General features: G+C 45.9%; 1 protein-coding gene across 1 annotated transcript; it reads left to right on the top strand.

Moving 5' to 3' along the window:
• Positions 1-4,661: 4,661 nt before the first annotated feature.
• ARCN1 (archain 1 coat protein complex I subunit delta) lies at positions 4,662-82,407 on the top strand. Its single transcript, XM_085645848.1, has 10 exons — positions 4,662-4,849; positions 28,976-29,239; positions 37,822-38,001; positions 38,324-38,529; positions 41,920-42,084; positions 49,569-49,734; positions 70,074-70,221; positions 75,261-75,369; positions 76,212-76,416; positions 80,434-82,407. Exons 1-10 carry the CDS (start codon positions 4,847-4,849, stop codon positions 80,521-80,523), a joined length of 1,536 nt encoding a protein of 511 aa, XP_085501974.1. The 5' UTR covers positions 4,662-4,846; the 3' UTR covers positions 80,524-82,407.
• The last annotated feature ends 61,772 nt before the right edge of the window (positions 82,408-144,179 follow it).

Below are 144,179 nucleotides of genomic sequence, written 5' to 3' on the forward strand. Positions count from 1 at the left end.
GCCACACGGCCGGTGAGTTTCCAGTGGCAGACAGTGAGCACTGCAGGGTCGTGAGCATGCACAGAGTCCAGCAGGGTAGAGGTCAGAGGAAGAACAATACTGGCCTCTGATGGGCAGGTCAGTAGACCTCCCTCCTCACCTGGGATCCAGGCATACTGCGTAGGCCATCTCCACCACCTTATCCCAAACAATGTCCCAACAGGTGGAGGAGGGTGGGGGTGGATTTGCAGGAGCAAGTGAGTCAGGCCTCAGTGGGAGGCCAAGCGGTTAAAATGGCACGGTTAAAATGGAACAGTCACTTATGCAGGCTCTCTTCCCTCTCACCCATTCAGGCTGCACACATCACTGTGCCCCTGGAAGCCAATGTGCAATACACTAACAAGATGACCCAGCATGGAGGGCCGGCAGGATGCGGTTAAGGACAATAAGAGCTTCCATCTAGGAGCATAGGCCCACTTGCCCCTGCAGCAGGCCTCCAGCAGGCTGTTCAGCTGAATGTTACAGACAGACGCCAAAACGGCCAACATGCTGCCAAATAAACGGGCCACAGCTGGCCCTCAGGCATCGGCCCAGTGCCCACCCTATGAATCCGAGTACCAGTACTCTCCTTGGCACTGGAGAAGTGCCGGTACTCAGCTTGGTAAAAACAAGAAGTGCCAGTACTCAGTACCTGTGAGTGCCGGCCCATTTAAAGCACTGATTATAATGCAGTATATCATTTATATTTATATTTTTAGACCCTCCAGGATTTAGCGATTTGCAAAACAATCGTGAAATCGGCAGGAGGTTTGTAAAAATGCTGCGATTTTTACAAAACTGCCCATGAAATTAAATATCCTGGGGGGTCTGCTTAGATTCTCTTGCGGGACAGCTTTATTCCGACCAGATTTTAAATGTAATTTTTAGCCTTATTAACTCCCCTGATTAGTCTAAGACAGCGAAAGTGCAATTATTGAAAAACTGGAACCGGAGGCGGTGAAGCTAGGTTATTTTTAGTCACACGTGTTAGGCTAGTGGCGCAGCAACCTGCTTACTGGAAATCCAATTATTCTAGCACCTTGAAGAGAGAGCATTGTTCCACTTGGACTGTAATGGAAGATTACTTAGCAGAACACATTTTACTTACCCTTGGAAGTTGTCGTGGGCAGCCTAACGTAGCACGTGAAAACATAGGTTGTTTATCTTAGAACTACATGTGCTGTAGGACAGACTTACACATGCATTTGCTCATATGCATTTTAAAAGAATACTGGTTTTCCACTCATAAATACATTTACTCTCCCTGAAATTTCCATTTTAGTAAACCCACTCCTTGGTCGGTGATTTGCTTACGTCAATGGGAAAGGTGTTCCCTTTTCATAATGAGGGAGAGGACATGGCATTACAGAAAAAGCTGCCGATTTTGGAACTGGGAACCAAGTTCAAGTCTCGGCATCAGATCAATGTCATGAGATTCTGGGCAAATTATTTATATGTATCACCTTCTGTAATGTAACTGATGCCCATGTAGAGCACTCGAAAGCCTTCGGGTTGCATTAGCACTACATTAAATTGTTTTAAAAAATGGAATAGGTCCCCCGGTCATCTTTATTGACCTCCTGATTCTTTACCTGGTGGGGTGGGGTCCCCCCCTTGGCGCTTGACACTGTCTAGATTGTTTCTCGCCTTGAGTTTTGTTTTTCTTCTTTGTTCGTTTGCTCTTTTCAAAATTTAAAATGTCAGTATTCTGCCTAACTTCTGCGTTGCAGAGCATAACTTTGTAATCCTGCTGCGCCTCTGGGGATCAGTCGCTGCTTTGTGACGTCTCGTAATTGGCATGCCTGTGCTAGCGGCCGGCCCTGGTGGTTGTAGGCCCACGTTTGTACTATTGCTTTCTGCACAATAAAGTTTAAAAAAAAAAAAAAATGGAATAGGTAAGAGGAAACTCAAAATTAGTAGGGTGCATTGGAGGGAGAGCAGTTTGCCATGATAAAATAATATTTTCCATGTGAAAAAATGAAGTTGGCAAGTGCATTTTCACTGCTTCTGCAGGTTTTCTCATGAGAAACGTGTGTACATTTTTGAATGAGAAACTGTAATTGACAAATGTTTTCCGGGGTAATGCTTGCAAAGCTAAGTCTGGTGTCCCACTGTAGCTGAATATTAGAGTATTTTTGTGAATTCCGGAAATGAGTAAATCTACACCCCTAAGATCTTCAGAATGCTAAATTCTTTGAACATGTGGCTCAGAAACTGCATAGTGCAAACTGTAAAACATAAACTTAAAACATCACTGTTCAAAGTATCTGCCATAAATGAATGTCTGCATGAGAAGTGTCCCTCAAGCAGCTAAACCCACTATCAAGCACCAGCTGGGCCCGTTGTTTGAGCAGTCCTAAAATGGATGGAATGTGAGTTTGTCTGTACTTAGAACTATGAAAGTAGATTGACATTTTTGCAAGCAGATTCATGAGTTATTGATATTTTAGCAGATGTTTTGGGTCTCTGTTTTGCAGGTCTGTCTATTCAGTTTGTCATTCCATGTGAAACTACCTGACGTAGCTTTCAGGCCGAGGTGGACCCTTCTGACCTCTCAGTAGGACACCCTGACTGTGCCAATCAACAGAGTGACAGAGCAGGAGGGCTCTGGGACATATAAAATAATGAAGTAAAGATGTTTCCTGCACTTTGTGCAGGCACCTTAGGGGTGGGCGTAACTCGTGTAATAATCTTGCAGAATGGCCGTAAAATGCGTAACTGCAATACACACTCAAAAAATTACCCAAACGTTCCGAGTAAAAATTCAACCTGAAAATGTAATTTGAAGTTGATTTAGTTCAAAACACTGTCAATCGCGTACGGATTTGCAGTTTTGCACTCAATGAGTACCCGAATAATCCTCACTAGTAAAAAATATTTCTGAAATGTTTATTGACCGCCCACATTGAAGAAACTGCAGCTCGGGTTCAAAACAGTGCCATATATGTTCAGATTTGAGGTTTTGCACAAACATACACACCATCATATGTCAATACTGCGTAACTCAAACATGCACACATCATATGACAATATTGATTAGCTCAGCCATGCACACCATCATATGACAATCCCGCGTAACTCAAACATGCACACCGACATATAAAAATACTGTGTAATTCAAACATGCACACCATCATATGACAATACAGCATTGTTGTTCATGCTTGTATTTACCCCTGGGAATGTTTCTTTTGTTTATTATTGGTTTTATATATAGGGCTTGTTAACTATGAAGCTTTAGGGCGCTTAACATAGAAGCAAGAAATGCAATCAGATGAACACTCGGACGGAGTCATAGAAAGGAATGTAAGCCACGGATCAGAATATTACTGTTTGGGTTTGGAGAGTCCTCTGAGGCTAGGTGAGGGTCCTAGACTGCTTTGGATGAACTCATAGAAACTAGACTCCACTCAGAAAGGTCTACTTAAAGAATGACATTTAGAAATACAGCTCCCTCTTACGAGTTTAGGACTTGAGCTGTGCTTTCGTAGAGCTGCAGCCACTTTAAACATGCCTATTTCAAAGTGGAGTACTCTGCTAAAACAGTTTCCATTGATTTTAGGCTGAAAATGAATGATTATGAGTAAAATATAGTGCCGCAAAAATGCCGCTAAATTTTCATATTTGTGCCGCTAAATTTCCATATTTGTGCTGCTAAATTTCCTAATACATGCCGCAATATCCTGGGGGGTCTGTATAAAGACAAACATGCTAATTAAGGTGTTATCACATTAATATCAATAAGCAAGAGAAGTAGATCACTTATCTCAGGCTGCTACAAGCAGCAAAGAAAGAGGATGGAAAATCGAAGGAATGCTGTAATATACTGTTATAGACGTGGTCATTGGTTGTTGGTGTCATGTATTACTGTGCCATGAATACAGGAATGATGGGATTTGTAATGTTTTTTTTGGCTGCAGTGAAGTTAGTAAAGAAAGTTAAAACATAATCACAGCCTTTGCTCCTGAGATAAAAATACATTTGCAATGAAGTGTCACTCAAGGTGGTATGCATAACATGAAAATGTCACACATAGACAAACGTCAAATATTAAAATGCCACACAAACAAACGGAATATTTGGTAGCACTGCTTCACGGGGATAGACCATCCTATCTTGCTGAAAAACTGAAAGTCTCTGGTACTCAACAAGGACCAAAAAATGGTGAACTCCCCTTCTAGAACCACTTACATTCTAGAAAGTACACCATGCTTTCTCTTGCAGTGTGACACGGATCCGGAACTCCCTCCCACCAGCTCATCACACAACCTCCAGTCTTACCGCCTTAAAAAACAACTCAAAATCCTTTTACATCAGAGACACTTAAAATAATGGAATGATCCCCTCTTTGAATCCTCGTTATTGACTTGACTGCTGTTATATGCTCTGGCTGATTTTGAAGCTTAATAGTTGTTTCAGGGCGTTATCCGTAATTGTCACCCTGGTCTCTTAAAAAGCGCTCTGGTGCCCTTAGGCCAGGTTCACGGTGCACAGAACTGCGAACGAAACATATATAGATGATAGGCAGAGAGAAAGGCCATGCCCTGTCTGTATTCAGAGGGCAGTGTTTATGATTGCCATGGATACAGCAGGACTACGTTAAACTGGGCATCGTCATTGACTTGAGCCACTGTCCTTCATCTATGTTTGTGGCCCTGGTGTTGGAGCCTCCACGTCAGCCCGTCGCGCCCTCTGAACCCTCGCAGTGCTACGCTCTGTATCGCGCCGCTTCCGGTTAGGACGTGGCTCGCGCAGGTGCCATATTGCGAGGCGGAGAGAGGCGGAGGTTCGAGGCTGTCAGCGGAGGGGAGCCAGAGGAGCCGGAGCCATGGTACCGAAGGAGGGGGAGAGGCAGGGGATTGGGTCGGTTGGGAAGCAAGATCGGAGGGAGGCTAAACCTGTCAACAGAGAGCGGAGAAGCCGATGTGACTGCGGCTTGTTAACGGAGAGGGCAACCTGGCCGGCTGGAGATAGAAGCGGTGTTGAGCTAAGCGGATGTGGAAGTGTGCTTTGGTAGCAGGGTTTGGTAGTCGTGGTGGGCAGGGGTGAGATGTATGTCCTTGACGCTGTCAACGTACCTGCAGCCATCTACTCGGACGGGTTAGGCGCAAAGCTGTTGTGATGACTGGGAGAGAGATGACCAGCGAGTGGTGTCGGGGTCCGCTGGGAGAACCCGGCCAGATCACCTATAGGGATCTTTGAAGGAAGGGCCCGGGAGCTGCTGTCGAGGACTAGAGAGCGGGCTCGGAACTTGTTGACACTGTCTGAGGAGAGAGGGCCAGGGTTGTGTTGTAAGGATCTAGTGGGAGGGCCTTGAAGTTGCTGTCAGGGTCTGGAGACATTGCGCTTGAATATCTGTCAGGGTTTTAAGGGAGAATCAGGAATGTGCGATCAGGCTCTAGAAGGAGGTAAACTGGATGTGTTATCAGGGTCTGTAGTGAGGTGGACTGGGACTCTTTCACAGGATCTGAAGAGAGGGTCTAGGAGCTGTTGTAAGGGCCGTGAAAGAGAGGCTGTGTATCTACTGCCAGGATATGGATGGAGGACTCTGGTGGTGCTGTCTGGGTTTATGGAGAGAGGTGCCTGGGAACTGTATGGAGAAGGGTGCCAGGGAGCTGTTGTCGGGGATCAGAGAGGCTAAACACCTATTGACAATGTTGAGGGAGGTCCAGGACTGTGCTAACATTCTGGCAAGAGGGACATTGAGCTGTTCTGAAAGCTTGGAGACTGAGCGCTTCAGTAGCTGTTACGGTTTCGAAGGAGAGTCAAAGAGGTGGTCTCTGCTGTGGAGGGATAGCCCGGCATCTTCTTTCATGGTCTTGGCAAAGGGTATGGGAGCTACTGTCTGGGATATAATGAGTTTCTCCGAATCTCCTGTCAGGCTGGAGTTGCTCTCTTGGTTTTCTGGAGACAGGGACCGGATCTGCTGTTAGGGTCTTAGGATACCGAGAGAGCCCGGGAGCTGCTGTTGGGTTTGAGAAGAACAGGTCTATGTACTCCTGACGAGGTCTGTAGGGAGGTGGCCGATCTGAGCTTTAAGTGAGTGGATCGAGGAGCTACTATGACTCTGTGTGAAAGGAGTAGTTGAGATCAGGCCCGGTTCCAGGAATTTTTATTTAGGTGGGCCGCTGCAGGCCCTATTTATCGCTTCTTGTGGTAGCCTACCAACCCTAGATTACATCATATCTACTTGCAAATAGTCACCACGATACAACGGATCGATTCAATGTGTATACAGAGCAAGTAGTGAGTTATTTGAAAGTAAGAGCAATGTCTGAACCTAAGTGAAAACCCTCACATTCCAACAGGACCGATTATCCACTTTTCGACCATCCCTCTCCTGTGCACCTTCTCACAGCTGACCTTGGACCCAGCCCCATATCAGCCAACATCCAGCTCCACTTTAATTATTCCCGTAAAAAACATTAGTAAAATCACCTACAAACGTAAAACTTTGAATATAGCAGTAAATATAATTAGCGCGCACTTTAAAATGTGTTCCACAGTTGCCCTAATGACCTGACTGCTAATTGAATAAAACCGAAAGGCCATGACAGGGCCGGCTTTAGCGCTAGTGCAAAAGTCTTTTTTTTTTTTTGTCACCCCCCCCAATGACCTCTTTCTCTGCAGATACCATTACTACCACCCTCCAACAGTGCCCTTCATCTCTCCGTTGCCACTTTCATATGCATCTCATTTGTTGTATAGCGCTACTCATATCAGTGTAGGGTGACAGTACTTTACACCACGCACACATTATACAGAGACAATGAATCATACAAGTCTGTACATCAGTCTATAGGTAATGTCACATAAGCCAAAGAGGATTTCAAGGTGTAGGAATCACGTCATCCATACTGGTGGGCAGTATATTTTAGGAGGTTTTGGACTGCGGAAGCGCAAACTCAGGATGTAAAGCATACCCCAGTGGTTGGGGGTTGGCTTTACTAATAAAAATGTATATCGGCCCAAACTCTTTTTTGCAACATTAAAATAATTAAAGACTGTGGAAGTTCTAACTATATAGTAACACAAAAAAGTTAATTTCTAACTATACCATTCATGTTTGTATGCAGTTCTTTAATGACAGTTCATAGGTCACTGTCCTATGTAGGATTGTAACTTCTGAACTGCAAGTAACACAAGAATCTCTCTGTCAAAGGCAGTAACCCACTGAGCTATCCACATAAAATACAGCTTATCCGCATTTCAAAACTACCAACAGGCAAAGGATTGCTCTCCAGCAGGATCATTATTCACCAGTTATCTGGACATTTTTATTGTTGTCTAGCATCCGTGGCCATGATAATGTAAAAACAATTTAAATAAAGCATACACAAAGTATGTGCCTTGTTGGGCCTGTGCAGATTTTAAAAACAAAAGGGTAACACATTCTCTTACCCTCTCTGTTAGTCAAACTTTGTGTTACAGCCTGATCCGATAAACAGCTGCCGGGGGTCAGGAAAGGTGAATCAAAATAAACAAATGTATTTTCTCACTAAACAGAATTGAAAATATTCAGGCAGCAGGACGGCAGGCAAAAGTTACTCGGTGCCAAATAAAAAATGTCCCCCCTTCACCATGCCCCTTTTTTACCTGCACAACAACCCACCTCTCTAAAAGGAGTTGGGTGATTGGGGATGACTGTGAGAAAGAGCCCAGGCCCAATCACGAAACTTCTATAATAGAAAGGAAAACAGCGTTCAGAGGAACGTTTTAAATCACACTGTCCATTTTCTACTGTCCTTCATGTCCTCACTGCGAGGGCCAAGGCTCATGTTTGGGTGGGCCAAGCTCATGTTTGGGTGGCCCTGGCCCCCGCTAGAACCGGGCCTGGAAGAGATGCTGGTAGGCTCGAAGGGATGATCAGTCTGACGTTACTGCCACTGTCCGTTGAGAAGGATTTGAGTTGGTCTTGGTTTAGGTTGAACTGGCACTGCAGCTGCCCATAGACGAAAGTACGGCTGGAATGGGCAGACTTAGTATGGGAACATTGTCCAGATGCTCGATCAGTATATGAGAAGCGACATCTTGGTATCGTCGGTTGGAGTTCATTGATAAAGAGCTACTTTGAGCGCTTAGCAAAAGGGTTCACAAGCTACTTTAGGGTTCACAATAGATTACCAGGTACTGGCTAGGGTTGCGAGACTGAGACCAAAAAAAGTTGATCTTGGTGTTTACAAGAATGCCTGGGATCTTTTATGAGTGTGGGGGGAACCAGTGCTTGGGTGTGCGACCAGGTTCTTGGGTGAGATCTACAGCAAATAATTGGAGAGAGGAGGATATCTGGGTAGAAATTGTTTAACTGCTACTCTGTGTCTGGCGAGAGAGGACCTGGGCGATGCAGGCTGGTTCTGGCGACATAGGACCAGGGGAATGCAGTCAGTCTAGCATAAGAGCTCTTTGGGGATGCAGTCCCGGTCTTGCAGGATGAGACCATATGAATGCTGTTTGGGTCTGGTGAGAAAGCCAGAAAGCGATACACTTGTTTCTGCTCCAGCAAAAGAGGTGGAGAGTGTTATACGGCTGCCTTGAGAAAGCAAGATTCAGCTTGGGTGCTGCTGTCCAGCTTGGGCATGAGAGGGTCTCTATGCTGCTGTTGCGTGTTAGGCAGATGACCTATGTCGGTCATCTGTTCTGACAAGAGAACAGTTGAGCGCAGCTGTCGGGAAGGGATGACGAGGGTGCTATTTGGTTATCTAGTGAGAGACGACTTGAGTGCCTACCACAAGTGGAAGCCAGCTTCTTGTGTAGCTACTGTCACAGGTCTGACAAATGACCATCCGGTTGGTGCTTCTCCTCTTGTGGATCTGGAAAAGGACTATCTCAGTTGGTGCTGTTACACTTATAGGCACTGCTGTTACATCTCTAGAGACCTTGTTGGTTCTGCTCCTGTCACAGGGACTGCAAAAAATAGATAGCTGTTGTGGGTCTCGCAAGAAAGAGACCGTCCCAGTTGTTGGTGCTGCTGCTCGAGATCTTGTTAAATATGACCCATGTCTCTGCTGCTGTTTTATGTCCCGTAAGGTATGCTGCATCAGCATACATCAGGTCATTATGAAGTAAGTGTATGATCTTCGATATTTGCAGTACATGAATGCGAGGATGGAATCGTGGCATGTTTATTTTGCACATCATGTGAGAAAAGCCTTTCTCTTTAATGCAAATGTTAAATATTTTTATATTTTCTTACCTTTATACTTTATGCAGTATTCTTCTGTAGGCAAAGTCAAGAGAGATACTAAAGTCTAATCTTACGCTTGAGGTCACTTGTTTTATTAACTGCTTTACAGTTTTGATTTTCTGAACTGGTGATGATTGATTCGCACAGTGTTTTGAGATAATCTCTTGCATACTAGACACTGTAAAACTCGCTTGATGGGATGTATCGAGCATGTTTTATGACCCAGAAGCGGAGCATTTTTTATACAGGTACCCTAAATGGCCAGTCATGGTTTCATTTTAGTTTATTGTACACTAGCGTGGCTTTTGATCGGCAAGGCTAAAAGTTAGTGGTGTGTTGTGCAGTGTTGTAGGGTGGAGTAGTGTAGATGGGAGAAGTGTCATGGACTAGAGGGCGTGGGAGTGCAATGCCATTACAGACAATACATTTTCATTTGAGAGGACCATTACATATGCACAGACATACAGTTTCACTGCTAAAACTAAATAGCTCACAAATGTAAATGGCACCACATAGTGTATGGATTTGTGTTGATCGTATTAGTACTTCTGATATATTCTGAAATATTTGCACAGTTAATTTACAGACATTACATTTTGTTGTGTGCTAGAAAAAATAGCACCCTACAGCCTTCCTCCAGCACACTCCCAGTATTCAGCATGATTGTCACAGAAATCCTCTCACTTTGAAGTCGGAGGAAGAAAAGAGAACACCAAGCTTCCTTGAGAGATAGAACTTGGCATTTGATCTCGGTCTTTGAACGCATAGCAAAGGTGACAAGACAAGAACAAAATCTAAAGGCCTGTTTACAGAAATCACGCAGTTGTGGAAGAATACAGAAAGCAGGTTATGATAGGAGGGACAAGGAAATACTGGATAGCCTAAAACAAATAAGCCAGCAAATAGCAAACAAGAAACTGTGAGTTACGAAAGTCAAACCAATGGTAAAAGCAATGTGTGGCATGCATTCCCAGGGAAGGTTTCCAAATGTCCACAAGAAGTCTTTGAAAACCAGACAGTGGCTCTCTCTGGTAGACTTCAACCTAAAAATGATTTCTCAGGAAACACATTTTTGGGCCCTGGAACCCCTCTGAAACTTTAAGGATAGAACTAGATTGGTGTCCGATAGAAGATATTATACAATCTGTGCCCATTCCTTCTGTGTGCCAAACTGGATATAAATGAAAATGCACACATCCACTTATTATCTTATGTGGAGGCTTTGAAACCAGCAGGGTTTGGGAAAACCCAATGGGCAAGACTTGTAGAAAGTACTCTGAAGTCAGTTGGCTGTTGCAACTATTGGGAACACATATAATAAAGAGAAAGGGCTGGAACTTCAGTTTGCTAGACTCCACTAACTGGAATCGTTTTGGTACCCTTCTTCAAAATGACTTACAAGTGAAAACAAAGCTTGGCCTTCAGACTGATCTAGAGTCAGTTAAACCCGTGAAATTGAGACTCAGAACTTTGACCATTGGATCACTCACTGCATGATGGCCAATCAAAAACAGAACTCTGGCACAACGGGCTGGAAAGAGCCAGTTACTCACTTTGTTCTTTTCCTTACACTGACCATGGCTCCTCAAAGATAAATATTACACCATCACACTGTGTCAACGGTCAGCCTCCCAGCTGTCTTTTTTTCTGGTTGCTCTATACATTCTTGCATCATGGTGCCTGACTAGGGGCTGGATTGCAACAATCCAAGTCTCTATTGGCTCATACAAGACATTTTTCGTATCCCAGCTGAATCCTTCGTCCTTAATTGACATTTACTTCTCAATGTTTCATTGGTTTCTTTTATATTGCCACAACTTTTTGTGCTGATGTTATTGCATAGTTGACTTTTTAGCTCAGTCAATAAACAACTATTACTAGAGACAGGATTATGTAGTTGCTGCAGTGTTATTGCTGTGGGGTATAGTGATCCACTACCCTTAAGACAAATGCCCACCTCATACAAAGCTCACAACTTAAAGCAGAAAGCCTGAGCTTTCAAAATAACTGTCTTTCAGGAATAGTACAAGTTGTTAAACCAAACTGGGTTATGCGTAGGACACTCTTCTTTCAAGGCCTCCACCTCCTTTGTTCTCAACTCTCCCATTCCTACTTAATGCATGGGTTGCACCACATTCTTGTTGCTGTGTATTTTTATTTTTTTTAATTTTTTTTTATTGATGACCATTATCAACAATACACAAATCAATAGCATTTACCAGGAATGCATTATTATTCACCATTACGTTTTAGTTTCGTTGATCACTCATAAGATATATAACTTGTTTACTACAGTTTATAGCTTATTCCGGTCTGTCCAGTGAGGGAAGGGGGAAGGAAGCGGCGGGGTACAGATATCTCCTCTATATGTGTTCCATTTCCCCCAAATTTGTATCCATTTTTGGGGCACCCTCTGGAGACCTATACCGTTTTTTCTCAGAGCATACACCAGTCCATGTCTTTTTTTCCATGCATTTAGAGTTGGAACCTCGTGTGCCCCCTAAAGTCTGGTTATGTTTCTTTTGGCAACCATCTGCCCCAAAGTTACCCATTTTCTCTCCTTACTGTTTAGATCTGACGGTTCCCAAATATTCAATAAACATCTTTTGGCTTCGAGGGCCAAGCTTGGTTCTAAGGTTTCTTCCATACAATGCAATACTTTTTCCCAATATTCGTTAATGGGAGTGCATTCCCAGAGAATGTGGAAGAATGTGCCCTCCTGTCCGCATTGTCATCTACAGAGGGTGTCCACCCTGTATCCCATCTTTACTAATGTCGGTCTCGATAAGTAAATCTTATGTAGTATTTTTATTTGCACTAATTTTAGTCTGGACGAAATTGCGACCTCTTGTTGCTGTGTATTTGGAAGTCTTTAGTTAGTGAATGAGCTTTGGAGATAACAACTGACAGTCTGGAAACTTGACTATGAAAAGGTTCAGAGTTTAAAAATAGCCTAATTAGTAATGTGGATCTGTCCTGAGAAAGAAGTATTCTTCGGGTGCTATGTCACTATTTTACAATACACTGATGATAGTCTTGCTGAACAGGACTTGTTCAGGCCTCAGTGACACCTGAATATGCTGGAAACTAGCTATGAATGCTGTATAGACAAAAATAATTACCTTAGAGTGGAAACTACTTAAAAGTGATAGGCGATTCTTAATTGGGCACCACTGGAAGATGTATAAATAGTGATGGTTTTGGCTTCACGAAAGGGCTGACATTTCCAACATTTATCTTTGTTAAAAGCAAAAGCTGCATCTTATGAATTTGCTCATTATTCGCCTCTAAAGATTTCGGGTTTTCGGTAGTAGCAATAATAAAGGGCAAGATAATGCTGATCTCGACCTATGGAAATTAAGCTTTGTCATCAGAAACCTATTTAGCTTAACTAGTCCCACCACTTAATCAGAGGTGAGACTAGAATTCAGTTGTCAAACAAGCCTGAGCCGCAGAGGCAAATTTAACTTGACCTGAAGAAGTCTCTGTAGAGCACTTAGTAGTCCCTAACATCTAATTTACAAAATTAAATTTCTACATCTGAAACAACCAGCAGCAGTTATTGGCTAGATTTTCTAAATAATTCACCTCCGTCTTTAAAGGTTAAACAGGACTGAAATTCAGATAATTCCTGCAGAGCTCTCAAAACTCGGTTTAGACAGACTTAAATTATTCCCTTATGAAAAAGATTATAACATTTTTGTGAAGGTAAAGAATACATTTCTTGTAATAGGTTCTAACAATACCAGGTCATCGCAGCCATATTTTTTTAAAGTCCGAATTAAATATATACGGTTGAACTTTTTCCTTCCTCCAAGTTTTTTTGTCCTTGGAGAACATTTTCTGACTTTTACATTGGTTGTCTCTTCCACTGAGAATCCCTGCTGCATATTATTTGTTGTTGCCCAGCTTTATGTCATGACATAGTAACTTGTGTCAAGCTATGTTTAAGGATTACGCTGCTTTCGGGCTGCAGTTAAGAATTGTATGACTAGTGATCTAGTGAACCAGTGTAATCTAGTAAACTAGACTGGTAAATATATTGACGGTGGTGCCCAATTAAGAATCGCCTATCACTTTTAAGTAGTTTCCACTCTAAGGTAATTCTTTTTGTCTATACAGCATTCACAACTAGTTTCCAGCATATTCAGGTGTCACTGAGGCCTGAACAAGTCCTGTTCAGCAAGACTATCATCAGTGTATTGTAAAATAGTGACATAGCACCCGAAGAATACTTCTTTCTCAGGACATATCCACATTACTAATTAGGCTATTTTTAAACTCTGAACCTTTTCATAGTCAAGTTTCCAGACTGTCAGTTGTTATCTCCATTGACGTAGCCATAAGCCATCTCGTATTACAGCCGATAAATTGTAGGGCTTAATTGCAATGTAGGTTTTATTCTCGCAAACCGTTCTTGGATATAAGTACAGCTACGTGCCCTTAGTATGAATGATCACACCTGAGCCATGCCTCTCCAGGATTAGATAAGACATCCGGATTTTAAAATTCACCAGGACTGAACCCCAAGGGCGATGCTTCTCTTGGGGGGGGGGGGGGGGGAAACAAAAGATTTAGAAGTGGGGCAGCTGCCCGCATTGCCACTGTCACTCTAGACTGTGCTTAATCCGGGGGGATCATTGAAGCCTCCTGGCTGGATTGGTGAAATAAGACCTTTCATACCTTCATTGTGAAGAGCTGTCAAGCCCCTTGATGTGAGGAAGGACTTGCTTCTCAGCGCACCAAAGACTTCTGCTGGAAGTATCTACATTGGAAAGCGCCGACTGACTGAGGTTGCCCAAAAGATGTGAGGTAACTCCACACAGCTGCCCAAAGGAACCAGTACAGAGACTTTCCTGTAGCTAGATGTCCTTATGCTTTATCACGTACAGTCATCAAGAAGTGAGTCTGTTTCAAACCGAAGTTCCTGTGCCCATGGGGGTTTTTACTTGTCTTCTCCGGCTGTCCTGTGGAATTCTAAAGAATATTGATGTTGACCCCTGGCCTGGACTCTGATATTATTGTTTGGAGGATGCTGCGTTGATTCCAAAACCATCAGAATTGCGTTCCTAGCGTTTACAGTTCCTGAGAAAAAGTGGTTAAAATCCCTGTCCTATGTCATTGTTAGGAAGTTACTGTTTTCCTATTCTGAAACCATTGGAATTGTCTTCCAAGCTTTCATGGTTCCCAAGACATTTGTTTAATTCCCTGTTTACTAAATTTAGTTCAGTTTACTAGTCTACTCTTTCTCTAACTTCCCTGTGTCTATTGTGGGTGCCCCCATTCAGAAAATCTGTAGTATGGCTGAGGGCTTTCGAGATAAAACATCAAGTCTCTTCACCCAACCCATTCAGTCTTCTGGGACATACTGTGTGAAGTAGCACTCAGTCATAGTCCCTACCACATAATTAGTGGCTTCTGGACTTGGATTCCTGACTGTGCTGACTGACCGGACAATGTATCCGTCTCTCCCCCCCCCCCCCCCCCCCCCATCTCACCCACCCCTCCCCGTTCAAGCACCATTAGGAGACCACAGGAAAATAATTGCTTTTCTGAAAGGGTTGACACTTTAGTTCTCTGAGTAGTTCGCTCATTGGATATATTGTGGGTCTGTAATAACTGATAAAGTTGCTAATTACAGTGGTGCACGGTGAAGAAATGTGAAGAAGGTAATTTCTTTAACCATTGAATGCACAAGGCATTTTGGTGCATTTAGCATGGATATGTGTAAACATGCAAACTCACTACAGCCTCTGAACTTCAGACAGCTAAATACAAACCTAGTTACCAAAGCAAGTGTACCAGGTCTAATAAATCCCAAATGCTTTCCAAAATAGCAAGCTCTTCACTGCACTGTAGAATTCTGTCCCTGACCTGTGACTTTGTAATAATGTTCTTCTTAACTTCTTCCCGATAAGGCATATAACAGAAGTGGTATCTCAGTACCCCATAAAGGATAATCGGAGTTCAGGCCTCTATTTCCTTTTATTCCCTTTACTCCACCCTTTGACTCCCTAGTGCCCATCTAAAGTACCTCAAGTCTTGGACAACAGAATTCACAGGTGTGCAGACCTCACCCAAAATGGCAACATTTCTGGAGATCCCTAGAACACAACAACAAAATCACCCAACAAATCATGGCTAAAGACTACTGGACAAATCAATGCCCTATGGTGAATTGTCTATGAACAAATTATCCGGCTCCTTTAAAGTCACAGTCTTTACATAACACCACTATCTTTCCGTGTAAAATGTCACCATTAGAAGATCTAGCTGAACTGTCCATGTCTTATTGTCCAAAACACCACTATCTTTCCGTGTCAAATGTCACCATTAGAAGATCTAGCTGAACAGTCCATGTCTTATTGTCCAAAACCTCTGCATTCTAACTGGACTTCACTTCTGTCCGGCACTTGGCAACTCAGTCCCACTATTGTACAAAAGTCAAGGCGTGATCAAAGAGGAAGTGTGAGGATAGGTACTTGTTAGAATGGGGAACCCCTAGTTGGCACAGGTAGGTACTTGTGACAAGCAGTGGTCCCTTCTTCTATTCAGGGCGAGAGAGTTACCCCCTCAGAACAACCCCTGCTCACCCTATAGGTAGTGTGGCGCGAGCAGTCAGGGCTAAACTTCAGGGCGCTAGTCAGTTAAGCATTTATGATCACACACAGTAAACCACAATGATCCCCCACAAACGGACACCAGGCGTAAGTTGTATCAAAAATACGGATGCTTTATATAAAAGATTCTTTGTTACGCAGGCATGTACAAGACCATCAATAACGGTTGCGAAATGGAAGCCACAAGATGATAATTAGGCACTGTTATTGTCTTTGGTAACTTATTCGATCACGAGCGCTTCACAGGGCTCGGTTGAGTCGGTCCAGTCACGATGATGCGCAGTGCACCCAGGGTACAGTGATACGGGGAAATCAGAACGTTGCGGACCCCGAGTCCGATAGAGAGTTCACTGTACCTGGGAACGTGCGGTGTGCTTGGACGAGTCTTCAGGAGAGATGCAGGTTCTGCACCTCGTGGGTCTTCCGGATCAAGAATTCAGCGGGCGGCTTTCGGTAGACAGGTGCGGCCCAGGGCCTCCGACACGGACTGTGCGGGAGGTCACTGCGGAGGGCGGCACGGTCAGACTCAGGCTGGGAGGTGAAGCGGGGCGGCCGGATACGTTACGACGTACGGGCGGCCGTCCGAGGCTGGATTTCACTTCCCCACTAGAAATCCGGCGGGAGGGCGAAAGGGCACCAAGCGCGCTCCAGTAGCAGGCAGGTGACAGGGAAGCGGGACGGCCAGACTCGTGGGTCCAGAGCGACTCAGGTAGAGCGGGGCTCTCGGCGAGTGGAGGCGGCCAGGCTTCTGGGTGTCACGGCCCTAGGAGGGATGCGAAGGTGCGCAGGGCACTCCGGCGGGAGAAAGCACACGGCTCGAATTCTCAGACGAGCGGAGACACGGTGAACCCACTGGTCCTGGGGTTCAGTTCAGGGGGCAAGCTCTTCTTCCAAGCCCTTGGAGATAGTTGAAGAACAAAGTGCAAAAGTCTCTTTCAGTCTTTTTCCTCTCCTTCCTTAGCAAGGCACCTACTGCAGGCCAGTCCCTTAGGTCAGGGAAAGTTACTCCTCCTTCAGCTTCTTCCAGGTCCTTCTAGTCAGGCAGAGTTCCTTCGTGGTTCAATCTGGATCTGATTTCTTAGGAGCCAGGCTCCTACTTTTATACAGGGATTCTTTTGTTCTTTAGCGCCAGGGGGCCTGGGCCTGGCTCAGTCCAGTTTTGGAGCACTCTGTGGTGGTGACTCGGCTTGTTCCTTTCAGCAGCAGGGCAGAGACATCAGCCGCTCCACAGGGGGCGGCGCCGGCTTTGTGGTGGCAGAGCACAGGTCTATTCAAGAGTCAGGGTGCACTCCTCCCACCCATCCTGGTGTAATCTCTCTACCCACCACCTGGCAGCCAACCTGTCTCCTGGAATCCCCCAGCCCTGCTCCTGTACTGTTGCTAGGCAGAACACACACACACAGCAGAGGCGGACTGAGATGGTTAGGCACGCAAAGGCTAACTTTCTAAAAGTAGCATTTGCAAACCCAGGATATTAAAATAACCTTTACTGAAAGATGTACTTTATTATCCCGAGTTCAGGCATACTAAACATGACCTTCTACCATGCTCTCTGAGTCCACTGGGGTCACAGCGTGTAGCGATCCCAGCAGCCCATTCTGGCCTTTGGAGAGCAGGTAGCCTTCAATAGTGAAAAACGAAAATGGCTGTAATTCACTATTAAGACATGCCACACACATCAGGGCATGTCCTACCTTATACCTACAATGCACCCTGCGCTCAGGCCTACCAGAGGGGTGACTAACATGTAGTTAAGGGAAGGTTTAGGGACTGGTAAGTGGGGACACTTGCTCAGTCAGCGCGACGGTACCAGACCGCGCGCAGGTTCTGCAGTGGCAGACCCTAGACACATTTTACCCCGCTGCTTCGGTGGGTGGCACAACCCGTGCTGCAAGCCCACTCGCAGCATTTGGATATACAAGCCCTTGGCACCCCTGGTGCACTCTACTAGGGGCTGATAGTAAACCAAATAAACCAAACGTGGAAGTCAATTCACATAATACATTTTACCATAGGGAGCACTTGCACTGTGGCACTGGATGGCAGTGGCACAGTGCCCTGAGCAGCTAACACCAACACAAAAACACATTGAGGCACAGACAAAAATGGAAGGGTGACCCACGCCAATGGTGCCAGGTCTAACACGTGTCCCCTCCAGCTGAAAAGTGGGGAGAACTACCCTACCCCAGGGAGTTCTGCATCACTAAGGCGGAAAAACCTGGACAGACCGTCAGCATTGGCGTGATCTGTGCCAGGGCGATGCTCCACCGTAAAGTCCATACCCTGTAGGGAGATGGACCACCTCAACAGTTTTGGGTTCTCACCCCTCATTTGCATCAACCATCTGAGGGGCCTGTGGTCGGTCTGAACCCGGAAGTGAGACCCAAACAAGTAGGGTCTTAGCTTCTTCAGCGCCCAGACCACAGCAAATGCTTCTCGTTCTATCGCACTCCACCTTTGTTCCCGGGGAAGTAGCCTCCTGCTAATAAAGGCTACGGGTTGGTCAAAGCCCTCCTCAGTGATCTGTGAGAGAACAGCCCCTACACCATGCTCTGATGCATCCGTCTGCACCAGGAACTCTTTGGAGAAGTCAGGAGCCAAGAGCACGGGCGCCGTGCACATGGCAGTTTTCAGGGTGTCGAAGGCTTTCTGACAGGTGTCAGTCCATATCACTTTTCTGGGCTGCTTCTTCGAAGTCAGCTCTGTCAAGGGGGCAACGATGCTGCCATACCCCTTGACAAACCTCCTGTAGTACCCGGTGAGTCCTAAGAAGGCCCTCACCTCCGTCTGGGTCTTTGGGGGCTCCCAAGCCAGGATGGTTTCAACTTTGGGTTGGAGGGGCGCCACCTGGCCGCTCCCCACTTGGTGTCCCAAGTACACCACTGAACCCTGCCCGATCTGACACTTGCTTGCCTTGATCGTGAGGCCTGCCTTGCGCAGCGCCATCAACACTTCCCAGAGATGTTGCAGGTGTCCTTCCCATGTGCCGCTGAACACTGCGATGTCATCCAGGTAGGCGGCGCTGAACTCGGCCAGCCCAGCCAACACCTGGTTGACCAACCTCTGGAAGGTGGCAGGGGCATTCTTCATCCCAAAGGGCATCACCCGGAACTGGTAATGCCCATCTGGCGTAGAGAATGCGGACCTCTCTTTGGCCCCATCAGTCAAGGCGATCTGCCAGTACCCAGACGTTAAGTCAAACGTGCTGAGGTACCGTGCAGCCCCTAACCGATCGATGAGCTCATCAGCTCTGGGGATGGGGTGCGCGTCAGTCTTCGTGACTGAGTTGAGTCCTCGGTAGTCCACACAGAACCGGAGTTCGGGCGTGGCACCCGGCGCTGCAGCCTTTGGGACCAAGACCACTGGGCTGGCCCAAGGACTGCTGGAGGACTCAACCACCCCTAGAGCAAGCATCTTCGAGACCTCCTCTTTGATGCAGGCCCTGACCCTGTCAGTTACCCGGTAGGCCTTGTGCTTCACAGGTAAGCTGTCTCCCGTATCCACATCATGGACGCACCAATTTGTGATACCGGGAACCAGGGAGAACAGGTCGGGAAACTGCCCCAGCAGCTGGCGGCAGTCCCCCTGTTGCTCAGGGGTCAGGGTGGGTGAGAGGTTAACTCCATCCACTGACCCGTCTCGCTCCGAGGCTACCAAGAGGTCAGGAAGAGGCTCGGACTCCTCTTCCATCCCATCATCGGTGGCCAAGAGCATGCCCACTTCGGACCTCTCCAAGTGGGGCTTCAGTCGATTGACATGTAGGACCCTTAAGGGGTTCCTAGGAGACCGCAAGTCCACCAAGTAGGTGACAGAACTCTTGCGCTCCACAATCTCAAAGGGTCCTGTCCACTTGTCCTGGAGTGCACAAGGCTCCACAGGGGCCAGGACCCACACTTTTTGGCCAGGTTGAAGCTCAACCAGAGTGGCATTCTGGTCGTACCACCGCTTCATTTCCTCCTGGCTGGCTTCCAGGTTTGCCTCAGCAAGTTGCCTGAAACGCCTAGTCTGGTTCCGGAAAGCCAGCATGTAACTGTATACATTCTGGGGAGGTTTCCTGGGAGATTGCTCCCAGCCTTCCTTGACCAGACTAAGAGGTCCTCGTACTGGGTGGCCATACAAAAGCTCAAAGGGACTGAACCCTAGAGACTTTTGTGGCACCTCGCGGTACGCAAAGAGAAGGCATGGTAAGAGGACGTCCCACTTACGCCTCATGGGTTCCTCGAGACCCATAATCATGCCCTTCAGGGTTCGGTTGAAGCGCTCAACCAACCCGTTTCCTTGGGGATGGTAAGGTGTGGTGAACTTGTAGGTTACACCACACTCTTGCCAAAGGGACTTCATATATTTCGATATGAAGTTGGTCCCCCTGTCAGACACCACCTCTAGAGGGAATCCTACTCGTGAGAAAATTCCCATCAGTGCCCGTCCCACCACGGGGGCCGTCACTGTCCTCAGAGGGATGGCTTCAGGGTACCGGGTGGCATGGTCCACCAAGACCAGGATAAACCTGTTGCCCATGGCTGTCTTGGGGTCCAGTGGCCCCACAATGTCAATCCCCACTCGCTGGAATGGGGTACTGACCACAGGGAAAGGTTGGAGTGGAGCTCTCAGCTTCCTTCCACTCTTGCCACTGGCCTGGCAAGTCTGGCATGTCCTGCAGTGAGTGTCAGAACTCCTGCGCATTTGGGGCCAATAAAAGTGGGTGACAAGCCTTTCAAAGGTCTTGTCCTGCCCCAAATGTCCGGCTAACGGTACGTCGTGAGCCAGCCCCAGTAGGAAGGCTCTGAACTTCTGGGGTACCACCAGCGCACGGGCTGACCCAGGTTCAGCAACCTTAGGCTCGGAGTATAGGAGGTCGTTCTCCCAGTAGATCAAGTGAGTTCCGGACTGATCACCATTGGCCTGGGCTGCAGCCTGCTGCCGCATACCCTCTAGAGAGGGGCACTCTTTCTGCTCCCTGCAGAATTCCTCCCTGGTGGGGCCTCCTTCTTGCTGCCAATGGGTCAGCTCAGGCAGGTCCCCCAGTTCGGCTATCTGTTCCCCGGTAGGCTCCAGGGCGTCCCCCTCAAGGTCTGCTTCCTCCTGGGCCGTGGGAACGTCAGGAGCCGGATTCCCGTGCCTCCCTTGCCCTCTCTCTAAGGCCGGTTCCTGGGCCTCTCCCTCAGGCTCCAGGGTTCCTTCAACACCCCTACCGGCTGCCATCGACCGGGTGGTCACACACGCCCAATCAGGCAAGCCCACCATCCGCAGGTGAGTCGTCTTCTCCACCTTTTCCCAAGGGGAGCTCTCCAAATCGTTACCTAGGAGACAATCAACAGGCATGGCCTCTCTCACAGCCACTTGCAGAGTACCAGAGACCCCCCCCCACTCAAAGGGAACCTGAGCCATTGGACACTGACTCTCTGTGTTGTCAGCGTTGACAACACGGCAGAATGCGTGCGGGACAACCTGCTCTTGAGACACCAGGTGTTGCTTGACAGCAGTCACACTGGCTCCTGTATCTCTAAGAGCTCCCACCCTCTTGCCATTTATGGTCACCCACTGCCCATACTTTTGAGTATTGGGGGGCAGCTGGGCCTCAGCGACCATCTCACTGTCTCCTAATGAGACTAGGGTCATCTGTACGGGATCCCCCGCCCCTTGGACATCTATCTCCCTCCCCAAGGCTACACTATTCACCTGCTTGGGGGGTGGAGCACCAGAGGGTGCTGGTTTGCCATACAGGGGGCACTTGGGATCCACGGAAATGTGCCCCAGGTTGTTACACTTGTAACATCGGAGGGGCCCTCTTTGAACAGGGTTACCTGTCGGGGCCCCGGTCTGCTTCGGGGGTGGGGGTGGCTGAGAACCTTTCCCTTGGTTCCCTTGGGAATTACTTTGGGGCCCTCTGTAGAACTCCCTCTGTTTACCCTTGTCCCCCCCACTCTTCTGCTGGGGACCCTGAACACCCTTGGCGGGGCCTCCTACGGGACCCTTGTGGACCCTGGTGCTGATCCAGCGGTCCGCCTCCTCAGCAAGCTTCCTCGGGTTGGACAGCTTGCTATCGATCAGGTGTTGGCGTAGCTCAGGAAAACAATTATCCGACAAGTGCTCCCATGCAATTAAATCAAACAGCCCTTGGTAATCCTTCACTTTGCTACCCTTCACCCAACCATCCAGCGCTCTGCAAAAAAAGGTCACATATTCTACATAAGTGGTACCAGGTTTCTTGGTGCAATCCCTAAATCTCTGTCTGTACAGTTCAGGAGTTAACCCATACCTTGTCATAAGAGCCTCCTTCATGTGTGGATAGGATGTGTGGACATCAGAGGGGAGGTCTAGCAGAGTGTCCCGCCCCTCACTTAGGAACCTTCCCCACAACCCCGCTCCCCAATCCTTCTCAGGGACCCGGTGGGAGGACATGGCTACTTCATAGGCCCTAAACCACTGCCCAATATCATCCTGCTTATAATATTCTTTGACTACATCTTTAGGAATGTGCACCCTTGACTCTGTTGAATTGCTGCCACCAGAGGGTGAGTTGTCTAAACCCCTGGCCTTGAGATCCAACTCCCTCATTTTTACCTCATGCTCCATGGCCAGTTTCTGCCTTTCTCTCTCCATTTGCAGTTTTGCCATCTCCACCTCGTGTGCTCGGGCGGCACTCCTGTCGGCCAACTCCTCTGGCGACAGGCCTCTGCTAGGCTCAAACACACCTTCGGGGGGTATCACCTCCCGGGCATTCTCTGGGAACTTTGATTCGTGCCAGGCTCTCAGTGCTGTCACGTACTGATCCTTGTTGCTTAGTCCACTTTGCTTGATTCTGTACTTGGAGAGATATCCCTTCAGGACATCATTTGTGCACTTCCTCAGTGCCTCGGGCTCCCAATCGATGTCATCCACTCCAGAGAATACAGAGGGCGCTCCGCCTCCGTTGACTGAGCTAGGCATGGTTTCTTAAGGTGGAGATTTTTCTTTAGCAACAACTGTCAATCAATCTGTGGCTGCGTTATAGGTCTGCTCTACGTGGTGATCAATAATTCACTGTATGTAAATCATAAATGCAAATTCGACATCCCACCGCTGCCACCAATGTTAGAATGGGGAACCCCTAGTTGGCACAGGTAGGTACTTGTGACAAGCAGTGGTCCCTTCTTCTATTCAGGGCGAGAGAGTTACCCCCTCAGAACAACCCCTGCTCACCCTATAGGTAGTGTGGCGCGAGCAGTCAGGGCTAAACTTCAGGGCGCTAGTCAGTTAAGCATTTATGATCACACACAGTAAACCACAATGATCCCCCACAAACGGACACCAGGCGTAAGTTGTATCAAAAATACGGATGCTTTATATAAAAGATTCTTTGTTACGCAGGCATGTACAAGACCATCAATAACGGTTGCGAAATGGAAGCCACAAGATGATAATTAGGCACTGTTATTGTCTTTGGTAACTTATTCGATCACGAGCGCTTCACAGGGCTCGGTTGAGTCGGTCCAGTCACGATGATGCGCAGTGCACCCAGGGTACAGTGATACGGGGAAATCAGAACGTTGCGGACCCCGAGTCCGATAGAGAGTTCACTGTACCTGGGAACGTGCGGTGTGCTTGGACGAGTCTTCAGGAGAGATGCAGGTTCTGCACCTCGTGGGTCTTCCGGATCAAGAATTCAGCGGGCGGCTTTCGGTAGACAGGTGCGGCCCAGGGCCTCCGACACGGACTGTGCGGGAGGTCACTGCGGAGGGCGGCACGGTCAGACTCAGGCTGGGAGGTGAAGCGGGGCGGCCGGATACGTTACGACGTACGGGCGGCCGTCCCAGGCTGGATTTCACTTCCCCACTAGAAATCCGGCGGGAGGGCGAAAGGGCACCAAGCGCGCTCCAGTAGCAGGCAGGTGACAGGGAAGCGGGACGGCCAGACTCGTGGGTCCAGAGCGACTCAGGTAGAGCGGGGCTCTCGGCGAGTGGAGGCGGCCAGGCTTCTGGGTGTCACGGCCCTAGGAGGGATGCGAAGGTGCGCAGGGCACTCCGGCGGGAGAAAGCACACGGCTCGAATTCTCAGACGAGCGGAGACACGGTGAACCCACTGGTCCTGGGGTTCAGTTCAGGGGGCAAGCTCTTCTTCCAAGCCCTTGGAGATAGTTGAAGAACAAAGTGCAAAAGTCTCTTTCAGTCTTTTTCCTCTCCTTCCTTAGCAAGGCACCTACTGCAGGCCAGTCCCTTAGGTCAGGGAAAGTTACTCCTCCTTCAGCTTCTTCCAGGTCCTTCTAGTCAGGCAGAGTTCCTTCGTGGTTCAATCTGGATCTGATTTCTTAGGAGCCAGGCTCCTACTTTTATACAGGGATTCTTTTGTTCTTTAGCGCCAGGGGTCCTGGGCCTGGCTCAGTCCAGTTTTGGAGCACTCTGTGGTGGTGACTCGGCTTGTTCCTTTCAGCAGCAGGGCAGAGACATCAGCCGCTCCACAGGGGGCGGCGCCGGCTTTGTGGTGGCAGAGCACAGGTCTATTCAAGAGTCAGGGTGCACTCCTCCCACCCATCCTGGTGTAATCTCTCTACCCACCACCTGGCAGCCAACCTGTCTCCTGGAATCCCCCAGCCCTGCTCCTGTACTGTTGCTAGGCAGAACACACACACACAGCAGAGGCGGACTGAGATGGTTAGGCACGCAAAGGCTAACTTTCTAAAAGTAGCATTTGCAAACCCAGGATATTAAAATAACCTTTACTGAAAGATGTACTTTATTATCCCGAGTTCAGGCATACTAAACATGACCTTCTACCATGCTCTCTGAGTCCACTGGGGTCACAGCGTGTAGCGATCCCAGCAGCCCATTCTGGCCTTTGGAGAGCAGGTAGCCTTCAATAGTGAAAAACGAAAATGGCTGTAATTCACTATTAAGACATGCCACACACATCAGGGCATGTCCTACCTTATACCTACAATGCACCCTGCGCTCAGGCCTACCAGAGGGGTGACTAACATGTAGTTAAGGGAAGGTTTAGGGACTGGTAAGTGGGGACACTTGCTCAGTCAGCGCGACGGTACCAGACCGCGCGCAGGTTCTGCAGTGGCAGACCCTAGACACATTTTACCCCGCTGCTTCGGTGGGTGGCACAACCCGTGCTGCAAGCCCACTCGCAGCATTTGGATATACAAGCCCTTGGCACCCCTGGTGCACTCTACTAGGGGCTGATAGTAAACCAAATAAACCAAACGTGGAAGTCAATTCACATAATACATTTTACCATAGGGAGCACTTGCACTGTGGCACTGGATGGCAGTGGCACAGTGCCCTGAGCAGCTAACACCAACACAAAAACACATTGAGGCACAGACAAAAATGGAAGGGTGACCCACGCCAATGGTGCCAGGTCTAACAGTACTCAAACAGAAAAACCTCACTATATGCTTCAGGCCAAAACTAGAGTCTACATCTTCAAATTCTTATTACTCTTACTTCGAAGGCTTTTCAAGATCACGTAAAAAGTCAAAACAAAATATTTGTCATTTCTTTTGCAGTGATTTTGGTTTTAGAGACCCTGGGAAACAAGCACAGAAACACAATCTGTGCACTTCCACAAAACCAAAACGATCAATCTAGGTTTTCTAATGGGGCCGTCACTTCATCTTACTTATTTTATAGAGTGATGTATGACTTTTAGGAGCACTTTATATCCCTTAAAATATCCAGTGGAAGTCGTCCTATTTAATGCAGGATGCAGACAGCAGTATGTGAAACGTACAATCTGGGTCTCTGAAATGTCGTACTGCTGCTCCTGTTTGGCTTGTAGTGGGAGAGTGGTTACCTCATAGTGCTCCCCACTGAAGTGAACATCACAATAGGCAGCTGAATTGCCGGTCTGGAGCTGCAGTTCACTCTCCACAACCACCATTTGCTATATGATGGGTACCATTGGAAGGACCCAGTATTGAGAAAGACTTGCATTTCAAGAATTTTGTGACCTCACCTGGCAGTAGCAGTGTTGGGTTAATTAGCAACTGTTCCTTCCCTGTTAAAGAAATAAACTAGTGTGACATTTTGTAGGAGAACTGAGCAGGAGGATGGAACTGAAAGAAATTGAAAAGTTGCATGTCAAGTCAAAGGAAAATTTACTTTTGGTCATGAAACATGTATCCTATCCAACAACAGCTGTGAACGTTGGCCCGGTGAGCATCAGTTTATGGAAGGTAGAACATAATGATGTATTGATGTAGAAGGTAGTGTATGAGAATGTCAAGGCAAGTAAAGGACACCATCATATATGTGCGTTGTGCCACTGGCCGCAGTGAGATTTTTTTCATCAGAGTTTAAGCTGTAGCCTTCCAGATTTTATTTTGTACATGTATAGCACAATAGAGTACTACATGCTTTAAAAGTGTCAGTCCAATATCTTGTCAACTGCCTCATTGCCAGTACAATATTTTCACCTTTTTCTGCTTGAACTCGACTGTATTTCCAATGGTATTTTTTTTTCTCGAATAAGATGAGCTGTTTAGTAATTCTAAGTTTTGTCAGTTTAATCGAGGAAGCCTAACACTATAAACGTTAACTTTCGTGCACAATAGTCACATGTGCAGTTGCATTTTAACTGCTACATTGGACCAGCCACTCCATACTGTTCTAATTTGCACACTGTTGCAACTTTAAAGATCAGCTAGGAAATATCATGAAGAATTCCTTTCGTTATTCGGCGTAAAAGCCAATAAAAATGAGTTGACCAGCCTCTGAAAGCCTAATGGGGTTCTGCATAGTTCTGTGTGACAGTCTAGTCAGGACCCCCAGGTTGGTCACATCTAAAGGAACATAACGAAGGAACTTTTTTGTTTTGCACTGTAAATATGAATCTAAACTGTTTCAAATTTGACTGATCGTGGAGCAACTAATTAGCCTAAAAAATGAAACCTTCCATTTTGTGCAGTCCTACTGAGTTGTGTTCCCATATTCGTGCCCATCAAATTATCCTGATTGACACATTATCAACTAGTTGCGGATCTTGAATATACACTTGTTTAGACCATCTGCTAAGAGTATAATTGTGATACAAACCTTTATTCAAGGGTCAATTTGCCAGAGTGAACTACAGCTAAGCAGTACTTGGAGAGCAGAAGCATGGCCTCTCTACTATGGTTCCCTCCAACGATATGCTTCAAGAATAACCTTTAAAAATATTAGGTAGGTCTTTTCAAAGCTAGATCCTGATGTCTTTGGTTAAAAAAAAAATACCTTTGCTGGCTTCTTAACCAAAGGCACTATAACATTAGCCAGTGTACCAAGGTGTTCTGGTGTGTTGAGGGGTCAGCGACTAGAAAAGTGTGTTTTTCAGAATCATACTGGACATCCTTGCACCTTTAGTAAAGTATTTATTTTCGTTTAAATACAGAGGTATAATTATGGCTGCCTCAGATGCAGCCTGGAGCCTACCGTGGAGGAAGGATTTCTAAATGCTGTTGTCCTCCTGAAAGGTACAGCACTGGGTCACTAAATTAAGAGAGCGCGTCTTTCACAGTTGTGCAAAAGGCAGCAGAAGTGCTTGATTACAGTTGCCTCCTAATTAAACCAAGACAGTCTTGTTAGCTGAGGTCCTCCAACCAGGTCCATCTTTTTTTGAGCCGTTATTGCCAGTCATCAAGTTTCTTAGGGCACCTTTATGGCCACTTGGTCTAAGCTGTGCTTGGGCCAGGTGACGTAGACCGGCCCCGATGACCCCAGTTTTCTGTCCAGACACCCTAAGCCTGAGAGCTTGGTGTTACCTGCTTCAATGGGTATCCTAATGCCTTTTCTACTAGTCACCTGGATAGAGAGTTGAAACTTATTTAATGCTTGGGAAAGAGATTATTTTTGGCTAGTTTGTCTGTAAGAACCTTGAACGTGATGTGCCTTCTGCATAGATACACCTATGCTGTACTTGACATGGCCACAGAGATCTGGAAAACGGGCAGTAGTGGTATCTGATGACCATCCATTTAAAGCAAGAAGTAATAAATGCACATAGTGCAACAACAGTGGAATGCTGGTGAGGGAAACGGCAAGTAACTTGTTAAACCAAGAAAAAGTTGATGCGCTATCTAGAGCAAGTTCCATGTCCACTATACTGACGTTAGAACACTTGTATGTTTGTTCACTGAATGGTATTGAAAAAAGTTGTACGCTCATAATCGCATTGGGCAGTCCCAAGTGCAGTGTGTACACCACATTTTCAGGACCTCCAAGTCATACCTGCCAGTGTGCTATGGAATTTTAATGGAATTTGTGTTCGTGACTTGAAGATTTATGGAGATAGTCATGTGCCTTTATTCGATTTTTGGAATATGTGCTCTTCGATAGTTGCCAGCACAGTTCTGAGAGTGTGAGTTTTTTTTTTTCTTTTTCATTTTGAGCCAACAACTGGCAAAATATGACACTAAGTGATTGACAACAAGTCACATTTTTTTCCTTTGGGAACCAGATTTGTGTCTTATTTGTGGTTTGGTTATATTCGTGGGCCGGCTTAATAGAATGGAAGAAACTCATTTGTCTTGCCATGATTAGCACACGGATGCTGTTGGGCTAGAAATGGCTGCAGCTTCTAGAACTTTAAGGCCCACCTTCCGAAGTTTGTGTTAAGAGCTGATAAAGAAGAGATGTTGTAGGGTGTTTGTTCTGTGTTTTAGAATGCTCTGTGAGTCAGTAGCTGGAGAAGGGTGTTTTAAATCTTTTTGGTGAGCCATAGAGATTTTGTAGGACATAGCTTAGCTGTTGTTTTCAGTTTGCTGATTTGGAAGCAGGAGGCATGTGGCTTCCTCTCGGAGCCCTCTGAGGGTTGCAAGTCATTCATGCTATATGTCTCAGGTATTGGATTTCGTAGTTGCAGTTGTGGAGCTATGTGTCCGATTGGGTGTGCCCTTGGGATATATGAAATAGATGGTCTGCTTGTGCCTCAGAGTTCTTTGGGCGTTGGGGGGGATGTGGGAGGGTGCTGTCCGCTGTTCTTAGGAGCCTCTTGTCAATTCAGAAGTACTATACGCTGCTTGATGTTGAGTTAAGTTGAAGTAAAAATTGAATAAAACATTTGTTCATCATATTGTGACTTGACATCTCTCTTGTGATCGGTCATGAATGCTAATGTGGGTATATTTTGAACAGTTGCAGTGACTGTGTGAGCCCATTTGTTGTCTGATTTATCATTTGTATCGCTATAGGTGCTGTTGGCAGCTGCGGTGTGCACAAAGGCGGGCAAGGCAATTGTCTCACGACAGTTTGTGGAGATGACACGCACCCGCATCGAAGGCCTCCTAGCTGCCTTCCCCAAGCTGATGAACACTGGGAAACAGCACACCTTTGTAGAAACTGAGAGCGTACGCTACGTGTACCAACCGCTCGAGAAGCTCTACATGGTCCTGATCACCACAAAGAACAGCAACATCCTAGAAGACTTGGAGACCCTACGTCTTTTCTCCAGAGTGGTAAGGTCCCTTATGATGATGATTCGGTTTTTAAACATTACTTCGTATCATACTTTCGAAGAGCTATAATCATCAGTTCTTGCTATTACTCAGTTTAATGGTACTTGGGTTACTGCATACTAGACGTGTAACTTGGTGAGCGATCATGCCCAGGAGTGGGTACGTGTTTAAGTGAGAACCTGGCAGTTGAAAAACACCCACCCCTACACCCATGGAGCGCTTAGAGACTCTTGTCTTTTCTCCACATTAAGAGCCCTGTGGTGAGCAACAGAGAGCTTGTGAATGGTATCCTACTTGTGGTAAAGATTGCCTTAGCCTGGATCATCTGTGTGTGTCTTTCTTGAGAGTGATGAATACTGTTCCTGTTTGTGGTCTGTCATATTGGGTGTCTCATGCACATTACAAAATCATAATACTCTGCTGTATGTTCACCAAGTATACACCACTGGGGGTCTTGGCGTCTTGCAGTACGTGGTGGCTGCACCTTCATCATTGGACTTCCAAAGAGGTCCGAGAGGAAAGAACATTAATGTGTAAATGTTCCAAGTTGTATGTAGTGCATGCACATCTTTTTTTCATTCACATGGTTTGTGTACCCATCTCTAGCTTGCACCAGGGTGCAGAGAGCAGGTATTATTTTTGCAGAGAACAGAAAAGTGAACTACTTGCATTGGATAATGGTGTATCAAAGGTTAAAGATAATGGTTAACGGAAGGATTGGATGATCAGAAATCTTCAGGGAGTGGTGCAGAGGTAGCTTACAGTTGTAAGCTGCAGAAACTGTATTGTTTGCTTTTATTTTACCTCCTGAATTGTTCAAGGGAATTTGTGAAAAACCTTGTTGAATGGCTATTGGGGTGCAGATAAATTGGCCAGTGTTTATTCTTTACAAACCTAAGTATTGATGGCAGGTCTTCCTGCAAATTCCTTACTTAGATAGGAGTTTCTCTTCTTTTTAGTTGCTAATCCCAAACGCAAACCAATCATTGTGGTCTACTTTCCACTCTGTAGGTCTGATGATCAGCAAGGTTTATTTTTAGAAACATTATGAAATCACCATTTGTTATTGAAGTACATCTAATGAACACAGACAGCCATGCACTGTTGTCATTGGTGTCCTAGGACAATAGGGCGCAGACGTTCAATCTAGTGTCTTGTAAAGCACAACTACTTACCCGTAAGGGTCTCAAGGCACTTGGGGGGGGGGGGGGATTGAGCAGACTGCTGATCCGTCGACGGAGCTGTGGTTCAGTCGAAGATGTTGAACAGTTACCATCAAATTGTTCATAAATTGTGTTTTAAAGTATCCACATAGCAAAAGTTATAAGGGTTGCCAATGTGCTTGATGCACAGGCCAACCAAGGGTTATTACTTCATCCAAGTAGGATGTTTGGAATTGAAAGTCTGTTCATTTTGAAGGCTTGGTTCACAGAGGCTCACCTACATGTTTGATAAACTTGAGGGATGGTCTTACAGGCTCTACTTGTCTTGTGGCTCCTTTCCTCTTCTTGCGTAGTCTCTGTGGTGTTATTTGTGACCATTGTCTGGAGATTCAGAATGCTTGTCCTTTAACAGGCTTCAGTTTGAGCTATAAATATCAAACTAGTGTTTCAGATTAATACTTCCTCCCACAGATTCCACAATTTGACTATCCTCCAGGAACTGGACTGAATCTGAAAGCTTTTTCCCAAGCATTAGTTGCCCATGTGGACTTAGCTGCATTGCCGCCGTCCCAGGACCCTACGCCACTTGAGTACATTGGATCACAACCGGCATCCAGTGTCTCCTTGTCTTAACGATGTGGTTCTTGAGCTCTTCCTAGTGCCTCTGTGATGAAACGCCTCCCCTTTCAGCAGCAGCTAGGTCAAATGTCTTCAAAGATTTCAGGGTGTAAGCCCTGTCACGTATGCTGTAAGAATTCATCTTTGTTAGACCTGCACACCGCCTGTATGTGGTGTCTTGGTTTAGAAGATTGTTTCGGTTTGTGACTCCTGTTCATTAGAGCACCTGAAGGCCACCAGGGAGTGCGAGGTCAGCTTATTTTGTCCAAGACACACAAAGGTATGCCAAAGCTTTCCCCTTAATGGAACAGTCTCTGAACAGATCTTCTGACAAAAAAGCGTCATAGGAAGGAGAAATCTTTTCTTCCATGAGGAGACTTTCTTACTCCAGGGCCATTCAGAGCCTTTGGGGTGGAGGTGGACATAGGGTCGGTTTGGCTCCTAGAGCCTGTGCACAAGTTGAGCCCTGAAAATATTTGCCACTTAAAACGTGCAACAAGCATTTTGTAAATCTGTGATAAACTCTCTTCAAAATTCAAAAAAGCGTATTTATTTAACTAGAGGGAGTATTTACCTCTTAGATTATATCACTGCATCAAAAGGCATTTATTAACAGTGATAGCTTTAAAAAATATCATTAAAAACATTCATCCACTACCTGATCACAATTCCATTAGTGAGATAAAAGGCAAGTCTGTTGTCGTGTGCATCCTACATGTCTTGATTCTTTTTATACATGGAGTAACATTGTAGGCTATCAAATCAAACCTTAAAGGTTTTTGCACAGCCCACATCCTGAACTCAAGTATTTGAAGGTGCTTTCATTTGTGATAATGGAAAAAAAGAGCATCTGTCAAATAAAATAGTCTCCCTGCATCACACAACTTGGTAAAGCAGGGAAGCCTGAATTGATTGCAGGTTTTTAATTGTGCAGTCCAGCCACTAGATTGGCAGTCTGATTGGGGAAAGCCTCACCGGGACACCTTGAATGGGGATGCTTGGACCAAAGCAGAACTCCCATGATAGCTCTCACCACTTCCCTTTGTGAGAGGATTGTAAACTCTGCTGCTCAGAGTCCTCCCCCTTGGGCTCTAAGGCCTGGATGGGTCGAGGTGCACCACATGCTGTGCTTGCATGGGCTGGCCGATTGTCATTGTGTATAAAATGACAATGCACTGGCTGACAGTTTGTGCTGGGTTGAAGAGGAGCTTCTGCAGGCACTAGAGTTCTGAGAACAACGCAATCTGGACCCAACACTGCCAAAGGTATGGGGCGAGGGGTAAAAACCTGCCAAAATCTGCCCTCGGGTATTGTGCCTTGGCACAGGCTGACTACCCACCCTCTAATATGTGTAACTTGTTATCCTGATTCAAAAATGCATTGTCTCTCATTCATGGCCATGATGTTACAGTGGGTGGGGGGGGGGGGGGGGGGGGGGGCAGACCGAAGCCACATGAAAGCTCTGCCGATTTTGGGCTTGAGGATGCTGAACTAAGCTAGAGCCAGGCATCTGGCTCAAGCTTGGCTTGAGCCTTCAGTATGTCACCCACCTCTACCTTTTCTACTTTGGAGTATTCACCGATGCTTGATTCTTTTTTTTGTCTGAGCTGCTTTGACTTTTAAAAAGATGAGGTTGGAATTTCTGACTCAAATCATCCAAACCCAAGGACTATGTCACTGTCTATGTTCTCTCCTTATGACCCTCCTTTCACCTCTTTAGCACAAATCCTTAAATTGGGAGGCCTAATCCATTCTTGATCTCCTAATTCTGCATTTGTTCATTCAACAGTACAAGTTCTATATGGTGCTCCCGAGTCCAGTCTTACTGGCCATCAATGCGGGGGAATACCTGGTGTCCCTGGACATCCACGATCAATACTTTAATCTACTGATCCTCCCCATTCACAGAATGCTATCTGAGGTTCATTTTGAGTTCTCGGCACAACCAGTTCAGAGTTGTTCCATTTGGACAGGATGTTTGCGCCATGAGTATTCTCCAAAGTGATGGCTTTGAAAGAGTCTTCATGGCAGAGGTAAGAAGTCCTTGTGTTTGCTTACTTGGATGACTGACTGATGAAAGCAGGGGCTCCTACTTTGGTCATGGTACATCTTTAGTGCACCATCATTCTTCACTGTGACCTGGGTTTAATGTTCAACATCAAGATGTCTCATCTCGCTTGCTCAGAAACTGATGTTCAAAGGAGCAGTGCTAGACTCAGTCCTCCCAAAGGTCTTTAGTTGTCCTTTTTGAATGGCCGTTGATATTCTGGAGAGGATTCAAATGTTTCTGGCTCAGATCCTACTTCTGTTTCCTAGATTTGCAAGTCCTTTGCCTATTGTCTGACTTTTTGTATCCAGTTGGTGCTGCAGGTCAGATGAAGAATGAGAGCCTGTCAGTGGTTCCTAAGAAAGCAAGGACTCCATTAGGGGAGCATCTGCGGTCAGATGTAGATTTTCAACTCTGTTGCCACAAATCCGCACTGTGCAAGGGTCCCTCCAATCTTGCGTGTGATGGGACCTTGAGTCTGCAGTTGCAGCCCTATGGTGCCTACAGATGTCTCCTTGCTGAGCTAGGTTGCTCATTTGGGTCACATAACATCACAAACTGTGTTGGAAGATGATTTTTCTGTGGACCTAGCCCCAGCAACAGACATTTTTATGATTGTAGCACTCCTTGCAGGCTCCCTCAGTGTAAGCAGGTGTTCGGAGTCAGCACCCCATGAGTGGTATCCTCATCCTGAAGTTAAGGAAATTATCTTTTCATATTTAAGTGGCCATGCCTCGATCTCGTTGACATTGCCCAGAAAAGGAAATGTCCTGGGCTTTGTGCCAAACACTTCCTCTAAATGGTTCCCTGGATGATGCTATCACTGTGCTCTGACCCCATGATGTCAAAGAGTCGTGCAGAAGGCTCATGCATGATGGCCCTGGACTAGGCATGGATGGTTTGGTATGCTAATCTGTAGGGAACTCCGCATTTGGCCCCTGCTTCTCTGCTACTCCAATATGACCTGCTCTCACAGTAGGGAGACTAGGTTCTTCATTTCTAAATATTAAACACAGCGACTGATGGAGTTCAGATACAGCGATGTCAATTAGTGTCCTCCTGCTTGCTGCCTGAAATTAAGCATGTCCTCTTGGCGGCCAGGAAGACCTAAAGTTTAACCCATTTCAATCTCTCCTTTTCAATGTTGTATATTTCACACTATCTCTTGCATTTGAGAACTAGCACAGACTATTAAACATTATTTGGCTGTCATATACGCCTCCATGTGTCTCCCTTACTAACCTTCTTTAGGTCGCTACTAGTAGCGTATTTTCTGAGAAGTCTACTTGTTTCCTCCCACTCAGTTTATTGTTCCTCAGTGGGAGTCGAATGGTGTGTTCATATTACTTATAGCATGTGCATTAGATCCGATGCAAAAGTTGCCTTGTTCAATTTCTGACTGAAGATATTCTTCTTGGTTGCAGTTACTTAGTCCCATAGGGTCTGTGAACTTAAGTCTGTTTTCGTCTGGACAACTTTCCAGACAAACTAGTTCTTTGTACTTGTCTGTCTTGGTTACCAAAATTGGTGTCCGCATTTCACATTGGCCCGTCCTTTACCCTTCCATCTTTCTTTCCTCTTCAACATTCACCAAGGAGTAGAAGTGACTGCATAGACTAGGTCCAGGTATGCAGTTTTATTATACATTGAACTCGCATGCTGGGGCATAGTGGATAATCAGCTGTTTGTGGGCTTTGCCAGAGCAGTGACCAAGAACACGATTTCATGTTAGGTTGCCTTTTGGATCAAAATCCACGATACCTTAACTGAGTAAGAACCTCCATCTGGCATTGGTGTTCATCCCACCACTGCCACTGCTGCATCGATGGCTCTCACCAGAGGTCTTCCGTTTATTGACATCTACAAGGCGGTCATTTGGTTATCCTTGCATACTTTTGATAAACATTAATGCCTCACAGCTCAATCATACAGTGCGAGATACTTTGCCTGGCTCATATTTTATGATTTTCTCGGGTGATCTGCTCTACTGAATCCAACCTCATGAATGGGTTGCTTTGGGACTCATACAAAAGGTATGAAAAATGCAGGAAAAAGTCTATCTGGGGGAAAAATGCACCCCCTGGATAACAACATTTTCTGTAACTACTGTATTTTCCCACATATTCTTTACAACCTCACTTGTGAATTAGAGGCATGATTAATAAGATCTCAAGGTATGAAATCATTTCATATTCGTGTTGTTGATGCTCTCTCAGTTCCTTTCTGCATGCCTCAATGGAGCGTGGAAAAACAATTGGGAGCTAATGCTAGTTTGACACCATCTGTAGTCTGATGTCTTCCCAGACTTAGTGGGCGAGTCTCAACTTCTTCCATATGGTGCCACAAGACTGTGCTAAAAAGTGTTTACCAAGATAGTTCTCACATTTTGTCTGGTCCTTGAGGATATTCAAAAGACGAGGAATCTGCTGGAACACCCAGTATTAAATAGATACTGAATGTAATTAAGTTTCTCTACATGGCTGTCTACTGAGCAAATATTTATTGAAAATTTAGAATAGAATCTCGATGTTAAAGTAGGAACTGCTCCACTAGGGCATCCGCCTCTGTCATCAGCAGTTTAGCTGCCTTAGGAGGTTTACTTTAGAGTTGACTTGGAAAAACTCCTCTCTTGGCCCTTTGTTTGATCCTCGTGCAATCTCCTCGTGCAATCTCCTGCGGTGACTTGAATAATGTTTGCATTCTGTAAATTGTACTATAGACCGATGAGATTTGCTGTCGAGCCAGTCCTTTCTGCCTTTGCTCGCTGCCACTTAAGTTGATTTGCGTTGTATGACAAGACCTCGATACATTTTTAGGTTATTCCCTTTTAAGTGCTTTAAGTTTTTCCTTGTAACAACTTGAATCTGCTGTAGTTGTATCGTATTCTGTTCCATGTCTTGTCTGATTGCTGGGTAGAACCTTCTGCAGTGCACCTTGTGATGACTTGGAAAAACAACTTGCTTTGTGGCTGATTAAATTGTTAATGCATACTTATATATTGTGCTAATATTTTAGGATTTATGATGCCTTCTATGCTTCAGTGGACCCTTCCAGGGCAGCTGGAAGTTAGTACAGCTTTGAGTATATGGGTGGTGTGTAAATATGCAATCGACTTTGTCTCTTGCTGCGGTTCAGTAGTTTAAATTTCCTGCAGTTCTGTTTTATTACTGTGTTGCAGAGTCTGCATTTTGCTCGATTTTTACCTTAATTACGTTACTCTTACACATGTTTCCCAATGTTCATTAAAAAGTAGTAGTGAAGGTATTGGAAGGTGACAACACTGCGTGGAAATTGCTTAGCCACTGTTTAATCTGGGCTGATAAGTATGTTTTCAACCCGTTTTGATTATCAAAGGAAAATGTTTATTTCCATGGCACATATTCATATTTCCCTTTAAGCAGGATTTCGGTTGCTACTAAGTAGGGAGTGTCAAGAGTGTGTCAGAGCTCCTTCATCTCTTTTACTATTACAGGTGATGGGAGTAGAGTAAGATGCTTGGATGTTCACCTGGGATGAGAATGAAATTTACATTCAAGATCACAACTTGCAGTCCAAGAAAAGAAGTGGAAACATTTGTGTAAATCAAGCAAAAAATGCATTTTTATACAGTACTTGGTTTCCCCCAATGGAGTGTCTGCATTCGGTTTGGTTTCTCAAGACTGTGCTTACACAGCTGAAGATTTAAAACTTGAGTTTATCAGTCTCTCCAAGGCGAAATAATTAATCTAAGATGAAAGGTGTGAACATGTGACCTGCAGGTTTCATATAGATCAGTGTAACAAACGCATTTAGCTATCTGCTAAAGCAGAGCACATGGTTTGTTGAATGAACAGACCCAAAGGTTTACAAATGTACGTAATTCACCAAGTCAACACAAGTATGTAAATGGCATCAAACATGCACCCCACAAGTTATGAATTTTCTCAGTGGTTTGCCAAGTCTGTTACAGAAATACTAGGCTGTGACATGTTTTCGTCTTGTCCATCCATCTTTTGATATGGAATCTGTTAACTGGTGAATTATTTCAAAGGTACCTCTGCGATATTGATGAATGAGTGTGGACATTGAGGTGTTCAAGGAAATGTGTGCTTAGTCCCGGCCTCCTATGTGAAGCAAATTCAGTTAGTCTTCATTGGTCCCATAGCGAGGAGTAGACTGCAGAGGGTGCTGGGTAGTTCACTGAATCCAGTCCCATTTGTGTGCCTGCTCTCCAGATTTAGACTAAATTGGGGAACAACCTTACAAGTGCAGCATATATATTGTCTTCCTCTCATTTTTATTTAAGTTAATGTTTTAAAATAAAACAATTGCTGCTCTTTGTTTTTTGCTCTATGGACGGGAGCTCTTGCATAGCAGTGTATAATTGCTGGTAAACCTTCTGGAAATGCATAATCTGTCCCTGGCTTTACTTAACGTCTGCAGTTTAAGATGCGTAAAGTGATTGGTTCAGACACCAGCCATAGATGTGAGTCTTTTTTCTATGCAGCAGGTTGATATTGTTGATGTGCTGAGGTGAGCGAACTGAAAAACAGCATTTTAGGGGTTTCAGTTAGATTGTTCAAAATGACTGCATGCTTTCCTCTGACCTTGCTGTTTTTCCTTAATGTAGGCTGACACTACTCTGCAGCAGTTTCATGCCATGTGCTAAGATCGTTCCAGAGGTTGGGAGGTCTTGTACCTAAGAGGACTATATCACTTACCCATTAACACATTTTCAGCTCTTACCTTATTTCTATTGTTTCTGTTTTCATCAGATTCCAGAGTACTGTCGAGCACTGGAGGAGAATGAGATTTCAGATCACTGTTTCGACTTGATCTTTGCCTTTGATGAGATTGTGGCCCTGGGGTACCGTGAGAATGTCAACCTTGCTCAGATTCGAACCTTCACAGAAATGGATTCTCACGAGGAGAAGGTTTTCAGAGCTGTTCGGGAGGTGAGTGGGCAGCATTTCATGCACTTCGGGTTTCAAGTTTTAATGTCAACTAGGTTTTCAATGTTTAACATTAAACCCAGAATTTTCTGAGTCTGATTATATTATGGAGAGTAGTGGTCCGTAATTTTTTTGTAGGCACTTTACTGAAACTATGGCAGCAAAGGTGATGTAGGAGATTTTCATCACAGTTCTACATAGGAAGAGTAAAATGAGCATGTCTCTCTCCAGATTTATTGTTGAGATGTTTGTAAAAGGGGTTTGGTATTATTTGAGACACTGGAGATACAGCGGTTGTAACATTCTTCCTTCTTTTGCCTTTCAGACTCAAGAGCGTGAGGCCAAGGCCGAAATGCGAAGGAAAGCCAAAGAATTGCAGCAGGCCCGTCGGGATGCTGAAAGACAGGGAAAGAAAGCTCCCAACTTTGGCGGTTTTGGCAACATGGCTGTCTCAAGTGGCACAGCAACGGCTATGATCACAGAGACCATCATTGAGACTGAGAAACCCAAGGTGTCACAGACTCCAGCAAGGTAGTCCAAGGGTGTACTACACAGATGCTAGTGAGCTTGGGGCTGTGTCTAGGAGATCCCCCAACTAAGTAGCCATTAGTGGTTTGGGCGTGCCCCGTCTTGGCATCTTCAGGGCGGTCCAAGGAAACCCAGCTATCTTGATTATCTTTGACCCAAGATAGCTGATTCTAGCCTGTGAGGCAGGTTCTGGATAAGTAATCTTACACCATTGCCCTATCAAGGAAAGTGAAGCCATGACTTCACAATAAGAAATGTAGAAAGAACAGAAGGATCCTTTGAATCTTGAAATCAAGCTTGCACCAAGACAGTGGTATGGAGGACCGTACTACAATGACATCTTTAGTCTGAGAGAGTACCAAAATTCATATATGTATAAATATTAATGGTGCAGGCTGGTTACTAAGGCATGAAAGTTCCTGACGCTTTTGAACTAGGGAAGTGAGCTACAGAATTGCAGTGAATAGCATTTATTGCATTTATAGCTTGAAGATGAAGGATTGGACGACTTAGGACAAATAATTATATCATCTGAAATGATTTTTAGATTAATATGTGGGGAGTGCAAAAAGATGCTGCAAGTGCATCACTGAGCTGAAACTTCCCTGTTTAGTGGACAGGCAACAAAACTTTCTATAGGGGGTGCTGGTGGTAGGCTAAACCATGCAAGTGACAAAATATAGGGTCAGGTATGATCTAGCAAAAAGGACGGAATGGGAACAAGCTAGGCTGAGAATGGCAAGTCTTGAATAAGCATATTAGGGGCAAATTCCTTCTATAAACCAGGGGCCAAATGCACTTGGACCGGAGTACTTGCCCTTCAACAAGCTTTACAAGCAAGTTTCAGAATTCCTCTTGTGGTATTGGCACCCTTGCTGCAGTATTCATCTATTGGTAACTCGTGTAAGCTGTTTAGAAAGTAGTAATAGCTATTTCTTGGCAACAAGACACTGATCTATTTCATGCTCAGTTCCCGCTCTTGATTAGGTTATTTTTTTTACTTCATGACTCCAAAGTCTGAGTCTACTTTCAAAACGAATTTCATGTATCTAAGCCAACTGCCAAGCATACCAAAAGAAGTGTTCAAAACCGTAATCCTCTTCAAGCATGACAATTTCTGCGGGATGCTGTCACTTAGAGGTAAAGATGTGACTCCTGGCATGACCAGGGAACCCTATATGCACTGGTTTTGAAGCAGGCCAATGCTTTTTATATATGTAAGAATTTTTAACTGGGAATATTCAGGGAAATGTTTACCTATCTCTGGCCTCAAAGCAGAAATGTTTTCCCATGAGCTTCCAAGATGAGCCGTTCTTTTGTATCAGGTAAAGAGCTAGTATGTTGTATTCTTGGTTATATGAAGAAAAAAGGATAAATTGAGATTAGTGTTTGGAGCAAGCATTATCTGCACTCGCCTACTGCTGAGTTCTCTGTAGCAGCGCCCTACATCCACATACATTTTAATTGACGGAAGCACTCTTTTTCTTCTTTTAATAATGTCCATTTCAGTTCACACAAAAGTTAAGTGCTATATTAGAAATTTTGTTTTTCTTGGATTTTAATTTGGTCTCAAAATCATTACATGACCTCAATCAACGCAGGTTTCGTGAGTAAAACCTTGACCTCTCATTTAATATGTACAAGCAGCCTGATGCGGTGTCGGACTGGAATGTAAGGCAGATTATTGAGTTTTGCAACTATTACTTGCATATTACTGGTTTGTGGCAGTGCCTTGGTAAAACAAGGTTTTACTTGTGAGACCGATGTTGGTTGAGTTCATGTAATGAATGTGAGCTCAAATTAAGAATACGAAACCAATTTGAAAATGAGCACTTGTAATATCTTTTTTGATTGACGTTGACATGATTGACCCAAAAGTGTGCCCCCTCAATTATAGTTTGTTTTTGTCTTCGCTAAATGTATAGCAAGATTTTATACTTGATTTCAGACTGATCATTCAGTCCTTGCTTTGAATTGGTAGTGGCAGGTGGGGCTCACCAGCACTTAATTGTGGGAACCAGCACTTACATTTTTTCTCAGCAGACTTTGATAGAAAGAGGGGAAAATACAAAGGAGGTAAAGGAAGAGGAGACAGAAAAACGGTGCCAAAGAGAGTAAGGGGGCATGACGAGGAGCCGGAAAGAATGAGATTAACGTAGTGTGTGTGTGATGGTGGATTAGAGGCATGAGGTAGAATCCAGATTACACAGTCTGCTTAGCAAAACATTAGGCCCTGGTACTTACTCTCTTAGAAGTTAAACACTGAGATCATGGCTTTGTTTCATTTTGTACAGGGGGCTCCCAGTCACTAAAATGACTATCAGTAACTGCTATATCTGTGGGCAGTGTACGAGAGAGGCATATGGTTGATCAAAACTATTGTATGAATGTGCCTGGTTTGGCTTTGGGTGGAAGTGGTCAGTAAACCACTATCCTTTATCCAAGATGTGAAAACCCACTTTGATCTTGCCTGTACTTAACCACCAGAATGTGTTTTTGTGGAAAGGCTGTCTCTAGCTATCAGATTGATAATGCAATATTTGTATAAGGAAACTTCCCTAAGGCTTCCTTCTATGTTGTGTGCTATTGCTGTTTCTTGTCCTTTTGTATACAAGATGAACTTGTTAACTTAAAATTCCTATGCCTGTACAGCGCAGTTCTGTATGAGGAAAGTCTTCACTATTGTTACCTGTGATGTACATGTTGTGGGTGAGGAAAGCTGGCACTGATGCTGCCTGTGTTGTAACTTGGGTGAGGACAGCTCGCACTGCTGCCCTTGCTGTCTGTGCTCGAATTGTGAGGGAAACTGGTTCTGCTGCTTTTGTGTTTGTATGTATACTTGTGAAGCTCTTTCCTATTTCCGTTTATGTGGCTAAATTGAGCACTCCAGTTATCCGTTTGATATCTTTCAAAGTGTTAACCTGCAGCATTTGTTGTTGTGAGCAATGAAGCTAAACTCTATTTTATTGAAGTGCTGGAAGTATTTTGAAATGACCTGAAAATTGAAGGGCATTCTGTGACAGTAACTCATCCTACACATCAGTGCTCGAACACGGTCACACGACTAATAGTAGCTTATGCCAGCACCCAGAAACATCCAAGTCTCTATTTTTGAATTAAGTGCATTATTGTGTTCGCCACAGAACAGAAAAGCACCAGTTTGGGGATGTTGCATTCTCTGTGGATTTTATGAATGTTGATATGGCTGTTTTCACCACAACATTTCTGTTCTGATACAGCAATGCCTGAAATGTTCAGCCTCAAGTTCTTACCTACTAGCAGAACATCAATGATTGCATGCTTATATGGTATTTCCAGTATTCTCTCCTCATTATCGAAACGCCTGTGGTTTGTAGTGAAACACTAAATGTGCTTTTTCCATTGCTGTCTAAGGCCTTCAGGTTCCAGCAAAGCACTGAAGCTTGGGGCCAAAGGAAAAGAGGTGGATAACTTTGTGGACAAACTAAAGTCTGAAGGAGAAACAATCATGACCTCTACCACCGGCAAGCGTTCAACTGAGACAGCTAAGGTGCTTGCACCACCTGTCAACATGGAGAGGTGGGTATAGAGGCTGGAGTTAAGAGTGTGCCTTCTTGGTGTGAAGCAGGTGTATGTTTTTTTCTTTCTGTTCCACTAAATCTATCTCTTTATTAAAAATGCTGTTAGTTATTGCAAGTTGAGCAGGAAGCTCATCCTTGTCTGTTGGATCTGCTTTTTTCTACTTCTCAGTAGTTACTGCAGTGTATTAGTCATAGAGGAGCTCAGATGGGCCAACCCAGCAATTTATTTTGATAATGGCTGAAAATATAGTGACTTATTTAAGCTCATGTTGTCTTTGAAACCTTTGCTAACTGCCAATAATGTAATACACCGAATTTAAATAAGCGTTCACATGGAACTCGTATATAAAATATCCAGTGTGAGAAAGTGCCCTATTTCTTGCATGGTATGCCCCCACTTTTTGCTGAATTGCTGATGTACTGTGACTGAGTGTGCCCTGGGCTCCTGACAGTCGGGTACCTTCCTTCCCTAGAGCTACATTGAAGCCTAAACCCAATTGGCATCTCTGGCCACGTCAGACCCTGGTAAATGGTACCACAGGTACCCAGGGCACTGTGACCAGAGAAGGCCTCGAAGGGCTGCAGCACTTGTGGTGCCACCCTTAAGTCCTGTACCCTGACACTCACTGCCTTTGCAGGTTGCGTGTCTTGGTGCAGAACAAAACAGAGTCGACATGGCACACACCCCTGTGTGCCATGCCCACAAACCACTGCCCTGGCATACATCAGTCACCCCTCTAGCTGGGTGCCCTTTGCCAGTGGTGAGGGTACAGGTGCATGAACCGTGTTCCCCTACCGTGCCCAAGTCCATTCCTGGGCCTTGTAAGTGCAGTGTTGCCATTGAGAGTATATGGTGCTGGGAGGTTGTCATTACGAACTCCACAGCACCATGATGGCTACACTGAAGACTGGGAAGTTTGGTATCAAACTTCTCAGCACATTAAACCCAAACTGATGCCAGTGCGGGATTTAATGTAAAATGCACAACAGAGGGCATCTTCGAGATGCCCCCTGAAATTCGACCAACTGCTAGTGACCCGACTGAGTGGCTGCGTAAGCTGCCACCACCCGACATGTTTCTGGACCCCTGGGTCAAGAGCCTGCTGCTCTCGGGGGGCCTGAAACCATGCACATCCTGGGACGAGGTGCCAACCCTCCTCCCCCAGGATGGGCAGGGTTCACGAAGGGGAGGCTTCAAAGGCATGGAGCCTCTCCAGACCATTTGCTGCTTTCAGCAACTGGTCCCCACTGGTTCTTCCCCCCACTTTGGACGGGTGAACCGGTGGGAAAACCAAGTGAGGAAGGGAGGTGTGCCCACCTCTGCCAGCTCCACCCCTCAGGTGGGGGAGGCGAGGTGAAGTACAACCTCGAGTCCCCGCCATCTTGAGGATGGGGGGACCCAGCCAATCAGTGACAGGCTCCTGCCCCCCTCCCACTGGAGAGCGGAAGAATAGGGGTGTACGCAACCAAGGGAAGAGACCCATTGGTCCCTGCCCTTTACCTATCTGTAACGCCCCTAAATTTAGTATTTAAGGGCACCCTGAACCTTCCTTTCTCAGATCCAGCAACAACAAGAAAAGCGGATAAGAAGGGCGAAGAACTGTGCAGAGCTAACAAGAGCACGACGCCCACTGACTTGTCCCCAGCCCTACAGGCCTGTCTACCTTCGAACCTGCTCCTGCGAAATCCCAGCGTGTCCAGCAGCCAGCAACCTCACAAACCCCAGGGGACCTGCCTGCCTTCACTTTCCAGACTATTTCTCCCGTGAACACCGGACGTCTTTAAACTGCAGCTTCTGGTGCCAGCCAGAAACTGCGAATCCAGCCCACTCTGCACCTGCCGAACCCGGCCCAAGCTAGAGTAGAAGAACACGAGGAGAATCCCCATTAAAATCAACAGGGCACGCGACCTAAAAACAGCACCCGGCCGCCCTAGTGCCGCTGAGGGTGCACCTTTGGTGCTACTTTGGTCCCCAACTTGCCCTGAGCTAAACCCTAGGAGCTTTGCTCGCACAACCCCGTGGCCTGCTTGCCAGCAGCCACCAACCGGAGCTCCCCTATCCTCAATAGGATAACATTGGGCCTCAGCACTCTGCACCCTAGTGCCACCGACGGTACAACAGTGCATCCCTGACCCTGGGAGACCCCTGAGTCTAATCCCAGAACCCAAACTCCAAAGACCGAGTACTTACCTCGAAACCGATAATCTGCTTTCCTCATAGGTTAACATTGACACTTTTTCTCCCAAAAAGTTTCTAAGTGTTGACTTTTGAAAACTCTGAATATTCTTTAAAAAATAACCAAAACGCACTTTCTCAACTGTTTTCAGGAAATGTCCCAGTGCTTAATCTAGGTATCACTTTAGAGAGTAAGGTTCTCTGTAACTAACCCCTGCCTTCCTCTGGAGACTTTCGGTAAGTCTGAAAAATAACTGTCGTGATTCAATCTGCAAAGGAATTTGAAGAAAACTTGCATGGGAGAAGTATTCATTTGAATTGCATTTGTTCAACAAGAGAATGCAATTCAGTGAGCACAGTGGCAAAAGTGAGTGTCAAGTGCACAATACCCCAAGTGGAAAAAAAACAACCAGGTAAAAGTTTGTAGGAAAAGTGTGCGTGGTATTGGTATTAGACAGCCTATAGAAATATAGTTACACTGAGGAAGATTAACCTAGTGTTATTTCAAGCAATGGTCTATCTGGAGATGTAGATGACGTTTCGACCCTGTAGGAGTATATTATAGTCTCATCAGGACTGGAAATTACCTGGGGAATGGTTCGCTTACAAAGAAGATGAAAACTAGGGACGCAAGTCCCTGTGTGGATTTCATCAATGCCAAAAGAAAGTGTGCCACACAATCAAATTATACTGAGATGTAGAAAAGTGCAATTTTTTGCATGGTTACCCTCTAGGTTTTTGCCAGATACATGATGCCAACTTGACTAAGTGAGCCTTGGGTCCTTGGCAATCAGGTTCCCAGGGCCTGTGTTCTTTCCCAAAACGGTGCCTTTGTCTCCACAATTGGCACACCTCTGGGCCACATGCACTTCCTTTGTAAAAGGTACCCCTGGTACCAAGGGCCTTGAGACCAGATCAGGCTTCTGAAGGTTGTACCATGTATTCTGCCACTCTCCGAGACCCCTCACCAGAACACCCACACACTGCCATTGCAGGCTGCGTGTTTTGGTACATCTAAACTGAAGAGTTGACATGGCACCGATTCCCTTGGTGCCATGCCCATCACCTCTGTCTGTGGCATAGGTAAGTCACACCTCTAGCAGGCCTTGCAGCCCTAAAGGCAGGGTGCCCCAGTGCCTGTGCCGTTCGCAGACGTAAGTGCAGTGAAGCCATTTCTAGTCTAGAGGCTGGGAGTTTGTCATTACAAACTCCACAGCGCCATGATAGCTCCACTGAAAACTTGGGAAGTTTGGTACCAAACTTCTCAGCGTATTAAGCCCACACTGATGCCAGTCCTGGATTTAATATTAAAATGCACTCTCAGGGCATCTTGGATGCCACCTGAAACAAGACCAACCCTGGTTTGGTTCCTGACTGGCTACCAGCCATCTGCCATCACCAGGCAGGTTTCTGGACCCCTGGATAGAGAGCCCTCTGTTCTCTCAGTCCTGACTTGAAACAAAGAACATCCCGGGCAGAGTTGTCATGCCTCCACGCCCAGGATGGGCTGGGTCCATGAAGGGGCAGCTTTAAAGGCTTGCTGTCTTTGTTGGGTATCCCCAGCCTCTGCTGCTATAAGCAGCTGGCTCCCCCCTGGTTCTGACCCCCACTTTTAGCAGGAGAATCGGTGGGAAAACCTAGTGAGAAAAGGTGTGCCAACCCCACACCTCAGGTGGGGGAGGCGAAGTGAAGGACACATCTCAGTCCCCTCCATCTTAAAGATGGGGGGACACCTTCCCCCAATCAGGTCGAGGTATTCTCCCCCCCCCCCCGCCCCCCTCCACCCCCACTGGCGGGTGGCATAAGAGGGCGTATAGGCATCCTAAGGAAGGGACCCGTTTGTCCCACTGCATGCCCCTATAACACCCCTAAATCTATTATTTAGGTGTGCCCCTGAACCTTGCTCATTAGATTCGACAAGACAAAAGACCGAAGAGCCATGCTGCAGAGAAGAGGACGACGACATTTGCTTTGGTCCCAGCCCTACCGGTCCGCCTCCTGCTTCGGAACCCCCCTACAAGTGAAACCGGCGTGTCCTGCAGCCAGCAGCCCCCAAGAACCCCGGGGACCTGCCCTGCCTTCAAGGAAAGACTCTGATCTCCCGTGGACACTGGATTTGTCCAACAACCAACTCCATCTCAGACACAGTAACCGCATGCCTGCTCCACTCTACACCCGACGCCCTTGGTCTGAGTAGCCCAACACCACAACGAGGTAATCCCCCTCCCCCCCCCCCTCCTCCTCCCCGTCATCCTGACCTGGGATCCAGTATTGGACGACCTCTGATCTTTACTGTGACTCCTGCATCCTGACGGGCCCCCCTGACCGCGGTCGGGTCTGAAGAAGAAAACCAGACACGAAGGTACACCCCTGCACCTGCAGCTCCCTGGCCTTGGGGTGCCCAACCGAGGGTGTCCCCATGTCCAGCAATACTCCAACTTCGCTTTCCAGTCGCTGGGTCCCTCCGCCAAGCCTGCAGCATTTCTTTACAACCGACATCCTCCATTGGTTTGCATTGGAAGCCCAATGCCTACTTTGCACCCTGCGGCCTAAGTGCCGCTGGAGGTGCACTTTTGGTAACTACTTGTGGCCCCCTTTGTGCCTACCTTTTGATCCCTGGGCCCTGACTCAGAAACTGCAGGTACCTACCTGTGACCGGTGCTCTTCATAGTATCCCCTGTCCACATAGCACCACATTGGGCACTACCTCTACTTTGACCTCTGCACCCTCCACCCCTGTGCTGCTGAGGGTGCACTCTCTCACCTACCTGACCCATGCCCTGTGTAAGTGCTACCAGCTCGAGACTGAACTACAAAACAGAGTACTTACCTGTAATCGACCAACCTTGTTTTTGTCCATAGAAATCCATTGAACAGGAACATTACATTGCATTGCATATCCTTATCATTACAAAGTCTAAAACTGTAATTGAGTTACACTTGCAGAAAGCTTTCTTGAAACTGTAAAGTAGTTAATTCATTTACAAAACCATACTGCTTTCCTGGAAAGTATTGCCAGTTTTACTAACTTTATAACTTACCTGCACTAAGTGATTCTTGGTTCTAGAAATCAAATAGCAAAGTAACGACTTTTTATGCAAACAGTTGGTCTGGATTCATTCCGAGTGTGTGACATCATTTCTTGCCCGAGTGTGTACAATAAATGATTAACACTACCCTCTGATAAGCCTAGCTGCTCATCCCAGCCACCACTAACTTGAGAGTAAGGTATTATCTACTTTAACCTCTGCCATACCTTTGGGGGCTCACTGGACTCTGTGCACACTAAACCTCTTTTTGGTATAGTATATACAGCACAAGCTTCCTACATCAGAGGGCAGTGTCAATTGGTAAATCAAGTGTTTCCCCATGTCATCACTTGTCCTGATGAGTCCCTAATCTATTCCTCCAGGGTCGAAATGCTGTTGACCTCTCCACAGATAGACAGTTGCTTGAAATAACTCTGTGACTCTTACTCAGTGTTACTATATTTTCTAGAGGCAAATACTGTATAAGGCTGTCTGCTAATATCAATGTACCTGTACCATACGCACTTTTCCCACAAACTGTTACCTGGTTATGACTTTTTTTTAACTTGGGGTAATGTGCATTTGTCACTAATTTTTGCAATTGTGTTCATCTAATTGCATTCTCTTGTTAAACATAAATTCAAATGAATTCAAAGTATTTGTTTCATGCTGAGATTCCTTTGCAGATTGCATCATGACAGTTATTTTGCTGTCTTACTGTATAGTTCTATGTGAATGCTTGTTTAAACTTTGTGTAAATAGCCACGTTCGCATGGAGATTTGGGTCGCTCTTGTCTTAAGAATACATATTGTAAAACAGTGATCTATCGTAGTGTAATTGAACTCAATGGTTCAGTGTGAAAAAATCATGCCACAGGTGAGTTTTGTAGTTCAACAGGACTTTTCTTATTTTTCTCTTAAGTGGAACTTTTTTAATTGCATCACTGTTCCAGCAAGAGCCAATCTTCTGTAGCCTCTGCTTCCCCCCTCTTTTTATTTGTGAGGTATGCTGATTTGGGTTGCCAATTCCTTTCAGCTGATATTCTTACCTCTCCTTTCAAACACCCTTCTCTCAACATAACAACGTAGTGCTTCAAGAGTGCAGTGAGAGTATCCCTGTATAAAAAGTAAAGTGGGAAAAAAGAAGCCTCCATAAGATCAAAAGCATGAAAAAGAGGATGCATTGTAGAGTAGGGCCACAAAAGTTCTACTCTATATGCTCCGCCATCCATGATAGTGGCCCACATAAAATGTAACCTACCAGCCCATGTAAAAAATGGTGTGGTAAAAATATAGCCTCCTTTTGGGCATCACTGCAAGAAAGTCACCAGTGGGGTATGTGCATCTGTGAAAATCCCACAGTGAGCAGTCTGAGTGGAGGAGTTCAGTCCTGAAGAAAAGAAACCTTGTATCGTCTTGTTGAATATACATTATTGATTCACAACTGTCTACCATTCAAACATAAGTTCAGATTTCACAGCTAGAAACTTTGTGGTTAACTCTTCCTTGCTGGCCCAGACTCTACCTGCTGTGGGTCTCGTGATGTGTTTGTCACAGTTTTTGGTCCTAGTCTCTCCATCTAAATGAGTTCTGCGCACAGGGCGATGTTCTACTCTCTATTTGACTGTTCAGTTGAATTGGCACTGTCTCATTAAGATTTTTCTATACATTTTTGTAGATCAAACCAATGTACACACTAATTGGTTCCACCAGGGTCCTTAGACGCACTGTTTATAAATTATCATGATTGGCGAAGCTTGACGGCACTTCTGTTACTCCACATAAAATCTAGGTGTAAGTAGGAGAAGCTGACTGCCATTCCACCTGTTCTGAGACTGGACACCTATATCCGGATGCGAAGATGTGAATTCTTTGTGATAAAATAACCGGCAAACGGTATACCTAATCCGGAGTACAGAGTTCAGCTACTATTTGGAAATATGTTATAGTATTTATTTTTATGATCTGCAGCATCAAATTAGGGTGTTGCTTTGGTTCAGTGGACTCTATGGCTTCAAAATGTACATTAAGTATCCAGCAACCAAGCTGCTCCCCAAAATGGTATTGATGCTCGTTTTAATAAGCTCCGTCGGCCCTACGTGGCAGTTGGTGAAAAGTATGTCATGTGCAGTCTTTTTTTTTAAATTACATTCTGGTTGCCTTCAGAGAACACGATACTAGCTTTGTAGTTGGACACTTAGATGAGCATGGGGCTATCTTGAATGCTATTTAACTTTTTTATGGTTAGTTACACCTTTTACCCACCCTCTCATTCAGTGTTCACATGAAGATTGAGGAGAAGATCTCACTGACCTGTGGTCGAGATGGGGGTTTACAGAACATGGAGGTCCATGGAATGATCATGCTAAGGATCTCTGATGAGAAGGCTGGCCGTGTACGCATCCACGTTGACAATGATGACAAGAAGGGAGTGCAGCTGCAGGTGAGGGCATGACCTCAAGTGAGCAGAAACACGCTCCAAAAATGTATCCGAAATGTGCCTCCAATTATGTGCCTGAAACATCCCCATGAAAAACGTTCCTAAAACGGACCAGATTGACTAGCCAGGTGAAAGTTACTCGACTGTTGGGTCCCACATTTGGCTGGCCAGCTGCCATTTTGGGAGTAAACCCATGAAGATGGAAAGGAACGAGACTAATACAGGAGGGAAAAGTTCTCATGAGAGAAGCAGTTGGCCACTGGGAAGTATGCCAACGGCAAGATAATTAATTTTTGTCTTCAGGTAAAGTACACTCTAAGGGCCTGCCAAAACTAAACTTTCACTAAGGAACAAAAATAAAAACGTGCTGTCCTTACCAAGTGTACCCTTAAGGAAATAATATGTGATACATAGAGATAAATGTATGCATTACCGTAATATACCAGAGAAGTACATGGCCATCAGTCTTTGCTGCCCAAGTAAAAGAGCAAAGCACTCAGACCCCAGAGGGAATGCTGTACGCCATCACATACAAAGAGAGGGTAGGGGCTGTCAAGGGATGGTAGGAGGTAGAGAGTGAACTGGCTTGAATGAAAGTAAAATAATGCGTGTGAATGTATTTCGGTTGGGAGTAGGAGCGGTACTATGATGATGCTGTTGTGCACATTTTAAGAGTGGTGTACAAGATTGGTAATGCTTGGTGCATCAACAAAGGCTTAAGGATAAGTAAGATTGTTGTAGCAGACAACCTTGAGAATTGAAGGTTAGTAGTTTGGGTGATGTTATGAGTGTAAGTCTGCCATCCTAGGCCAGCACCAGTGATGATGATAAAGTAGGTTAAAATGGGGCAGAAAGAGTCAGTAGCGTGAAGGGCGTTATTGCACAAGTGTAAGGCAAAAGTAGGAAGTCACTTGTGACAGTGGGTCAAAAGATGGGTAGGCTGCCAGAAGGTTGAGCTGTAGAATCCGCTCCGGAGGTGACGTTTGCTGATATGGCTAAAACTAGGATTCAAAAGGGAGTGTAACTTCGAGATAGATTGGCAAAAGTATGTTAACGTTAAGAATAAATAAGGGGGCGAATGACTTAAAAGTAAAGCGTCAACAAAACCTTTAAGTAGCTCAACAAAGACCCATAGAGACTCTGGGAATTGCAACTAGCTGAATGAGTTCAAAGGGTAGCTAAATGGATTCAGTTCTTCACCTTGCGATTCTTGCTCATATTCTTAAAAAGTTGAGTATTTAAAAAAAAAAAAAAAATCTAAAACCAGCTCACCTAAACAATCTGACCAATTAGGACACATTTTTATTTTTTTATTATTCACCCATCCAAATTGAAATTAAACAGCACATTTGGCATAAAGACAACTGCAAAATGTCCTAAATGTGAAAGACATTGATGTTGGCAAATAATTATGTAGAACTCAGAAAGAATGACCTGTCGTTTTTAGATTTCCGTTATGCTGCACTATTCCATCATACCTGGCGTGGAGCAGGCAGTTTGCTGCTTTTATACATTGCCCAGATAGATCCTGACCCCCTTTCCGTCTTAGTTCAAGTTTAATTTTGACTAAAAGCACCAGAATCTTTTGGTGTTTTGCTATCACTCAATCTTTTGACGTTTTTGATCTTTTTCCACCTTTATCTGGAAATTGAGCATATTGTACTGTTTTTCCATGATGGTGGTTCTCTTTAATCTTTGTAACTGCCGTATCTTCACTTTTTGACTTGTATCCACCCTCTGATGGTCAGACAACTGATCATAATGGGGGATGGTGTTTCTCCCTGACCCTCACTTTATCAAGAACACGGAGTTTGGCAGTAAGATACCTTACAGAAGACAGAGAGGAGGGGGCGCGAGAGTGACGTTTGCCTTAGGGCAAAGAGAGGTAAGATTGGAAAAAAGAGTTGGGAAGGGCAGTTTCCTTCATCTCTGCCCCATGACAATGCTTCTGAAACTTGAGGAGGCGAGGGGACAGCATCCTATTGTCACTGGCTTTCTCATTCCTGGTTGAGGTGTGCAACATCAAAAAGCTTCTCTGAATGCTATTCGACAGTGAGGCATTCTTATGCTTCGCCATCAAGTTAAAAATACAGTGGATTGACATTAAGGAATTTCTCTGTCCGTTGACATTTTGGTGTTGGAGACCTTACCATCTTCCTGTTTCACCCTCTTCATTGAGAGCTGGGTGGTCGCCTTGTAAAAAGCTGGCGAAGAATCAAGTTAACTCCATATTCAAAGAAGCTTGTAGCATATGAGGCGGTTGTCATTAAGGCCTCGAAGAGTATAGCTCAGTGCAAACTCTTGCTCCTTCAACATTTCCACAAAAGGCTCCGCCATTCCAAAAAGGAGATGAGGCTCCAACCGTCAAGCTTTTGTCTAGCACTTGCCTCCTGTGCAGCAGTAATGCAGCGTGCTTCAGTTTTGCTTCCAGGACAATTGACAGTCTAGATTCAAGAGGCTGCTGGTCATACACCAATTTACAATGTGCAGTCCTGCCAATGATGAGTTTTCACTTAAAAGCTCATGCAAAAGAGGTCAGAATGTTGACCCTCATTTACAGAATTGTGTTTGTTCCTACCACAATTTTTTGAAATATCTTTTGTAAGTAAAGACAACCACAATCTAAAATAAAAACATACTGCAGTGCATAGTGTGAGAAGTTTGCCTGGTATATGCTGTCCACTAGTGATGGTGGGCACCTTGCACCAGTCCAAATGACCCTTATTGATGATTAGGTTAAAGACAACCTTTATTGAAAGCTATCCTAGTGGTAGCTATGGAGAGCAGCCTTCAGGCTAAGTCTCGAAGGAATGTAAAGCAGCTTGGTTTACCAGATTATAACCTCTTGAATGACCAAATTAAAGGAGAACCACACAAGGTGTGTATATATATAAAATATATGTATTTATTACTAAACACTCTCTACTAACCTCTTTATGAGATTAGAGAACAAGGCACACAATATTAATACACTAGAACAACAGTAAATAGCACAATACACAGCGGGCTCCAGAGGGAGACCGAACCTTATACTAAGAAAGTGGTATAACAACCATGACGTGACTAGACACAGTGCCTAGAGCACGTAAAATCGCTGGGACCCCAAGGAACCACCCTAGGTAGTGACACAGGGGGCCGCGTGCAGTGTGAGAACACAGCCGCGAGCTCTGTACAATCCTATGGGAAAGTAGTGGTTGGAATTTTAAAGCTTAAGGACACTTAGGAGAGAACTCTGAGCAAACCCTTTTAAACTTAGACGGTTCTAAGGCCAGCACCCATGTGAGCACCAGAGTACTCATGTTACCTCACCCAGGGAAGCCGGATGCATAGGTGTCAAATGGTGTTGGGAATCTTCGTCTATTTCAATGGCGTGATGCTGCAAAGTACTGCTGCCTTGAAGAGGAAAAGTGTCCGGTGTGATCCAAGCCTGGATCTGAGCTGAGAAGAACCTGAAAGCAGAGCGGACAGAGACTTGGTCACGTGCCAGTGACCAGGGGCTCGATAGACTAATGCCCACCGATGTCGGGTGCTTCAGGTGAAATGAGGTGAAGCTTGACTCTGCAGCCACGGGGACCAGGAGACGACGACCAAAGTCCGCAGGCGAGCTGTCCCACGAAGGTTGTCTAGTGCTGGGGGGGGGGGGGGGGGGGGCTCAGTGTCCGGATTGGAGACCAATAAGCCTTGGCAACTGCAACCCACGCGGTCAGAGAAAAGTTGCTTTGGTGTGGACCACCAGCAAGGTCCTGTGGACTCCCCAAGCGATAGGGCACATCTGGAGCAACCAGGAAGGCCACTGAAAGTTAAAGTACCCTTCTCAGGAACCCACAGGTTGACGGACCAGGGATCGCGAAGGGACCTCGAGAGGAATCACTAAATACCAGCCCACGGAACACTTGTGGAGTGTAGGCCAGTAATCTTCGGTGGAATCCCTGCTCGGGATCTGGACTACAAGTAGACTAAAGCACAGCCACAGGGATTGCCAAAAATCATATGCTGCTGCAAATGTGCACGGTGTCCAGTGGTCCAGGGGTTTGGGTTGCATGGTCCCCACGAGGGCTGCGGGTCTCAGGTTTGCCGAGAGCACTGGTCAGCCTTTGGGAAGCTTAGGAACCCACCTCCTGTGTTGCAAAATCTTCGGAGTCCGTCAGGAGCTGCGTAGATGCAAACCGGTCAGATGCATCTTTGGTGCCTGCCTTGCAGGGGAGTAACTCCTTTACTCCAAGGGAGATTCTTCGGTCCTCCAACGTAGTGTAGATAGTTGAAATACTTGGTTTCTGTAGCAGAGTTTCGTCCAGGTAAATCCAAAGTCCTGTAGCCAGCGGTTCCTACTTTATACCCAAGGAAGGAGTGGGACAAACTCTGGGGACCCACCTATGGGAGGGTCAGGACAGAGGGGTGGCTACACCCATGTCCTTTGTCCAGTTTCGCACCAGAGCAGGGGCTGATAGCCCCTGCAACCAGTTTGAGCTGGACTATGCACAGGGACACCAAATGTGCCCCCAGTGCACCCACCCAGCCCCAATACACTAAAGCCTGTTTGGGAGGTGGTCACACCTCCCTGTGACAGGAAACCTATTGTCCAGCCGTCCACTGCCAGGGTTTCGTCCAGCAGCAGGAGGGCAGACTCATGTCTGTGGCTGGCAGCATCCATTTTGTGATGCCAGGGTCTGTGAAGCTGGTACCGGGTGTACCGATGTAGTCATATTTCTCCCTCTAGTAGGGTGGAATCATACCTCCCACACCAGTTACTGGTGTGGAAGTATGATTCCAAGGTGTTTGACACCAAACACAACATGTTTCCATGCAGCCGTTGTAAAATTAGCATTTACCGCAAGGTTATAATGCCCTTAAGAGTATATGTAGGCTGCATCACAAACAACCCTGGCATAGATGTTCCGAAAGCTGCAGAGGGGCTCTGCTCATGCATGGGCACACTCTCACATAAAACACAGCACCCTGCCTTCAAGATTGATAAGGCCTGCCATAGGGGTGACTGATAGGTTTATATGTGCAGTGATATGGATAGATATAGTGAACCTATATCTAAGTAAGGGGTGCATACACCACCTTACACAGGCTGCTGTAGCAGACCTGTTGTGTAATTTTGAATGGTCTCCCAGGGGTGGCATAATACATGCTGCAGCCCCTGAGAGGCCTCTGGGGTACCTATGCCCTGGGTATATAGTATACCATATACTTATAAGGTTACCCCAGAATCCAATCTGAGGTGTACCTAAAGTACATGAACAACCAATTTAGGGAGAAAGCAGATAGACGGGGGTCCCGATTAGCGGAATCCTAGTCAAACCAAGTCGAAAACCAGCAAGACACCAGGCAAAAAGTGGGGGTAACCATGCAGTCAGATTCCACCCTCCTACACACAGCATTACAACCAATCTTTCGCAGAAGTAACACAACACATCAGGAAGCAAGAACACTTAAACATCACAAGCTCCCCCCCCCCCCCCCCCCCCCCCCCCCTGTATACTCCTGTTGCTGGGCGGTGTAGGTCCATGCTATTTCTACCACAGTTTAATTGAATATCCTAACCCAAACAAGGACAGTACGCAGTAACTTATGCCATTCTGACTCTGACCTGCTCTGCTGGTTGGCATGCTTTGTTACCATTGTCCATAGAAGCTGCTTCTTCCAGAAATTCTTTCATCGTCAACCACATATTGTCACTTGAACTCACTTACTGCTGAAAGGAAATTGGGTATTCACGCCTCATCACCTGGAAGTTCAAATGTCTGTCATTATTTTATTTTTTAGACCCTTTAAAAAAAACAAAAGCACATTTAGTTGTTCATTTGGTTAAAACCTTTTTAGAAAAGACAAGAGACCTTTTTCAGCCCATTTGTAGTTCCCCAGTTAAGACAATTGGCAAAGAATCCACGATATGTGGGCTATGACCTGAGATTTTTTTAAAGACAGTTGTACAGTAGATTCTTTTAGTGGTACCATCTGCAAACAGTGCAGTATTTCTAGGCTTCACTTTCGCCAAAACTCAGGAGGAGAAAATGTGACTCTTGGGAATGAAAACCCTCTGTCATTACAGTAGGCCCCTGTCTGGTACTCGATTGTGCAGTATGTCCAAACAGAGAAGACTTAAGAGTTCACAAAGGAAGGGATACTTTCTTCTGATAACCTGATAAGAGGGTTGAGAGAGACAGCAGAACTGGCCACTGTAGATATTTTTTCATGGACTGTTTATCTGGCACTCCTTGTGGTGGATACAGACAACTCAACCAGCCCACAGAAGATACCTGAATTTCTTTGTTTAATTCTCAGGCAAACGAGGAAACTCAAAAGATAAAAACAGTGGAAGAGTCCTTAAAATCTGTGGTTTCGTGAAATTGAGACCTTTACATGAGTTCAGCTTAAAGGTCTTGTCAAGGGTAAACACTGCCACATTTTGTTCTGGAAACATTGCTATAGTTTGAGTCCTTTCAGTGACAACATTCATCCCATGGCAGTGGTATTAGACAGTAGCTTTCCACTGCTGCAAGGAAACTGCCATGAAAACAATGACTGTGTCCCCCACCGTTTTTCACTCGTAGGTTGAGAGTATTTCTAACCATCTCATGGCACTGCTAAAGGTGACCACTTCCCTGGGTTCTAGGTACTATTCGGGGTTTCTTCTTCTCTCGATATTCCATTAAACGGAAAGAATCCTGCAATGCTGAATCTGCTGGTTCATGAAACCATACTTATTGAGTAGAGTTTTTTGAGCTGGTTCAAAGATACCGGTCAACCAAGGGGGGTTTACCCTTGAAGATTTCTGATCACTTGAAAAAGTCCTAAACTGAGATTTACCCAGTCCTAGAGCCCAAGCACAAACAAGTGCAGCAACAACGAAAAATTGAAGAATCTTGTCTTTTTATCAAATTCTTCCTCTTGACAGGGAGATGAGATGTGTGCGTCATTGCTGATGCATCAGTGTACCAATCTGATAAAGACACCATAGCTTATTGTGCTTTAGGGTTGTTTGCAAAAATTACCAGTACATGGGACTGCTGTTTGGATTTTAGTTGCCTCAAGAGCTTTCTTAAGTCATGCATACCAGCTTTTCGAAGGCAGAAAGGGAGTCTGCATTTCCCCTATCTAAACAACTGGTTAACGGTGGCAGCATCTCTTCTTAGGTTTCTAGGACGATCTTCATTTAACATTAAACCTTCACGATTTGGTGTGATCTGGGCCTTCAACATCGAGAAGTCAATGCTCGAGCCAGCATGATCAATTCAATATTCAGATTTGGAAATTGAAATACGAAGAGTGTCTTTCACAAGCGAGGTTTGTTTGTCGGAAATGCCTTTAACTCCGTCTAACTCTGTCTCCATCAGACAAGTCCTTCCTCTCAAGAGTCTATTTCTTTTTGCCTCTCTCTGGTAGGGGAGGTAAGATTACCACATGAGGCTTCTGCAGGAATTGCTCACTCATAACTGATGCCAGAAGTTTTTATATATGGGTGATAAGGTGTAGATACCAACTTGCAGTCCCTCAACTGGTGGTGCTGGGGAAAAACACCTGTACTAAGTACGTAACTACACTAATTAATATTCTTTATTGTCAATTCATTAAAATCATTGCAATACGTGACAAAATATTTTTACAAGATAAATTAATAAAATCCACAAAAGATCAAGTTAAAACTGATTACGTTAAAATACTGAAACTGTGTAGCAGTGAAGACCACAAAAGATCAGGTTAAAACAGATGATCACACTTAAACGGGACAGCAATGAGTAAGTGATTGACCGTGTTGCCTGTCACAATTCGAAACAAAGAGCAAGTTTAATGTTCAACATTCCAGAAACCTTTGCATAAAGTGCCTGTGGATATAAAGTGAACAGTGCTTATTGACTTCTAAAATGTCTTATGAATGAGAACTGTGAACTGTGATATTTATCGAACAACGTACATTTAGTAGGTGGAATACTAGTGCCCTATTGCGATAGGGACTAGGGATGGGAATCATCACGGGCACATTATCGGACAGTTTCTGAAGTTCAAAATGCGGCCTTTGTGCCATTCATTACTACTTTCTCACATAATTGGACTGTCTCTGAAGTTCAAAGGTGCTTGGCTTCCTGCTGTTTGTTGTGTCTTTCTCCGTATTAAGCCTGGGCTGCTTCCTGCAGGCCGACGGGACCTGATTTGTAGGGCTGTTGGTGCTGGATGTAGCAGTTTTCGCCTAAGGGGTATAAGGGCAGGGCAGAAACAGATTAAATGGAGCATGCTTACTTATCTGTGACCATGTAAATGGCAATGGCTGTCCGGCCAGGCCTGCTTCTAGGTACGTCAAGTTCCTTTGATGAAATTCATTGTCTGAAGAGCAGTAGGGCGTGATTTATCATGTGTCGTCCGATATGGCTGTGGGCCCCAAGAACTGTAAGATTACCCATGCATGCTGTTAGTGGGGAAGCTCTAACTTGTCGATGATCCATGAGTGCTGTTTTGCTGCCTTATTGGTGATTTTTTTATAAAAAACTGCTGTAGGAAGCTGGCTTTGTATATGAATTTGCCACTAGGGCGTAAAACCGTGCAGAGTCCTGGGGTTCCCCAAAAGTGTACAGGGCTCAATGCAAAACACAAAGTGCTCTATTAGTGGTAGTGTGGGCAATCCGTCTTTGGCCTACGCCGGAGGAGTGTAAGACATTTATTGCACACACTTGATCAATAATGGACACACGACCCAAGAAGGAGATCAGACCAATTTGATAAAATGTATACTTTGTACTTTATTTTAAGACCTAGGTCTTCGTAATAAGGTAACCACGTCATTAATTAAAAATACTTTTCACTTTCGAAAATTAACACTTTTTCAAACTGTCCAATGTTATCCTATAGGGAAAACAATAGTGCAGTTAAACAGGTGAGTATCAAACTTATAAATTCAGTCTTCGTAACCAAAAGTCAGCAAGGGCCAGGGTCGGGTAAGTACCAAAACTGCATCACCAGCGGCACAGGGTTCAGTCGGGTGCAGAGGTCAAAATCGGAGTTTGACCCAATGCTTTCCAATGGAGACTGGGGTGCCTGGAGCAACACTGCTTGCAAGTAATAGATTGGTTGCAGGGGCCATGCTTTGGGGGTTAGGTTAAGCACAGGTGGGGCCACAAAGCAGCACCAAACAATCCCCACCAGTGACACTGGGGCAGCTGGGTGCAAATGCAATGTCTGGCGCCCAATGATTTTCAATGTGGACCTTCTTGACGGTAAAGAGGCTGCAGGTATGGCACCGGAGGTTGCAGGAGGAAGAACAGCATAGGTAAGTTGGGATGTATGGGGGCCATAGGAGCACTGTCTGTTGAGCTCACCAAGACCCAGGAGCTTTGGTGTAGGGGTGCCTTTGGACGTTGGAGTCTTCTTTTTTTTTTTTTTTTTTTGTTTTTTTTTGTTTATTAGCATTTCAATAAAATACAACCCAAAGACAAACAGAACAGTTTGGTCACAGTACAACAGCATCCGTCATCCATGTGTATTGTTACATTTCTATTCCAAGGTCCGCCAAGCCCTTCACACCCCAGAGCATTTAGGATATACAGTCCATTCAGCTGATGCAACTGCAGGTATTGGGTTAGGTATGTCCAATAGTCATGTGGTTTCGACCTAGCGGGAAGTTCCTCTTCATAGGTCTTTAGGGTGTCCCTACAATATGTGAGGTCCGTGATCCAGTCTTTAGGTTTCGGGATTTTCCTGCCACTCCAGCATAGCGAGACTCTCCGTTTGGCCATGAGCAGTGCAATCACACAAAACTTGTGCTTTAAGGCCTTCACCCCGGGCAGGAGACCCAGCAAACAGGTTCTAATACTGCAACCCATTTCACAGCCCACCATCACCCCCAACAGCTGCACCACCTGCGTCCAGTATTCCATAACCGCCCCACAAGACCATGCGAGATGGACAAAGTCCGCCCCCTCCACATTGCATCGGTCACACCTAGAATCAGCTCGTAAACCGTACCTGTGCAGCCTAGCAGGTGTGTAATATGCTTGGTGTAAGTATTTGAAATGGAGGATGCGCAAGTTTCCATTTGGCGTCAACATGCCAGTTAATGTACATGCCACGCCCCATTCTTCCTCTGTCAAGGGATCCTCTAGACACCCATTCCACTTCTCCATAGATTTACTTGTGTTTGCCGCTATGTCGGTTTGTAATTTCGTGTAGAGCGTGGATACTAAATGTTTGGCCGTGGGCGTGGTTATCAGCCATTGCAGGGTGGACAATACCGGCGGTTCCGCCAGAAACGTTGGATATAGTTGTTTCACGGCCTTTTGTAGCCGGTGATAGTTGAATTGGAACAAAGCTGTCTTGTTACTAATGAATGTCAGACTGTCAAGCATCTTGAAAGTTCCATCCTCATAAAGGTCTCCCATCGTGTCGATACCGACCTGCCGCAGCAGTCCCATCCCCACCTCCTCCTGGGTAACCGAGATCTCCGGATGCCATTGGAGCCGGAGCGCCGGAGCGTAGATCGGCAACTTGTTAGCCTTCCTGCCCATTGTACGCCAAGCTTTGTTTGTGGCATCTACCGGGTTAATGTCGTTCTTGTGCAAGGGAGGCCTACGATGGGTGATGACCGCTTCCAGTGGGATCGGGAAGGCGTCCCCTTCCTCGATTACTGTATGGGTGAGAAATGGGACTTTGTGATACCAGAAGTGTGCATATTGCGCTTGCGCACATAGGTAGTAGAGCAAGAAGTCAGGGACTCCGAACCCCCCCTGGCTATAAGGTAGGGTAAGCGTCTGCATCTCAACCCTGGCCGTTTTCCCTGCCCATATGAGCTGTAGTACCATCGAGTTAATACGTCGAAACACCTCTGCTGGGGGGTGAATGGGAATGTTATTGAATAGGTATAGTAGTTTGGGAAGCACTGCCATTTTGACTATGGCAATGCGGTCCGCTAAAGATAGTGGCAGTTGAATCCATCTCCGTACTTTCCCCTCCAAAGCATCTATCGCCCTCCCATAGTTAGCCCTGATCACAATTTCAGGGTCGCAGTGATACCACACACCCAGATATTTCACCGGTTCGGTGATCCACTCCAGTGGGTAGTCCATGGGGTGCGGCAGCGTTCCGTCCGTTAAAGGTATGATCAAGGACTTTGCCCAGTTTATAGTGATACCCGAGTGGTGCGCAAACTTGATATATTCCCGCAAGAGCGGGTTCAGATTGTCTCCTGGGTCTCTCACATATAACAACATATCATCAGCATACAATGATATGTGCAGTGGCCTTTGCGGGAATTGCAGCGCTGAGTAGTGATGTCCCTGCCGAATCTTGCATGCCAATGGCTCTAGCGCTATCGCGAATAAGAGAGGGGACAGGGGACATCCCTGCCGAGTCCCCCTTTGTATGGCAATGGGCTCCGAAATATATTTATTCACCCGAACTCGTGCCACCGGCGCGTCATACAAGAGGTGTATCCACTGGAGGAACATAGGTGGGAAGCCCATCCTCCGTAATACTATATTTAGATACGGCCACTCCAGCGAATCAAAGGCTTTGGCCGCGTCTAAAAAGACCGCCGCAGCCTTAGTCGTGGGTGTGTGTTAGTGCGACAGGGCGAACAAGGTTCTCGTATTGTGTGCTGTAGAACGCGAGGGAATGAACCCAGATTGATCAGGCAAGATCAGCTTAGGCATCAGAGGGTTCAGCCGGACTGCGAGCAGTTTAGCCAATATCTTATTGTCCACATTTATGAGGGACAAGGGTCTGTACGAATCACAGAGCTCCGGGTCTTTTTGCGGCTTAAGTAGCGCCAGTAGCAGCGCTTCCCGCAAGGTCGGAGGCAGACTCTGCTGGTCATGGGCATTGCCATACATCTCCACCAGACGAGGGGCCAGCTGATCCACAAACTCCTTATAAAACTCGCCGGTAAACCCATCCGGACCCGGGGCCTTGCCATTTGGCAGCGATTTGATCACTTCTGTGACCTCCTCCATGGGTAGAGACAGATACTCCCGGTGCGTATCTGATAGCCAGGCTATCGCCACATCATCTAGATATTCCGTGATTTCCGCCGAATCTGCTGTGGGCCTGGAGGCATACATCGCTCCATACGTAGCCACAAACTCCTTTATGTCCTGTGCGCCATACTGCCGCTCCCCCTGCGAATCGCGAACCATTTGAATGTGCTGCGGTGCACGACCGTCACATATGTTAGCCGCCAGATGCCGTCCCGACCGACCACCCTCCCCATAGGCCCTCGCTATCTGTCTCTTCGCTGTATATTTGAGTTCCTCCTCCGCATAGTTTTGGTACTCTAAAAGTACAGTTCGGATAGTTCCTAATATGTTAGCATCTTGCGTTTGCTCATACTCCCTTTCCAGTTCACGCAACTTATCTTCCCTCACCGTGAGCTGTTGCCGTATGTCTTTTAGGATTCCCGCATTCGTACTGATACAGACACCGCGAATCGTAGCTTTAAAAGCCTCCCATAGCACGCCAGGGTCTTTCATAGTAGGCGTATTGTGATCAAAGTACTCCTGTATTGCCTGCCCAATGGTTTCTACATATAAGGGATCGAGTAGCGCTTTGGCATTAAATCTCCAGCTGAAGGGAGGTGGTGTATAATTCGGGAGCTCTAGGGAGAGGAGCACCGGGCTGTGGTCAGACAGCGTTCTGGGCAGGTGCCGAACCTCCCGCGTCCACAGGGCAATATCCCCAGTCACCAACCAATAGTCAATGCGGGACCAGCTACCGTGTGCCGCCGATGTATGCGTGGCCTCGTTCCCCTCCGGGTTCCTATCTCTCCATATGTCAGTAAGCCCCCTGTCTATCATTATGTCTGTTAAGACCTGTAAAGCGCGTCTGTGCGGCTCTACCGTCAGTCCAGATCTATCTATTTCGTCACATAGCGCGACATTAAAGTCTCCTCCCCATATCAGGTGTGAGGTGTGGAAGTCTCTCAGTTTACCCCACAATGAGTGAAAGAACTGTGGGTCGTCCACATTCGGCCCGTAAACGTTCACAACAGCCAGTTTCTGCCCCCGTAGTAGACCTGAGATAATGACAAATCGCCCCAGGTCGTCCACCACGACATTATCTATCGCATATTGTAGCCCCTTTCTTACCAGTATTAGCACTCCCCTTGCATAGGATGAATACGAAGAGTGATGCGCCGATTCAGCCCACCTGCGCCCTATGCTGGATTTGTGATTCTGTGCACAGTGCGTCTCTTGTATGAGTGCAATATCGATGTGCAATCTGTCTAGGTATGCCAGTGTCTGTCTGATTTTCTTGGGGTTATTTAGCCCCCTCACATTCCATGTCAGTAATTGGAGGCGCCCAACCCCTACACGTGCCTCAACCATTTTCCAGCAGTGATATTATAGCAATATGTATACAATCAATTGGGTAGTACGCTCCAAGGGGTATCTAGGCATAGAATGACCTCATTGTACCTCAACATAAGTGCTCGGATTTCAGCGATGCGTCTCATGCACAGTGACCAACAAAACAGCTTCCCAACCCCTGCCCGCCTCCCCCCACCCACTTCAGCACCCCAAACATGCCAAAGACAAACCCCACAGATCATAACGAACACAATTTAACTTAATTCGGGGCTCACCCGTGTCGGGGGTACCACCTAGAGCACACAAACTCCATCCAATTTAATGGATGTGGACGGGGATATAGTATATGTCAAGTCCCAAGCGGTATCGTGACTGCGCAATCATCACCACAACTTACAGTAGGGCCTGCAGCGACCACATCAGTAGCCTGTGCCATTCGCTCCACCACACTGTACTCCCGCTGATATGTGGATCGCAGCCCGGGTCCCAGTCTCCCAGGCGCACAACCCTCCCAGGGGTGACATACGCGCCAGAGGCCCAGCGCTGGACAGTATATTCAAGCCTCCCACAGCCCCAGCCGACCGTCGATCATCCTGACCCCCAGGCTCCACACGGCCATAGCAGAGAGGATCAGTGTTAAACAACATGGCGGCCCGAAGGTATGTAAGTGCTACCCCCCTCGGCAGCTTGTAACTGATCCCAGTCACAGTCCCATCGGGTTTAGAACGCTTTCAGAGGTACCATAGATCAGCAGGGCGTGTGATAGGGCGAATCAGATTCGCAGCACTCGTACTTACAGTCTCTGCTGATCCAGTAGACCTCCACTGCCAGGGCAACGCCATGGCGCATCCACAGTAGGGCCGCGATTCCGCCCCACGTTATCCAGTTTGGGCGACATGGGCGTCCCTCCAGCTTGTCCTGATCCAGGTCACCATCTCCCGAGGTTGCCTCGTCGACAGGTCACTCATCTGCGTCCGCATTCTGGTCGCTTCTCTGCCATTCTTTGCGCCTGTTGCCGATTTTTTTGACGAGGTCCTGTGCCGCCTTAGGCGTGTGGCATATTGTTGCTCGGCCTTCATGCGTCACCCGAAGCCGGGCTGGATAGAGCATAGCATAGTCAATACCAAAGTCACGCAATTTCTTCTTCACCGGGTTGAATTCTTTCCGCGCTAACTGGACAGCTACCGTGAAGTCCGGATAAAATTCCAGTGCATTACCTTGGTGTGTAATCTGCCTCTTTTCTCGCGCCAGCCTGAGGATGACATCACGGTCTCTGTAGTTGAGGACTCTGGCAATTATTGGACGCGGGGGCGCCCCAGGCTTCGGCCTCGGGGCCAGCGATCGGTGCGCTCTTTCAATCAGGAACATCGGGGAGAGGTGCTCCGTGCCAAAGACGTTACGAATCAGCTCCTCCACATACGTCTCCATCCGACCAACATTGGTTGATTCCGGAACCCCCGCTATTCGCACGTTATTGCGCCGCGATCGCGCCTCCAAATCCTCTGCCTTATTTTTTAGCACATCCAGCAATCGCTCAGCTTCCGCACACTTATTGGCCGTGGCCTGCGAGATATCTTCAACCGCTCCAATGCGATTTTCCGCCTCCACCAGCCGCTCCCCGTGCCCATCCAGCTTGGCCGCCATGTTGTCGACGCGGAGCGTTATGGTATCCAGTTTACCGTGGATGTCCTGTAGGCTCTGCTGGATGGCCCTCAGCGCCCCCTCCATACCTGAAGACCCCGGCTCTCCAGCGTCCGAGGTGGTGTCCGACAGCGCCGCAGCGCCATTGGCCTGGCGCTTGGATTCGAAGGAGAGCTTGGATTGCGTTTTTTCTGGCTTCCCCATGTCGCACTTCTCCACCGTCAGATACCGGGGGAATCGGTTTTCCGAGCGATGACGACGCAGGCCCGCACCCGCTTACGCAGCGAGCCACAGCCCAACCGCTCACCGGGCTCAGCACAGCGCCCCAGTTGGCCGCGCCTGTAGCACCGCACCGAGTCCACTCTCCCGTACAGCCACCAGGTCTTTGATAGCAGTGCACCTCCAGGCCAGCCAGCGAGTCAGGGGGTCAAGAAGCCAGCAGGGGACAGTGTCCAGCAGCCCAGGCAACCAGCAGCCAGATCACACGACTCGAGGGGGAGGGGGGGGCAGGAACCAGCCAGTTAGCTGCACCCAGGAGCGGTCAGTATCTCCTGCGCCTCCATGCAGGTCATCTCCTCGCAGGTAATGGTGTCGGACCTGCCCAGGAGCCCTCAGAAGCCCCCTCTCAGCATTCGCTCTAATTCTCTGGCATCCCTCCGGCACCTCGTCAGGCAGCCAGGGTCATCCGGGCAATCGCAGGCACATCAACCAAGGGGGCAGCTCTCACCCTCATCTCGCAGAGTCCAGGGCTGCGTCCGCGTCACTCTCAGGCCATGGCAGCGCCCTCCGTTCGGGACACGCTCGTCTTGAGCCAGCGCCAGGGCCGTCTTACGCCGCCATCCCGCGCCGCTCCACGTCCCGGGATAGATGCCAGCACCAATCGCTCAGATCGCCAGAGCGAGTCCGATTCCCAGGGGCAGCAGTCAGTGCCGAGCCCTAGCCCACAGACGCCACACGTCTCGGTGTCCCCAGCGGGTTGCTCGGTCAGCGAGGCTCGATTCATCCGGGCGGCGCCATCTTGTCGGCCGCCGGCCGTATCCGCGTCGGGGCACTCAACAGCCCATATATCTGCTTGTAGAGCCTCCCGAGCGGTCCTCGCACCAGCCCGGGGTGGTCTCCGCTATCCGGTCACTCAGGCATCAGCTTGCGACGGCATCGCAGCACAGCTCACGCCCGCCGTGTCGTTTTTCTGTCCCCGTCCGGCGGAGCTGTCTCAATAGGCAGCCATTCCGCTGTGCGCCCTCTAGCGCCCCCCGACGTTGGAGTCTTCTTACCGGAGCCAGTTGCGGTCGGGGAGAGCTACTGGATTCACACTCCAGGCGCCATCGTGGAGGGGAGGAGAGGTCAACCAATGCTATACATGAGGTCAGGATCGCCGGGGTGACTTCACTGCACAGGTGAGGTACTCTGACTCAAGCCAGGAACGTTGAGTGCAGAGTGGGCTGGGGACGCAGATCCACCTGGATCCGCAGTCTTTGGAGTCGGTTTCTTCTGGGCAGGTCTGCTGTCCTCCGGAGATTGGAGTCTTTATTACAGGCAACAATCCTCCCAGGACTTTTGGAGGTCGTTGTTGGAAGGCCAGTCACAAGGTCGTCGAAGCTTGAGAAAGGCTGCTAATGCTGGACCAAGGCAGTTGTCATCTTCTAGCTTCTGCTGCAGGGTGTCTTCTTTCTTCTTAGGTTGTCGCAGATGTGAGGGTCAGGTCTGGGAAAGACCCCTAAATACTAAATTGAAGGGGCACTTTCCTACAGCTGGGTTCGACCTAACACTGTTGCTTGGCAAGGGCAAAGGACCGAGTCACTGAATGCCTGACATCAGACACTGAAATGTCTGAGTGCGAGTGAGGATGTGAGGACCCCAACACTTCCCCAGGCAGGCGCAGGGCCGCAATCTGCAGCAAAGCCTCGCTCTGCCACTTCAGCGACTCCCGCACTCTTCCCCTAGCTCAGATGTCTTAGTGGCACCTGCGCCACTGTGGGGGTTGAACTCGCAACTCCGCTCGCTGTTTTCTGGCTGTTTTGTTTCCAAAGCCTCTCTTGCTTGGGTGCGGCTGTACTGCCGCTAGTCTGCGCTGGTCCGTGCTGCTGTGTAGTAGACAGTGGTATATATGATGTATGTGTGGAACGTGAGGACAGGGCATATGGAAATCTGAAAGTGACACTTTTTCTTATTGCCCAGAAACCCTCATGGCTGCCAACCTTTCTATTTCATACACCTTGCACAGAAGGTTTGTCAGAAAGTCACAAAGACTGCTGACTAAAATGAATTTCCCCGACATCAAACATTCAGGGTTGGTGCAGTATTCTTCATTAAATCAGTGACCCACAACTACACAATTACACTGCACTTGAACACAATACATTGTTCTTTTTCTGCTCTCCCGATCGACTGGTCTGTGAAGTAGACAAGTTATATGCTCCCTCCTCAAGTTCAGTCACAAAAAGTACACCATGATAAGACTCCAGACCGTGTGAAGATCAACCAAAATTCTAGAACCAGGTTCACACGTTAAGTCCTGGGGTTCTCCCCACACACAGCACTGATATCTCCCCCTGATATTTCCTGTTGTATACTATCCACAGATTTGCAGATTGAGATCGGACACTGAGCCAAGGTTTAGCCACACCTGTTAATTAACCCCAAACCTGCTATGAGTACAAGTATGAACAGGCCACCTTTGGACACCGTCCCTTTTGACCCTATAATGAATAAGGACTGATCACCTTCCCACACACAAGTCCTTATTTGTTTGATAAAAGTCTGTTCCATTTGCAACTATTCCATAAAGATCCATAGCCTGATTAAAGTGTGCTACTCCCACGTTTTGTGATTGTGAGAAAGTGCCTCTTGTGAGATGGTTAGACACCCCCCCCCTCCCCCTTTTGCCAGGTATTTGATGTGGTTTCGTTTGTAGTGTACAGGGTGTCGGGCAACAAGTCGTGCTTCCCTTAAAAATGTTCCACAATTGGGACTTCTGGCACCCTGTAAGTCCTAGTAAATGGTACCTGGGTACAACCCTAGGGCATTGTTACTGAAGGGGGTCCCTAGGGACCCCCTCACCTAGACCATGCAGACTGCCACTGCAGCATGCATGGCCTGGTGCAGACAAAACGACAGCCGATTTGGCACACTACCTGTGTGCCATGCCAACTAGCGCTGCCTAAGGTACAGGTAAGTCACCCCTCTAGCGGGCCTTCCAGCCCTAAAGGCAAAGTGCACTGTACCACAGGTATGGACATATCTGCATGAGCAGATATGCCCTGACAATGTTTAAGTCCATTCTTATGTATTGTAATTGTAAATGCCAGGGAAGCCATTGAGAGTACATGGGCAGGAAACTCCACAACTCCACTTCCTCAGCACCATGATGGCTTCTCTGAACTCAGGAGTGTTTGGTACCAAGTTTGGTACCAAGCTACTCCTCATCATAAATCCACACTGATTCCAGTGTGGGATTTATTGAAACTTACACTGAGGGCACCTCAGATGTACCCCCTGAAAATCTACCAACCCTGGTGTATCCACAGACTGGCTTTCAGCAGCCTGCCACCACCAGACCTGTTTCTTGAACCCTGGGTCGAGATCCTCTGCTCTCTGGGACTAGAAACAAAGCACATTCTGGGCGGAGGTGTCGCACCTCCTCCCCAGGATGTGCACAGGGCTCAAGAGGGACGCGTCATAGGCCTGCCGTCATTGTAATGTGACCCTCCAGCCTCTGTTGTTGGCAGCAGAGGGCAGCCCTTGGTTTTCACCCCCACTTTGGGTGGGAAAACCAAGGAGGAATAGGAGGTGTCCACCACTGCTCCATGACTAAGGTGAAGGAGGCGGGGTGAAGTACACCTTCAATCCCCGCCATCTTGCACCCCTCTAATCCGGGTTAGGACTATGCCCCCTCCCATAGGAGGGTGGCATAATTGAGGGAGTAGTCACCCCAGGTAAGGTGCCCATCGGCCCTACCTGACACTCCCTTAAAATACCCCTAAATTTAGTATTTAGGTAGCTCCCCCAGACCCTGAAACAAGTTCCTGATTACCTAAAAAGGAGGACGAAGCAGACGCCGTGCAGAGAAGACTGTCACTGGCCACTGACTTGGCCCCAGCCCTACCCACCTGTCTGTAGCCCGTGAAGAAACAACATCCTCCCTGCTGCCAGCGATCTCCACAACCCCTGGGACGACTGTCTGCCTTTGAGAAAGACCACAACTCCAGAGGACAGTGGCTCTGTTCACAAGAAACCAGCACCAAGGACTCTGTTGCCCTCCGTATCCGCGATCCGTGACTACTCTGCACCCGACGACTCCGGCCTGTGTCTCGGTCGCCCACCAATCCAGAAAAGGTTCTCCAACGATCCTGAGTCCAAGTCCAGTATTGGCTGACCCCTTCTGGACTCCATGATGATGCCTTCAGTGTGAATCCGAATGCTTCCCGCGACTGGCTCAATTAAGAAAACCCCTGCACCCGAAAACCCTGTGCCTTAGTGAGCTCGACCGATGGTGTCCCTACGCCCTACAGCAGTTCAACTTACCTCTGCTGTCGCTGGTTTCTTTTGTGCAGCCTCCCGTTCATCACCTGCAGCCTGTTTCCCAAACAGAGTTTCTCCATTCTATTGAATTGCATTGGGCGCCGGACATCGTGTTTGCACCCTGCACTCAGCCACTGGTGACGTATGTTTGGTGCTGGCTTGTGACTCCCCCTTCATGCTTGCTTTAACCTCTGAAGCTTGAGCCCTGCAACGGATCTACTTGCCTGCAAACAGTCTCCATTGGATAACATTAGACCTTATCTTCAACTTTGACCTCTGCACCCTGTTCCGCTGGTGGTGCAGTGTTTGTGCTTACTTGAACTTGCCCTCTGCTGACCCTGCAACCCGAAGACTGGATGTGTAAGTTGGTTACTTACCTCTAAACCGGATTTATTGTTTTCCTCCATAGGTTAACATTGTAAAGACTGAAGTGTCCACTTTTGAAACTGAAAAGAATTTCTATTTAAAAAGTACTCACCTTTTTGCGAAGATCTTCGTCTTAAACTAAAACTTATTTTTACAAAATTAGTGTGGATCTCCTTTTTGAGTCATGTCATTTATTGGTCATTGTGTGCACAACAAATGTCTTACACACCTCTGTTAGGCCTAAGGCTGCTCGACCACACTACCACAGAGCATTTTGGGTTTGCATTGAGCCCTGCACTCCTAGGGGAATCTCTGGTTTATGTGCACGATATAACCACCTAGTGGTACATCATATACAAAGCCAGCTTCCTACAGTAATGCACTGAAATATGTTCCACATCTGTGATAACCCCACATCTAAACATTTTAAAGAGGGGAACATTAAAATTCCACAAATCTGTGCCTTCCTAAATGTGACTGTTGATCTTGGCTATTTGTTTCTTTCTTTCTTTGCAGACCCATCCCAACGTGGACAAAAAGCTCTTTACTGCAGAGTCTCTGATTGGATTAAAGAATCCAGAGAAGTCGTTCCCACTGAACAGTGACGTGGGTGTTCTGAAGTGGAGGTTGCAGACCACAGATGATGCCTTCATCCCTCTCACCAGTGAGTACCAGACATGCCTTTTTCTCCACTTAAGAGTTTGCCAGTGACTTGCCAGCTAAGTGTACAGGTTTGTAGTTGCTACTCCCATCATACCAGAATGCAATGATCCAAAAGTTACCATTTGTCAACCTTTAAATGTAATATTTAGTGAAGTAGAGGGTGAGTAAAGTGAATTTGAAGGATCTCTGTACATTTTGGAAGGATCATTGGTCCCAAAACCCCAGGACTTATGTGATTCAGTAATGTGGCCAAGGATTACTGATCATTGCATGCCAAATGGTGGCTTTGTTCCATATCCATCCTAAGGGATTATTTGGAGGTTGTCTGGCATGGCCTGGGAGAGAGATGCACCCATAAAGATTTTGAGTAAAGAACATATCAATTGCTAATTAGACCACATAAAATAACTGCTCAGTAATAATAGTCATAATATTATGTTCATAGCCTGTGAAAGCTCAGATACACATGCTCTGCTTACTCCTGCCATCTAATGTTGGGCTCGGACGTTTGCACATTATTTTTGTTTGAAAAAGTCTTTCAAGGCATGATGTATAGTGACTCCGGCTATGCGTATGGGTATCGCCTTCATTGTTTGTTCTTCTCAGTCATAGGCTTCGGACATGTTTTGATGCAGTTCCCGGACTCTACGCATTCAGCATTTCCAGACCCTAATCTTCTACTGTCCCGTCAACAGTTAAAACCTCTATCGGTCGTTTCTTCTCCTACTTCGATACGCTATGGAGACCATCTTCAAACTCCATATCCGCCGCCCTCAACTATGGCTTTCTGGGCTCCTTTCCTTCTGTAGCAACTCCAGAGAATGATTAGCCTTCAGGGCTGATGGAATGGACGCCGTTCAGGAAATGCCCTTAGTGAAATTCAAAAGATCTAAGGACTGACCCATATAGGGTATGCAATTTGTCTCTCTCCTTAGAGCACGATGACCCTGGCTGGGCCTCCAGGTGCAAAAAGACCCTTCAACAGCAGAGAGGCAGATAATGAACCTATCTCAAACTGCAGTGAACCTTCGATGAATCACCAGGTATCTTCAGTGAAGTTGACCCACTTGGCGCCAAATACTACGTTATAAGGTTATTGGCTTAGACCCTGTCTCCTTGGAGCCCGAAGACATGGAGGAAGAGGAGAATGCCCATGGGTCATCATCCACCTCCTTTATTGCTGGCCATTTCACAAAGAAGACAGTGATAGTCATGAGTACTAGTAAAACATAAAATCACAAATTACACAAACTGCCACATGCCAGCGTGGAGTACTGACTCACAGGGGTCAGGCATCTAGCCCTCAGGGGGTCACTACATTCCTTAGTCTGACACAAGCAGTCCAGGCCTCATATCCTCTATAGACGATGTCTATGCCACTCTCTACCGACATCCCACTGACAACCTCTGGGAAGACTGACGTAGAGCCCCCCCCCCCCCCCCCATATGACCCCAAGCTCAAGCATGTCAAAGTTAGGTCTTATCCCCCAGATGCCATTACTGCAGATAATGGGATTTTTCAACATGCTGCAGCCTACCACAAGATAGGTATGCACTCTACTCCTGAGGATGATAGTTTCTTGGTAGAGACAGTCAAGGACAAAGCATTCGCTCTAGTTCCTTACCATGATAAAGGGACTGCTTAAGGCTGCCACAAAGACGTTCAAGGAGCCAGTGAAGTTCTCGGTTGGCACACTCAGACTTCTCCTTCCAACCACTAGTTTATTAGAGGGCATGGCCCTCCAAGACTCCCTCTTGGTTGCCACAGCCCACGAGTGAGCTACAGCGCAAGCCACTGGTGACTCTTCTTTTCTGGATAAGGAGAGTATATGGGTTGATGATGCGGGCAAGAGAGTAGCAGTAAGTACGCAACCCACTGATTCATTGCCATTTCTGTGCGCCTTCAGTCTTGTTACGACAGAGCACAGTGCAATGTGATGATAGACCTGCTCCTGCACCTCCTCCCAGAACATTTGAAAAGAGATTAAGAAATAGTGCCGGTGGAGAGAGTTCTTCTATAATGCCGCAATCTGTTGTGCCCTGTTTGCAGTGGATATGGCTAGAGGGGTTAATACTTCCATTATTTTATACTGCTACTCCTGCCTGCCCATTTCTGGCTTCAAGCCAGAAGTCCAGCAGTATCTCATCAACTAGTCCTTCAATGGGGAGCACATTTTGGAGCCATAAGTTGATGAGATGCTAGAGAAAATTAAGAAGGCTACTAACAATCTAAAGCCATGTGTGCCTTTTAGACCCCATCATCCAGGGACTATTTTCAGAAGCAGCGGGGTAAAGGCACTTCCAAGGCCGATTCTCCCGACAAATCCTAGTCCTATCAGTGCCAACAGCAGGCCTATCACCAGAAGGGGGCAGAATTTACACATGGGGTTCCTTAGGATAATTCTAGAGGCAGAGTCACTCTCCGTAAGGGCTTCTATATGTCTAAACAGTGACTTGCTCGTCATCCCCCTCGGCCATATGTCATCTGTCTGAGGGGAGACTCCAGGGATTTCTTCCCTAATAGGAAGAGATCACCTCCGACCAAAGGGTCTTCTCCATCATCGAGCCACAGGTATTGCCTTGAGTTCACCCCTGCCCCACCTAACATCCTACCCTGCTAATACACCCTCGGCCCAAACTCCAGCACCTTCTTCAAGAGGAGTTTCAGGCACTTCTCCTCAAGGGAGCCATAGAGTCCGTTCTACTCAGCACCATGGCAAGGGGCAATACACCCTAAACTTCCTCATTCTCAAAAAAGAAGGATCCCGAAGACCCATACTGGACCTCTGGCTCCTCAATAGGCAACCTGTCAGAACGCTTTTAGATGACTTCCCTCAGGATGTCATTCCACTGCTGCAGCAAGGGGATTTTGCTCTCGATCAGAAGGTTCGCTGCTTCCACATACCAATCCATCCCACTCACCCCTGCTACCTACTCTTCTTGGTAAGTGGTCAACATTATCAATTCAAAGTATTGCCATTTGGATTCACCACAGCCCCAAGGGTGTTCACTAAGTTCCTAGCTGTGGTTGCTGTCCATTTCATAACGGGGGGCATCCTCATGTTCCCTTATCTCGACAATTAGCTGATCAAGAGCGCAGGCAAGCAACAGTTCCTGGAGCACATACAGACCACCATCTCCTTCCTCCAAAGGACATAAACATAAACACCACCAAATCCCATCTAGAGCATCTTCAGATTCAGCCCATTTTAGGGTCTACCTCAACTCTGTCACGGGCAAAGATACCCCAACCAAGCCAGGGTATAATCTTTTCAACAGCTACAGACTCTTTTCAACGACCTCGTCGCCCAACAGTCAGAAAAGTAATGTGACCCCCTAGGGATAATGGCTTCTTGCATAGCCAAGTCTCACCCATGCCAGAAAACACATGCGTCCTATCAGCCCAATGATCACAGGCAGAGGGTCACTCAGAAGATCTAGTGTTGATACGGTCCAGCATCTGTCTATTGCTCTCTGCAGTGGTGGAACTGGAACAACCTCTTGCAAGGCTAACCCTTCATGCACCCAATTCCATAGGTGACCATTACCACAGACACTTTACTTTCAGGATGAGGAACGCATCTCCAGGACCTGACAGTTGAGAGCCTGTGGTCACATCCGCATAGCCTACAAATCGATCACATGTTGCTTTTAGCCATCCAGCTTTCTCTCGAGGCCTTCCTTCAGGTCCTCTGACACAAAGTTGTCCTCCAAGGCAGACAATATAACCTCAATGTATTTATTAACTAAAGAAGCAGAGTGGCACACACTTCTCCCAGTTATCCCCTTACTAGAGTACAGTATTTGGCATAAGGAGATTCGCCATCAAATAAAACTCCGGGAGGAGTACCTCTGACGTAATGTCCCTAATGCCAGACTCCATCTTTAGTTGGCCTTGCTCCATTTTCTCTATATTTGCCGTATCATCCACATATCTGCCTTTGACCAGATGCTGCCTGTCTTTATCATGCCATGAACCTGTGAAAGTCTCTGGTCCTTCAGACCGTGACATCAATAAGGCACCTGATGTGACATCAATCTGAGAAGTCTGGGACAAGTGCCTTGTTATCTCCATTTAAAGGGCAGATAATAACATAAAAAATCTAATCCGAATTGATGTGTTTTTACCTTATTTGTCTGTAATGCATGTAGGAGTAGCACATTGGTGCACACAAGTTATGTCAGACAGTCCTCGGGTTATCAGAAAATCCCCATATCAGATAAGCCACCGTAGAAAAGGCCCGTTAAGTGACCACTTGGCAGGAGAGGCCCTTCGCCCCAGATTATTGTGCAGGATACTACCCGAAGACCTTGACAAAGATTGCCACAGCATCCCGTTCTGCATTGAAAGCAGATACCGAGCCATGTCAGGAAAGACAGAAGCTGATGGGTGTTTTCCTTTTGCAGGAACACTTTCGCCCGGCTACTGATAATTACAGCCTACTACTGTGAACAGAAATACAGTTTGTTGCTTCTCCCCAAGAAACTCTAGATTCATGCTATGCTGCTCCATGCTTTCATACTATAGCTCATATAAGTAGGTTTTAGGGTATTAGATTGCTAGATGACAAATTCACTATGGTAGAAATGTTAGTATTATTTTTGATTGTTCGCAATATGCATTAGTGTTGTAATAACTACCTGTGTTATTTTCTAATGCTAAGCATCAGTATGAGCTCGTTGAAGTATTTTTTTTTAAGCATATAGTGTCTCTTAGTGCAGTACTTGTGTGTCCTTAGGACTAACCCCAAATTTCTCCCAACAGTCATATCCCCCTTCCACCTTAACCGAAGTGTCGAGCTCCCTGTCTTCTTCTCAGCTACAATCTGTAGCAGAATAGGGTGCTTCACATCATAATTTAAAACATGCCGTTGTGTACTAAATTGACAGGGCTAAAACTTTCTGCTAAACACAACTTTTAATTGCATTTGCCAAACCCGTTTCCGAATGCTTTCTCTATTGCAGAGAGTTGTTATACAACGTTCTCATTGGCACCGTATGAAGCTTTCTTTACAGTTTTTTTTCTCCCCCAAATTTTAGTTAACTGTTGGCCCTCAGAGAGTGGGAATGGCTGCGATGTTAACATTGAGTACGAACTACAGGAGGAAAACCTGGAACTGAATGACGTGGTCATTACCATTCCCCTGCCGTACGTATATTATTATTCCCCTGCCGTACGTATAGCACCAATGGGATAGACAGTTGAGTGGTTTATGTGGCACATGTCTGCTTATTATTCTGCAAGCCTTTCGGACAAATGTGTGCTTCCTCTGATTGCGTATCAGGCTGAATGTACATATGCATTAGTCCATCTTACCCCTCTAGATGGAGTGTGTGTGTATCCATGTTCCAATTTTCATTTCCTTTTTTTCCTGCAGTAGCCTATCTGTTCCCCATGTATGGATGAGTGTGCCTCTTGTTGATTTGGGGGTACTTCTGCATGATTTACTCTGGCAGGAAATGTCTTTCCTATGGAGTCTGCAGTATTTCTCGTTCATCTCTTGACACAGGAGCTGTTTACACTACCATATATTATTTCTCTTTGTGGTGCTTTGCAAAGGGTTCTGTAGGCTTCCTAGGAAGCATCTTTTGATCTCCCCTGTGCTCCTCCTAGAAGTCTGTGTGTGTGATTTATTTGTTAGGTAGTTATTCCCCATGCACCTTTTTGGCTGTAGATGGGTGCGTTCCATTGATTTTGTTTGTCTGTTTGTTTTTTTTTCTTTTCTTTTTTTTCTTTTTTTTAATTTGTATTTTTTTTAATCTTTGTGTACATACAGATGATTCTGACATTCTTTTGTTGTGTTCTACCAGAAGCGGAGGTATGGGGATGGTGAGAGAGAATGAGTGCTTTTCTTAAACAGTACCATCAGATGTGTGATAGAGGACTGGAAGATTGGTACATTTGTCGAGGAGTAATGGCATTGTCCTTGTTGGGTTTTCTTCCTGCTATGGTAGTTTTATTTACAACTTGTAAGTTGTTTTTCTCTGCAGACCTGGTGTTGGTTCCCCGGTGATTGGTGACATCGATGGAGACTATCGTCATGATAGTCGACGAAACATACTGGAGTGGTGCTTACCGGTGATTGATGCCAAGAACAAAAATGGTAGCCTGGAGTTCAGCATTGCAGGGCAGCCCAATGACTTCTTCCCCGTACATGTCTCCTTCGTGTCTAAGAAGAACTATTGTAACATACAGGTGCGTGATGTGCTGGTGCCCTTTCATTGTTTTAGTTCCTCCCACCTCCATTGCCAATAGATGTTTTAGATCAGTTTCAAAATATGTCCAATTATTAGGCTTTGATTAAAAAACATTCTAAAGGCTTGTAATAATACGTTTAAAAAAAAAAAAAAAAAAAAAAAGATTTATTCTTTCCTGCCTTGAGTTGATTGACTTGTATCTAAAAAAGACAAGTTTTGCAGCATGAATCCTTTTCTGGTTTCACATGTTGTGCATCTATTCCACCATTTAGTAGTTGGTTCCAGAATCGTGTCTTGGCCTGCCTGTCCTTTTAATAAAAAAAAAAAAAAATGTTGTCGTCCATTTGGTGGTAAGCCCATCCCCTGTGCCACATCAGACGGTGCCCTAGAAGTTCCTGTGCATGGTTACCATCTTCAGATTCTTTTTGCTGCTGTTGGGTCTGGACGAAACCATAGGAGCTCAGAATAATCTTGGAAGATTTGCAAAGGAAAGATAGAGTGTTGACTGAAGAGCAGTGAAAATCACCGGAGGCCACGAGAAACACTGAAGACCGAGGATGGTAGCAGTCTAGACCCCGACAGGGAACCCAGTCGGTGAGGAAGACGTGGCCAGCGAATGCAGAGGAGAAGAGCAGCTAGGGGCTATGGTGAATACTCCCTTTGAATTCTGCCCTAACTGCCACCACAAGTTCCAAATGAGGTCTGTATCTGTAACCTGTGCCTCTGGAAGGATAACAACGCCGAAGTCTGGGAAGTCCGCACTTAATTCGTGCCGAAGTCTCTCACAAAGAGATTGTAATAGCACTGGCACACTACACCATGGCTGGCACTCATGGTATCTCTGAAAGGACTGGACCTCTCCAGTGACGACAAGGAAAACATCGAAGTCGAGCCAGCACAAGGAGAAGAGTTGGGCACTGAACGGAGCTTTGTCGACGTCTAGAGAGCAAAAAATACCAAACAGCAGAAGGTAACAAAAGACCCTAAAGTCCTGAGAGCCACCTCTACAACAACGTTGAAACACTTGATGACCGAAGATTTTCTCAAACCCAAAGATGTTCTTTGCACCCTTTGGTCCTGACCAAAGGACACTGATGTGGTCAAGCCTTCGAACTAACCCTCGACACCAGTAGTCCCTTGGATGACCTGTCCATGTACAATAGACTAATCATGAGGGCAGAAGATAAGAATGAGGTCTAGCTTGAGGAAGCGAGGGTGGAATAATGCTTCTTCCTCAAGACCCTAATGCCATCACAAAGAAGGTGATCCGGTACCTGCCCATGCTTTCTAGCATACAGGACCATGGCAAGGAAGCTTGCGAGCAACCTGCCAAAGCGGTTACTCCTCGAGTGGGGAAGAAATATAAGCATTCCACTCAAAACCTCTCAATACATCATGGGGAACATTCTGGCAGACCCCTTCATAGTGGCAACAGCCAGGAAGAGGAATAACGCTCCCACGTCAGCCACTTCACCACCAGAGAAGGAGAGCGAAAGAATGGACCTGGTGGGTAGAAAGATGAAAAGGGAATAGGCGATGCAATAGAAAGTTGCGACTTCCAATGCACTCCTCAACAGGCACGGCCACTAGTAATGGGAGGAAATTGAAGGACTCCTTCAGAACCTTAAAGAGGAATTCAGAAAGAGAGCTAAAGCAGTGATACAGATGGGCAAGAGCATTGTCAAATCCTGCCTCAAATCAGCACTGGATGCAGAGGATACCACTAGTAGACGGATGTGCACAGGCACCTCCCCAGACATGCATGGCTCAGGGTCTCTGGATCCAGGGTTGAAGTGCAAGCATCAGTCATAAACATGCCTTTCTAAGGAGAAGCCCTCTTCGGGACTGCCATGGACGAGGCTCTCCAGCAAATAAAGAGGGATAATGAGACAGCCAATGACATGCAGCTTTACATTTCAGAGGATTCTTCAGGAGTGGGGAAACCTCAAACAGGCAGGGCAGGTTTCTCGCGCTGCCTACAACAGCAAGGCTTAAGCCAACAAGTCAGACACCAAAATTTGTGCCTGGTTTTGGTGTAAGGCCATGTCTGCTATACTGTTCAGTAAGAGGGTGGAAGTCTTTGTGCAAATTGGATTTTCAAGTGATCACCACCTCATATAATTTCTCGTCCGCATTTCTGTCTTTGGGTTAAACATTTTTTTTTTTTAACTGCCCTATTGCTTCAGCAGTGCCCAAGGTCCTGCTGTAATCGCCAGACTATACCAAATAAAGATGTAACTCAAAATCTTGAGGATGTAATGTATTTAAAAATACACCCGATTGTATAACCTTCAGCAACCAAACAGTTCAGTAATGCATTTCTAAATGTGTTCTTTTTCTGCCCAGTGTCCGAAGTACACAGCCATCAGAAATAATACTAAACACATCTAAATCAAGGTATCCAAAAGGATTTCCCATACCTGCTTTATGTGAATGAATTCATCTGAAATTATCCTAGGAAAGCTGGTGCCAGTTATGCATTCATAGCAGTCATTGGAACTCTGTTCCTAGCCATTGTGAGGGGTTATAAAAGTTGGTAGATTTCACTGACACCCAGTTATCGCTCTTCTGAGTCTACGGGGCAAGTTGTGGTCTTGTGTACCATATGCTTCCAACAAAGGTGTTTTCAACGTGTGGGTTTCTGTAGCGAAATGTACTGCTACTATTTTGATCAAAACAACCAAATACAAGTAGTAGTGGGTGATTTTTATAAGTTAGGGTGGCTAAAGACCACACACAATTGTACTGTTGTTGCTGTTACCTAAAGTGTGATGCTTCTATGACCTGAGGTATCAAATTGGAATGTTCTGCGGATGAGCACTCTTAAATCTAGGATGTTGTGTTTGTGAAAGTATGGTTCACTGAAAACACCGAATTTGCTGGTTATTATTATCCTTATCTTGAAACATAATTGCAAGACAAGTTATGAGGTTTTAACATTTAATCTTAACTTCAAGATTAGCCTTGAAGCACATTCCTGAATCTTTTAGCATAAATTGTTTGGGCAGAAAAAGAAATTCAGTATAGATAGTTTGCTTAATCTCGTCTAGACTTTACAGTGGTTCAAAATAGAGTTGTCCAGGATCGACGTTCAAATGGAAGCTACTGATCAGATTAAAGTCTATATGCTTCTATATTTTATTTCTGATCAGTTTACCACTAGTTTCCCTGAGATGGACAAGGATTTTACCGTACTTCCATTGAATAGTATACACTTTCAGAATGAAGATACTTAATTTTCAACATCACCTTAAAACCGAAATCTTCGGTGGCAATACTGAGGTGTAAAATGACAGAAAATAAACATTACATCCGAATTTACTTCATTTATAATTAGCTGTAAGGAAAACGATAAGTATTATTTTAACAAAACAAGGCACTCTAAAATAGCAAGTCGTAGTCTGTTAGGGTGGTAGTGATAGTAGCCGTTTTCTCTTCAAACTGTTACTGTGCGTGCACAACATTGATCCCCAAGATAAGGCCAAATATGAAATATTCAGAGGCACTTGTCCTGCTACTCCTGCTCGTCCAAGAACATGATCTGCAAGCCAGTGTAAGCTTACAAGTAAGTAAACATTTTCTTTTCATCCATTTTCCTGACTTCTCCCATTCAGGAATCACTCTTAATTTTTTGGAATGTCAGTTCTGTAGTCTTTTTTTTGTTGTTGTTTTTTTGTTATAAGGTCTAGTCAAGTGTGAAAAATACATTTTGAAACCCTACAAGCTTTCTGAATTGAGAGGCAGGAAATTTGAATGTATTTATGTACATGCAGACCAATCACAGAAGGACACTTCTAAAGAAAGTTTATCCACGGAAAGTTCCTGTTTGGTCGGGCCCATTTAGTTGTACTAGCTTCAGTGTTGCATGCACTCGTGTCTGTTGAAGGGTTGGTTGGCTTAATGCTTCCAGGCTGCCCTGTTCCTAAAATTAACCGACTATCATCATAAAAGACTTGTGTTAATGTGCAACTCTTTTTAGTCCATTAATTAATTGCCCTTCGTTTACCTCCTGCAGGTTAACAAAGTGACCCACGTTGACGGGAACAGCCTTGTGAGATACTCCACTGAAACTGCCTTCCTGGTCGAAAAATATGAGATCCTGTGACACCGAGGATGAGGAAGCTGAAGACTTTTCCATTTTAACTTTAAAAATACTGAATCTTTTTTTGGAGCGTAAAGGAGGCAGAAGAGTCTCCGACTGTCTGTTTCCAGAGAGCTGGCCTGTCTCTCACCCAGACCTTCACCCACTCTATCCCACCAGGATTGATTGTGGGTGACCTGCTTTGGCATAGAGTCAACATTAACTTGTGAAGGGTGGGGAAGGGTTGCACTTCACCGTGGCAGATTGGTGTTGGCTTTCTGGTGACTTAAAGGAGTAGATGTTATCATCTACCAACTGCCATGTCTGCCCTCTGACCCTTCCAATTGCTTTGGATTTGGGCCTAATTAAGTTTTGAAGCTTGGACCTCGGCATTAGCCTCCTTCCTGTCTGTCACTCTTTTCATGTGAGCTTCTGTATTTCTCTTCTTTGCAGCCTCGAACCTGCAAAACCTAGCTGTGCTCTGCTAGCTGTCTGCAGACCACCCACTGTCTGAAACGACTGGCTATTTGAATCCTTTTGGCCTAATGTGCCCTGCGTTCCAACTTTCAGTTTGTGTCTGTTCGTATATTTTGCTTTTTATTCTATTCGAAATAGGGATCCTGACATTGAGTTTTAGAGAGATTGATTGGAGCAGCGTTTGGCCTTCTAAGCAACTGCTTTTGGGATTCCTGGCCAATAATCAGAGCAACAGCGCCCTGTTGCCCCACGTCAGCAATTCTGAGGTGATTGAGCAATGCCAGATCCTGGTTCACTCCTACAGCGCATGCCACAGCCACCTGAAAAGTTGTTTGCCTTAGTTTCCAAAAAGGTTTACCTCCTTAATTTCACATAGGACAATACTCTAGATCTCGTTAAATTCTTTAAACCACAGTCTTTCTCTACTTTAATCGGTTTGTCTGATTGTGATCCTGCCCTCCAATATAACTCTTCCAATCACTCCAAATTATTGCCACTCCTTGAGGCATCTGTAATTAACAACTGTACAATTTAATGCTCATTAGAGTACATTTTTTTATGTAAAGTATGTCAAAATCTAAGTAGACTTTATCTATTCAATCACTAGTTCTGTTTGATCTTCCAGAAGTCTAGCCTACCCCATTCTTCCATCACTTTTCTGAAGCAAAAAGTTGAACTTCTGTCATATTTTAAGGGTGAGGATACTTGGTGTCTCGTCCTGACTACCCTTTCCCCTCCATACACCTGGATGCTCTTGCCTACTGAATGCCCCATTCTTGTCTCCTGAATACCTAGAGGCGTCCTCTCCTCATTAATGCCTGAAAGTGATTTATCCTACAGATTGCCTCAAACCAAATCTCCCCTGTAGTTTTTGAACTGGCTGGGTATTGCAGCGATTTAATGAAAAAATGCACACAGGAAGTGTGGCTAGGCATTCATCCACACCCCCTTGCCCTAACCACCCACCACCCCCACAGCAGTCTGCCACTGAGGCTAAACCACCCTCACCAGCAGCAGTAGTGTTTGCAAGCACTTGGGAGGCTCAGGGTGGATGGTGCTTTTCAAAGCATGTTTTACTATCCTCTGCTCCCCTTAAAAAAATAAAATCTGTTGATGTGAGTTGTGGATCCGGAACTATTTGGAATTTGAGGTGGTTGACCATATGCTGGTGCCCTCAATCTTGTAGATTATGCCTCACATTCAGATTTCTTTGGGTCAGTGCATTGCTTGTTTAAATAAATTTGAGAGGCTGTTTATTTTCAGATTTCTTTTTCCTTGTTTGAATTATTCGAGGCTTTAAAATAAAAATTGAAGGACAACATTTTGTAACCCTGTATTATAATTACCTAGGGAATCTCACACATTCCACTGTACACAGAACCCTGAAAGGAAGTGATTTCTTTAAAGAAATAAAGTGTAATCTACAAACAAGACTTTGCTTTAGTGGTTATTGTGTCAAAGTTCTTGAAGTGGAGTGAGTTACAGGCGATCTACTAAGTTGTGTTTACCTAAATCCTTTTTTATATTGTTAATGTTCAGTGCATTTCTAACATCATTTTACCTTCGCTTAAATTATTCTCTATTTTCAATAGGGTTCTGTAAGCAGGACGTTGCTTTCAATCTTGTTTTGCTTCCATGCTCCCTGATGCCCAGAGCCTGCAGAAAATGATGGGTAACCATGCCCTATAGACTCTGGGTGCAGGCTCCTGGGACATGGCCTTGGACAGTGATCTGAAGGCTTGTGTTTCAGAACCTGGCTTTTAGCCACACTCTGCTGTCCGTTCCCCTGATCACTTTCCTAGTTTTGCGTGTGCTTGGAGTACAGAGATTTGCCTTTGAATGTTCCATGCACCATTTCTCCTATATAAGGGTATTTGGGTGCAGAATATGGTTTTCAGCAATACTCTTTGCCACTGCCCAGGAACTGTGTACCGTCCCTTCCTACTCTTAATTTCTATTGTCCCATAATGCCCTTAATGAATTTTTTTATAAAGCGACTTCTGTGCTAGCACAGCAGACTCCTGTGTTGCGGATGTTCTTTTTAGGGCAAAGCCTACCAGACAGCGCAGCCCAGAATCGCAAATTGTTCAGCCGATTCAGATTCAAACCTGGTTCCCCTGTCAACAGCTCTGGCCGTTACGCCACATCCTCACTTTACTTCAGAGCTCCTCAACTGTTTATCACCATCGCCTCCACATTTGTTCAGCAAGACCCCATCAACACGAACCAGCATTGGCAAAGCCAATAGATCTCAACAATGCCAGAGCTATTGCTTTGTCAGTGTGACTGTCTTTCAGCCATGTTGTCTAGCAGTACATCTACTGTTCAGCTTGGCTGAAAGTCACTGAGAAAAGTGCTGTGATGCAGCCAGGCCACGTCTTAGTGCTTTTTTGTGTTGGGAGGTGCAGGACAATAAACTCAAAATGGGAGGGCGAAGAGACTTGGTGTCGGCTCAGCATCCTATGATTCTGGGTTTCAGTAACTTTCAGCCACGCTGAACAGCAGATGTACAGCTAGACAACATGGAAAAAGACATTTACATCACCGGGCCAATAGCTCGGGCATTGTAAGACCTATTGCCTTTACCAATGCTTGTTACTCTAGCACACAATCAAAATAAATGCACAGTGCTGATGTAGCAGAATTAATACAAATGAAGCTAATTTTTCTGGGTAATTCTGAAGTGTGGTGGAAACAAATATTTGAATACTTTCAGAAGGCATCTACACTAGCTGATGACATTTGCACACATCGTTTGTGTGCAGTAAAACCGTATGTTGGTGCTAATGTAATGGTCCTTTCAATTGAAAATGTGTTGTCTGTAAAGGCATGTGCTACAACACCATGTATACTCCACACTATGCCACTCCACTCTAGGCCCTTCCACTCTGTGCCGTGCCACTCCATACCACGGCACCCCATTCTTACTCTCACCTCCACTCTAAAACACGACACCACCCCAATCTATGCCTCTCACTCCACGACATAACAAGCCACTTCCCCCCACTCCACTTTACACCACTCAACTCTACTCCAGTCTACCCACCCAATATACTCCACCCCACTATAGTCCAATCTACCTCAATCCACTCCACAATGATCCAATCTACCCCACTCCACCCGGTCTACCACACTACGCTCATCTATCCCATTCTGCTACAATCTATCCTAATCCACCCACTCCAGTGTACCCCAATCCAACCCCCTCCACTCTACTCCAATCTACCCCCTCCCCTTTACTACAGTCCACTCTACCCCAATCCAATTTACTTCACTGCAATCCATCCAACTCTACCCCACTCCAATCTGCCCCACTCCAGTCTACCCCACTCTAATTTACCACACCCCATTCCACCCTACTACAATCTACCCCTCCCCAGTCTACCCTCCCAATCTACCCCTATCACTCCATTCTACCAATCTACCCCAATCCAACTCCACTACAATCTACCCCCTCCTCTCTATCCCACTCCACGCTACCCCACCCTGCCCCACTCCATTCAAATCCACCCCACTTCAGTCTACCTCATTCCAGCCTTCCCTGCTCTAATCCACCCAATCTATCCGACTCCCCCCAAATCTACCCCATCCCATTCTCCCCTACCACATTCACTCCTCTTCCCCAATGTAGCAATTACTCCCACTACACTCCAATCTTGAATCTATCCAACTCTACCCCATTCCACTCTACCCCAATCTACCCCATTCCACTCTACCCCAATATACCACACTGCATTCCAATCTACCCAGTCTCCTTCACTCAATCTACAGCATGCCACCCAAATCTACCCACCACAGTCCAATCGAACCCACTCAACCCTATATTGCCCTACTCCAATCTACCCCATCTAATCACCCCCTTCCAATCTACCCTAACCCAATCTACCTCATTCCAAACTTCTCTATTCCACATCAATCTACCTGACTCCACTCTACCCCACTCCATTCCATTCTACTCCACTTTACTGTTCACCAATCTATCACACTTCAGTTTACCCCTCATCTACCCCACTCTAATCTTCCCCAATCTACTCCACTCCGAACATCCCACTCCACTCCAAACCAATCTCCCTCACTCTACTATGCCAATCTACCCAACTGCCTCACTTCAGTCCAACCCAATCCACCCCACTCTATTCTACCCCGCTCTGCCCCCACTCCAGTCTATGCCAGTCTACCCCACTCCACTCTACCCCACTGCAATCTTCCCCACCCCACTCCATGCCACTAACCTTTAGCCATGCTGAACATCAGCCACACTGTTGTACGTAATGGCTAAAAAACATTGCACAGCCAATAGCTCTCGCTCAGGCGAGACCTATTGGCTTTGCCAATATTTGATTTGATGCGTGGATCTTAGATCTAAAAAAATTAGCTTTTGTTATGGCATAATCAGTTCACTTAGAGGTAGTTGTCTACTCCATGTAGACTCTAGCTGTACATAATTGCGATTACAAATAAACTTGTTTCTGATGGATACATCTGCCAGTGGATTCCTCACCTTGTGAATATCCCCTGCGCCAGCATTCCACAGAACTTTTCTTTCCCAGCACTCCACGTCGACGTGGGCGACGTCACAATGCATCGGCTCCGCACGCGACTCCGTACGACGTCATCGGAGCCATAAGAAGCCCACGTCGGCGTGATGACGTCAGTTCCCTTTTTTCCATGCCGTCGACGCGCAACGTTTTTTTTCCAGTGCTCTCTAGCTACTTTGTAGTTTAGCGGTGTTACTGTGTTAAATTCAGTATGTCTTCGACGAGGAAGTCGGGCTTTAAGCCCTGTAGGGAATGCGGAGGCCTGATGTCCATGACGGATCCGCATCAGGACTGCTTATGGTGTCTTTCTTCTGATCATGACATGGAAGAATGCGGTTGCTGTAGGAGCATGAATCCTAAAGCGCTGAAGGAGAGGAAGACCAAGCTCTTCATGAAGAAAATCGGTGAGGAGAAGAGAGGGAGGAAAAAGGAGAAGTCCAGGCGGGAGTCATCGACTTCGAGGTCGTCGAAGTCGAAGAAACACCACAAGAAGAGGAAGCATTCTTCTCGGCGTCTGTCCTCGAAGTCTAGGAGGTCGAGGTCGGCTTCGCCCCGTCTACGTCGGAGCAAGGACTTGTCACCTTCTCATTCTCCTGCTAAGTCTCCGAAATCTCCCTCGCCGAAGCGGGCTCCAGCTCGTTCCCCGACGCCGTCACCGGCTCCGTCCAAGGCTTTGACTCCGGGTCAAGTGGAGTCTGATGTGCCTTTGGATGGGCAAGAACAGGAGGAGGCTGTTCCGGTGCCGTGTGACTCTGCGGCTCCGATGGATGATTCTGCGGAGCCGACGCCGGTGACTCCACAAGGGGATACAGGGACGGTCCCTTATCCCCAATTCCCGGCTCCAGGTACGGATCCCTCAGGATTTCTGAATGCCATGTATGGTATGTTTAATAGGGCATCCTTCCCATCCGGAGCACCAACTGGTCCCGTGGGTCCGATGGCGTTTACGCTGGAGGTGCCGCAGCGTTACGCTCAGGCCCCTTTTCTGCCCTTTATGCCGATGGCGCCTTCTTGGCAGTTTCCGGTGCCGGCTGGGGATCCAACTCGACCTCGGATGGACCGTCAGTCTTCGGAGCCTTCGCCGAGGCCGACTCCATCGGCGCCGCGTCCGGCGCCGCCGACTCCACCTATGGCGCCTCTGACTCCGGTGCCTTTGGCTCCACCGACGCTGCGTACGACGTCGACGACGCCGGCTCCCCGGGTCCGGTTGAGGCGGGAGGCCCAAAGGGTGTTGGAGGAAGGAAGATATCGGGCAGAGATGGAAGAAGGTGAGGTCGACTCTTCTTCGGATGAGTTTGAAGGAATAGAGGAAGCAAGTGGTTTGGATACCACCCCTGAGTGGGAGCATGCTTCTGCAAGGTCTTCTCCTCCACAGGAATTGGCACCCTACCATGTGGTGATTAAGAAGGCCGCAGAGTTGTTAGATCTGCAGCTGCCCTCTGTGGAGTACAAGTCAAACCTGCTTACGGAGGTGTTACACTCTCCGACGTCGGCTTCGGAGCCTTTGTTGCCTTTCAATGAGGCTATCTTGGAACCAGTGTTGGAGGTGTGGAGGAAGCCTCTTTCAGCTCCGGCGGTTTGCAGACAGGTGGCAAGGAGGTACAGAGTTGCACCAGGAGACCCGGATTTTTTGTCCACGCATCCTTCTCCGGAGAGCCTAGTGGTGCAGGCTTCATGTTCTAAACATGCTTCGGGTGCTTTCCCTCAGTCTCCGGCTGATAGTGAGTCAAAGAAAGTTGATCAGGCGGCCAAGAAGACCTTCTCCTCAGGAAGTATGGCGTTGAAGTCATCTAATGCCACATGCTTGCTGGGGCGTTATGTTGATGCCTTGATGGACTCTATTAAAACTTTGGCCCCTAAGTTGCCTGAGGGGGATAAGTCGTCCTTCTTGGAAGTTGTTGCGGACACTCAGGCAGCTGCCAGGCAGCTGCCAGGCAGGTGATCCAGTCTGGGCTGGATACGGCAGACTTGGTGGCGAGAATTATGGGGTCGTCCACCGCCGCAAGGAGACAGGCTTGGCTCTGTTCTTCTGGTTTCTCAGCGGATGTTCAGGCCACGCTGGTGGATCTGCCTTTTGACGGACAGAAGCTGTTTGGGGAGAAGGCAGATTCTGCCCTTCAACGATTTAAGGACAGTAGGTTGACGGCGAAGTCCTTGGGTCTGCAGGCTCCTGCTAGGGGTTCAACATTTCGAAAGGCTAGGGGATTCGGAAGGTCATCCTTTCGTTCCTTCCGACAACCCCAGCAGCAGCAGCAACAACAGCAGAATCCCCTCTATAGGTCCTATAGAGGGAAGCAAAGGGTCGGAGAGGTTCTGGATGCAACCCCTCTTCTTCCTCCTCCTAATGAGGCTTCAGGGAAGCAGCCCTAGATCCCCCATCCCGGATCATGTAAGACCTGTGGGGGGCTGGGTGTCCTACTTTCTACGGGGTTGGAAATCTATTACAACCGATCTTTGGGTTTTGAACCTCGTAGAGACTGGGTACGCCCTTCCCTTTCGGGAGTTTCCTCCCCCTTACCCTCCTTGCCAAGGTTATTGCTCGGAGGACCATCTGCTTCTCCTGCAGAAAGAAGTTCTGGCCTTGCTTCAGAAGGGTGCGATAGAGGTGGTTCCGGAGCAGGAAAGGGCTCAGGGATGCTACTCCCGGTATTTTCTGATTCCCAAAAAGGATGGCAGATTGCGTCCGATTCTGGACCTCAGAATTTTGAATTTTTACCTGAGGCAGGAGAAATTCAAAATGCTGACCCTTGCGCAGGTTCTTCAAGCGTTGCAGCAAGGAGACTGGATGGTGTCGCTCGACTTGCAGGACGCGTACTTCCATGTCCCAATCCTGAAGTCGCACAGGAAGTATCTCCGTTTTACGGTTGGGTCGCAACACTACCAATTTGCGGTCCTCCCGTTTGGGACTTACTACCACACCTCGAGTCTTCACAAAGGTGATGGCAGTGGTGGCTGCTCATCTCAGGAGGTCAGGGATCCCGGTTTTCCCTTACCTGGACGACTGGCTTCTGAAGGCGGAGTCCCCAGAGATAGTGCAGCGTCATCTGCAGGTGACATCTCAGCTGTTATTCGACTTGGGTTTTTCAATCAATGTGCCCAAATCTCACCTGGTGCCCTCTCAACGCAACCTGTTCATAGGGGCAGTACTGGACACTACTGTGTGTCGAGCATTCCCCCCTCCTCAAAGGATTATCGACATTCAGGAGATGGTCCCTTTATTCCACAGTGGAGCGGTTGTTCCAGTTCTGAAGGTCCTTCGCCTGCTCGGTCTGTTTGCCTCCTGCATTCTGTTGGTCAACCATGCACGCTGGCACATGAGGGCGCTCCAGTGGTGTCTCCGCAAGCAGTGGTATCAGCACAACGGGGATCTCGGGGAGTCGATCAAGATCTCTGGAGAAGCTGCAGCGGATCTGTCTTGGTGGAGCGTGGAGGGCAATCTGTCTCAAGGAAAGCCCTTCCATCTACCTCCATCGGTGGCCACAGTGATAACGGATGCATCCACTTTAGGGTGGGGTGGGGAGCTGGAGATCAAAGGACTTTGGTCTCCAGAGGAGAGGTTGTTTCACATCAACCTTTTAGAACTGCGGGCGATTCGTTTGGCGCTCAAGGCCTTCCTCCCTTCCCTTCGCGGTCAGTCAATTCAAGTCCTGACAGACAACACGACTGCGATGTGGTATGTCAACAAGCAGGGAGGAGTGGGGTCTCTTTGTCTATGCAGAGAGGCCTGCGTCTATGGTCCTGGGCTCAGGACCATCAGATTTGTCTGATGGCAAATCATCTGGCCGGTGTGTTGAACGTACGTGCGGACAGTCTCAGTCGGCAGTTCTCCGCCGACCACGAGTGGAGGCTCCATCCGGAGGTGGTTCGTTACGTCTTTCGGGCGTGGGGGACACCTCGGGTGGACCTGTTTGCCACCCGCGAAAACGCGCACTGCCCGTCGTTCTGCAGTCTCCAGTATCCGATGCAGGGGGCGTTGGGGGGACACGTTTCAGTTGAGTTGGGACTCGCAGCTCCTTTCCTCCCATACCCTTGATTCCTCGGGTTCTGAGGAAGATTTGCCAAGACCGGGCCCAAGTCATATTGATCGCCCCGGATTGGCCAAGAAGGGTGTGGTATACAGATCTTCTCCACCTCTCCTCGTGCCCTCCGCTCCGTCTCCCTCTGAGGGCAGACCTCCTCTCGCAGTCGGAGGGGCAGGCTCTACACCCCCACCTCCAGAGCTTACACCTTCATGCCTGGAGATTGAACGGGGCAACCTGAATTCCTTCTCTCTCCCACCTGATGTGGTGGATGTTATTTTATCGGCCAGGCGACACTCCACCAAGTCCATTTACTCCTACCGGTGGTCCAAGTTTGTAAAATGGTGTGGCGAGAGATCCATTGATGCTTTAAAAGCCCATCTTTCTGATGTGCTTCAGTTTGCTCTTTCCCTGGCTCAGCAGGGCTGTGCTGTGGCCACGGTCAAGGGCTATCTTTCAGCCTTATCGGCTTTTCTATGCCTTCCAGATCAACCATCATTATTTAAATCTCCGGTTGTTCTGAGGTTTATCAAGGGCCTTACAAACATGTTTCCTCCTACTCCATTTGTAATGCCTCAGTGGGACCTTAATCTTGTTTTAACCTTTCTGATGGGGTCTCCTTTTGAGCCTCTACATAGCTGTCCTTTGAGGCTGTTGTCCTTTAAGGTGGTTTTTCTTAGAGCCATAACCTCGGCAAGGAGGGTGAGTGAGCTTCAAGCTCTTAGTTCTAAACCCCCGTTTTTAACCTTGCATGCTGAAAGGATGGTTCTCAGGACCAGGGCTGCTTTCCTGCCAAAAGTTGTCACTCCGTTTCATTTGGGGCAGTCCATTACTCTCCCTGTTTTCTATCCGCCTCCTCATCCTTCCAAAGAGGAGGAAAGGCTTCATCGCCTGGACCCAAAGAGAGCTGTAAGCTTTTACTTGGACAGAACGAAGGACTTTCGTCTGGACGATCAGCTCTTCATGGGTTATGTTGGACATTCCAAAGGGAGAGCGGTGCACAAGCGCACGTTATCGAGATGGATTATCCTTGCCATCAAGATCTGCTACGCCCTGGCTGGTAAGACCCCTCCTGAGGGTATTAGGGCTCATTCAACTAGAGCCAAGTCATCTACATCTGCTTTGGCCCGGGGTGTTCCTGTGGCAGACATTTGTAAAGCCGCGACTTGGGCCTCCCTCCATACCTTCGCAAAGCATTATTGCTTGGACTCTGAGATGAGGAGGGAGGGCCACTTCGCGCGCTCTGTCTTGCAAGACTTTCTGGTATAGGAAGGTGGACACCCTCCTCCAGGAGTGGGGACTGCTGTGGGATTCTATTCACAAGGTGAGGAATCCACTGGCAGATGTATCCATCAGAAGAACAAGTTACTTACCTTCGGTAACGCTTTTTCTGGTGGATACAGTATCTGCCTGTGGATTCCTCACTGACCCACCCGCCTCCCCGTTGTCCACCTTTGTATACCATGGAATAGGTCTTGTTTGAAATGTTTGTATGCTTTCTTGTACATTTGTAGGAAATGCTTGTTTGATTAGCATTTCTTTGCTTTGTATGCTATGTATATGTATTGGTATTCTATATACTGTGTATACTTGGAGTTGTCATTGGCTCACCTGTTCGCCTCGAAGGCACGGAAAAAATGGGTGGAACTGACGTCATCACGCCGACGTGGGGTTCTTATGGCTCCGATGACGTCGTATGGAGTCGCGTGCGGAGCCGATGCATTGTGACGTCGCCCACGTCGACGTGGAGTGCTGGGAAAGAAAAGTTCCGTGGAATGCTGGCGCAGGGGATATTCACAAGGTGAGGAATCCACAGGCAGATACTGTATCCACCAGAAAAAGCGTTACCGAAGGTAAGTAACTTGTTCATCAGTAGTACTGTTTGGGGCATCTGCATGAAACTTTACAAAGCAGGTAGCTGCCTAGGGGGTTATGAATTGTTGAGAGAAACCCATAAGTTACTTTCTCAAGTATGTGAGAAACGTTAGTTTTCTGGTACCACAAAAACAGCTGAACAGAATTACACCAAAATAAGTAAGAAAACAGAGCTTGGTCCAACAAAGGGCTATTTTCTTTCTGCATCCTTTCATTAGTTTTAGAGAAAATTGGAAACAAAAAAGACATTTAATTTCTGTGCATGGTTAGGTTATTGAACTACATTTTTCAGCCAAGAATTTAATTTAATTGACTTGGACGTTTTTTTCGTATTAAGTCGCCAGTTTGTGGTTCAAACTGGCGCTGCTGGTTCCCAAACCTGAATGGCCATGAAAGCTTGAAGACTTTTTTTTTATTATGCTCCTGAACACATTGACTGTTGTGCAATCCCGTACTCCTAGTTACTGAACTTCGCTATTCAAAAACAATTTATGACCATGTGGACAGTTGCACCCCAACCATGGCAAAGAACCACACCCTTTGGGAGGGAAATTCCCCCTCTTGATGAAAGAAATTGAGGAAAATGGTGCACTGTTCATGAACCTGGCTAGTCTGGTTCAGTGGCAGCCTCGATGTTTATGAAGAGGAAATAATTGGTAAAGTAAAGCAGAATCATTCTTGGAGGCGGTAGGATCCACAATTGAGATCTGAACCTTGTCTGTGAAGACAGTCGGGGAACAATACAATCGGGGAACTGCTATGGATGATAGAAAATTAAATCTGGGTGCACTAAAATTGTACATCATGGCAGAACCGGCCACCGAGTTGGTCTAGTTGTCCTAAACAACCCCTTCCTATGCAGTGGTAACATGACCATTCACAGGTGAGTGCAAATAATTCATACTGTTAGGGCATGTGCCCTTGATGTCATCCTAAGTACATGCCTTTTTTGGTATTTCTTGTATAGGGACCTCTTAAATGGCAAAAGGGGTGTAATATTTGCATTTATTTTACGTAAACATTTGGTAATAGAACTACCTTATCAGTTTTGACTGCTTCTTGGTGGTTTTTATTTTTTTATAACTCACTTCACATCTGAGTTCTCAATCTACTCAAGTATTTTACTTTGAACCTTGAAAGTGTCTTGCAAATTAGTTGACAGATGGTGGGGCAAAGTCATGGAGGGTGGCAGCAAATGTCATTATTCTGTACGTTTAACCACCATAAGAAGGTTTGGATGAGTTAACAGAAATAATTGATGCGAAGGACACCAAATTTGGCGTTCACACAGAGGATAGTTTCTTTGGTGCTTTTTAAAATTGGGTTTTAATCTGTACCGTAGTTTTTACTTTGTGTGTGTGTGTGTGTGTGTGTGTGTGTGTGTGTGTGTGTATATATATATATATATATATCATCTCAACCAAAAAGTTACTCTGCATTTGACGGCCTCACACGTTGTGACAGCGATTTCCCATCTTGCTGGCAGAAAGGAAGGCTTGCAAACAGTGTCCTTTCAAGCATATTTATTCAGCTTTGCCTTAAATCCAAACATGTTTCGAGCAGCATTGCCCTTGGTCACTGGCGTAGGCAAATTCAGGAAGCAGCAAAAAGTTTAAAAGCGCACCGGCGCCTCGTTAAATACACGCCCCTCTTGGCTTTAGCTCGCTTAGCATCATGGTAGATGTAGTATCCACAATATCAATTGCATAGTGCATGCTGCCAGATGAAAGCGCTGTTAATCCTATAGTAGGTTAGCATGTAAGTCCATTGTTGCTCACCTTCCTAAAGTCAGATTTCCACCAACTGGAAGCACATCGTTCCCATCAGCGCTTAAAATGATTAGCGCCAGAGACCTGCTTTTCCGCAGTGGAGCCCTCCCGATCTTAGTCAGACCGTAATAAATCAACCAAAAAGTTACTCTGCATTTGAGGGCCTCACGTTGTGAGGGCAATGCTGCTCGAAACATGTTTGGATTTAATGCAAAGCTGAATGAATATCCTTGAAAGGACACTGTTTGCAAGCCTTCCTTTCTGCCAGCAAGATGGGAAATCGCTGTCACAACGTGTGAGGCCCTCAAATGCAGAGTAACTTTTTGGTTGATATATGTTCGAGGCATATGAGCTGCAGATTACACACTTGTGCATAGATCGCCATCTGGTGTTGGTCCCGGATGTTTGCAGTTGTTTTTACTCTTGGAAAGTCTTTGGAAGTCACGAGGTCGGTGACTCCTCCTTTGGATCGTATTGCGCATGGGCTTCGGCTCTATCCTCAGATTGTTTTTTTCCGCCATCGGGCTCGGATGTGATCTTCGCGCTCCGGTTCCGAACAGGTTTCCAGTTCAATCGACGCGCAATCCTCACCCCAATTCGCGGTATTGTTTTGATCGCGATCTCCACACTCGACGCGGCTCTCATCGATCAAGACCTTCGATTCCAGTCGTCGACGCCGGCCTTCGTGCCTACCCAAGCTCCGGTCCTGTCTCATGGAAAGGACTCCCTTCAAGAAGTGCCCTCGATGTGGGTCCAAATTCCCCCATACTGATCTCCACGAAGTATGTAATCTCTGCCTCTCCCCTGAACACGAGGCTCGGGACTGTCCGGCGTGCAAGTCCTTCCGGTCCAAGAAAATGATTAGAGACCGAAGAGCAAGAAGGACCATGGCGCACTCGTCGACGGCGATTCCAGATGACATCTTCGGAGAGGGGCTCCAAAAGAACACCACACCGACGAGGGCCTCGTCAGCGCTTCTGAAGCTGACGATTCAGATGTGGAGGACATCCCTCCGGCACAGAGGGTCGTGAGTACCAATTTGGCCCCGTCCCCCCCCCCCCCCCCCCCAACACCCTCGCCGGCACCGAAAAAGGCTTCGGTCACGCCTTCGCGCCTAGCGAAGACCAAAGACACTGCTTCCCACACCGCACCTTCGGGACCGGTAAAGAAGCCGATTAAGCCTTCCGTCGGCTCGGGCTCGAGCCAGCCCACCGTCGGTGCCGACAAACACTCCTCTGCACCAACGCCGAAAAAGAAAATGGCCTCCTCTTCAGCACCGAGCCCCATACCGAAACACTCTGTGCCGAAACCCAGTTCCACCTCCTCGGTACCGACTCCATCCCCGGAACCGACAAAAGCACACAAGGCCACCGGCACCGAGATCTCGAAGCCGAAACACATCTTGGCACCGACCAAACAAAAAGCCCTTTCTAAGCCGCATAACAGGACACTAAAGCCAGAAAACCAACGGCCCGACGCCTTCGGCGCCGACGGATAAACCACCTTCAGAAGAACTCTTTACACCGGATCCCTTGCAAAAGACATTGACCAAGGATCCCAAAACCGGACATTTTGATGCTCAGCATGAAAAAGAGACAGCTGGAAAAACCTGCCCCTGCTCCACCTCCAAAGAGGAATGACTCTGCTACCTCACCTTTCAGAATGCCTTCCCACCTCTTCCACCTTCTCCTTCTCCACCACCTCCTCATCATTCCCCAACACCCCCTCCGGATGATCATGACGACACATATGATGAAATGGGGGACGTGCCCCATGATTTACCTACAGGGGACCCCACTCCCACAGGTTCCCCAGACCCATGGGACGACTATAACATCCCCGACATCCCTAACATCCCACAAGATGATATCTATCCTTCGAGACAATCCCCACCAGAAGACTCAGTGGGGTTCAACCATTTACTCCAAAGGGCTGCACACTATCACGGGGTAGATCTCCATACCAACCCCATTGAGGAGGATTTCCTCCTCGATACTTTCGACACCATGCATAAGGCCACCTCCATACAGCCCATGCTCAAAGGAGTTGTAAAACATGCGCCAGAGGTCTTTAAAGACCCAGTCAGAGCCAGGGTCCTTAACCCGCGCATTGACAGAAAATACAAAGCCGCCCCTACAGATCCCTCCTACATCATAGGGCCAGCACCGCTAGATTCACTGGTAGTGTCCACAGCACGGAAGAGGGCCAACTCCCAGGCGTCAGGCGAAGCACCACTACCTGACAAAGAGTCAAAACTCTTGGACGCATCCGGCAAGCGCACTGCATCACAAGCTGCCAACATATGGCGTATCGCCAATACACAAGTGTTACTGGCTAGATATGACAGGACCCATTACGACGAGTTAGAAGCCATAATGCAACACCTCCCTGACAAATACCAAAACAGGGCAAACAAGTTAATACAGGAGGGCAAAACCATCACTAATACCTCCATCCGTTGTGCCCTAGATGCAGCAGACACCGCCTCCAGGGCCATCAACACTAGCGTCCTCTTACGTCGCCATGCCTGGCTCAGTATCTCAGGATTTAAACCAGAAGTGCAAGCTTCCATCCTGAACCATCCCTTTGACCAGGAACATCTGTTCAGCCCAAAAGTGGATGAGGCCCTAGAAAAAATGAAAAAAGACACCTACACGGTGGAATCGATGGGAGCCTTACAATCACACCCTCCCAGGCGTTCATTTCGCAGTTCCTCCTTTCGGAGCACATCCAGAGGCTACTCCTCTGATACCGCTTCCACGTCATACAAAGCACCTACCCAATCCACCTTCACAAGGGGTTACCAAAGAGGCGGCTACAGGGGCAACAATAATAAAGGCAGAGGCAAAACAAACACCGCCCGCTCTGCCTCCACACCTACCCAATGACTTCCCGCCATTCCCCCCAGACCATCCCACTCAGTCAGGGGCAGACTCCAAAATTTCCTTCATGTCTGGGCTACCATCACCTCAGACAAATGGGTGACACAAATAATTCGGTCAGGCTACTGCCTAGAGCTAATGTCTACCCCCCCCCAAACATTCCACCCAGACAACGCCCAATGTCACAGGAACATCTAGCATTACTAAAGCAGGAGGTAATATCCCTCCTACAAAAAGGGGCGATAGAACACGTTCCTACCAACCAACAAAATCTGGGGGGTTTACTCCCTATATTTTCTCATACCAAAAAGGGACGAGACTCTACGGCCCATCCTAGACCTCCGGCCCCTAAACACATACATACACTCAGACCATTTTCACATGGTAACACTTCAGCAGGTACTTCCCCCTGCTCTCCCAAAACGACTTCCTCACCACTTTAGACCTAAAAGACGCTTACTTCCACATTCCTGTACACCACGCTCACAGGAAGTTCCTCAGATTCGTAGTGGACAGCCAACACTACCAATTCAAAGTACCCCCATTCGGAGTCACAACAGCACCACGGGTATTCACCAAGTGCCTAGCAGTCGTGGCAGCACACCTCAGGAGACAACACATCCATGTCTTCCTATACCTGGACGACTGGCTAATAAAAGCCAGCTCATACAACCAGTGTGTACAACACACGCATGCCACTATCCAGCTACTTCACCAACTGCGCTTCACGGTAAACCACGCAAAGTCCCATCTGCAACCGTCCCACGTAAAACAATACCTCGGTGCCACCATAGACGCCTCAAAAGCGCTAGCCTACCCCAGTCTGGCCAGGATCACAAGCATTCAGTCTCTACGCGCAAAATTTACAGCACAACACTCCCTTCCAGCTCGAGTGTTTATGCAACTAATCGGGTTGATGGCCTCTTGCATATTCATAGTACCTCACGCAAGACTCCAGATGCGTCCTCTCCAGGAGTGCTTAGCGTGCCAATGGAACCTGGCCCAAGATCAATTAACAGATCTGGTGTTGGTAGACGGTCGTACCCATCGCTCTCTGCAGTGGTGGACCACCATTCCAAAGGGCGACCGTTCCTGGACCCGGTTCCTCAGATAATACTGACAACGGACGCATCGCTCTCTGGCTGGGGAGCTCACCTGTTACATCACACCATGCAGGGCAGATGGACACCTCAACAAAAGTTACTCCACATCAACCATCTGGAGTTACTAGAGATATTCTTAGCCCTGAAATCCTTCCAAACACAGATTTCAGGCAAGGCAGTCCTAATCCGCACAGACAACAGGACAGCCATGTACTACATACAAAAACAAGGCGGCACACACTCTCCACAGCTCTCTCCGCTAGCACAGAGTATATGGAGATGGGCCATACCCCAGAAAATCTTTCTCCTGGCCCAACATGTCCCAGGAGTCCAAAACACTATGGCCGATCTACTCAGCAGACAGACACAACAGATCCACGAGTGGGAACTACATCCACAAGTTCTTCACCCGTACTTTCAACTGTGGGGGCATCCACAGATAGACCTCTTCGCCACCCACGAAAACTCCAAAAGCTCAAGCTTCGCCACCAGATATCCACACCCATTGTCCAAAGGCAATGCGATATGGATTAACTGGTCAGGCAGATTTGCGTACGCTTTTCTGCCTCTCCCACTCATTCCATTAGTGGTGCGCAAACTACAACAACACTCCCTCACTCTCATACTAGTAGCTCCAACTTGGGCCAGACAACCGTGGTACACCACACTGCTGGAATTATCTGTAGTACCACACCAAAAGTTACACCTCTCTCCAGACCTCTTAACCCAGAACCATGGAGAGATCAGACACCCGGACCCAGCTCAACCTAGCGATCTGGCTCCTGAAATCCTAGAATTCGGTTACCTCAATCTTCCCCCTGACTGTATGAACGTCATCAAAGAAGCTAGGCGACCCACCACTAGAGCGTGCTACGCCGCCAAGTGGAAACGTTTTGTTGTCTACTGTCACAACAATACCATCAATCCCCTAGATGTGTCCGTTCAACACATCATAGGCTATTTACTACACCTGCAAAGATGCAATCTAGCCTATACGTCTATAAGACTGCACCTCACAGCCATTGCAGCTTATCTGCAAAACAGGCAACATCTATCACTGAGTACCTGCCATTAAAGCCTTCATGGAAGGCCTTAAAAGGATAATTCCACCCAGACTGCCACCCTCACCTGTGTGGAACCTAAACATCGTTCTCACCAGACTAATGGGGCCTCCCTTCGAACCTCTGAACAAATGTGAACTCCAATTCCTAACATGGAAAACCGCTTTTCTTGTAGCCATCACTTCCCTCAGAAGGGTCAGTGAGATACAAGCACTTGCCATTCAAGAACATTTTCTGCAAATGCACCATAACAAGGTTGTTCTCCGTACCAACCCAAAATTCCTCCCTAAAGTCATTTCTCCCTTTCACATAAACCAAGTGGTAGAACTATCAGTTTTCTTCTCGCAACCACAAACCGTTGCAGAAAGAGCTCTTCACATACCAGATGTCAAAAGAGCCATACTCTACTACATACAGAGAACACAACCTTTTCCGCAAGACCAAACAACTGTTTGTCTCTTTCTCTCCACCACACAAGGGCAACCCCGTCTCCAAGTAGAGAATAGCTAGGTGGATTGTCAAATGCATTCAGATTTGCTACCACAAAGCAAAACTAACGCTATCCGTTCCCCCTAAAGCCCACTCTACACGCAAAATAGGGGTTTCAATGGCATTTTTAGGGACCATCCCATTAGATGATATCTGCAGAGCAGCTACATGGTCAACACCGCACACTTTTACTAAACACTATTGTGTAGATGTGCAAACTAAGCAACAAGCTAGTGTGGGCCAGGCTATACTCAAAACATTATTTCAAACCACTGCAACAGATACGGGTGGTCGCCGCTAAGGGTGGGTACTGCTATATAATCTATGCACAAGTGTGTAATCTGCAGCTCATATGCCTCGGAATATGCTACTTACCAGTATGCATCTGTTCTTGGCATGTAGAGCTGCAGATCTACACACGCCTCCCCGCCTCCCCGGCTACCTTTATCTGTTCCATTTCATCTTATCTAGATACAACACACATGGGCATCTTTCCTGTTATTACTACGCTCCATCTTTCCCTGTTAGCGAAAAACAATCTGAGGATGGAGCCGAAGCCCATGCGCAATACGATCCAAAGGAGGAGTCACCTACCTCGTGACTTCCAAAGACTTTCCAAGAGGAAAAACAACTGCAAACATCCGGGCCCAACACCAGATGGCGATCTATGCACAAGTGTGTAGATCTGCAGCTCTACATGCCAAGAACAGATGCATACTGGTAAGTAGCATATTCTATCATATATATATATATATATATATATATATATATTACCTACTGGCGGTCGCCAGTAGGTAGTTATAGTTAGGACCACGTTTCCATAGGAAATCCGCAACATTCTATTTTGAATAACTTTGGCGCCGCTTGACGAATTCTCGTGAATTTTTCAAAATAGGTGGGGCGCTACGCTCCGCTCCTACCCTGAAAGTCTCGGGGGCATTCGTCAAGCGGGGGCTGAGATAAAAGGGGGGTCCCAAAACGCGTTTTTCCCATGCATTTTTCCATAGGACCTTTAGAAACAGCTACAGCCCGAACGGCTGAACAGAATTACTTGAAATTTGGCAGAGAGGTAGTCCTCAGGTCAAGGAAGTGCCTTTTGTAGGTTTGGTGTAAATCTGTTCAGTAGATTCTGAGAAAATAGCCTTTAAATCAATATATATATCTGAGCCAGCTTACGGTGCGCTTACGGTGCGCTTACCGTACGCGTACGGTGACGTGCGCGAGCGCGATTCTGATTGGCTCTTAGATCTTAGTAAACATTCGAATCGGTCGAAACCAGGAAGCGGCGGCCGCCATTTTCTCACTCGCAATCTGACAGGGGGATGAAATTCAAAGTGCAAAAACATATAAAGGGGCTGTTTAGACAGCTCCCAAGCACCTAGCCATGTCGAGGGTGTCCCCAACGATCCCCCAAGTGAAAAAAGGCAATTTTAATTTTTTCGAAAATTTCGCCGATTACGCTTACCGTACGCGTACGGTAATAAATAATAAAAAAAATAAAAAATATGCACATTCTCCCCACCCCGTGTGCAAATGGTGCCCGCAGTGCACCATTTGTGCATGGCTTATTACATTAAATGCAAAACATATATTTTACCTGTCACAACGATGCTCATCATATGTCCTCCATGTGCGCACGGTGCGCGAAGCGCATCGTGCGTTCATGGCCCATCTAGCGTAACGTGGGCACGCGGTGCGCGAAGCGCACCGCGTGCTCACTGTGCGCGCACGGTGCGCGAAGCGCACCGTGCGCGCACGGAACGAACTGCGTTAAGTGGGCGCGCACGCCACAAATGGCGTAAAGTAACTTAGCATTTGAAAAACCGTACAAATTCACTGAAAAAACCATAGGTTTCACACACGTTATAGTTAGGAATTAGCATTTAAAAAACCTTGCAAATTCACTGAAAAAACCATAGGTTTCACACATGTTATAGTTAGCTGGACATTTTACTGATAAAAAACCAATGAAATTCCCCCGTTATAGTTACTGTAGGCAACTATAACTCACGCGACCGTAATCCTCTGCTGATGACATACGTGTCTTTATGAAAAAAAAATATTTGTAATATATGTATAGCTAAAATTTAATGGAAGAAGACATGGGCAAATAAGTGTCTAAATACAGTATTGGCATCAGCAGAGGATTACGGTCGCGTGAGTTATAGTTGCCTACAGTAACTATAACGGGGGAATTTCATTGGTTTTTTATCAGTAAAATGTCCAGCTAACTATAACATGTGTGAAACCTATGGTTTTTTCAGTGAATATATATATATATATATATATATATATATATATATATATATATTCACTTAAAAAACCATAGGTTTCACACATGTTATAGTTAGGTGGATATTTCACTCGTAAAAAACCAATGAAATTCCCCCGTTATAGTTAGTTCAGATAACTATAACTCGCGCGCCCGCAATCCACTGCTCATGACGTCACATATTACATCCCTCATTACATGGTCAGTGGCATCACTCATGACATCACTGATGACATCATCCTTGTGATAGAGTGGCGGTCGCGCGAGTTATAGTTATCTGAACTAACTATAACGGGGGAATTTCATTGGTTTTTTACGAGTGAAATATCCACCTAACTATAACGTGTGTGAAACCTATGGTTTTTTAAGTGAATTTGCAAGGTTTTTTAAATGCTAATTTATTTATGTATTATTTTTTTTATATATTTATTTTACAATAAACTACGTATTAAATTTTTTTTTATGGGTTATCACCGTGCGCGCGCGATGCGCGCACCCCGCGATTTAAAAAAAAATAATAATAATTTTCTGCGTTCGGGGTCCTTCAGGGACCACCTGACAAAGGCTAGGGGGTCAGGAACTCTCTACCCTGCCCCCTTTTTCACGTTCGCCACCTTCCTTTTTCACTCTCGCAATGAAAACAAACAAAATGGCGGCCGACACTTCCTGATTTCGACCGATTCGAACGTTGACTAACATGTAACCACCAATCAGAATTACGCTCGCGCACGTTAGGGTGCTCGCAGGGTGCGCGCACAGTGCGCGCACGGTGCGCGTGTATAGATATTGATATGCTTTTAAATGCTATTTTCTCAGGAAATACTGAACAGATTTACACCAGACCTGCAAAAGGCACTTCCTTGACCTTATGGCTACCTCTCTGCCAAATTTCAAGTAATTCCGTTCAGCCGTTCGGGCTGTAGCTGCGTCTAAAGGTCCTATGGAAAAATGCATGGGGAAAACGTGTTTTGGGACCCCCCTTTTTTCTCGGCCCCCGCTTGACGAATCACCCCGAGACTTTCAGGGTAGGAGCTGAACGGAGCGCCCCATTAGTTTTGAAAATTTCGCGAGGATTCGTCAACCGGCGCCAAAGTTATTCAAAATAGAATTTTGAGATTTCCTATGGAAACACGGTCCTAACTATAACTATCTACTGGCGACCGCCAGTAGATAATACACATATATATATATATATATATATATATATATATATATATATATATATATATATATATATGTGTAACCAACTTTGCCTAGCAAATGAGGCCACACATCACCGCAGGTAAGGAACTTCCTTTATTTATTGCAAACAGGCAGCTTCCGATCCCGTCGTGACATCCCTGGCCTGACGCGTTTCAGAGTCTTTTACTCTGAATGATCACATGAGCGCGTAGCAAGTTAGTGACGTTTAAATTAGAAATCCTTATACCATGTGACATTGCGTCTACCGCCAGCATAGACATAGAGGAAATACTATTGTTTTAAAATCTTAATCAACAAAAGCACTAGATATTTACCAAAGACAAAAGCTCACTAGTAAAAACTAAATGCAGGCATTTAAAAGGAAATATTGTGACATACCATCAATTCATTAATTCTTGAATGTTTGAAATTTACATTACCGATATACCTGCAACTGAAACATGATATATATATATTCGAGGCATATGAGCTGCAGATCGTACACTTTGCATTAGATCCCCATCTGGTGTTGGGCTTGGATGCTTGCACCAAGCCTTGGAATGTCTAAATGAAAATTAAAATCACCTAAAATGGGGAAGTTTTGAGAATTTACTTTATATTCCAAGAGCTCGCCCATGGTTTGCAGAAAATTATTTCTGGACCCCGGCGGCCTGTAAACTAGTAGCCCATTGAACGAGAAGACATGACTGGCTGCTATCTTTAAAGAGATCACCTCGGCATGTATGTCTGTGGGGATAGTTTTAAAAGATGCTTTTAAATAATCCCTATAAATTACTGATCAACTGAATCAGAGCAAACCATGCCTTTCTACAGATCCAGAAGTAGCATGCTTACAATATAATAACTGGATTTCAGCAGCAGCTCATATAACTATCCCACAGAGAGCTGGAAAATCTAGCAGGACTGCACCCACGGAACCGTGGTTCTCCGAAGAACTAAGATCATTAAGGAGACTCTGCTGTAGCCAAGAAAGAGGCTGGCGCAAACATTATGACCCTAGGGAAAAAGAAAAATACAAGTCAAGTTTGGCACAATATAAAGAATTGATTAAAAACACTAAAATCAGATATTACTCAGAAAAAATAGAAGGGGCACAGAACAGTTCTAAGGAGCGATTTGCTACAGTTTTGAAACTTAGCCATTTACAGGAGACCAGTCAAAGCACAACAGATCAAGCGTTCTGTGACAATTTGGCTTCATATTTTTGTGATAAAGTCTCTGCTATTTATAATACATTTACGGCCCATTCGGTCAACGCACTAACTGTTCAGGCCCCACAAACTGATATTGAAAATTCATTTTTAGACATATCCACCTTCGCCCCCGATCCCACCCCACTCTGTCTTTTAAATTTTACACTAATGTCTCATGAACTAACCGCCAAGATTCTGGTAGCAACTAGGTCAGGATGCCCACTGGACCCTTGTCCTCCGAAAATAAGCCATATGTTAGTTGAGACACTCGCCTGCCCTCTCATGGAGGTTTTAAATACCGCCATTAAAACTGCAACTTTCCCCTTGCTATGGAAAAAGACCTCTATTCTACCTTAATTAAAAAAGCCCAATCTAGACAAAACTGATGTAGGAAACCATCGTCCCATCTCCCGCCTACCTCTACCGGCTAAGATTCTGGAAAAACATATGAATCCGGAACTAGGTGCCTTTATTGAGAAAAATCAGGTCCTAGATCCTACCCAGTATGGTTTTAGAAGCCAACATAGTACTGAACTTGCCTTGCTTACCGCCACCGAGGAAATCAGACTGGCAGTTTACAAAGGAGGATCGGCAGCTTTGATACTGCTAGATCTGTCAGCTGCCTTTGACACGGTAGACCACGGCATTTTAATTGATCGGCTTCGTGAGGCAGGAGTTGGTGGCTTGGCCCTCGCACTCCTTAAGTCATTCCTGCCTGGTAGGGAAAGTTTTGTTGAAATAGGAGGTCTTAAATCAAAATGCTTTAGGCTCCCATGTGGAGTGCCCCAGGGCTCATCCCTGAGCCCTACCCTTTTCAACATTTATGTTGCTCCCCTGGCTCGTATGATCAAAACTCATGGTTTTGAACTGGTATCATACGCAGACGACACACAGATTATTATATCAATCTCAAGCAAAAAACAGGACACTGCACTAAAATTCAAGGACTGCATGAGAAGAGTTAGCGAATGGATGGCCGAAAATTGCCTTAAGTTAAACTCAAATAAAACAGAGGTTTTACTTTTCGGCAAGGATACAACATTCTGGTCCTCAGACTGGTGGCCATTAGAATTGGGAGCTGTCCCCGTCCCAGCCACCCAAGGCAAAAAATCTTGGAGTCATTATGGACCCCACCCTCTCCTCCCAGCACGTAAAAATGCTTACTAAGTCTATTTATTACACCTTGAAAATCCTAAGGAAAGTGCTCCCTTTTATTCCAACAAACCTACAGAAAACTGTGGTGTCAGCCTTGGTGTTATCAAAACTCGATTACTGCAATGGGCTTCTGGTTGGAGTAAACAAATCGGTTGTAGCTAAGCTACAGGTACTTCAGAAATCCGCCGCAAGACTGCTCTTTGGATTAACCAAACATACATCAGCTAAACATGCCCTCAACACTCTGCACTGGCTACCTATGGAGAAGCGCATAAGGTTTAAGGCCTTACGCATTGTCTTTAAAGCATTACAAAATTCAGGTCCCAGCTACCTGATAAAGCGCTTTAAATGGCATATCCCTGGACGAACACTTCGGTCGACTTCACTGAAGCTAATTGCCGAGCCCACGTTCCGTCTTCAGAGATGGGGTGGAAAAAGTTTCTTCATTATTACTACAAGATGGTGGAATAAGCTACCATTTGGTTTGAGAAATGCTTCTGATTTGCTATCCTTTAGGAAGGGTCTAAAGACATGGCTCTTTTCCCTGTAACCTCGCGTAAGGACTGGAAATGTGACATTCAGTTTACACTATGTGCCGATTCTTCAAGCGCCTTGATGCCCTTGGGTCGATGTGCGCTATATAAATACTTAAATAAATATCAATCACCTGGAATTACTAGCAGTATTCCTAGCACGAAAATCATTCCAAGTACATCTACAACACAAGACTCCTAGTCCGCACTGACAACATGACAGCCATGTATTACATACAAAAACAAGGGGGCACGCATTCTTTGCAGCTGTCCCAGCTCACACAAAGCATTTGGAGATGGGCCATTCTAAAATACATATACCTGCTTGCAGAACACCTTCCAGGAGTTCACAATCAGATTGCGGATGTGCCAAGTTGGCAGATACACGAATGAAAACTTCATCCCCAAGTTCTTCAACCCTTTTTTCAAATGTTGGGCCAACCAGAAATAGATCTGTTCTCCACACACGCAAACGCAAAATGCCCAACCTTCGCCGCCAGGTTTCCACACCCGTTGTCCAAAGGCAATGCAATATGGATGAATTGGTCAGGCAGATTTGTGTATGCTTTTCCGCCACTCCCACTAATTCCTGTAGTGGTACGCAAGCTCAAACAACAGTCTCTCAAGATGATCCAGGTGGCTCCCACATGGGCACGCCAACCGTGGTTCACAACACTACTGTAACTCTCAGTAGTTCCACACCAAAAACTATGCCTCTCCCCAACATTTGCTAACGCAGAACTGTGGAAAGATAAGACACCCCGACCCAGGTCAGCTGAATCTAGCAATCTGGCTCCTGAAGTCCTAGAGTTTGGTTATCTTAGCCTTCCGCCGGACTGTATGAATATCATTAAAGAAGCCAGACGTCCTACTACTAGAGCTTGCTATGCAGTAAAATGGAAAAGATTTGTCATCTACTGCAACAACAGTCGTATTGATCCGCTGGATGCTTGCATCCAGAACATCATTTGCTACTTGCTACACTTGCAAAAATGTAATTTAGCGTATTCGTCCATAAGATTACATCTAGCAGCACTCGCTGCTTATTTACAAAATAGACAACACTTGTTACTATTTAGAGTGCCTGCGATTAAAGCCTTTATGGAGGGCCTTAAAAGAATAATTCCTCCCAGATTACCACCCTCTCCGGTGTGGAATTTAAATATTGTTCTTACCAGGCTCATGGGTCCCCCATTTGAACCTCTACATAAATGTGAACTTCAGTTCCTCACATGGAAAGTAGCTTTCCTTGTTGCAATTACCTCTCTCAGAAGAGTAAGTGAGATCCAGGCTTTAACCATACAAGAACCATTCTTACAAATACATCGCAACAAAGTGGTTCTTAGAACAAATCCAAAATTCCTTCCCAAAGTCATCTCAGCTTTTCATCTTAACCAATCAGTTGAGTTACCGGTGTTTTTCCAAAACCCTGACTCAGTAGCAGAAAGAGCCCTTCACACACTAGACAAAAAAGGGCACTACTTTATTATATCGACAGAACTAAACCCTTTCGAAAACCAAAACAACTGTTTGTGGCCTTCTCCCCACCTCATAAAGGTAACCCCATCTCCAAAGCTGGGATTGCCAGGTGAATAGTAAAATGCATTCAAATATGCTACCAAAAGGCTAAACGCACATTAACAATTCCCCCTAGAGCTCATTCAACACGCAAACTAGGGGTTTCCATGGCATTCTTAGGGAACATCCCCTTAGATGACATATGTAAAGAAGCAACATGGTCTACAACACACACCTTCACCAAACACTATTGTGTTGACGTGCAGGCTAAGCAACAAGCTTCCGTAGGCTAAGCTGTTCTTAAAACACTTTTTCAAACTACTGCAGCGGATACAGGTTACCACCGCTAGGGGAGACACTGCTGTACAGTCTATGCAAAGTGTACGATCTGCAGCTCATATGCCTCGAACGGAAAATGCTACTTACCAGTATGCATCTGTTCTTGGCATGTAGAGCTGCAGATCCGTCCACGCCCGCCTGCCTCCCCGGGACCTGTATCCATTCCAGTATTATCTTAATTAGATACATTCACATGGACATCTCTTCTACTTCTTATTGACTCCATCATTTCCCATCATGGCGAAAAACAATCTGAGGATGGAGTCGATGCCCATGCGCACTATCGTCCAAGGGATGAGTCCCCTATCTCGGGACTACAAAAGACTACTTCTAAGACAACAACAAGGTGCAAGCATCCAAGCTCAACACCAGATGGCGATCTAATGCAAAGTGTACGGATCTGCAGCTCTACATGCCAAGAACAGATGCATACTACTAAGTAGCATTTGCCATATATATATATGGAATTGTCTCTTTTTGTATAGTTACCCCCATATTTTTAGACTGATGGCCCAAAAATGTGTATGTTACATTGGCTAGTCCGAATTGGCATAGGCTAACTTACCTGTAGAACCCAAGTTTGTGGTATCCAGGGCATGTAAGCTAGTCACCCCAGGGTTTACAGGACTGGTTGTGCCACCTTGGGCGTGATACAGATAAAACAAGTCTCTGAGTCCACCACTGCAGACTGTAAAGGAACTTTAAAATGCTAGTCTGACTTTACCATTTAAAGCAATGGCAAAGCCAAACTTCCCTCTGCAATATGTGTAAGTCACTCCTATGGCAGGCCTACCACAGGCGGAGCTTTTTTTTTTTTTTTTACATGCATGGCAGTAAAAATAGCAGACCTTTCATATTTACTGTGGAGAGACTTGGTTGCACTATTGGTGAGTGCAAGTTTACATGCTGATCTCTCAGCTGTGTTAGCTCCTGAATGGTGCAACCAATGTTGATATTCCAAGGTATCAAACAACTCCTCATATCAAGCTAGACTTGATTCTCAAGCCAAAATTAATGTGACATGTGGCAGTCTGCATCTTAAGCGACTGCTTTCTACTCTGCTGGGAAGACATGCTAACAACTCCCAGGAAAGGATACAATAGGGGCCTGCTCGTCAAGGAGGTGTCCCCTGTAAGAAAGAGGCTCTGTATATACTGCATCAAAGTAAGGTTCAGTGTGTACAGAGTCCACAGTCCCCAGAGGTTTGGCAGAGGTTAAAGTCAGATATAACCTTACTCTCTAAAGTAGTAGCTTGGCCGAGCAGTAAGACAGTATCAGAGGACAGTGTAAGGCATTTGAAGTACACACTCAGTCAGCAAATGGTCTCACACACTCCAGAACTGAACTCTAGGCCAATTGTTTTGTATATAAAAAATATATTGTTTTTATTTTAGAACCACAAACAGGTATCAAAATACTTTCTTAGAATACAATGTTCTAGTTGAATACTTTCAAATAGCAATAGACTTTTAAATGCAATAGTTACAGTTGTTGCAATAGGCAACACAAGTTAAAACACAATTATAACATTGAGCTCAATGGGAATTTTTAAGTAAATGCAATATTAATTATTTTTCATAGGTTTTTCTTACTCAGGGCTGGATCCTGGATTCAGCCCTGGTGCATCTCCTGTAAACAGTTGAAAGAAATTGTTTTTGTTACACAGGCGATTGTTAAGGAATATTTGTATGTTTCAAAAATCGACACTTGGAAGAATTTCTAGCAAAAACCAGGCAATGTTATCCTATGGAGGAAAGTTTGGTTATTGGAAAATCGCAGTTATAATTACTTTTCAGGGTCAGTGCTGGGCACCAAGATCCAGCACTGGGATCTCTCCTGGTAGCAGGTGAGTAATTTCGTTTTCGTTGTTCGACTGATTTTTTGTGAATATTTTAAAGTTTCAAAACTCGATACTTAGAAGAATTTCCAAGTGAAAACCAGTCCATGTTACCCTATGAAGAAAATGTAGGTTATCGGCTTTCAGGTAAGTACTCGACTGGCAGAGTTAAGGTTCTGGGCATAGACTCAGGGGTCTCCCAGGGTCAGGTAGGTACAGTAGTTACACCCTCAGCGGCACAGGGGCAGCCGGGTGCAGAGAGAGTAGGCCCAATGTTAGCCTGTGGCGGGCAGGGGGCCTTTGGTTGGTGGCTGCTAGCAGGCAGGCCACGTGGCTGTGGGAGCTGGGCTCCTGGTCACTTACACAGACAGATGCTGCACTTCCAGGGGAACTCAGGTGGCTGGGTGCAGGGTGCTTTTGGACCGTCGGGCGCCCAATGCATTTCAATGGAGAAGCTGCAAGATGAACAAAGGCTGCAAGCTCGGGGACGGAGATTCTTCAGGTGCGACCACCACTTCGAGAGGTAAGTTGGGAAGCTGTAGGTTATGTAGGCACCCAGGAGTTGGGCACAGGGGGCCGCAGGGCGCCGGGTGCAGGGGTGTCTTTTGGCGTTGGGAAATCTTACGCTCTGCTGGTCGCAGTTGGAGGGGTCCCTGGTTCTGAGGCTGCAGGCGTCGTCAGGAGCGTCGAGGAGGGTCCTTGGGTGCTGGATTCTTGGTCACAGTCACCAGGGGGACTTCCTCGTGGTCTTTGTTCACTTAGGCACAGGCCGGGCTCGGCCGGTGCAGAGTGTGCTGGATTCGCGGTTCCTGGCTGGCACCAGGGGTTGTTGCTGTTTGAGCAGAACCACTGCTCGTGGTAGTCTCAGTCTTTAGATGAGCAAGGCAGTCAGGTCCTCCGGGTTTTTCGAGGTTGCTGACCACTGGAGACGCCGGGGTTTAGCAGGAGCAGGTTCGAGGAGCGACAGGCCTGTAGGGATGGGACCAAGTCAGTTGGTGTCGTCCTATGGTTAGCTGCTGCACGGCAGGTCTTCTGTCGTCGTCTTGTTCTTCTTGTTTCGGAATCGGGGTCTGAGGCAGTAAGGTTCAGGGTGCCACTAAATACTAAATTTAGGGGCGTTACAGGTAGGTAAACGGCATGGACCGATGGGTACACCCCCTATCCTGCCACTCTCCAGTGGGAGGGGGGGGGGCAGGAGCCTAGTCCTGATTGGGTAGGTCTCCCCATCCTCAAGATGGCGAGAGACTGGAGTTGTGCTTCACGTCGCCTCGCCCACCTGAGGGGTCGGGTTGGCAGAGGCTGGCACACCCCCTTTCCTCACTTAGGTTTTCCCGCCAGTCTTTCCGCCAGAGTGGGGGCCAGAACCGGTGGGGACCGGTTGCTGAGTACAGCAAGTGGTCTGGGGAGGCTCACAAAGGCGACATGCCTTAGAAGCTTCCCCTGCCCATCCAGGGGAGGAGACCTAGCACCTCGCTCAGGATGTGCATTGTTGCAGGCCCACGAGAGCTGATGGCTCTCTACCCAGGGGTCCAGCAACATGTCTGCTGGGTGGCAGCCTAGGCAGCCTCTCAGTCAGGACACAAGTTGTGGGTTAGTTTCAGGGTGCAACTCTGAGCCTGCAAAGGCAGTGTCTGGGTGTCAGGGTACAGGGCCTCTAAGGGTGGCACAATAAGTGCTGCAGCCCTTAGGGGCCTTCTCTGGTCACAGTTCCCCATGGTACCTAGGGTACCATTTACCAGGGGCTGACATGTGGCCAGAGATGCCAATTGGGTTTTGGTTTCAATACAGTTTTAGGGAAGGAACACAGGCCCTGGGCACCTGATTGACTGAGTGTGCCCTGGGCTCCTGCCAAAGTACATCAGCAATTCAGCAAGAAGTGGGGGCATACCATGCAAGAAAGATGGCACTTTCTCACATCCCCTCCCTCCTGCAGGAAGCCACACGGGTGTTGGCTAAAAAGGCGCCCTTCAAAGGAGTACCTGCCTTTGAAGAGCAAATGGGTAACACTTGGGAGAGGAGCCTCTCCATTGTGCAAGCAGACGAGCTGCATTTGGGACAGGAGAGGGGAAACCAGTTGCAGAAGCGGGTTTACAGGGGCATGAAGCCCCCATGGTAGCCACACCTCTGGGTTGTGCTAGGGAGCTCCAGCCACTAGGAAAGGCATCCTGCCACATTGGAAGTGGGTAGAACGTGCATCCTGGGATGCCCAGATGCCACACTTAGCAGCAAGTGGTCATCATGTGGGATGGAACCCTGTAACTTGTTAGCTACCAGCTGCATCTTGACCTGAGGGTTTTTTTTTCAGCACAAGTAGGGCACCCTGAACTGTTATCTCGACTAGACTGGAAGGACTGCCCTGCTGCACGGTGGGACAGGCAAAGAGAAGATGCACCGGTGTGGACTGCACCAGCTGAACCTGATTGCTAGCAAAGGAGAGGGACTGTGCCTGCTGGGTTCTGATCGAAGAGAAGTCGCCTCCAGAGCCCAGCCAAAGCCAAGAGAATCCAAGGGTCAGTGAACTGGCCTCCTGTTCCCACAGGGACATAACAGCTGAGAAGCCTGCTGGGGCCAGTTGGTAACTCAAAGTCTTGAATCTGCCATTGTGCGGCACCAGTGACCCGGACCCGACACAAAGTTGCACACACGTTCTTTGATCCCGATAGTGTCTTTGGAGTGCTGCTCAGACCTCCAAAGGATGAGTTATCGACCTAAGAAGAATTGGCCTGTGACCGTGATACTGAGCAACCAGTAGTCCAGTGGCAACAATGCTTCTGCCAGCACCGAGAAGACTTCGAGGGATGTGGACCCCCTTGACCAGGACAGGGTCACCCTCTTCTAGGACTGACGATTAATTGCAGCAAGACCCCGTTGAACGCATCACATCAACAGCATCCTTGGAGCATCTTCAGCATCTTTCATACCTGGCATCAGGCCCTATTTCACAAGAAAGCCCTGCAAATGATAAAAGTGCCTCAATCTGATAGAGGACTATTTCTGAGGACCTTGCTGGCTCCCCTGACTGGCTGACTACTGGAGTTTGTGGCCTAAGGTGACTAAGTGACTGCATTACAATTAGCCCAAACTTTTTGGTAAAAACGTTTCTAAGTGTTAGTTCGTTGAATTTGACAATGCTCAATCAAGGTTAAGTCAAATAACTTGATTTGCTATACCGTGTAAATTCTAGATCTCCAGATCCCTCCAGTGATCATTTCATGTCTAAAAATGCACACAAATACAGCCTGTTTTTATAAATTGGTGTCAGATTTTTTTTGTCTTGTTGATTTCCTCAATTGTTTTGGTACTGTTTAAGTGCTTTACACTATTCATTTGTATAAGCGTTGCTGCTCAGAGCCACCATGGAACTGGCTCAGAGAGGCTGCACCAGAGTGGACTTAATCTGCTGACCCTGGTGGCTAGCAAAGGAGAGGGACTTTGGCTGCTGTATCCTGCTAATGGAGAAGTCTGCTCCAGAGCCTCTAAAGCAAGAGAATCCAAAGTTCTGTTGGCTGACCGTCTGTTCACAGCACAGGGCCAAATAAGCCTGCTTGGCAAGTTGGTTGCCCAGAAACTTCAGACCGCCGCCTTGCAGCACCAGAGACCAGAACCTGATAATCAAAGTTGCACTAGAGTCCACTGGACCCAGGAGAGACTTTGGAGTGCAGCTTGGCCACCCAGAAGAAGAGTTATCACCCAGCGAATGACTTGGTTGAGACCGTGATACAGGGCGACTTGTAGCCCAGTGGCTATTGGACATTTACCAGGACAGAGAGGACTTCGAGGTATGTCGGCCCCTATGACCAAGATCCCTTCACTCCCTTCGTGGCCCGAGGAGCAGCTGCAGGAAGATCACTGCTGACCACATTGCACCCACAGCATCCTTAAACATCTTCAGCATCCTGCATCCTTTGTATGAAGACTAATTCCCCTAGGGAATCACCACAGGAAGGGGTATCGGTGCCTGGAACGGACTGAAGACTGCTTCACCTACTGAGCTAAATGTTTTTAAGAAACTTGCAGGTCCCCCTGACTGGCACCCTGCCAGAGTTGGTCGCCTAAAGTAATTTCAACCAACCACAATACAACTAGCCAAAGGTATTTGCTCAAACAGTTAAGTGTCAAATTTGTTGAATTTTCTAATACTTGTTTGCAGTTGATTGAAATATTTTGATTTACTATACTTTGTAAATTCTATATCTTTGAGACCCCCGAGTTGATCTATTTCATTGTGGTGTCTAGATTTTTGATAAAAATTCTGTCTGTTTTTATAAATTGGTGTCAGATTTCCTGAGGGTCGTGTTGATTTCTTCAATTGTTTTGGTGCTGTTTAAATGCTTTACATGGTGAGGTTGCATAACCAGACTATAATGCACTCCATTTCTACACACACACACCCATACATATACACTCACATACATAAACCCTTAGAAATTCACTAAAAACAACAATGGCCACAAGGACATTTTACTTGGGTTCAGATTTTACATGCACAAAATCATGGAAATTCAGCTTTTATAGCTAGTTATTTCAAGTAATTATAACTCGCACCCTTGCCATGCACTTCTCATTAATCCAGATATTACACAACTAATTACATCATTGATATCACTGTAACATTTGCAGTAAAATTATTGATGAGAAAACTGCATGGTGAGGGTGCGAGTTATATTTACCATAGGCCACGAATTATAGTTACTTGAAATTCGCTATAAAAGCTGAATTTCTATGGTTTTGTGCATGTAAAGTCTGAACCTAACTATAACGTCCCTGTAACCTATGGGTTTTTGTTGTGATTTTTGTAAGTTTTTTTTTTTAAATTCTATTTCCTAACAATAACGTCCCTGTAACCTTTGTTTTTTCCCCAGTGAAAATATATACGCATACATACACGTGTGAATGTGTGTATGTATGTGTATATTTTATATATAGATACACTCCTGCCACTAGTGTTGGGCCTGGAAATTGCTGCTTGTTTCTCTTTGCACAGCTGCTTCCTCTGCAACTCATGGTTGACTACCAGCACCAACCACTTCTCATTGACCTTCGACGAAATCCAGGTCATATTGTTGGAGAATGCATAGGGGAGGGTACTTTGGAACTTATGCACATTCCATTTCTGCCTGAGGTGCAACACCAAATACCTGTGGTCAGACCAGCATAGTGTTTGCAACCTTTGTCTCTCACCCAACCACGATGACCTCAAGTGACTCCTGCCTCGCCTTCCGATGCAAGAAAACGCTCTGAAGCCATAGATTGGCACCGGGTGCATCATAAGATGCAGCAACCCTCACAGACCCCGGATATCTTTAGGGAGCAAGACACTCAATACAGAGGAAGAAGCAGGCCACAGTCCTTCCTGTGGTGCAGGGCATGCCTTCTGGTCCTCACACCAGAACCACACCTAAATCTGCAGGACCAATGCCCAAAAACCATGTATTCAAGCCTCAACCCAAAAAGTGCACAGGCAGAGCACCCCTCCTGCGGGAGTTAAGCATTGGGTCCAGAACCGAGGAATAAAAAGCAAAGACCTTTGGGTCTGGCTCCAACATCCAGTGCAGATAAACAGCAGCCTTAAACACCTAATTAAGTTGAACTACAACCTGCAGGCGTTGAGTATCCTGCCTTTGATTTGAGAAACTCCAAAAGCAGCTACCAAACCAACGCTGAAATTCTTCAATGCTGAGATCAGACACTACAGAGGCTCCCATCTTCCTCCTACTGCCAGTGGTTTCTGACTCCAACTAGTTAACTCTCTTCATGCACCAGAACATCAGCAGGATCCTCAAGACTCACTTTTGAGGAGTAGCTCGTGTTTAAGGTATCAAGGCCTTTGCATGGTATGAAACAAAGTGACAAAGGCACAAGCCCACCACCCCAGCCTCCCCCCAATCACTCCCACAGCTTCTCACAACACCTTAGTCACCATCTAAATGTGGCCTGAAAGGCAAGTCCACACTTTTTCTGACCTACAGAGCCTTTGACTCTCTAGATCCTTATGATAATGATACCCAAGACCCTTAAACGCAAAGTGCCAACACTTCGCCGCTAGGTACCCGCAGTCCATGGGTAGGGCCCAATGAATGAATTGATGGATTTGGGATATTTGCCTATGCTTTCCTCTCATACGTGGTGAGGACGATAAGGCAGGTGATTGTGACACTCCTAGTTGCCTCAGCCTGAGCCTGGAAACCTTAGTACTCCATGCTTCTGGAGATGTCCATCAGCCTACGTGAGAAGCTGCTCAGGTGGGACCTTCTCAACCAGTTCAGTGGCAGATTCTGATAAAGATTCTCAACCTGCTATTTGGCACCTGAGATCCTAGAGTTTTGTTGTCTCAGCACACTGGAAGTGCATGCTTATACTGCTAGAGGTGCGTAAACCCACTACTTGGATATCGACTACAAAGTTCAACCTTTCTGGGGAAATTCATCAAGGACCCCAAGAAAGGCATAGACTGTTCCTGGAAGGCTTGGCATGAGAAGCTTCTTGACATCTCTGGTCTCTTGGCAGAGATTCTAGATTTGGCCTTCCCTGCAAAAGAGCAACATAGGTCCTTTGATCCTGAAGTGCTGGCTAGTCGGGCTCAACAAGCCATATGTTTATTGGGTAATGCCAATTGTGCACTATCTTCAGAAGGCTGGAGATCTATTCTTCTCCTGATAGATCCAAACTTTATGAACTGGCAACCAATGAGGCTGGTCCTTCAGCTGAAGGACTACGTTCGGAGTCTGTTTGTGAAGGAGGAGGTGCGCTTTGTCAATACATTTACATTCCTAGACAAAGCTCAGGCAGCACTTAGTGTTCCAATCCCAGCTTTTCAGTAGGGCTGGTCGAGACCGGGACCACTCTAGCAATTAGTCCTTCTACCAAGACTCCTTCTAAGGCCAATCCAAATGCCACTTCTCAAACAGCAACGACTTACCGAGGGGATCCCCCATTTTCACTTCTCGCCTTTACCATCGCAGAAGCTTCCAAGGTAAGACACCCCCATTCTTCTGATACAGAAATAGGAGTCTGATAACAGATGCATGGATCCTGCACACATTTCAGGGTTTTCGTTTGGAATTCTATGCTACTCCTTACCAAATCTTTGTTCCCAAACAGCTTCATTTCACAGTTCTAAAACAGCACTTCATGGACCAATACATCAATTACCTTCTTCAGAAAAAGGCTAATGTGCAATGTACGCCTTACCCCAACAGCTTCATAATGAACATTTTTCCAGTGGACAAAAAAAAGCAGAGTCTTCCATCTTGTGATCTATCTCAAGAAGTTCAATACTTGTATCTCTTCCATCTTAAAATGATGGTAGATTATCTGTTTGCTGAGAGACCTTCTAAGGTAAGGCAATTTCATGGTCCGTCTCGATCTGAAAGATGCCTATCTGGCAGTCTCACTTTTCCCACCACAATGTTGATTTCTACAGTTTCCATGGAAGAAGAACTTCTACAAATTTTGTCCAATGCCTTTTTGGGGGTGTCCTCAGCTCTTTGGTGTTTCACCAAGCTGCTCAAGCTTGATTTGGAATATCCCAAAGCCAGGGGCGTCCGACTGATCGTTTACCTAGAGGACTTTCTGTTAATGTTTTAGAAACCACTCTTAATGAACATCTAGCCCTAATACTTCCTCTTAGGATTTGTCATTAAATACAAGAAATCATATTTAATACCATCCAAACAGATGTTATTCTGGGCTTTGCCGTAGATTCAGTCTCAGCCACCCTGGCTCTCCCTGTCCAGTAGATCACAGCAATCCAGAAGGAAATACGCACTACATTGGAAAAACAGACATTGACCCTTCACTGGTTAGCAAGACTGGTTGGACTCCTGACATCATCCATCCAGGCAATGGTTCCCAGCCCTCTTCATTATTGTTCTTGCAAACGTCTCTCATTTGCAAAAGGGCCTTTCTTATTCCAACCAAATTCAATTGACATCAGACGTTCACAGGTACTTCAACAGTGACTTGATCAAATGGACGCATAAAAAAGGAAGGCCATTGTTGGCCTTGTTCCAGACATGGTGATCAAATCTGATGCCAGTTGTTGCCGTTGAGGGAGAGGGGCTCGTTGTGGCAACCTGACCCCTGGCGGTAGGGGGTCTCAATCTGAACTGTCTTTAAACATCAATTGTCTAGAGTTGCTCGCAGGTTAATCTGAAAGTTGATCCTTCTCCCCTCAACACCTCCAATGTTGTAAACTGCTCAAGATAAACAGCGTTTCAGCCGCTCAATACATAAATCTTTTGGGAGGGAAGCATTCACGTCTTCTGGCAGAGATTGCCAAAGACTTCTGGAACTACTGCCTCCATCATAAAGTCTCAGTGATAGCAATCCACCTTCTGGGCAATCAGAATGCAATTGCAGACTGAAACGCCCATTAACTCAAGGGCTCCAGCGAGTGGAAGCTGGATCCGTCCCTCTTTTTCAAGATTATGCGAGTACTGGGTCCGTGTCATATGGATCTTTTTTGCATCATGATCAACCTACCATTTACCATCCTTCAGCTGGAGACAGCTTCACTTAGCATAAGCAACGGACATCTTCTTGCAGATGTGCATTGGACTGTTCAATGCCTTTCCTCCTTCCCGATCCTGTGAGTAGCCCTTCAAGTCTGACGACAATTGGTAGACCTGGTTTTGGTTACTCCCCTATGGGGAACCCCGACTTGGTTCTCACTTCTTCAGAGCTGTCTTGCAATTGTCCTCTTCTGCTTTCCATGATTCTCAAATCTCCTGGATCCTTTAGGGTAACAACATCTTCAGGACCCATTAATTGAGACTGACTTTCCAGAGACATTTGCAAGTGCCAGCCATTTTAAAACAAGCTCTCGACCTCATTTACCAGACTTGGGCAGGCTCCAGTCACAAGAGATATCAAGCAGCTTGGAAAAGATAGTCATGCTGTTGCTTGAAATGGGATTTGGATCTCGTGGCAGCTGATATAGTTTAAATCACTAATTTTTTTAGCTTCTCTTGTATAAGAGGCCCTTCCTTACTCAATGGTCAATTCCTAAGGATCCGTGATTTCTGCTGGTCATTTTACTGTGGCTAACAGACCTATTGGAGAACATCCGTTTGTGTCCAAATGTTTGAGCGGAATTAGATTTCCTGTTCCCCCTCAGCCTAGATATTTTGATCTTTGGGATGTTTCTTTGGATCTTAAATGTCTGCAATCCTTGCCAGAGAATTCCCTCTTCTCAAGGAAACAACTGTCAGCTAAGCTAACCCGTCTGCTTTGCTTAGTTTCCTGTAAACGCATTTTAGATGTCCGAGCCCTGGTTCTGTCAGCTATGCCGTTTACCCCAGATGGGGTGACTTTTCGTATTACCAAAAGGACCAAATCAGCAACCAAACAGGTGGTGTTTCCTGCTCTTCTGAGTGACCCAAAACTGTGTGTGGTCCAATGCCTTAGAAAGTACAGGAAAATCACTGCTCCTCCCAGAAGATTTCTGAATGGTCAATTGCTCATTTCATTGTGCCATCCCTTTGCTCCTGTATCTTGTCTTGGGTGAAGGTGAGTGAAGTGGCTTCTCGCTGAAGCTGCCATGGATATCTCCATCTTTGGAGCTCATTCTGTTGGTAGAGCCATGGCCTCAAAATAATCTGCAGTTGGTGCTTGTTTGGAAGAAACTATCAAAATGGCAGACTGGTCGTGGGATTCTATGTTCAAAGAATTCTATCATAACCCTGTTAGAAAACCCTTTTCAATAATTGTTGAGAAGCTATAAAACCTGCATAATCTGAAACCACTAGTCCGGTCATATAATTGAAAATTTCACAACATTCATGACCAAGAATTTTCAATTCTATTAAGGACACGAAGACGAAGTTTATTCCCCTCTTTAATTGTGTGACTGAATTAATTCCTATCATGTTTTAGTATTGATAATGTATTTCTTTAAAGTTGTCATGGATATATTGATGACAATGTACCCCACCATGTAAAGGAAAGAGATTTAGTGTTCTATTTACAATTTCAGATCAAAAGCAAGAATGAGACTTAGCTATTTGGATCTCAAGGTGTCCTCGCAGCAAGAAGAGGTGGTGCTTATATTGGTCACCATGTTTATAGGTCTTCAAGATTGGCTATTGGACATTCTTCTGTGGGACATGTAGTTCATGTTGGAACTCTGCGATTTACAGTTATTCTTATACAACTCTATGATTACTGTGTATGTTTACATGACCGCTGTTAAAATAAAGTAAAGATCCTTTAAATCCTGAATAGTGACATGGATCATCAAGGCATCCGGACTTGCTAGGCAAAGGCAAAGTGCGTAATTGGTCAGCACAAGACATGTTCACTAAATACTACTGTGTGGGTATTCTAGTCCGCCAACAGGCGATGGTTTGCAAGACTGTTTTTTAGAACTTTGTTCCATACATCTGCATCATCTGCCCTCTAGACCCCACTTTTGAGGAAACTGCTTCGCAGTCTATGCAAAGCATGTGTCTATACAGCCACACATGCTGCTGCGCAGGGGTGTAGCTTCATGGGGGATATTTGGGGTGTTCCACTCCCAAATTAAATACTTTCTTGGCTTGGTAGATGGATCTGGGGGCCTGAAGCTTCGCATCCTATGACTCTCACTGACTAAACAGTGCTCCAGATGCTATGAACGAATAACGTTAGTTACCTACCAAACATCTGTTTGTAGCGTGTAGTGTTGTAGATTCACATGCACCCAACAACCTACTTGGAAGAAGGCTGATCAAAGATGTTTTATCACTTTTTGAATTTCTATTACCATCCAGAATACACAGCACACATTATGCATGTCCTTGACACGTCTCTCAACTTGTACTACTCATCTGCTGAGTGGAAACCAGTCTTAGGTGGAGCCTGTATCCTCTAGCATTGTGGTCTATAGGAGCAGTCATAACTGATCTTGTGACCTTTTTTAACAAAAATAAGTTGCAATATCCGGACCCAAAACTAGCTGGCAGAAGTAGACAACCCAGAACAAGCGACTTAGAATACTCTCAGGAATGGTGGGAATCAAGAACACTCTTTCGTTTTCATTCTCATATCAGTCCACAACGTGAGTAATCAGAGACACGGAAAAGTTTAAAATGTTTATTTTTAACTACGTGCTCTAAGATGCAGTATTTTGGTTAACATAAGCAGACAAATGATCAGAAATTAAACCAACAGCATTGTTACAATTCCATTAAACACAAAGGGAGAAATTATATTATAATGATAGTGGAAACAGGTCTTATAGCGCCTTGTGTACCACCCTCCCCTGGCTAGAAGTTTTATAATAGAAGGTGTCTAGGTTTGAATGGAGAACCCCATACCTCCAAGATCAGCTTAGGTGAATCACATCACTGGATCAGCAATGCTCTCTGTCTGGAAAGGTTAGTCTCCTAGATGTAAGTCAAAAAATATTTGCACATGCACTTCTGGGGCGACTTCAGTCTTGGATAGAAGATAATATATGAGTAATGTACTCACATCCCTCCAAGCTGGGTGTAAGGCCAAGACTATTGATCAGATCTTTAGATTACAACTCCACCATTGGAAAACTGTGATCTTAGAGGGTGGCAGCCTCTATCTCACATTTGTGGACCTTAAATCTGCATTAGTTCCGAGGGACAAATTGTGGGGTATACTATTGGATATGGGAGCTCCAGAGTATCATCAGCTGAGATACCTACATCAAGATAACTTTGCACAAATAAGGTTTGGCAAAAATTGAGAACTCTCAGCTCCCTTCTCTGTAGAGAAAGGGGTACGCCAAGGCTGCGTCTTGGCCCAACTCTTTTTTCCCTTTTTATTAATGGCCTAATAGAGCCCTTGCTGACTGGAAAAGATATTGATTCCCCTAGGCTAGCGAACCATAAAATACCTGCCCTAATGTTCGCAGACGATACCCTCTTGCTTTCAAAATCCCCCATGGGCATGCAAAGGGCTCTCGATGCATTCAGAGTCTTTTGTAGAAGCAGGGGCTTGGAGATTGTTAGACTTGGGGGTCTCTAGTTGGCACAGGTACGCACTTGTGACAAATAGGGACCCTCGCCTCTAGTCAGGGTAAAGGGGTACACTCCTAAAATAACCCCTGCTCACCCCCTTGGTAGCTTGGCACGAGCAGACAGGCTTATCTCAGAGGCAGGGTGTAAAGCATTTGTGAACACATACAGTAATCAAGTGACAACACTACAGATGGACACCACACAGGTTTTATATCAAAATAAGTTTTCTTTATATAGATTTACCACAAGACCATTAAACGACAAAAATACACAATACTGTTACTTTAGATGGTAGAATTTTGCGTAGTTCTCTTTAGTTCTTAAATGCGACACTTTAAGTCAATGTACCTTTTAGATGCGACATGCAGGGCAACGAAAGTGTTGCAACGATGTTGATGCGATGAAGATTTTGGTGCAAAGAAATAGACGTGAAGATCTTCCAGATGCGGCACGCTTCTCCTATGTTGGGAGAAGACTCGACTCGATGCGTCAGCTGCAGCGGCGACACACTTTACGCGATGCGACGACAGCAGCCTTGCCGGCGACACTCTTCTCCCACGTTTATGAGACACTTCCGCTCGATGCGACAGCTTGCAGCGGCGACACACTACGCAATGCGACGACAACAGCTCTGATGGCGGCATGCTTCTCCGTGGATGCGAGGCGCTCTTCTTGATGCGGTGTAATGCGACAACTACGATGGCTGCAATGGCGACACGCTTCTTCCTCGATGCGAGACTCTTCTCTTGATGCGGTGCAATGCGTCAGCTACGATGGCTGCAATGGCAACATGCTTCTTCGGCGTTGTGAGACACTTCCTGGATGATGCGAGACGCTTCCGCTCGATGCGACAGCTGCAGCGGTGACACACTTTACGCGATCCGACGACAACAGCTCTGATGGCGGTACGCTTCTCCTTCTTGAGTCGCGATTCCAGCTCCTTGCGACACGCAGTCCCTCAGAAGGCCCAACAACAGCAGCAGGCACTTCCAAAGAAGTCTAGGGCACTGGGGGGGTGAAGTCTGTTGTTCCTGAGACTTCAGCAGGAGGCAAGCTCTTTTCCAAGCCCTTGGAGATCCTTCACAAGTTGAGCAAAAGTACACACACAGTTCCTTTCTCCTCTCTTTGGCAGTAGGCAACCCCTGCAGGCCAATCCCCCAGTTTCAGGGATAGTCTCTCCTCAGTTTCTTCTTGGTTCCTCTCCTCAGCAGAGTTTCTTCTTGTTTCCCAAAGTGATCTAATTTCTTGGGACCAGGGTCCCAATATTTATACCCCAAAATCCTTTGTCCTCTGAGGGCAGAGGGGCCTTTGCCCAGTCCAAACCAGTTCTGGAGCACTCTGTTTACATTACTCCTTCTTTCCTTTCACAGTGCAGGGCAGAAACATCAGACGCCCCACAGGAGGTGGAGCCAGCATTGTGGAAGGAATGCACAGCCCTGGAGCACTTTGTTGACGTGATTCCTTCTCTCCTTTCACAGTGCAGTGCAGGGCAGAGACATCAGACACACCACAGGGGGTGGAGCCAGCACTGTGGGGGGCAGGCACTGTCCTATTCATGTCCCAGGTGCAACTCCTCCCTCCCATCTAGATGCAGATTTCTCTATTCACCACTGGGCGGACTCACCCTGTCTCCTGGAATTCCCCAGCCCTGTCACTCAAACTCCAGACAGGGAATACACAATGAATGGTTAGACAAGAAACTTTCTAAAAGTAGTATTTTCAAACACAGAATATTAAAACCAACTTCACTAAAAGATGTATTTTATCATTCTGAGTTCAGGCATACTAAATTCGAATTTCTACCATGTTCCCTGAGTCAGTTAGGATTATAAGATGTAATAATCAAACTGCCCATTCTGGCCTATGGAGAACAGGTAGCCTTGCAATAGTGAAAAACGAAAATGGCTGTAATTCACTATTAGAACATGCCACACACACCAGGGCATGTCCTACCTTATCCTTACAATGCACCCTGCCCTTGGGCCTACCATAGGGGTGTCTGATATGAAGAAAAGGGAAGGTTTAGGGACTGGGAAGTGGGTGCACTTGCCCAGTCAGCATGACAGTAACAGACCTTAGACACACTTTTACAGGCTGCTTCTGTGGGTGGCACAACCAGTGCTGCAAGCCCACCAGCAGTATTTGGATTTACCAGCCCTGGGCACTCCTGGTGCACTGTACTAGGGTCTGACAGGTAAACCAAACCAACCAATCATGGAATCACTAATTCGTACAATAATTTACAATAGGGAGAGCATATGCACTTTAGCACTGATCAGCAGTGGTAAAGTGCCCAGAGTCATAAAACAGCCAACAACAGGTCAGAAAAAATATAGGAGGAAGGCAAAAAGTTCAGGGATGACCCTGCAAAAAGGGCGAAGTCCAACAGAGATCAATCTCCAAAAACCTCCAAAAAACTAAGTATATGGTATTTAATGCGAACACCAGCAATCGCCCAAACCACTGTCTAGATGGAAGGGCCCTTGACAGGGTGTCTATCTTCGAGTACTTGGGGATCACATTACCTGAAAAAATTGAATGGGGGTCACAAATAAAGAAAGCTAGCCTAAAGGTGATCCAGTCCACGGGGGCATTGCAAAGGTATATAAGAGCTGTACGCATAAAGTGATAGGTCCTGTAGCTGAACTCTACAAGGTACAGGCAAGGGGCGCTGCCTTGTATGGAGCAGAACTATGGGGTCATTGTCCAACTACTCGTCTATCACTTATAGAGAACTCGTTTGCAAGGCAACTCTTGGGTCTCCCCTCTAGTTCACCCCTAATACCTCTCAGAATGGACCTCAGGATTAGTTCTATTGCAGGTGTAGTTTCCTCTAGACCCCTCTTGTATTGGCGATGCCTCTGGAGTACTCCCGAACTAGTCTTATACAGAGACGAGTTGATAGATGTTATGAGCCTACAAGGTGCGGGGAAACTCCCTTGGCTGGCCTATATTAGGAACCCATAAAGGCACTCTTTGAGACATATAGAGAACATAATCTGGCCCAGTTATGGAGGGGGACCAAGCCTGGGTGCCTAACTCTTGGGTTCATGGAAGTAAAACTGCAATACAGCCTAGTACCAACGCTAGATTACATCCAGTCGCGTCTAGCGAAGAAGCTCTTCCTCCAATTCAGACATGGGGTGCTCCCGCTCCGATCTTTTACCAACAAGTGGTCGGGACCCCGTAACCTGGATTGTCCAGCGTGTGAACAAGTAGAGGAAACTGAAATGCATGTACCTTTTTTTCTGCCCTGCTTACAGGAGGTCAAGGTCTTGCTGGTTGTTACAGTTGTGTAGGAACCTGGGGTCTAGACACTGCTCTGATGTCTTTAGGCTTTTTAAGTACAACACCGACACGCATATTGTGCTCTCCATCTCGCGTTACTTGTACTCTATGTGGAGTGACCGTAGAGCCATCTTAAAGAAGACCCCACAGGCCAACCACAGTCTACCACGATCTACTAGGCACTCTGGGACAGGTACCCTCTCTCCTAAATTGATTGAATGTAACCATTGTCCCGCTGATTTATCATTTTTGTAAATTACTCATTGCTAAAGGTGTTTTATCATTTTTAGAATTTTATTCTATCATTTTTATCTTGGTATAGCCGTTGCCTTTTAAAAGAAATAGCTACTTCTATTTTACATTTGGACAGCTTCTTATATAACGTATCATTTATGAGCTGTCCTTTGTCCATATGCGCTTTATTGTCCTCCACCGCGCGGCTAATGTAGAGGACATGCATTGTATGTATATTGCACAACCCTCCATCTGAGGGTGTTTAGAAGAGCTGGCTTTGTTAATTCAAGATCTTAGACATGAATGTACACATAAAGTGCTATTCATAAATAGATATTTCATACGATGCTGCTATATTTTGTATATACTGTACTGTTTTTACCTTCTGTGCTTTTATGGCCCTAGTGGCCGAAATAAAGATTTTTGACTGACAGACTGGCTAATACCTGCCATTCATTCAGCTTTGGGGACCTGGAATAATCTGAACTGTCGCATTTACATGGGAGAGAGATGGTTAGTAGTTATTTTCGCAGCGGTGACGGGGCAATGAGTGTTGCAAGTTGCAGCCACCTCCTGGTCAGAGCCCTCGCACTTTGTTTTACAAATAAAGCACTGGCTTCATTTACTGCAATAGATGCAGATATGTTCATGAAACGGTGGAGGGCTGGGGCCGGGGGTTGCTATCTAGCAGGAGAACTATTTCCTGGGAAAGTTTGTATTACACAGTATGAGGCCCGGTACACTTTTCTATTAGGAACTGGCCAATTCCAACAACACAACACTTGAAAATACTGCACGGGAGATGTGGAACACATTCCCGGTCGTGCCAAAGCCATTGCAGGTGCTGGGTGGAGGGGGGGGGGGTTACTACATTGAGGTGAGGGGAGGCATCTAAACACACATCATCTACTTGCTTGTTTGTATACCAAATTCAGTTCAAACTTAAAACATACGATTAAAAAGAGGATGTCAATTAATTCCCTAACAGAAGTAAAAGTAGAAATATGATAAAAAAATATAACAATTCTTTAAAACCTATAATATAAATTTGATACAATGAAAAGGGAAGGAACACCATGCTATCAGGTTTGGTCACGGGCCACAAAATTAATTTCCGATCAAGAATGGGGCCTAAGATCCACTTCCACAGCGATTGTCCAATTTTCATTGTACGTCCTCAGTCCAAATTTTGACCTTCTCCGCCATGCATAGAGCATATATCTGGTTAGTGTAAAGACAAGCCACCTAGTTGTGCCTGATGTAGAGACACGCAGTGCATCTTTAGGGCGTGAGAAGGATAGCACGCGACAGGCCGGAATAATCCAGGTTTTCCTTAGCTTTGCATAAAACGGCCCAAAAAATATAAAGTGCTCTAGTGTTTCAGGGCTAGCGTTACATAGGGGGCATAATGAGATTACAGATGAATTCTTCCAATTACTTCTCAGCGCGTTCAGTGGAAGAACCCCAGTTCTGAATTGTATACAATATGCACGTGCTTGGGGGGGGGGGGGTTCAATGTCATCCGTATAGGGTTTGAGCTTAAAACAACTTTTAATATCTAAAAAACAAGTTGTTAGGAAACTGGTAATCCTAGCTTCAGTACAAGAGGAATCAATAAACTCCCAAAATCTCTTTTTTAAATGAGACTCCTTTTTTTTGGTGATCGATTTCGGGTCCTCCCACATAAAACCCAGTCCCAATTTATAGAGCTAAACCTTTATTTTATTAAACCATACCAGGCGCCCAGTTTGATTATGGTAAGTAAAAAGCTCCTCCGTTGCCTCCTTAATCGGGATCTGCATCTTGCTGGTCCAGAGTCGGACCCAGAACATGAGAACATTCAGAACGGCAAAATGGACAATAAACCTTGGACCAAGGAGTAGCAATACACCACTGACGCAGTTATATACTGGCGAATGATCTGTGGCATTATTCGAATAGTGTCTTTCGCTAAGACACAGACCGGAAAGAATAGAGAGAAAGAATGTGACTACAGGAGTGAGAAGGAAAATAGAAGTAGGAAAATTGTGTAGAGGTTACTGCGGTCGCGGGCATTACTCGTGGACGGACCTGTCTTCATCGATAATGTACAGACCGCAGTAAAATTATAAATGCAGAACTTTCTTTGTGCCACAAGAGTGATCTGAACATTATGAAGCCATTATCGTATATGCCTTGAAAAAGCCCTGGTCTGACTGACACTGTAGGGCGAAACACGTGTCTGCTGTGCAAGATCTTTTAATATACTTCACTTTACAAGGAATAATGGACTTATGAAAATACATAAAATGCATAAATAAAAGAACACATTGGAAATTGCTACCTGGTATTGAGAATGATATCTGTGAATGTAGGAACATTGTAAAATGGAAGAGGAGGCAGTCGCACACCCAAGTAATGCTTAGAAAGTGAGGTATAAATGGTTCAATACCTTGAGAGTAGCCTCCCCAACAGTTGATTTAAGGCAATCACATCCAGGAAGAGAACCCTTGAACCTTACTCTAAAACCTCAAAACTAGACTACTTTACAGCGACGCAGGAGACGGATGGCGCCGTAAAGAGGTCCCTGCTGTTGCATTTCGCTGGGGAAGAGAAATACAAGCTATTTGCTCACCTACCAAACACTGGGGTACCCAACGATGACACCGCATGGGTCAGGGCCCTAAATGCACATTTCTATCCCCAACTGATTCCAGATTACGAAAGATTTCAGCCAGAGGAAAGGGGAGTCAATGGATGTGTTCCACGCGCGACTGCGAGAGCTGGCGAGCACATGTACAGACAACGACCAGAACAAGGATGTAAGAGCCCAAATAATCCAGGGATGTCGAAACAAGAACCTCCGGACTTTCATCCTGCAACAACCAGGAATCACCCTTGAGGATATCCTCATCATGGCACGGTCGCACGACCTATCTGACGCGAGGGCGACAGCAATGGTCATAGCCATAACTCAACAGGCGGAAAAACCAGTCCCAATCAAGATGGAAAGAGCGGATGCAGTTCACACCCAGAGTAGAGGCACCCGCGGACGGTGGGTAGGCAAGAGCACGCAAGCATCGCGCTGCGGATACTCTGGAGGAGAAGAACACCCACAAGAAGAATGCTCAGCGCAAGGATGGACATGCTCGAAGTGTGGCACCACCAACCACTTTGCAGTGGCATGCAGAGGGGGACTGCGGAACCAAGGAGCTGGAGGACCCCGAAAACCCAAAGATGTTCTGGACACCAGGGAGACAAAAACATTATCTAGAGGACTAATCCACTGATGAGGAAGGCGAGTGCTACCTCATCTTGTACGCTTGTGACCTCAAACAGAAGAGGCGTCCACAATCCAAACGTGCCCAGGAAATTGCTGGATCTCAGGTCACCCCATTGATCGACATAGGTGCGTCCGTTAACAAAATGGGATGCCAACAATACAAGCGACTAAATCCAATACGTGTGACCGTCCAAGTTAAAACAGAAGGCCACAAGATCACCACCACCTTCCAAGTGGTTGACAGGGAAGCCGACATATCCGTATATAGGTTTCCTGATTTATGCCCTTATATAGGTACAATTCATATTGCCCTTATTTAGGCATTGTCCATGCTAACCAAATACAGGCATGGTCTCCTACATTCGTCCATCCACGTTACAACGAGTTCTTGGAAAACCAGACTCTTAAGCCTTCAGGAATTTCCCTTGCTAGGATATTGATTTCTCCAAGAACTCATTTAGTATGCATGAACATCTATTCCTTAGGGGTTCATTCATGATGTTCCGATGCCCGACTTTTACGTCAATACAGGCATTCCTAAACACCTTCAAGGTATAAATATACCTGCACTTGCCCTGGCAAACCACGGTTCCGGTACGGTCCAGCTCGACTGCCTACTTGCGGTTCGCCACCACAAGTTCGGAAAGAGATCTAGTTCCAGCCTGATGCACTGACCAGACGCTGTCATCCTCCTAGCAGAGAATCCAGCGCCAGTGTTTCTGACTCCCCTTGAGGGGTGTTAGATATCGAGTCCCGGAAAGAGATTCCACCCTCGCACATTCTAAGGTATGGAAAAAGACTAGAACTTAGAGAAAGTTTTGGCAACTCTTGGCAAAACTATAGCTATAGCTAGCTATACTTTAGACAACAGCACCTATTTCTTACCTCGTACTACACTTAGGTTAGGTACACTGGGGTAGAACAATTTAGAAGCATCAGATGAGTATCACATATGAGCTTGTGTTATTTATGTATGTAGTTTATGAATATATGTCATAGCTACAAACCATGCTATTGCAGTAATATTTTATCTTACTGCTAACTCTGTACATATTGTACTTCGCAGCCTGTCTTACGATTGTAGCAGTTCATATCTTTTGCACGAGAAATAAGACTGTTTAATAAACCCTTTATTTTGAAACTCCTGTCTCTCTATTTCTTTGCAACTCTGTAGAAACGAAGCATGCACGATTGATCGAGTGAAACTGTTATCTATTGTTTCCACGGTTCTGAGATTGTTCCGACTCTAAGGGAAACAAAGTTGCCATGTTTATGCGGTTGTCAGAAACTAATCCCTTCTTGTTTATTCGAGAAGTTCCTAGTGACCTCTGATTTAGCTGGCACACACAAGTAATTAAGTTTAATATACTCGATAGGGACATACTGACCTCAGTCCTATGTCAAAACTATAGTGTATATTATTCCAATGCGCAGGGCCTATCAGCAATATAGGAACTACACTACATGGCGTCCAACGGTTTGGTAAGGCACTAATTTAACGCTAGATACTGAAGTAACTCAGTCATGCTTTTTCTCAGAGACCCTTAATACTCCATAAGACGTCTGGAGTGGGTAGGGATAAAATCTGCCCTAGCTGAGTAGGACAAAAATCCTATGTATTAGCTGTTTGGTTTGTTCAACGTTGAAGGATACAGCGTTCCAAAAAATATTGTGCTCCATAACTTTGTTCCCTTGAAACTTGCTCTGACACTTTCATTAAACAATGACCGAAAACGGCACAAACACCGATACTGGTGGAGCTGTATCCGACGAAATCGCAGCAGCTTTTGATTATACAGGGTTTAATGAAACCGATGAAAATGTGAAAATCATCGCTCCAAATTTAAGGAGAGCCATCACTCATAAAACATGGCCTAACACCAAGAGATGGTAGAGCAGTTTTTGTGATAGAGGCACATGAATCTCACCAGACAGGTATTATATTCATGGATAGTATTCCCAAAATCAAATCCAGTAACTAAAATGTTTCACTTCTACAAAGAAGATGATCCACCAGAGGAATATATTCCTTTCGAGGATATTGAAATTCCACTCACATACCAGGAGCATGATCTCTGGTTTAAAGGCGCCCTAAAACATTACAATCACATTACCAGGCTCGGTCCACTAGGTTGACCAGGAGCAACATGGCAGATTTTGGCCGCTACACACCACAGCCTGACATTGAAGAAATGACAGATGTAGAATTACTTGCTCAACTCAAAGAGTTGGTCAACATTTATAGACAATTGGTTCAATATGTCATGAGGACTTTCACAGTCCAACCAACAATAGCCATTCCAAGACAAATCTCTCACCAGGGGAATGCGCTAAAAATCACTCCACAGACTTTACACGCAGTCATGGGTAAAATGCCCACAAAACATGAACAAATTCCATTCTGGATAGCTAAAAAAATTACTCAAATCGAAGCAGTATTTCCTAATACTAGCCCTTATGAGAAACACAGAATTCTAACAATCTTCTACCAATGGGGATCACACCACATCTGGAAGACTGCACCACTTGGGGCACAGTCTTCGCTGCAATCTACACAAAAACACTTGGTGTTCCGTCTATGGTGGTAATACCTGACGTCCTGAAACAGATTCAAAACGAATACGGGGCAGAGCCTGCTCTGAATTTAGGTATGAAGTTACTTAAAAATTTCGACCAGGTCTCAACAATAATATATCTAATATCAAAGGAGAATCAGCATCAGTGGCAATCTGCCAGAAATTAAGGGAATTTGATGTAACAGAACAACCACAAGGACTAGCCAGAATAGTTGAAAAATCATGTGAAGAATTAGGCAGAGACAGTTTGGGAGGGAAACCAGTTAAACCACAACTGTCTGAAAGTCCTGATAAGGTCTTTCCTAAAAACACTCCTACCTCTTCTAGAAAGAAGTGGGAAAATAGCAAACAGCATTCCAAAGAGATGCGTTCTCAATCCCGAGGTAGGTCTCCTCAAAAGGAGCCCTCTGAAAGGAGGTACAACCTCAGGAATAGGGATAATTTGAGGAAACCTGACAGATATCAAGATACTGCTACACGTTCCTCTCGTACCTTTAAGATATCATCACCAACATCCGAAAGAAGACGACGGTCAGAGATAAAAGAAGAACGCGTGAAGTCCAAAGACGATCAACACGTTCAGAAAAACAAACCAAAACCTCAATTCTCCAAGAAAAAGGTAGCAGGTCTGAAGATCAGACATGCCGAGGATTCTGAGGACACAACTCAAGAACGGAGAGTGGGCTCAGACAATGTTGGACAGTGCAGCAGAAGTTACAGTAGCTTGCCAGAACCTGAAGGGGCTTCTGGAGACAGTGGACTTAAATGAGGACATTCAAGTTGAAACTGCAGACACCAGGGTTAGTTCTCCGCAAAGGTTAAATGAAATAACACTACGGATGGAGGGAGACATACCAAGAAAAGTGAAAGCACTCTTTTGGGAGAATCTTTCAAGGGGTTATGATATACTTCCAGCAGAACGAGACTGGCCACTAGAATTTGTCAGGGAGTGCCCACATGGTGAAGACATCATTATTCCAGCCTTCTCCAATGATGTTCCAGTACACTTAAAATATACTTATGCCAGGAAATGGGCAGTGGCCCAAGCCCCAGCATTATACAAGAATCATGTAGGATGGGATGAGGACTCACCTCACCACAAAATCCAGTTAAAAAAAATCAACCAACTGCACAAAGGCAGTATCCAATTAAGCAAGAAGCTAAAAAGCAGGTCAGGGAGATCTTAGATCAACTTGAATACCAGGGGGTGATTGAAACATGCACCTCATCAATGAACAATCCTTTGTTTCCTGTCTCCCAACCAGACAATGCATATCGTCTAGTTTTGGATTACAGACACCTGAACTCATGTTGTAAAACATTTGCACTGCAAAATGCACACATAACAGCATTAATGAATAACATTGTGCGTAAAAAGTACAAAACCACATTAGACATTTCAAATGGTTTCTTTTGTCAAAATATTGCACCCGAAAGCAGATATTTGACTGCTTTCTGAATAATGGGGACCCAGGGTCAATTTTTTCGACTCCCACAGGGGTTCAAAAACAGCCCGGGTTATTCTCAGCAAGAGTAACAGAGTTACTACAAATTTACGATGACGAGGCATTGTCATATGTCGACGATATATATCTGACAGACGATGACCTGGACAGACACTTGAACAGGGTGAACACCATTATATTGGGCTTCGCCTCTGAGGGTTACAAATTCAACTTTAAAAAGTCCAGAATTGCCCATCTCAACGTCCTTTTTCTAGGATATGAACTTTCAAGTGAAGGCAAAAGCCTGGCAGCCAACTTTTTAGAAAAGTGTGCGCTGCTCCAACCTCCAAAAATGCTGAAAAACTTACAGTTGATTCTAGGTTTCCTGAACTTTGGAAGAACTTACATTTTAATCTACGCAGAGAGGGTTAAACCTCTCTACGAATTAATCAAACCTGATTTTAAAACCACAACACGGACAAAAGAACACACAGAAATTCTGCGTTCACTTCAAACAAACATGTTAGCAACAAAACACTTGCAAACACGCGTAAACGTACGCAACTTACTGATCCGAATAATTCCGGGCCAATGCAGATTCACCTACTTAACTTTTAACGAAGGTGAACAAGTACCAATTGCATACAAATCACATTTGTATACGCAAGCAGAAATGAAATTTACATCGACAGAAAAAATTCTGACAGCAGTTCAAACCGCTGTAGCAAAAGAAAGAGCCCTAGCACAGGGGAAACGCATTATGGTTGTGACTTCTGTACCAGCTTTAGAGGCAGTCACTAAAGCTAGCATTCCGAATGCAAAAGCTTTACATCCAAGATGGATACAATGGGTTAATTCTCTTGCTGCAACTGATGTTGAATATGTTTTTTATCCTTATTTGAAAATACAAGCATTCCTACAATACGAACATGAATGTCCTCTGCCTACTGAAATTCTCCCTCTTGATCAGTACGAATTTATAATTTATACTGACGGATCTGCACAACCTGCTACGGGAAGTAAACAAGCTTACAGTGCAGCATACGCGATCGTTAAAGGTCGCATGCGCGATGGCAAATTCAGCCCAATGGTCACAAAAACGCAATCTCTAGGAGATTGTACAGCTCAGCGAGCTGAACTACAAGCATTTAAAATGGCACTTGAAAATACGGATCGTGAATTCCCCACACTCATAGTGTGCGATTCTTATTATTTTGTTCAATCTTACAATGAATATTTACAGAATTGGCTTCAAAATGGTTTCAAAGATGCAAAAATCAAGCATAAAATGCTTTGGGAACAAGTAGTTCAGTTGCGAAATGGACTACAAAACACTCACGTGATACACACGCTGAGTCATCAACGTGATGGCATTCACGTTGAGGGGAATTCATTGGCTGATGAAGCGGCGAAAGGGGCTGTGCAAACGGCTTCCATAGCTGCAAACACTCGTTCAAAAACAAAAATAGACAGTGAAATAATGCTGGCTTTCAATGCTTCAAGCAAAGGCAGCGGTGCAGCGTTACCTAAAAAGTTTCCACTCAAATACTCATATATAATTGATGCGAACAATGTTCCGTTTGCTCGAATCCCTGGAGTGGGGGATAGGGTAATACCAAACATGGAACATAGATTAGGGCTAATCCTAGCAGCACATGAAGGGATCGCCTCCGCCCATGCAGGTGTTTCCGCCACAGTATCGTTATTAAAACAGAGATACTGGTGGCCAGGCATTAGGAAACAGACCAGGAATTATGTTTTGGAATGTGAAATATACCAGAAGAGGAAAGTCTCTACTGTGAAACGTCCTCCGCAGACGCCCCTGTTAATTTCAGATAAACCATTAGCATGTGTTTACTTGGACCACTGCGGTCCCTTACAAAGGGATGGTAACTATAAATATATCATGGTCCCAGTGGATTCGTGTTCTAGGTTCCTATGGATGTGGCCTCAGCGCTCGGCGGATGCTCGAACTGTTATATAAGATTTGCGACTCTTTATCGGCACTTACGCAATTGGCACACTACATTCTGACCAGGGTCCTGCATTTAGCTCTTGGGCTTACAAAGAGGCGATGGCCAGTTTGGGCGTAGTATTGAGGTATTCTTCTCCATTCCATCCTGAGGGAAATTCTGTTGTAGAAAGAAAAAATCGGGTCATAAAGCAGTCTAAAACAGCTAGGGTATTAGGTTCGGGTGATGGGTGGGTCAAACATCTTTATGGGGTCCAACGCGCACTTAATAACTTGCCAAGAAGTTCTCTAGGAGGTGTCACTCCTTACGAAGTTCTATTTGGAACTAGAATGTTGGTACCGGACCTTGATATGCAAGGCACAGTGATGGAAAATAAGAAATTTGATATCAAAGATCGTTTGGCTGTTTTACAGGACGTAAATGAACTGAGAACAAAACAGAGCAACGTGATCCTGAAGCCAACCATCACTGAGAAAAAAACGGCTGTCCCAGCAAGGCCTGTCTGGATCCGAAAGCTTGGTGATCTAGTCAGAGAAAAGATCACGGATAAGAAGGAATTTGGGCCTACTTACAGACAACCAGTACCTGTCCTAGCAATCCACAGATCAAGAACAGTACTTTTGCCGCCTCTTGCTGGTAAAAGGGAGAAAAGATTTGTGTCCATCGACCTGATCAAACCACACTATGTGGCCGATACTAAGCAGTAGGCCAAGTCGACTCTGCCAATGTAGCAGACGCACTCCTCTAGCTACAATCCAAGAGGTTCAAACTGAGAGACTCATCACCTTTGAAGATTCTACAGTGAGAAATAAAGGACTAAGCAACAATGCCATGGAACTTATACCTCTTGAGACCCAAATGACAGTTCGTCCAGATACACATGTCTACAACGAAGTAACAAGTGATCAACTGGTTCCAGCAATTTCAACAAATCCTGATGCAATTCAAACCATTGACAGAACTGCATCTGGCTATTTCATGAACTTTGATACGTTTTCTGAGGATCCCAGCGAACCTGAAACGACGCCAGCACAAAGAACTTTCAAAGAACAGACAACAGACTGTTTTCATCTCCTGAAAAAGACTTATCTGGTTTCACCATGGATTGAACTATGGATTGTGTTGGAAATATTCTTCTTTCTACAATGGTTAGCTCTGGTATTAACTCTGGGTATGCTGATTAATGGAAGATATATTCCAATGGACACAGCAAATAAAAGAGTGAACTTACTTCTCTAGCCACACAAATCATCTCATCGTGAAGCAAGAGACTTGTCAGAAGTGAACATCACAGCCGTTCCTATACAGGATAGTATAGTTTGGGACCAAACCGAATATGACATTTTTGGCCCGTCGGAGCTTTTGAAGATTCCATATTTATTTAAAATTTCATTAAGTGACTTTATTACCTGTTGGACCTTTTCTGATGATTGGGACTTCGAGACTGTTAATAACATGATGTCTGATCTAGACATATCTACTGTATTCACAAATCATGAATATTTAGAGGGTTCATCAGACTATGAACAAATGTATTGTTATACCCACTATGGTCATCATTTCTTGCATAAATCTGCAACACCTAGAAATGTATTTATGTATAACCAATGGGAACATTGTCCTACACCGCCAAAGGGTAGCTCAAAAACATTTGCAATGAAATTTCCATATTTTTCAGGCTACAATTTGTCTAATCCAGAAACGTTTTACTTGAAAAATGTGAACAAGGCAGGAACAAAAATAGGTTAACCAATACGAAACAGATTTATTCTGCAGCCTTTGTTGCCCAACTGTCTAGACAGGGTCTCGACTTTTGGAAAGACAATATTGAGACAAAATCTGTCTGGGGTACAAAAGGTTGACAAGTACAGAGGGTAGAATCTTTTTTTAGAGCCTGTATCATCCCTGAGCAAATTATGCTTTTGAATGATGCTGTCCAACAAACGTCTTGCCTTGGAATAGCCAGGATCAAAGACATGAACAAACCGACCATACCTACACCTGCAAGTAATAGCACTACACGGGGTGAGGTCGACGTACATAATATTTTGCATCACAACAGATCAGATCCAGAATGGGAAAAATGGTTGCTCTGGCCCACAGATACAAACAACTATCAAGATCGATTCCTGAACAAAACACAGGGTTTCACTATCAATAGGCCAGACACACGCTATGTTCTAAGACAGCATCCGGGGGTAGTAACAACGTACAGTGTAGGGAAACTATGCCTTGATTGGCTACAGAATGCTACACTGAAGGATGTAAAACAACACTTGACTTTACTTCAAGAATGCGCAGACCTTAGGGAAGTCTTGCTAGGACCAAGAAAACCGCATCAAAAACGTTTCATATATGCCGGTATCTACGCTGCTTATAATGAAGCATGGAAGGTTACCCAAGCAGAGACTGCAGAACGAATGCGAGAAATTGATCGTATTAATTTAGAGAAAACTCTCTATATAGTAGACATTGGTTTAACAACTCTGTCGTCCAGAATATATTCATTGGACAGCATTGTGTCTTCTGTCATAGACATCATGGAACAGGACTTGGTCATGTTGCAACATGATCAGTCTCAGCTACGTTCTATCATGCTATTGGGCTGGACGCTACAAAACGTGCATGCAGGCTATGTGCCTTGGCATTTAATCAACACCACGTCACTGTTTTCAGAATTCAATCTCACTGATAAACAGATCAAACTGGCACAAAGGGGAACAGACTACACTATGCTGAGCATTGAAAAACTGGAGAAATTACCATTCACAGTGGCAGAAAAACCAGCTACTGAGTGGATCATACATGGTAAAATTACTCTGCCTGTTACAACTTTCCATTTTCAGTATTGATTAAAACATATACCAGTTGGCAAATATGAAAGGTTGGGTAAAGGATACATCAAAACATCCTGGGATTTACCTTACACACATAGATGTTGAAATGGGGAACGTGAAGTGTTTCTTAGCGGTGAAAACTGTGAACACACAATAAGTGGTTCTCTCCTTTGTCAGGGTATTAACTTACACGGGGCCTGTGATGGTTCCACTACTAAATTATCCTGTCACCTGCAAGGTTCACCAGCTGCAGTGATTAATTCAATTTTTGGCCAACTTTCTAACAGGAGTTACATTATGTTGAATGATCACAGCTGCTGTGGCATGTTGCCAGGTATTCCATATCTAGTTATGGTTACATCCAGGGTCACTTGCTGTATGCAAATCTTGTTTCTGCAAATAGACAGAGTCAGGGAGTCGCCGTTGTGGCCTTCACTGAACATCTCTTCTATACAAATTGATACTCTAAGCAGAATTAAAGCAATTCTGTTACAAAACACAGTGCCACTGACCTCGGCCATCGAAGGACAAATCTAGTATGACTAATGAAGCGGCCATCTTAGAAAGGGCATACATAAACGCGTAATGGTATACTAGGTCCATCTGTGTCCACTGACAATCCTATGGAAATATAACAGTATGCCTCCATAGTCGAGTAAGTCAATTGTCTATGTAAAATAAACAGACGACATAACAGCCACTAAGCTGTAGTGGCTGTTATGTCGTCTGTTTATTTTACATAGACAATTGACTGTTACTGTTATATTTCCATAGGATTGTCAGTGGACACAGATGGACCTAGTATACCATTACGCGTTTATGTATGCCCTTTCTAAGATGGCCGCTTCATTAGTCATACTAGATTTGTCCTTCGACTACTTTCATAACATTGCCCCTCGGTTACGCAGGTTTACCTTTGACCGGTACATTTAAAACCGCCCGGAAAATATGGGCTCGTTTGGTGCGTCGTGTTACTGCCGGTTATCACGCTGTCGGCATTTGCTGATTTCTGAGGTGAGTCCGTTTAGCCTGACTCGATCTGTGGCTACAGGATCGTTTATGTATTGAAGGCTATGGCCCCTTGAGCCTTAATCGTTCTGTGGCTACAGGAACGGTCGTCATACACTGCGTGTTTATATATGTGAACAGCTTTGCTTTTGATATGGGGTTACTCGGCTGTTTTCAAATGACTAACTCGTTCCACGGCCGCAGGACAATTATTGTATTAAATGCTTAGGTTTTTTAACTTATGATGAATGGGGATTTTTCTTTGTTTTTTATTTGTGCGCAATGTTGCCCTTGTTGATACGATCGCCATATATTGCGTGGTTTATGTATGTGAACGGTTTTTGTGACACGGGGCCTCTCGGCTGGCTCGAAATGAGTAAGTGGCCTGTATTGGGATATGTTGGAAGAGAATAATATGGGGATTTTGCTACCTTGGTCGAATGACACGTTTTTTATTATTATTTGTTTATCACGTACATTGACAACAAACGTCTTCTATTGACAGACAGGACATATTTGTCTCTTATGAAATAATATCTTTGCATGTATCGCCTTGATGGATATTTGTGATGTTGACACGTACATCGACAACAAACCTTTTTAACTTTAAAACAAGATATACTGGTCTCTGATGACTTAATATTTTCGTTCATATCGCCTTGATGTATAGTTGTGGTGAGAATTTCTTCTCTTTTCTTCAGATATTTTGGTCCAACAGAGGATCGTTTTACTTCTGTGAATGAATATTCGCTGTAATATATCGATTGAATACCATCAAGTGGTATCATCCAGACCTTCATATTTGAAGGTGAGTGTATCTCACTGCGGCGGTGCATTTTTGAATTGTGCACTTGTGCTGTGCACCATATTCCTCATCTATGAGGTCATGGGTTCTCTGTGTACCCTTGATACTATTGGGGTTTTTATACTTATCTTCATTATTTTTTTGTTTGTTTCAGACAATCTTTCGTATAACAATCGCGCGATACATCAGTGTGACTTGTGAATATTTTTGATTCAACTCTTATGGAATGAGTTTATTTTCGTGCAACTAAATTTATGGTGAGCTTTTCCCCACATTCTTTACTTCTTCCTTTCTGTTTATCCTTTCTGTCTTCATCTATGTATAGTTTGTGGTTACATTTTCCGTTTATTGTGGTTTATATGAAATTGTTTCTTTTTTCACTTTTTAGGTATTACTCCTTTATACTAATAACTGTATTTGTGATTTCGAGACATTTTCTTTTGTTTCTGAAGCTTCTCTCCTTCTTTCTATTTTGTGATCATTCTGATATATATAGTCATTATATATATCTTGTTTATTTGAGATATAAGATTTCAGATAAGAAAGATTCTATGCACACAGGTTTTTAACACAATGATATGTGTATATATATATGTATGTTAGGTTGGTCTTGTTATTTTTGGATTTGTTTTTAATGTTGTAAATTATCAGTCATTTTTATATGTTTCTTAAATGTATTGTCAGTATATATGTTTGTTGTTTATATATGTTGTTCTATAATTGATTGCAGCCCTGAAGAAGTTCCTGTGCTAAAGGAACGAAACGCGTTGGCTGTCTGCTATCTTTAATAAATAAAAGAAGACTAAGAAACCTTTTGGAACATATATCGATCTGGACTTTGCTTTTTGAGTGCACCTTCCGTTGTGTAAAAAACAATTGATTTATGTAACCTGCTATGGAATGGTTTGGGCCCTTTTTCTTCCGTATCTACGAGCCATTTCATTATGTGTATATATTTATGGTTCATTCATTTTGCATTCCAATGTGACATTATGCTAAGAATGAAACATTGCTTTTAATATGTACATCACCTTCTGCATAGCAATGGGTTTGTAATGCATTTTTAGGACATATGTTTTTAGAAATGTTTTAGCATGTTTTAGATAATCATGCAATACTCTCTTTTAGACATGTTTAGTATGTTTAGGATTTAGTAATGTCGTTCATACGAAACTGGAGTGGGTGTTGTGTGTAGATTTAGATTCCGTATATAGGTTTCCCGATTGATGCCCTTATATAGGTACAATTCATATTGCTCTTATTTAGGCGTATAAAATCCAACCCTTATTTAGGCATTGTCCATGTTAACCAAATACAGGCATGGTCTCCTACATCCGTCCATCCATGTCACAACGAGTTCTTGGAAAACCAGACTCTTAAGCCTTTAGGAATTTCCCTTGCTTGGATATTGATTTCTCCAAGAACTCATTTAGTATGCATGAACATCTATTCCTTAGGGGTTCATTCATGACGTTCCGATGCCCGACTTTTATGTCAATACAGGCATTCTTAAACACCTTCAAGGTATAAATATACCTGCACTTGCCCTGGCAAACCACGGTCCTGGTACGATCCAGCTCGACTGCCTACTTGCGGTTTGCCACCGCAAGTTTGGAAGGAGATCGAGTTCCAGCCTGATGCACTGACCAGATGCTGTCATCCTTCTCGCAGAGAATCCAGCTCTAGTGTTTCTGACTCCCCTTGTGGGGTGTTAGATATCGAGTCCCGGAAAGAGATTCCAACCTCGCAGATTCTAAGGTATGGAAAAAGACTAGAACTTAGAGAAACTTTTGGCAACTCTTGGCAAAACTATGGCTATAGCTAGCTATACTTTAGACAACAGCACCTACACTTAGGTTAGGTACACTGGGGTAGAACAATTTAGAAGCATCAGATGAGTATCACATTTTAGCTTGTGTTATTTATGTATGTATGTTATGAATATTTGTCATAGCTACAAACCATGCTATTGCAGTATTATTTTATCTTACTGCTAACTCTGTACATTTTGTACTTCGCAGCCTGTCTTATGATTGTAGCAGTTCATATCTCTTGCACGAGAATTAAGACTGTGTTCAATAACCCCTTTTTATTGAAACGCCAGTCTCTCTATTTCTATGCAACTCTGTAGAAACGAAGCATGCACGATTGACTGAGTGAAAATTTTATCTATTGTTTCCACGGTTCTGAGATTGTTCCGACTCTTAGGGAAACAAAGTTGTCATGTTTATGCGGTTGTCAGAAACTAATCCCTTCTTGTTTATTGAAGAAATTTCTAGTGACCTCTGAGTTAGCTGGCACACACAAGTAATTAGGTTTAATGTACTCGATAGAGACATACTGACCTCAGTCCTATGTCAAATCTATAGTGTATATTATTCCAATGCGCAGAGCCTATCAGGGATATAGGAATTACACTACAACACGGCTGAAGACCTCGGCCTGGTCACATTTGCAAGGGCAGCCAAGACCCTACAAACCGAGGATGTCCTAGAACTCTTCCCACAACTATTTAAAGGATCTGGGTGCATAAAGAGGCCCCTGATACAGTTACACATTGACAAGGCGGTGAAGACAGTTGCCTTGCGACACAGGCGAATACCCTTCCACCTCAGGCCCCTTGTTGAGAAAGAGCTCCACAATCTGGAACAGCAAGAAGTCAAAGAGAAGGTCACCGGTCCGACACCCTGGGTTTCGCCCATGGGGATTTCAGAAAAACCAAAACAGCCTGGCAAGATCAGGCTATGTATCGATATGCACCTGCCCAACCAGGCGATCAAACGTGAGAGGCATCTGACGCCAACCGTTGAAGACATTCTGGCTGATCTGAATGGGTCACGCTGGTTCTCCAAGCTTGACCTCAACGCCGGCTACCACCAGCTGAGGCTAGCCGAGGAGAGACGGTATATCACAACTTTCTCAACCCATATGGGGATACGCCGCTACAAAAGACTGAATTTTGGGATCTCATCGGCGGCGGAAATATTCCAGAATGCCGTCTGTGAAATTCTGTCAGGACTCCAAGGAGTACTCAATGTCAGCGATGACATTTTGATACACTCAGCAATGATGGAAGAACACCACTGCCATCTCCGAGCCACCCTCCAGCCCCTTGCCGAGCACGGAGTCCCCTTTCAACGAGATAAGTGCTCGTTCTTTCAAAAATCCGTTGACTTCTTCGGATACGTATTCAGCCAGGACGGAGTCAAGGTAGAACCCTGGAAGTCGCAGGCCATACAACAAGCCCCTGCACCGACGAAGGCATCTGAGACCCGAAGCTTCCTAGGGATGGCCACCTACTGAGGGTGGTTCATACTAAACCTGGCCACGCTAGCCGAACCACTGTGTGCCCTGACAAAGAAGGATGCCATCTGGAAGTAGGGCCAAAGCGAAGAAGACGCCTTCCAGAAGATGAAAGCGGCTGCTTTAGAGAAAACCCACCATGGCATATTTCGATGCCACGTGGATGGCAGAGCTACTGGTGGATGCTAGCCCCATCAGGCTAGGAGCTCTCCTGACCCAGGAAACAGAACCGGGAAAGTGGGCTCCAATTGCTTTCGCAAGCAAGGCCCTCACGCCAACAGAAGCCCGATATTCCAAAATCGAGAGAGAGAGGCGTTGACCACAAGTGGGCCTGCAACCATTTTCACCTGTATGTCAGCGGGCATTCTTTCTGAGTAGTGATGGACCATCAGCCACTAATCCCGCTGTTAAGTGGCACTGCACCACATCATCCACCAAGGATCGAGTGCTGGGCGATACAGCAGCAGCACTATCAAATGAAACACGTATATCGACCCGGGGTGAAAAACGCTGCAGACTTTCTGTCACGGCACCCACCAGAGGAGGTTAGAGGTGGAGGCGATCAGGAGCTGAAGACAGAAGAATACGTTGACATGGTGTCCCAATGAGCCTGTCCGCGAGCCCTAACCATGGAAGAAATCAAAGCAGAAACCGGCACAGACGCCGAACTCATGAGAGTGCTGAACTCACTCCAAAAAGGATCCTGGGAAGACTTCCTGCATGGTGCGAATGGATGGAACGAAGTGGAAAGGGACCGACCAGGAAAGTTCTGGAAGGTACGAAATGAGCTGAGCACCTCTGCGAGCGGAGTGATACTGAGGGGCTCCCGAATTTTCATTTCTGCAAGTCTCCAACGAGCCACCACCCTAGCACACGAGGGACACCAAGGGACCATGCTGATGAAGACTTGCATGAGGTAAAAGGTGTGGTTCCCTGGACTTGAAGCTGTGGTGGCATGAGGTAAAAGGTGTGGTTCCCTGGACTCGAAGCTGCGGTGGATTCCTTGGTGAGAAAGTGCAGACCCTGTCAGCTCACAAGCAGCCAAGAACACCCCGCCCCAGTGATAACTGAGGATCCGGTGACATCCCGGTGGGCACGAGTAAGTCTGGACTTTGGAAGCTTTTGGGACAGCAGGGTAACAGCTGTGTTATTTGACAGTTACACAAAATATCCCATAGTCGAAGTGATAGCATCAACATCCTTCTCTCACCTACAACCAGTCCTGGAGAAGACATTCGCACTTTTTGGGTTACCACACGAAGTCAAGACGGACAATGGGCCCCCATTTCAAAGATCAGAATTTAAAGATATATTGGCACTGTTTGGAGTCCATCACCACCGAATCACTCCCCAATGTCCTCAAGCTAACGGGGAAGCTGAACGATTCATGCGGACCCTCAACAAAGTACTCCGGATTGCAGTCTCCAAGCAGGCCGACCCGGAAGCGGCACTGCACAGGTTCCTATGGGAATATCGCAGTACCCCACACTGCACGACACAGAGATCATCCTGGTCCCTGATGCTGGCCCTGCCCCGGCGAGACACCATTTCTGCAGCCAATGGCTGGACCCCAGAACCGTATGACCCCGCCAATACCCAAGCACAGAGAACAAAGACCAATGAGCGGACCAGCGAGAGGAGAAGGGCAAAAACCAGGATCATCGTGCCAGTATGCACAGTCCTGGTATGGAACCGCAGCAGTAGAGGTAAGTTCCGGACTGCGTATGAGTCCGGGGAGTGGACCGTGCTGAAGATCAATGGAACCGCCCTCACAACTCGAAGAGGTGATTAGACCATCACCCGAAATGTATCCTTAGTTTAAGCGGGTACAAGTTCTGACATGAACCAGATGCCTCCCAGCCCAGTGGTGGACAGGGAGGCAGCGGCAGACGACCTTTCACCAAGCTCGGGGGAAGACCAAGTTGTGGCGAGCCCGCTGGAGCGACCACGGCCAACAGTACATCGCAATATGACAGCCCTCTGGCAAGTCGAGGAAGCCACCAACGGAGGTACAGTCTGAGACCCATCCAAGATCAAGTCAAATACTCACAGACATTATGTGTTTATTCCTTTATTTGTTTTGAACACTGACTTGGGATGGGATGTTGCGGTCTAGTTGCCGCGTGGGTCATTGACCTTTATTCTGGATGGGCATATACACATTGTAACACTCTCTGGCCAAGCGTGGCCAGAGAGCATAAATAATCGGGCGGAGGTCACTCGAGACTTCCGGCCCAGAACAGCATACTGCGTGATGGTGTAATTCTTTAGCTCTCCTGCAGCTGAGTTAATGGTCCCATACAACACAGCGTCACAGATGCCACAGAGTCTATGAAGACCTGGTTCAATCGAGGTTTGCACACAGTTGCGCACCTTGGACGCTTATTCTTGCTTCTCTAATCTTTTTTGATAACCATTTGTATTCCTTTTACCTTCATTCCATGTTCAGCTTTTTACTAACTGTGCTTTTCAAATAATAATTACACCTTCTATAATTCTGTTGGTAAGTATTGCTGCAGTACATGGCAAGTACATCTCTGAGTGTGTCATCCGTGTCAGCCTGAGAGTCTGTTCAAGTGCCCTTGTGTGCGACTGTGACTACATCAATGTTCTTTAAAGTTATTGAGGTGTCACCCTATCAGTAATGATGTGCATGTTTGAGTACTGCAGAGTGCCACTCAGTATGTCAGGTGAGTGGCGATATGTGCTCTTAT

The sequence above is a fragment of the Triturus cristatus genome, chromosome 3_1, assembly GCF_964204655.1.
Source record: "Triturus cristatus chromosome 3_1, aTriCri1.1, whole genome shotgun sequence".
In the NCBI taxonomy this organism is placed as follows: Eukaryota; Metazoa; Chordata; class Amphibia; order Caudata; family Salamandridae; genus Triturus; species Triturus cristatus.

Coding starts and splice junctions, on each gene's coding strand:
- ARCN1 (XM_085645848.1), top strand. Junction 38,002..38,323: donor TTTTCAGAGCTGTTCGGGAG/GTGAGTGGGCAG, acceptor TTTGCCTTTCAG/ACTCAAGAGCGTGAGGCCAA. Junction 38,530..41,919: donor GTGTCACAGACTCCAGCAAG/GTAGTCCAAGGG, acceptor TTGCTGTCTAAG/GCCTTCAGGTTCCAGCAAAG.